This window comes from Epinephelus lanceolatus, chromosome 23 (genome assembly GCF_041903045.1).
Source record: "Epinephelus lanceolatus isolate andai-2023 chromosome 23, ASM4190304v1, whole genome shotgun sequence".
Classification (NCBI taxonomy): domain Eukaryota; kingdom Metazoa; phylum Chordata; class Actinopteri; order Perciformes; family Serranidae; genus Epinephelus; species Epinephelus lanceolatus.
This window is the reverse complement of record NC_135756.1, coordinates 26124411-26268089: the sequence shown is the minus strand read 5'-3', so window position 1 is coordinate 26268089 and position 143679 is coordinate 26124411. Positions and strand designations below refer to the sequence as shown.

General features: G+C 42.8%; 1 protein-coding gene across 10 annotated transcripts; it reads right to left on the bottom strand.

The window, feature by feature from the left end:
- Window positions 1-24279: 24279 nt before the first annotated feature.
- On the bottom strand, window positions 24280-142155 carry foxp2 (forkhead box P2). 10 transcript variants are annotated; one of them, XM_033614567.2, is made up of 19 exons: window positions 141781-142155; window positions 131944-132010; window positions 131176-131241; window positions 92102-92288; window positions 74188-74277; window positions 63567-63704; window positions 60278-60367; window positions 57443-57629; window positions 55979-56264; window positions 53518-53622; window positions 46403-46490; window positions 44536-44619; window positions 39755-39965; window positions 38670-38773; window positions 38401-38502; window positions 35806-35927; window positions 35482-35551; window positions 34164-34489; window positions 24280-29115 (listed from the first exon to the last, which is right to left on the bottom strand). In XM_033614567.2, the coding sequence occupies exons 4-19, from the start codon at window positions 92276-92278 to the stop codon at window positions 28971-28973; spliced, it is 2325 nt and encodes a 774-aa protein (XP_033470458.1). In that variant the 5' UTR covers window positions 92279-92288; window positions 131176-131241; window positions 131944-132010; window positions 141781-142155; the 3' UTR covers window positions 24280-28970. The 10 variants fall into 10 exon arrangements, with proteins under 10 accessions (XP_033470458.1, XP_033470463.1, XP_078021058.1 ...); XM_033614572.2 differs by having other exon boundaries at window positions 38670-38746; XM_078164932.1 differs by having other exon boundaries at window positions 57443-57623.
- Between the last annotated feature and the right edge of the window lie 1524 nt (window positions 142156-143679).

Sequence of the window (143679 nt, the reverse complement as noted above, 5' to 3'; positions counted from 1 at the left end):
GTTAAAATAAACCCCCCCAATGCCAATTTATGGAACAGCGGTCAAATATTTATCCAGTTGATGAGCTGGGCTGTGTGTTCCTCCCTGACAATAATTAAAGACAAACCCGAGCTAAAGGTGAGCAGCAGCCATGACATCACTTCACGACGGCGCTCAGATGGCCCTGCTTTGAATAGTGGACAATACAAAAGCGCTCTGATGTGTTATTTGTCCTTTCTTGAGTCATGCATGATAAGTAGGAGGGGAAGTAGATGCAGTTTTGGTTGTTTTTTCCTGTTAGCATGTGGTGATGCATGCTGGGTAAACAAGCTAAATGTCAGAGTAGCTGGCTGTTTATCCAAACTAATTTAACCTCCTCAACAGCTGCGTCAAAAATAAGCACGGTCAGTCTGGAAATAGATGAGCTTGCTTTGTTGATTTGAGCCTTTCACCTCCACCAAAGCACAACACCCTCGCTCCTGCTCGACATGACACAGTGGAATATCAGTCTAATTCTCTCATCTGGAAAAAGGAAGACTATTCCCTATCTTCTGCTCCGCACACAATACACTTCAGAGATGTGAGAATGAGCCTCGATGCGCTAATTCCCCATATGGTTGCCTGATACCTCGTCGGCGGAAGCTATTGAGAGGCATGAATGGGTATGAATGGGGCGCTGGGTTGTGTGCTGTGGGAAAGGGCCTGTTGCGAGAGCTGGGGTTTCACAGCCTGAGGTGCTGCGTGTGTCCAATGAACAGCACTCAGCACCCTGGGATAACAATGAGAGCAGAGCAGTTCTGAAAATCAATAAACTGCTGGAGCTCTCCATGGTCTCCTTCATAGAGAAATAACAGCATGCCAGAGTCTATTTGTGTCTCTTTCTTTTTCCCTCTCTTTTCCCACTCTTTCTCCTCAGCTTTTGTTTTAATATAAACACGTAAAAAAATAAGACACATAAAGTGAAGAAAGGTCAAAAAAGTGTGTGCCAGTGATACCGCGCACTATATACAGTAAATACCAACTCGTCTGCATTTAATCTTTACGGGCTGGGGATATTTTCTATACATCTTTCTGTTAAATATGCCCTTATAAATGTCACATCTAATCCATGGACTCACAGCATTAACGTGAAGATAGCGAGACGTGCGTGGAAACAAGTCAGTACGGGAGAAAAGGGGGATTTTGTAAATCTCCCATCAAAGTTGTCTAATTATGTTAATCAAGAATTCTCCAAATGTCAGCGTTGCTGGAGAGGATGAGATTTGGAGAGAGAGTAAATGATGAACCAACCAAATCAGCCGGACCACAATGATAGTAATGACATTAATTAATTAAAGTTGGACATACAAAAGAGGCAGGCTTAAATCATGGGCACACTTGAAGAGTGAACACATGAATTAATATCAAGAATCAATTTGTTGCAAGATAAATGTTTTCTTACGCTGAATCAGCATAGATTTCGCTCAGCGTTTATGGAAATTAAGAGTTTTGTTCCCAAATGAGAAATCTGCCATCTGCAGAGAGTGACATCTACTAAAACTCACTGATGGAACTAAATTAATAGAAGAGTGTGTGTGAAACATGGATTTTCCCACACCTCTTAAATAATACAATTAAACAAAATTCTTCAAATATTAAGTCTGAATATGCATTCAGCAAAAGGGATTTTGAACAGAACTTTCCTAATCTGAGACCAATCTGACCTCAACACAAAGAAGTTTAAACCCTTAATGCATTAACCTTCAAGGAAAAGTCAACATTTTGCGAATTACAATGGCTTCCAGGCTCATAGTAAGCAATGTGATCTCATCTTGACTCATCCTTTTTTGACGTTTGGGCAGAGGCCCCCACCATTGTGCAGCCTTTTGCGTTGTATCTTGACACAGAAAGGGTCAGCAGTAAATCAGCAGTAAGAGGGGTTGGTGGCAGTGGATAGATCTTCTTATAGGAGACATAAACGGCTGCCTAGGATGCCATCAAGAAAGGGGCGAGTTGACTCTCGTGACTAAGAAGAGGTTGATGCTTAGGTTTAGGCAGCAAAACGACTTCATGGGGGTCAGGAAAAGATTGTGGTTGATGACATGTGAAATGAGTCGTCTCATGTGATAAAATAAACCTAACTCACCACTGATTTTGGGTTTCACATGGGCACTGGTGTAGTGGTAGTTGATGAGGTGTGTGTACTACCAGGTAGATCAGTAGGTTACTGAGACAAAAATGAGTACCCTTTCCTATATATTCCAATGACTTTTTGGCTGATAGGTGGGTCTACTGTAAATGGCCAGATAAAGAGGGGGGTATACCCTGTATACCTGTGTATACCCTCCATTACGCCACTGCACACAGGACATGAGCACCAGTGTTCGGGCTCAAAGTCCTGTGCTTGTTGGACCCATTCACCTCCTCTCTAGCCAATCCTAAGCTGACTTTCATGCTCTTTATACCAGGTCCGGTGCTCTGACCGGCTTTACATTGGAGCTGATTCAAAGCCTGGTGTATATCATTAAGACGCTAAAGAGGGAAAAGGGGGACACTGACCAAGCAGCATATTTTGACACCTTGCGTTCCGAACGAGGGTGCAGTTAGATGAGAAAACTGATAGTCTACTATTCTCATATGTTAAATACATAGCTTAGCTGTAAACATAAGGAAACAGCAAGCCTTGCTCTATCTGAAGATAGAACAAATCCAACTAGCAACAACAACATCACAATTTACAAGTTACATCTCATTTGTTTAATCCACACAAAAATCTAAGTGTAAAAACAACACTTGTTTTACGGGGACTATCTGTGCCGGTGCTAGTAAGTGGATTTTACTGGTTCCAGTCTAAGTGCAAAGCTTAGCATGAAGACTATGCTAGCTTAACTTAGTTGCTGGTTGTAGCTTTATATTTAGTGTAGGGGAGACTGAGGTTTGCTGGCACTCTTTTCATTCTCTACCGCATTTCTCTGGCATAATTTCTGTTACAATAAACTAACGAGCAACAAATTAAAGATTAAGGTCTCAACTATAAATAAGAATGTTTTAATGTTCAGAAATGCTTTCTCAAATGAGGTGATCTATGATTAAAGTCATCTTGTGCATTGGTGCCAACCAGTACCACCATGGGGTTGATTGGCACAAATTATGAGGTTTGTTGCTGCAATTTTGCCACAGTTACAAAACGTGTAAGCAACTAATAGAGACAATAGGAATATTCAGTTCAAACAAAAACCAAAAAACTAAAAAGAAAATTTGTAGAAAAAGTGGCCATTATTGAAGGTAAACATTTTCAAGCAATTCATCAGCTGGAATGTCTAATTATGTTTGCCATTGACCATTTAGAATAATAATAAATCAATGACATCAATGTTGTTTTTAAACTTTCAAAGAAAGTTTTAATTTCTCAAAATACAGTTACAGTTACAATTGTAACCATGACTACTGGTTGGTACATGTGCCGACAAACCCCAAAATCAGTGTGCTAAACAACCCTGCTCAAACTTTGTGATACTTCGGTTAGCCATGTTACCATCACTTATCACAGACTTTCAAATCTTATATCAAAATATAGCTGATTCCCATGTTGTTACTAAAACATTTCCAATATGTCTGTCTAACACAGTTTTATAATATGTTTAGTCCACAGACCCCCTTCTTTTACTTTTGATACTACAAAACTAAAACGTTATCCTCACTAAAAATAGTTAGTGACTTTCAGATGTTTTAACATAGTAGGCTAGAGGAGTTCATGTCAACAAAGCAAACATTTTGATGTTGCAATTTTGTTTCTGTGATGTTCAAAAGACCAGAACGGGTGCCAACCAACCCCTGTTACCAACAACCCCAGTCTATATATAAGAGTGGTGTCAATCTTTTCAATTAACTCTTGGCGAGACAGCTAGTATCTCCTTTTTTTAAATGAATAAATAATTCTATGGAAATACATGCTGAAATGTCTAGTTGTCTAAGGGGGAAACACTGAGTAATCTTATACTTTAAAGTAACAGAATAGGTGGTAGGTCAAGAAGTTTCTGAAATATAAAAAATATAACACAAGAAAATTATCAACCTATGCCCAATGAAACGTGCTTTCATTCAGTCTCTGATAAAGCGCCATGGTAATGTAGTGGAGAGGGTATAGTAGGAGACATTAAAAACAATCAAGCTGTTTATTGTATTTGCAATAATTAGATCTTTAACAGCGGGAGGCTTTTTTCCTCTGATTCTCTAATTTGATACAGTATCGTCTCATCACTGTGCCGCAGGTTAGCCACATAGGGAGGAAACATTAATCTAATCTAACACTTCATTCAAAACTCCAGGGGATCTCCGCTAAGTGTTGCAATCTCTGACTATTAAATTAATGTTGTTGTTTGTTTCATGACGGAACAAATAGGATATGCTTGATGAATTAGTTCTATCGCTGAGCAGAAAATTGGACCATGCCGTAGCAATTGTAGCGTCATTAACATACCTGTGTGCAATATTGGATAACTAACAGAGTGGAATTTGAATATAGTGCTATCACTTAATATTAGTGTTTATATCAATGTGATGGAGTGAATCATATTGAGCCTGGGAGCTTTTCTGTGATATATGATCAATCCAAAGACACATTAATAATTTGTTAGATGTGTTGCCAGGACACCGTTGTAATTCTTGATTACTGACTGTGTGTAGTGCCGATGATTAAAGCTCTTGTTACATGCATTTTAGATGTAACTGGATGACAGCATCAGATTAAATGTGAATGAAAATGTCAGTGTTTGGATTTCAAATGGTGAGACTTAAACTTCTGAGTGATTCCTAGCAGTCGGTGATGTGTCAGCCATTCTTTAGGACACATATACAGACCGTGGTTTAATTCCCATTACGCCACAGAACTCTCTGGAATGGACTTGAGACAGAACAAAACATTACACCCCATTTGCATGTCATTAGGAAAATGGAAAGCCACCTCCCCCTGTGGGTTTAACCCCTTATAAATATATTTAAATATATAAATATCATGAATACATTAATTGAAATTGCCCTCACAACACAACCACTAAAAGCACGCTACAGTCCCACTGTGGAGCTGCTTTGTCCCTCTTGGGAGAGGTCATGCGTGCAGATGGCTCCATACACACCTGGAAACATGCGCACACATGCACACACACAAAAAAAACATGACAACTTCTCCACATATTTCACCCAACTTTTCCCTAACCTTCTCATAAACACACGCAGAGAGCCTCACATTCCACCCTCTATAAAATAGTCACACATACATCCTTCCCTGCCACCCACACCTCTCTGTCACATAATCCCAGCCCTCGTCCTGACTTTACAACGCAGACTGTCTCTCTCAGTCTTTTGCTACTTTCCCCCCTTTTCTCCCATGCCTTTCCCTCTGTTTTCATGGATCAGCGGAGAGAGCAATTACATCAGCGTCGGTCTGGCGGCCTGGAGATGAAGAGCTGTGTGGCTGTGGGCAAACACCTGGCCACGGTTAGAGGAGCAGAGCAGGAGGAGTAGGAAGAAGAGGAGGAGATGCAGTGCAGACAGATGTGCTGCAGGTTCTTTGGGCTGTGGGGAGGCCTGGAAGCACCGTGTGTGTGTGTGTGTGTGTGTGTGTGTGTGTGTTGGGGAGTTGGAGAGCACTGAAGCACAAACGTGAGAACCCACAAGATGTGTGTGTGTGCCTATTTGTAAATGATGTGTGAGTGTGGTTGAGTCGAATCAGTGAAGCCCTAAAACAACCCCCCATCACAAGCAGTTAACATTACAATCCTTCACAGCAGTCAAAACTCCGCACCACCAAAGTTCCAGGCTATCCATTCAGCATGTGTCTGCCTTTCTACTTATTGACACAGTCACAGCCATTTGCATTACAAAAGGAAACTGTTTGAAAATATGCACAAAACATGTCATCTCTGATAGAGCTTCAAAAATGCTTCAAACATGCCCAAAAACACAGGAAAAACTGCACCCAAACTCAAATGTAAAGAGGACAATGGAATGTAAAACGCTTGCTGCGCTGCCATTTCCGCTTATCTGTTGCTGAGGGATATTTAACTTTTATGTGAGGAGAGAAAGAAAGAGGAAAGTGTGTGCAAATGACATAAAACAAAGACAAAATGGGACTGTAAGAAGCAGAGCGATAGAGGGAGGGAGAGAGCGAGCAAGCGGGGTTGCGTGAGGATCACAGAGCTGCTCTTTGACCTCAGTCTAACCTCCAGGAGACCTCAGACAGACATGTGGCTGCCATCTGGCCTGGCTTACTATTCTATTATACCAGCTGATTTATTCTTAAATGTTACTTGGATCATGCTGCTATGGCTGATTTAGCTTTAGTTTTGGTCTTGGCTCAAGATAATTTGACTCTCTTAAAGCAATAAAGTGTCATACATTTAAAGAATTACATTTTTACATACTGTATATAATTTGAATTTTAGTGACTATATAAATCAAAGCAGTTAACTACAGTCTTGTTTATCTCAAACATGTTATCTGTTGGATTTGGTTCCAGACAAATACACTATTTGCATACAAGACAGACAATAGATAGCCTTTATTTGCTCCAGTTCTTAAACTTACTGTAAGCTTTGAGACTTCCATCCGAGTTGTGGAAATTTTATCAAGCAACACAAATATACAGAGATAGTATGTTTTATAACTTGCCGTTAAACTGCACTTGTACAAGCCAGACATGCAACAATGCAAGGCGGATGCTAAGGTTGCTTTGGCTGAGCAGAGGCGGCCCTAGCTGGGTGGAAAAAGTTGGAGCTGCACGCCCACAGCACTGCTAGCAGGGGTGAAAAACACTGATGGAAGCCAAGTCAAGTCAAGTCTTTGAGCTTCAGTACAGACCGATGGGAAACTTTCATCAAAGATGTACACATGCAACCACAACAAGAGGAATGAGAAACTGTTTACTACTGGAAACTGTGTGAACTGAATGCCAAAGACATATTTTGACTACTTGAGCTAAATTCATTTTTCCTTCATCAGTCTACACTTAGTACCCCATAATGACAAAGCAAAAGCAAGATTTTTGAATATTTTTGCAAATTTATTGAAGACAAAAACTGAAAAGTCACACTGACATAAGCATTCAGACCATTAACTCAAATTAGTTGTAGTATTCATGGCAGTGATTAAAAAGTAGTGATGGGTGATAACAGGGAAGAGACCCAAGGGTGTAAGGGCTGGAGTCAAGCTCAGTACGTTGCAGCAATGGGGCATTTTTCGTAACAGATCCTCTCAAGCTCTGTCAGGTTGGACGGGACTGTCAGTGGACAGTTATCTTCAGGTCTCTCCAGTGATGTCTGGCTGGGTCTGGTTGGGCCACTCCTCCACTCCTACACTGGCCAGTGTTAATTTTGATGATATCAGATGTGAAGTCCGGTGGCAGGTCGCTGCTTGCTCACCTGCCATTTAGTAGCTAACACACAGAGTTGCTTACATCCACCACTGCAACTAACTAACGCCACAAATCCATTCAACAGCTCCAGCGTACACAGTCAGACACACACAGCTGATTATTTATTGCTAAATCACAGCTCACAAGTCGTACCCACAGCTGATGCTGCTCCACAGTTTACCAACCTGTCGCTCATGCTGAATTTGAAGATAATTACAAGCATGGCCGTTCTTGGCTTTCAATGTGCAGTAGTCAACCACAAATATTTTGTCTTGTCTCGTTTCATCTCACGAAACATGAAAGAAGCATAGATTTCGTCTTAGTTTTTATTATCAAACTCTATTTTTAGCTCGTCATTGTCTTGTTTTCGTCTTGGAAAAAAAGGTCATTGACAAAAAATGTTCGTCAATGTTCAGGTCAGTGAAATTGACTCTGGTCTAGGCTGCATGCTTAGGGTCATTGTCCAGTTGGAAGGCGAACCCTCGGCCCAGTCTGAGGTCCTTAGCACTCTGGATGCGTTTGTCATGAGGATCTCTGTACATTGCACCCTTCAGCTTTCCCCTCAACCCCGACCAGTCCCCTAGTCCCTGCGGTGGAAAAACACCCCACAACATGATGCTGCCACCACCATGTTTCACTGTTGGCATGGTATTGCGCAGGTGATGATATGATGCTCATAACCGAGGCCAAACAGTTGAATCATAGACCAGACCAAAGAATCTTTTTGCTCACAGTTTGGGAGTCCTTCAGGTGCTTTTAAAAAACACTCCAAACAGGCTTTCACGTGTCTTTCACTGAATAGACACTCCCATCTGGCCACTCTTGAATGAAGATTCATGGATGCCACTAAGCTCTTAGGAACCTTCAATGCATCAGAATTTTTTTTGGAGCCTTCCCTTGGATCTGCGCCTTGACAAATTCCTATCTCTGAGTTCTGCAGGCCGTTCCTTCGACCTCATGGCTTGATTATGACTCTGCTGTGAGACCTCATGTAGAGAGATGTATGCCTTTCTAAATTATGTCCAATCAATTGAATTAACTGCAGGTGGACTCCAATCAAGGAGTAGATGATCAAGGAAAATGGAAGCTAAATTTAAAGTCATAGGAAAGCGTGATATTTCTTTTTTTTTTCCTTTGTAAATGTACAAAAACATATAAATCCTGATTTCCCTTTGTCATTATGGACATTTACTTCGATTAATGAGCAGGGGGGAGGGCTGAATTCAAATGATTTTAGGGTGAAAGGGTCTGAATGCTTTCCGAATGCATTGAATTGATTAATTAATTATTTGTCTTAACTTTCTAACCATTCTAATGAAAAAATAAATGTGCATTAAAAATGAATATTGTCTCAACTGTTGATGATCACGCAGCTGGAAGGTCAATGTCTGTATATAAAAGCTTTGCGGCAGCTGTAGATTGTAGATCTCAAATGCAACTCTATGCAAGGATGTTGATCTTTGTTCTCCGCAGCTCCAACCCAACTCAGAGGCACTTGTTGCAGACGAGTGTAAACCCACAGCATGCCTCCTAGCCAATTAACAGTAAAATCAACCCAAACAGATTTCCAATTGATAAATCTTTAATGATACCAGGGATTTTACACAAATGCACACTTGACAGTGCTAATTTAAAGCAAATAGGAAGCTTGATTAAAAATTCCCCAGGCATGTTGGGGGGAAGATAAATGTTTGAATAATTTATCAGATTTAATTGACACGACTGCGATGTTGTAAACAGAAATGTTTTGATGTTCGTAATGCATTTTGACACCATGAGATTTTGGGACGGTTCCAAGGAAGAGAGCGGTGGAATCTGAGAAAGTGGGGAGAGACTCGTGGAGGGGGGCGCAGGAGACACCAGGAAGTGAAAGAGACAGATGAGGAAGAGGAAGCAGAGAAAGGGGGGACGAAGGGTACTCTCTATTTACATATTATTCCAGATCAAGCTGCCTGTACAAGCACTACTGGGTATTTTATCACAACGAATAAAAAAAATAAAATAAAAAAAAAAATAAGGCAGGAAAAGTGCTGGGCTATGATAGGCAGTGAAAGTGATCAGCAAACACAGTGATACACAAGCCTGGGAGCCAGCCCGAGGCTACAGCGCTGTGGTTTGACCCCAAGAATGTGACACTAAACAAAAATGTAAATACTGCGAGACAGGAAAGAGGAAGAGATAGAGAGAACGAAGGGGGAGGAAGAGGAGGAAAGGGGGAATTCTTAGGCCAAGCACATATGGTGTTTGTCGCAGCTCTGCACACAAAAATACAAGCACGCAAAGCAAGATAGACAGACAGAGGGAGGTGGTAGGAGAGCATCAGAAAGATGACGGGAAAACAGGGCGACCTTGACATATTCCACAGGCTGCTGTTCCACTGGGGACCTAGCAGGGGTTACACGGCCGGCAGGTGCAGGGCCACCACTTGTCCGATAAGAAACCGATCTGCATGTGTCTGTCTGCTCTCCTGTCCCTGGTAAACATCCAGGTTATCTGCAAACAAACAGAGTTTACTAGTGGCTATGAATGAATACATCAAATTTTGATGGAACTGCCATGTTGAGGCTCCGAATGCATCTCCACCATGATACAATGTACACCTGAATACATGAATAGCCAACAAGGAGGCCCTCGCTGTTTGTAGGGGTAATGTTGACTGAATTTTTAAAGATGTTATTTTGATTTGACACGACTGCTGGCTCAGTGGAGTTCGGAGGTGTGTGTGTGTGTGTGTGTGTGTGTGTGTGTGGGGAGTGAGGGGGGATACAAGACAGCCAGAGGAAGAAGACAGAAAATCATGCGAGACGGCCTGTGTCTGGGGAAGGGGCAGGGTAAACAGCAGTGGGAGAAGCTAGAAAGGCCGGAGACAAAGACAATCAGCTGGTAAGGGATGGAATCACCATATTGACTATCATGGGGACAGACAGTATAGAAAAAAGAAGGGGAGGGGGGAGACAAAGATATAGAAGCCGGCAGGTAAACAGATCCAAAGATGACAGGCTCACAGTGACAATCCTACACATAAAAACATAAAAGCACTAACACACAAAGACACCCAGATGCAAAGATACATTGTAGAATCAGATGTCAGCATTACAGACAGCAAAATAAAGTCACCCAGACTGCCTGCAGGTAATGGAAGTAATTGGCACCATTTGTTTTTTTTCTTACACCTTCAGTTCATTCCCAACAATGACAATAAGAGTCAAAGTGAAAACCACTGTACTGCACACACAATGCAAAAAAAGAAAAGGTGGCTAGGAGCAAAGCTGACATTACAACACATGCGTTTATGTTGCCTGACAATGTATCGCTTCCACATCAAAGGAAGCCTCACCTTTTGCAAAGCAAGCGAGGGCGAAATAAGCGGAGGCCCCCTTCGCTTTATTAACTCCCAATCAATAAACATGCAGTCGGTGGCAAGGTAATCAGGAAACACTGGCAAATGGCCTGACAATGTATCAAAGCCGACGCTCCGAGGCAACGGCACAAACTCTAACAAGCATTTTATTACCGGTAGCTGTTACTGACATTAGTCAAAAACCAAGAGAGATAAAATAGAATAAGGAATGCAGCGTGGCTGGCTGAGAGGGCCCCTCGGCTGAGAGTGGAGAGCGTGCACCTCGCGTGTTTGAAAGCCGCACGCCTCCTCTTTGATATGATAACAAATATAAATTGTTTAAAAACATCAAATGGGCGGCGAGCAAGACTTGCTGTGACGGATGTCTGGGGTAGGGGGTGATGAAGATGTTTGTCCACAGATGTAGGACAAGGATGTGTTTGTGGCATGATGATGATACGGCATTTGATTTGAACTGCTTTCCAAAAACAGCTTTTCTGTTTCACTGCTTTTTTGGCTTTGCAAATCTACAGTCTATTTATTGTGGCTATGGTGTCCAGTATCCCACAGAGGAAGTTGCATTCACTTCCTTTACTTACTTATACTTTATCAGGGGAGCACAGGCAACAACAATGGAAGGACTCAAAAGCACAAGTCATGGACACAATGCAGAGTGAGAGTTGTGGAGAGTAAGAGTTCGGTACCCAAAAAATGAAGGCAAAGGCAAAATACTAGGCAAGAAACTAAGTCAAAAATACAGAGGACAGGTCAAATAACACTACGACGGCAAGGAAAACTGCTTACTAGAAACAGATAAGACAAAGTGGCAGAGACAAAGAGGATGACACAAACTAAATACACAAGGGAGGCAGGGTAGTGAGGGACAGGTGAAACTAATCAGGGCGGAGACAGTAATCACACAGGTGGGAAACACACAAGAGCAGGAAGTGAGGTATTTGAAATGAAAGACACAGGCAAGTAGCCTGTCAAAATAGAAGGAACTGACAACTGAAAAAACCAACCCTGAAAACAAGAACACATAACCTTAACTGCTGGATGTAACGTACTTAAATAGGCTACAGAAGTGAAAATGTAGGCTACTTATAGTGCCAAAAGTGAAAGTACTCAATCTGATCTGCAGTTTTTGCTCTCTTGCTGAGACTAAAATGAAAAGATTAATACCACTGTTATGTTTGTATGCTAAATACAAGGCTACAGCCAGTAGCCGGGTAGCTTAGCTTAGCATGATAACCAGAAACAGAGGGAAAAGCTGGTGGTAACAAAAGACACCTAAAAGCCCCTCCACAGCTTAGTAATTTATACAATATATTTTGTTTGTTTCATGTGCTCAAAAACCAAAGAGTAAAAACAACACACTCTAGTGTTATGGGAGTTTTTGCTAAGCTAAACTAGCACAATTGTAGCTTACATCTAAACTCTCAGCAATACAGCGAATATGTGAATTCTCTAAAATGTTCAACTTGTCCTTTAGCTGTCCTCTTAAAGAGGACCCACAGTATTATGCTCATTTTCAGGTTCATAAACTACTTGTTCTGGTAGAAACCCAAAATACATGCTTACATGCTTTAAAGGTCCAATGTGTAGGATTTAGAGGCTCCTACTAACAGACATAGTAGGCATATATAGCCTAATATGTATAGCTATATTTTTTATAATCATCCGAAAATAAGAAGTGCTTTTGCTTTCTTAGAATGAACTATGTTACTCTTCAGTAGCCCAGAATGGCAAATCGAACACTGGCTCTAGATGGGCGATTTGCGTGTTCGCATTTTAGTGTCAGCTACTGTAGTTTTCCTGCATACTTGGCACAGGAGAGGTTTCAGTTCTTCAACCCCACCGCTAAATGTCACTCAACCCTACACACTATAGCTATGATGGTCAAAAACTGATAATCTATACTCAAGTCCAATTACTCTAAAAAAGTACCTGGTTGATATATTACTTAAAGTACGTGTTACTTTCTGTACAGCCTATACAACTGAGATATGAATAATCACTCTCTCTCCATCTCTTCCTCTCTACCCTCCTCTTCCTTATCATAAAATCAAAGATTAACATTGCACATGACAAATAAACATAGCTAACTTTTGGGGGGGCCTGGTGCAGACTGGAGGACAAGTGTCTTATTTTATGGGGGCCAGTGACACACTTATTGTAAAGAAGAAATAAAAGGCATATGTAGTGAAGTAAAAAGTAGATTATTGGCTAGAAGAGTAGAAGTGTAGTTTAAAGAAAAAGAACATTCAAGTATTTGTTTCCTAAAAAATATACTTTTTTATTAATGTGTATTACTTGTAGCGGGTTACTACCCAACCCTGTATTTACCCTCTGTCTAAAATGCTCCTTTTTAGCATCTGTCTCTTTAATCTACCATCTGAAAAAGCCCATTCTGCTGTGATTGGTCAGCATTTCCAGGACTCCCACAGCTCGCTGTATCTGCTGCACCGTCATTGCAGCTAGGGAATGACTGTAAAGGAGAACAGCACCACATACTAACCTGAAAAATACTAATAAAAGCTTCTAAACACAACCAAACATGCTCCAGTAGGAATCTCCTCCGAAATTGGGAAGAAATTAACAACATCTGCGCCAAGATTACATGTTTTCCTGACAGTAGCATGTAACTTTATGTAGCAGTGTAGGCCACGTAATGTGAACGCTTGCAGTAGCATCCCTGGTGCAGATGACCTTATAAAGAAATCCGTCATGATGTGATGTCAGCCTGCAGCAAAAGTAGAAAAACAGCTGGAAACAGAGTGTTCAGAATTGTCTGAATCCTCAGGTTTTTGCTCACGGAGATTACTTTAATATGGTAACCTGATTATTTGAAATTTTGGCCATGTTTAATACGAACATCTGACACGTAACATTATATGTCAGAAAATAGGAAAAGCATAATAGGTACCCTTTAAGCTGTCAAATATGAAGAAGGAAGAAAAATGCTAAAATATTTTAGTAAAGTATATATACAGTACAGGCCAAAAGTTTGGACACACCTTCTCATTCAATGCGTTTTCTTTATTTTCATGACTATTTACATTGTAGATTCTCACTGAAGGCATCAAAACTATGAATGAACACATGTGGAGTTATGTACTTAACAAAAAAAGGTGAAATAACTGAAAACATGTTTTATATTCTAGTTTCTTCAAAATAGCCACCCTTTGCTCTGATTACTGCTTTGCACACTCTTGGCATTCTCTCCATGAGCTTCAAGAGGTAGTCACCTGAAATGGTTTTCCAGCAGTCTTGAAGGAGTTCCCAGAGGTGTTTAGCACTTGTTGGCCCCTTTGCCTTCACTCTGCGGTCCAGCTCACCCCAAACCATCTCGATTGGGTTCAGGTCCGGTGACTGTGGAGGCCAGGTCATCTGCCGCAGCACTCCATCACTCTCCTTCTTGGTCAAATAGCCCTTACACAGCCTGGAGGTGTGTTTGGGGTCATTGTCCTGTTGAAAAATAAATGATCGTCCAACTAAACGCAAACTGGATGGGATGGCATGTCGCTGCAGGATGCTGTGGTAGCCATGCTGGTTCAGTGTGCCTTCAATTTTGAATAAATCCCCAACAGTGTCACCAGCAAAACACCCCCACACCATCACACCTCCTCCTCCATGCTTCACAGTGGGAACCAGGCATGTGGAATCCATCCATTCACCTTTTCTGCGTCTCACAAAGACACGGCGGTTGGAATCAAAGATCTCAAATTTGGACTCATCAGACCAAAGCACAGATTTCCACTGGTCTAATGTCCATTCCTTGTGTTTCTTGGCCCAAACAAATCTCTTCTGCTTGTTGCCTCTCCTTAGCAGTGGTTTCCTAGCAGCTATTTGACCATGAAGGCCTGATTCGCACAGTCTCCTCTTAACAGTTGTTCTAGAGATGGGTCTGCTGCTAGAACTCTGTGTGGCATTCATCTGGTCTCTGATCTGAGCTGCTGTTAACTTGCAATTTCTGAGGCTGGTGACTCGAATGAACTTATCCTCAGAAGCAGAGGTGACTCTTGGTCTTCCTTTCCTGGGTCGGTCCTCATGTGTGCCAGTTTCGTTGTAGCACTTGATGGTTTTTGCGACTCCACTTGGGGACACATTTAAAGTTTTTGCAATTTTGCGGACTGACTGACCTTCATTTCTTAAAGTAATGATGGCCACTCGTTTTTCTTTAGTTAGCTGATTGGTTCTTGCCATAATATGAATTTTAACAGTTGTCCAATAGGGCTGTCGGCTGTGTATTAACCTGACTTCTGCACAACACAAGTGATGGTCCCAACCCCATTGATAAAGCAAGAAATTCCACTAATTAACCCTGATAAGGCACACCTGTGAAGTGGAAAGCATTTCAGGTGACTACCTCTTGAAGCTCATGGAGAGAATGCCAAGAGTGTGCAAAGCAGTAATCAGAGCAAAGGGTGGCTATTTTGAAGAAACTAGAATATAAAACATGTTTTCAGTTATTTCACCTTTTTTGTTAAGTACATAACTCCACATGTGTTCATTCATAGTTTTGATGCCTTCAGTGAGAATCTACAATGTAAATAGTCATGAAAATAAAGAAAACGCATTGAATGAGAAGGTGTGTCCAAACTTTTGGCCTGTACTGTATATAAATATATATTATGTTCTTACCTATATCTAGCATGAAAAATAAATAAAAAGTACACTAAAAGTACCCTAAAATGTTACCTCAAGTTATGTACTTAGCTCCTTCCCACCACTGCCCAGGTCTACATCATCTGTAGCCATGCTCTAACAGTATGGGAGGCTTGTTCGGGGGCCGGCCTCTCACCCCAAGGATCACATACAGGTGAGAAACTTAGATTGAAACTCGCTCCTCTCGTCAGCTAATTTGTTTGTTTCATTCTGGGGCATAGCTGATATTAAAAGGAGATCCTGAGCGTCGCGGCAGTGGGGGAAGGAGGGGTGGAGGGAGCTGGGGAAAGAGGGAGTCAGGGAGGAAGGGGAGGGGGAGGGAGGGAGGTATGAGTTTACAAGCCCCAGGTACGGTGAATGGGTGAGTGAGAAGATGCAGAAAAGAAGGCAGTGAGGGAGAGAGAAAAAAAAAAAAAATCTCATCCAAATAACTTTCACCCCGTGGGCGCTAAAATGCAAATCACAGATCAAAGAGGTTTGGAATGGAAACTAGCGAGATTGGGAGAGAATATCATCAAGCTGGGGTTATATATGTATGTTCAGGATGTGAGAGAGACATGCTGGACCCAGGTAATAGAGCTGACCTGTACTTGAACACTGCCCCCCACTGCCACTATTATTTCCCCGCCTGCCTTCTCCCAGGATTATAACATGTACAGTACACTGGAAAGTAATTTACTTTCTCCTTACAGTATTTTTCTTCCCCTTTCTGTTTCTCTCTGTTTAGAAAGCCTTTTTATCAGACATAAACCTCCTCTCAAAGCTGTGGCGAATTCCGCTCCTACATGTTGACACTGAAATGATGTTTTGCGAGTACGGTGGCCTGTTTGCGTGTCGCACCTGTACAGCAAGACGCTTTCCTCCCTTGCCTTAGCACACAGCGAACTCTAGAAAACAGATTAATGTCAGGAGGGAAGGTGGAGCGTTAACAGAACAGAACAACAGGCAGTGCTGGAATGTGCGACAAACTTTGCCTGCTTTACGTGTGTCACATATTCAGGTGGTGTTTGGTTTAGTTTTACAAGAACCATCCCAAAATGCACCTTGCTAAAACATAATTAAAAGTGTTAAATCTCAACCTACAAGTCTCTGTAGCAACGTAGTTCACTTCTCCTTCTATATACACGGATGACAGAGAACATGCAGTGGGTGGAGGGGTGTGGGCCGAGCTATAGATAGGCACGGAAGGATGTGACTGGGAGACACTCTGTACGAGGAGTCTCCACGTTAATGCCTAATTAATGTCTGTCTCCCCATTAATGTCTAATTAATAATTCATGTCTGTCTCCTCCACCTGAAGCTGTCATAACTTTTCTTGTATCCTGACATTAAATGTGACAATGTTGTCTTCCGGCACGTACTTTTGTTGTCGGCTTCTGACTTTAACTGGCAAAAGGAAGCATTTTATATAATGTAAACACATTATTGTAGTACAGATTTGGATTGTGCTCATGATGATTTTGTCTTTTTCATCTCACAGCTACATAATGTGACATAATGTGCCCGGCCTGTCAACACGTGTTAACCTTGTATGGAGTCACCTTTTATAGCTGTACAGTGATAGGAAGTACATCTCGTCCAGTATCGTCCAAGAATCTGAGCTGTACTAAAGGAGCGTTTTAAAGCATTTGTACTTTACTTGAGTGTTTTTATTAGTTAACGTTATTTTATGCTTTTACTATACTACTTTTTATTCCACATTTATTTTTTGTTTCCCCCTGTTTTTTTGCCCTGTTAGTTAGTGCCACGCCTGGAAATTTGACGCCCTAGGGCAAGCTTCCCTTGACACAAACAAAAACATTTATTTTCTTGTATATTTATTGTATTTATTATCACAAATGAGAACAAGAGCTGATAAGAAATCAACACAAATACACAACGCTGCTAACAAACAATAAATCTTGCAAAGTTTGTCTTCTTCTTTTTTCTTTTTTACTCTTCTGCTGTCCAATTGTACTCTGCTTTACCATACCCATAGGTATTCTAGCATGTTATGACTATGATGATTAATCACTGAATGTGATTACATGGACATGAATAACACGTTTATGAGGCTTTTCCCAGTTATGATTATATTTGGGATAAGGTCTTTACATAAGGCTAGAGAAATGGGGCAATTCATATTTCCTGTGCACATCCTGGTTTCTTTCGGAGTACCCCAGCTAGCTTATTTGGGTTTCTTATGAACGAAAGATGGTGTTTACATGCCCAAACACATAAACCAGACTCCCCAAAAATCCAACCATAAAAGGGTTATTCATGTCCATGTAAACGCACTCACTGAACATGGACTGTAAGTGGTACCTCTTCTAGATTCTGACCATTAGCGTGAGATCTTTGGATAGTTTTCACATCATTTTGTATATTTTTTGTGATTTTTTTAAATTAAATTAAATTATTTTCTGGGGGCCATTTTGACATACCCCCCCTTGTGGGAGGCGGCCACCTGTATCGCCTGTAGGAAGTTCCGCCCCTGCCAGTCATCTCACAGCCCTTCTGATATTTCTTGTGACTCTTCGAAGGAGGACCAGTGGACTATTTTACCTACTGTATAAAAAATATACATTCTTGTATTGATCTAGATTCTTCTTCCACCACTTATTTCTTCACATAACTGTACTGAACCTTGTCCACTCTCGCTTTTTAAGGTGAGGGGGAAAAAACAAGTCTCTTCTTTGCTCTGACAATCAAAACAATCCATAGCCTAGACATCAAAAGAAATCCTCCTTTATTCTCCCACAAATTGAAGGTTAATTTCCCAAAGCTTCAGTATCTCTTTTCAGAGACGGAGCAAGTATTCAGTTGCACTTCTCCTTGTGCCATCTGCATCAGCACCAAAGCCCTCCGCTGATGTGGATTAGCGGTTCGCAGCACTTTGACTCTCGCTGCCACAGGATTTCAAAACACAGCTGCTTTTTAGAGTTGGTCAGCACAACCTGTGCGGGGCCACGCTCAGTCCTCTCAGTCTTCAGCAGCCCCCCTCCTCAAAGACACTGTTTCTTCTGCACTGTCGTCTTTTTCTCTTGTGCTATTTGCTTTTGAATGTAAATCCTTAATCCTCCCACCTTTTCTTTGTATTTGTTCATCCATCTTTTCTCCATCCCCTCATTTTTGCCAGCCATCCAAATTTTTTTTGCACCGGGTGTCACCTGCTTTGTAATCTGATTACTTCATGGCAGAATTAGTATGTATATTTAATGCAGTTTTTTTTTCTTTTCTCCTCTCTGTCTTTTATTCTTTTTAAATCTTGATGAGTGATGCAGGGAGGAACGGAGATGGGGTGGGGTTGCTCTTCTTGCATGTCTGGCGGATATGCCAGGGCCATGCTAATAAATGACAGCTGATTTATGCGTCTGTATTCTTTTATTTATAAAAAATAGCAAGCGGGCTGATTTCTGATATTAATAATACAAGTGGATCCACTTTGATTAGGCTTCTGTGGAGAGCTGTGCATATTCAGCATTACAATTAAAGCCTCTGATGTGAAATAGGAATGACACGCTAATGAAGCGAGCTAGCGAGCCTGAACCGCGACTGTCCAACAGCATTACGGCCCATCTCGGATGAAGAGTAATTATACGAGGAACACTGAAATGTCATTAAAAATCTTCAGTAAGTGATTTAACCCACCATTCCTCACTAATGCTAGATATTCCATTTTTTTTCTTTACTACTCCCCAACCCCCACATGATCAACTCCCAAGGTTTTCCTTTTCTTTATATAAAAAAAAATCTTTCTTTTTCACACAACCAAACTTCTCCAGAAGTTCCATAAACAAAAAAAGGAGCACCACACTCCTTAAACACAAACATATTGAGATTTGAGACAAAGACATACAATTGCATTGTCCTAATTTAATTGCAGAACTCTGTGGTGCCGGTGGTGGTAGGTAATTGAAATCATTCTATTAGAAATTCCATTATGAATTGGTGATTAAGGCCAGAGGTGATTACCATGGATTAAAGATGATAGTTGGGATTTTTTTTCTTTCTTTCCAGCATAACCTCTCCAGCCACCTGCACGCTATCCACCTCAAACAGCTTGATTTATCACAGCCAACATGTAAGGGGAAGAAAGTACCAAGGAGAGATATGTTGTGTGAGAAACACAGGCGATAAAGGCAAAGAGTGTGTTTGAGGGGAGTGTTGTTTCTAAGAGGATTTAGCTAATCTGATTCTAACCCTTCGTTCTTGTTTGATGTGCTCGTTTTCACGGGCAAAAGCAGCCTGGAAGGGTTGTTGTTGTTGTTGTTGTTAAAGCATAAAGAAAACAAATAATGAGCTATATCATGTCACCATATCATATTCATTAGTCTTATTGTCAAGTCTTCCTGTGCTTGTGTGTGTGAGTGTGTGTGTGTGAGGCAGGGGGAGAGAGAACCTGATAGGATATGTGTGTGTGTGTGTGTGTGTGTGTGTGTGTGTGTGTGTATGTGGTAGATAATGCCACAGGCAAGAATTCATGAATATCAGCAGTTTCTCACCATTTTGTTGGGTTAATCCCTTGTTTCAGTTGGAGAAATAGGCATTTCTCTTGCATACATTATGCCTGCACATCACATTCACACAAAGTGAAAAGTACCTTTACGTCAGGTCCCTCTGATGTAATGATGAGTGAAGTTTTATGTATCGGGGTCACACAGTTTTTTTTTTTGTCTATCTCAGCAGCTCCTTCAACAGAGTGGAAAATCAGACGTGTGGCGACAGGGCAGGTGGATTCAGGTAAAACACAGTGACCAGTGGAAAACACAACACTGGTACAGGCTTTAAAGAAGTCTGATCTCATGGGGAATTTTGTTCTGTTTTTGAAAGTCTTCTTATTTGAGTGAAAATGTGCTGACTGTGAGGTCTCAACATGGAAGGATTTTTACATAAATGTGTGGAAAAACATGACCTACCTAAACCAGAAAATGTACCAAAAGCTCCATCACTGCTCAAGCAACAAACACGTGACTCCTCTGAAGGCATCTGACACGGAGCACAACGCCTAGTGGCACCCAACTCGGCACCGGCTGGGCGGTTGCTGGAGACGGGTGAGGGCGGGGAGCGGGTGCAGGAGTCCCCTCGCCCACCACCGAACCGAGCATCATGCCTCCAAGCTATGCAATTATTTTTGCACTGCGTCCAATATCAACTTGAGAGCAATGCAAATTATTTAAGACGCGCTTTTCAGGGCTCGCAATTATAATAATGATGATCTCAATTAGCGTTGCCATTGCCTCGGACTATTTAGCAGGCAATTTTGCAGCCTGGGGGCGAGGGTCTTCTAGGGAGCCGACACGCATCGTCAGGTCAGAAGGGGTGGAGAGAGGAAGACAGAGACAGAGAGAGAGAGAGTCGGCACTCTTAATCAATAAACTGCAAGACTAGAGATATTTACCACCCAATCCCACAAGGGGACGGATCATAAATTGACCTAATTGGTCAGTGTTGGAGATGAAATGAATGATGCCAGGATCTAATTCAGAAGGGCAAGATGTAAGCCATTTGGCCCCTTCCCATTGTACTGAGATATACAGAGATCTATTGCATGTCACGAAGTTCAAGGAAGAGTTTGCCTGAAACATGCTGATGCACTTTATCCCAAGAGTTAAGGCTGATTTACACATCGTATCCTATGCAAGTGGCCTATGTAGTTGTGAGCACTGCATAGTAGTGTGTCGTAGTGGTGTGTGACTTTGCAATTACACCTTACTTAGTTGTTGGTGGCATTTCTACACTGCAATGTTGAGGTTTTGGGAAGTGCAGTAAAGTTTGATTGATTTACTGACACACCTAAAATTCACATAAAACATGGCGTTAATAGAATATTAAACAAAAGTACAAACGTTTATTCCATAGTAACTCACAAGGCTCACAGACAAAACAAGATAGTCTTTTTCTTTTTCAAGATACATTTTTGCACAAATCCAACATACTAACATTATTAGCATAAACCTATGGCATTTGACATTTCAGAAATTAGCCTAGTGGCTAGCAGAATTTTCCTCTGCTAATTCAAGCAAAGCAACGATACAAATTTCGTCTCCAATATTGCTCACAAGGTTCACAGATGCATCGATTGTCTTATACTACAGACATTTTCCCCACATTTACAACATGCTAACGTTATTAGCATAAACCATGACAGTTTACATTGCATTAAATAGCCTAGAGGTTAGCTGAAATTTCCTCTTTTCATATGAAGCAGGAAACAGCAGCAGCATTTGCCAAAGGTAATGCTACAAATGTCTGCTCCATAACTGACAAGGTTCACAGGTAAAAACTGTCTTTTGCTATACACGTTTTCCCCACAAATACAACATGCTAACATCATTAGCAAAGGCCAATGACATTTTACATTGCAGAAATTAGCCTAGTGGCTAGCTGAATTTTCCTCCACTCATATGAAGCTGGAAACAACAGCAACATTTAACCTAGGTAACAATACAATAACGATCTGTTGTTAGACATGTTTTCCCCGCATATATGACATGCTAACGTTATTAGCATAAGCCCACAACATTTTATATTGCATGAATTAGCCTAGCAGCTAGAGGACTTTCTCTCTACTCATATGAAGGCAGGATAATGCTGCATTCACATGGAATCAGACAGACGGTAGACGGTAAACCGGATATTATTTTAGTAGATGAGAGCAGGACAGTAAAATTATGTGAGGCTAGCAGAGAATACTGGTGATGGTAACCGTACCAATTGCAGTGCTGTCTAAAGTGAAAATATTCCAACTTTTTTCTATCCTCTGTGACACAATTTACAAATGCATGTTACGCAGGTCCTCCACATAAGAATAAAACATTGGCATTTTGGACATTGTTAAAATAATTACATAAAATAACAGATACAAAGTTATTTTATTTAATAGGCCTATGTTTTATTTCATTCTTTGTAAACATTGTGATGTCACCAGCGCAACATATTATCTTGCATGTTTCGTTCTGCTGTCCTGCCATTTTGTCTTTTTTTTTTTCAGACTTTTTTTTCTGTCCCGTCCAGAAGGTGTTGTCCATTTGCATAAATCACAAAAAAAACTTCAAAGGCTATATTGTGGCGGATTTGATGTCGTCACAATTTATCATTTTTCATCTGTGAAACAAAAGTAAATAAAAGCTTGGCTCCCACCAAGGAAAATTGTTTTCAGTTTACAAGAATAAACAGGTCTGTGTCGCGGGGACGTGTAGTTAGGCTACATTTCTGGGAAGGTTATAGCGTGGGATACAGCGTCGGGTATAGAGTTGGATACGAATCAACACAGAAGTATAAATCCCGCATTAGACAAGAAGATTGACACCACAGTCATATTTATGAATGGTACGAATCTTCTCATCTAACTCTCAACAAGAACGTGAATAACCTTATTTCCCAGAATGTTGCATTAAAGCTCTCAAAAACATTCACTTTTTGAAAAAAATTAACTCAAATTTCAGTGCGTTCTCTGTTTCCCAGCCTCTCATGTAGCATACTGCTCTGCCACTGTATATTAAAGGGTCTTCTCTTCCCCCCACCATTCATGTGGAAAAGGCTTGCACCACCAGCTACCCTTTCTTTTATTCATCGTACTGTAAATAACTCCACTTTATGAAAAGCAGCCAGTGTGACTCACGGATACCTCTCTAACCACAACCCATTATTATTTCATGGCCTTTGAAAGAAGGGTCTATAGCAGGCGCTCTCACACTTTAATGTCGGAGCTCCCTCTGATGTTGTGTAGTACACAGCGGCCCTTGTTGCACTCTGTATGCGATCCCTCACTTGAATTCACAAACACTTCCAAGTGCATAAATAGCACGGAAGACGGGTGCCTTGCGAGCTAGCTAATGCTCTGGAACGCCATTGCTGAGGAGATAACAGGAGCCTGCCATGGCTGATGCCTGGGAGTGTCATTGGGGGGGGAGTGGAAGAGAAAGAAATGTGTCTGTGTGCCTTTATGAAAAATGCTGTTGTTTTGACCTCTCATGGGACATCATAGTGTAAGGAAAAAGAACATGCATCAGCGTTACGATTAAATGACCAGCGGACATGATTCAAAGGGTCCCACGATGTCCCAGAGCACCCTTTGGAACGTGTAGAAGGCTCTCAGCATACAGACGAGCTAATGGGCAACCTATTGGTCATGGTAGATTCAGTTTGAATCTCAATGAGGGTGTCAGTGTGTGGTTGCTCCATGACCGACAAGGTGTGGTAGGCCTGCTGGAGTTGATTTAGCCACATGGCCTGTCATAGCGTTTTATCAGTCAACATCCATCAGTGGAAAGGCTAAAAGGCGTGTTGTTTTTTTTTTTTCTTTTGAAGTGTCAAGAGGAAACTGCTGTCTTGAAGATGGATGGAAAATGGAGGACGTCTGATGAAATTTCACATCTTTGTTTTCTCTACCTCATGCAGAACCTTGATGGTAATATGGCCGGTAATTTTTTTTTTTTTTACATGAGCATGACAACAGACTTAACAACGTGGTTTGTGTCAAGACCAATTTTGCAGCATGTAGCTCAGAAATGACGCCTATAGCTGGGTAAGTCACTTCTTACAAAAGCCTTTCAGATGGTACACAGCAGTACTGCCGTGTATACTGGGACATGCTTGTGTTACATGAAAGCAGTGGGCTTGAATCATACAAAGGCTAAACCCATTACAGGTCCAGAGGGGTGGGCAATACAGTGCCTTGTCCCACTCTTCTAAACAAGACTCTAGGTGCTGGAAGCTGGAACAAAGCCTTGTAACATATACATTAAACTTTAATTGTTTTTTTCCAACCCCTTCTTTCACATCTCTGAAGGAGCAGCTCCTTAAAAGTGTGCTAGATTTTCATGGCTGTGCCTTTGTAGAATAAAAGATATATGTGTAACAGTGGAGCAGGGAAAAAAATGTACTCTCTGATGCTGGAGGTAGACAGTTGCTTTTCAAATTCCAAGTTTTGGTCCTTTATTTTATTCAGCAGTGAAATGCCATGAATACAGAAAATAATAACGTCTGTTACAATTCTCAACCATGACCTTCTAATGTCAGAGAACCTTTAACGTATGGACACAGTACACAGTAATGAAAAGTATCAAAAGAAGTTGTTGAATCTCGATCAAAAAGGAAATGAAACAAACGGAAAAATAAAAGTTTTCACCAATTACATAAACATATGTTTGCTACAGTCCCAATTTACTGTATACATAGGGGGATCATATTCCCAATTATTAGAGAAGGATAGCAGTAGAAAGGATACATGACTCAACTGCCAGACATAATGCTTCATAAAGTATGCACAGAGGTACAAGCAATAAATACACACATTAGGTTAAGCCTTACAGCTACGCAAAGCAGATGCAGAAAAAGCAGGTTTGCTATTCTTAGCGAGCAATGAGAGAGAAACAGTAAAAATTCAGGTAAGTCAGAAAAGAAACACTGAGATTTTTTTTTCCTCTTAGAAAAAAGTCTGGTAAATTTATGGGTCCACCAACATTTTTTTTTTTACATAAGTATGCACAGTTATCAAAATACAGACAAAATCAACCCAGAAAATCCAGACAATCCTAAAATCTAGTGGAGGAGCAGATCGCAGTTCTGGAGGTCTTTCTGGTATTATGTGCAAGCAACTATTTTAGACATTTTTTTTTTACTTAATTTATACAAAACCCATGCAAATCTACAGGTAATATGCATTCTGTGGCTGACAGGTTTTATCCCTCCCAAAACAGTATATCTGAGGTAACGCACTCCTATGCATTGTACGTAACATTTAGGCCATCGTCCCGAGGATTTTTATTATATTCTTTTTATTGGTTCTTGTTTCCAGTCCACCAAATGATTTTTAGACATGCATTTTTAAAACACAATATTCCCTTACAGGTAATCTATACATTATCATTCTACAAATGTTTGAGGACAACCTATTACAATGCAAATCTTCCATATCTTGACGCAGGGAATGTAAACGTTGGTTCGAGCCACGTCCTATGAGACAAGCGTAGTAAAGTGTAACAGCTCTTGTGGCGTTCTAATAACTCGTGCAATCTGTCATAATTGTTCTGAATTTGTTGTGCAGAGGTAGAAGCTTTTAGAAAGCCTTTTTGGGTAAGTGGGAGAACCCTTTTTTTCTTTCTTTTTTTTCTTTTTTTTTTTTTTTTTGAAAGACGCAGCGTCCTTTTTATTTGGTGTGATAAGATTATTAAGGACGTCGTCTTCAAGTCATTTTGCTGACTCCAGCTAAGTATTGAAGGGATAAGCTTTGTTCCTGGGCCCAGTACCCTCTTGACGTGGAACTGGCATGTGTGTGTGTGTGTGTTTGTGTGCTTTACATGCTGCGTGTTTGTACAGTACTGCACGTGGCTGCGTGTTAAGCTCTTACAGCCAATTCCTCGGCTTGGCACAACACTTGAAAACAACATATGCACAGTGTTTTCATTTTGGTCGTTACAGCACGATACAAAGCCACTCGTCGGTTCTTTGACAGCGTGCGTTTTCTGCAGCTGGAGAGTTTAACCGAAACAAGAAGGTTGGCAGACCGAAAGCTCGGGGGTCTGCGTGTGTCTGCGTGCATGTATGCTAGTCTCTGACAAGGTGTGTGTGTGTGTATGTGGTTGTTTTAGCAGTTCTTTATCCCATACAAGAGGAGGCAGAATTTTGTGTAACTTTGGTTTACTGAAAACAGAAATGGCCATTAAAGCAACAACACTTTTCTAGATGACATTAGCTGTGAGGGAAATGATGGGACGTAGTCTCCACAATAACTACTTCTCTTTAGTCTCCATAAGTATCAAGTGTGTTATAAAAAGCTGGTTACCTATACAGAATACACCTGCGGTAGCACCAGATGTATCTATATAGTTTAGAAGCTATGAACCACACAATGAGTATTTGATGATGTTAAAGTAGGGCTGGGCAATATGTTGATATAAGACTAGATATCGTCTTGGATTTCGGATATCGTAATATCGTAAGTGTTGTCATTTTCTGGTTTTAAAGGTCAAGTGTGTAGGATTTACTGTATAATCACAGCAAATAAGAATTATTGTGTTTTCATTACCATAGAATGAGCGGGTCCTCAGCTATGGAGTACACCATATTGCACCACCATGTTTCTACAGTAGCCAAGGACAGACAAATCAAATAATGGCTCTAGATAGGGCTATATGTGTTTTTATGTTGGCCACCAAAGTTAGCAGCCCCTCTGTGACAAGCAATGCTGGAAAAACACTGATTTTTTTTAACGTGAAACAGCTTCATTCAGTGTTTTTACCGGTTTAATTTACCAGGTATGTTTGTTCTAAAGAGGAAGAAACCACTACGGATAATTTGGCTCCTGGTAAAAATCTTCCGGACGTCTGCATCTTGTGTTATCAGAGCAAAAAGGTGAGCACACATTAGCAGATGCTGGGCTAGCGGCCTGTCTACGATGAGCCAAGCAGCTTTGGAGAAACACATTGGCTTAAATCACAGAGTCAGTCTGTTTTGGAAAGGAAGAGACCTCTCTGCAGATGATTTAGCTCCCGGTAACAACCTCCTGAACAATGAAAACTAAAGGAATTATAACCGGGAGCTCACACTTGGCACACTGGAGAAGTTTCAGCTTGTTGCAATGTGCAGTCCTCACCACTAGATGCCACTAAATCCTACACACTGTTCCTTTAAAGGCAGCATTACAGTAAAGTGGTGTATTTTTCTGAACTTACTGGACTGCTTTAGCTTTTCTGTTGTTTGCCTTTACCCACTTAGTCATTATATTCACATCACTGATGATTTTTTTTGTTTTTATGAAAAGTCTATGCGTAAATATTTTGTGAAAGCACCAATACTCAACCCTACAATATTGTCGCAATATCAATATCGAGGTATTTGGTCAAAAAATATGGTTAATATTCGATTTTCTCGATATGGCCCAGCCCTACGTTAAAGCAAATATCACCTAGAAAAGGTCAACGTTCACCTTAGATATCCTCTTCTGTAATGGCTATTATTATTTGCTTTCACATGGTAACCGAGCCATTTCATATCAACTTGAAATTATGACTTATTTGGCTTCACTAGATATTTTTCATGTTTGGTTAGCGGTGTTTTCAGTTTCGGTTTCGACACGGCTCGGAACAAAGCCGCCACGGAAATAACACGTGACATTACTTTTGACAGTCCCACTTAGAACATTACATATTCACCAGGTTAGAAAAACAAATCCTAAAAATTAAAAAATGCATCGGATGTGTAATGTGTAACAAAAAGTTTAAAAGAAAGTTAATGAAAATAAAAGTCACAACAACACGATGTTTCTGCACTTCCGTTGAATACACAAATGTTTTGTTTTGGTCATGATCCACTTTTACAGTTAGCTGCTATCTACCAGTCAAATCACCAGCACAGAATGCCTGCAGTTCAAATATCACATCACCTTTTTTACCTACAGTACGTCTGGCAGAAAATCTCCAAAGTGGACTTTTCTATGAGTTATCAAATTACACATCAAAATCAGCATTTATTTCCCCTCTCTCTTTCTCGTGATCATCTTTGTATAGGGCTAAATGAAACAATCCCAGAGGTTATTCGAAGGTAGTTTGCGGAACAAAAGCTTCTCTTTGTACTAGTTTAAAGTCGCAGAAGACGGACCAAGAGGAGTTTGGCGGCTTCTGTCTATAAGCTATTGGCCATTGCTAGTGTTGGCTTTGGTTTCTAGCTGTTGCCTGTGACTGTTTGCAGGTAGACAAAGCTTTAGAACGAGGAGGTAAGGAGAACAGCGAGAAGAAAAATTATGCGGAAATGGGTTTGTTTTGTAAATGGTGCTTTATACAAACTATTAATTTTCCCCCAACTTAATTTCCAGTTTTTTTTAACTTTTAATCACAAAGAGATAATCGACTGGAAGCCAACTTTTTTTTTTTTTTTTTTTTTTTAAACTTTTTTTTCTGGACAGCTGCAACAACAGTCTTGGTACCGCAGTTCCGTTACTGGTGTGATTCAGGGAATGGCATTTACAGTTGGTGGTGTCTAAAATCAGATTTTGAAATTAACGATGTTAGAAAAAAAAAAGAAAGAAAGAAAAAAAGCTAAAAATAATATACTGGTTTTTTATAATAGTAGCAACATACAGGCAGTGACACAAATTTCTGAGACTACTCCTGTGCAAATGATAACAGAGCAACAACTTGAATTGAACCAGCAATTGTCTCTAGACATTAACAACTACTGGGGGTTGGATTATTCACAAACATAAAACGTCTTCCTTTTTGGCAGTATATGAGGCCGCTAGCTTTCAACGGAACATGATTTGCTCATTTGTTTCAGGTTTTTTCCCACCATCCGTGAGTCCATCATCCTTGTACTGTATGTGGCCACGCCATCTCTAATGAAATAGGTCTCAAAGAGTTAATTCTTTTTAATCAGACATCTCATGCCTGTCATGTTTGGGGGATCCCAAAGGGCTGCAACAAAGAGTTCCTTTGGACCGGTCTCCAATCCGGATGCATGCTCAATAAATAGTCCCAGTGGTGAGAGAGACAGAGAGAGAGTCAGCTGTGGTTTGCTTGGACTGTGGAGTGGTTTCTAGTCTTGCAGGAGGTCTGTGTGAGAGAAACAGTGCGGCTGGGTGAGGGGATACGTCGGCCAAAAACTGTATCCTAGTCACTCCAGGTCCTCTGATAAGTTCCCTTCCTCCAGCTCCCGGTCGTCGTCCAGCTCTGGACTGTGATTGGCTGTCGTCACCAGTGACATCGGACAGTCCTCGTCATCCATGTTAAGTGGCTCCTCCTTCACGTGAATGGGTGGCCTGTGGCACAATCACACAGCCGATACATGTTAGATTTACATGTTTTATGACGAATTCCTGCAGCCAAGAGCACTTGTTTGACCTTGTGTAATTTTTATGTGCACAAACAGTTAGAAAATTGTTAATATTACATCTATAAAATCATACTATGTAAAAGAGACAAAGGATTTCTGTAAATGAAATACACAATGTGGTGCTCAGCTAGCAGACAGATATTTTGTTGTATCAAAAAACAGGCGTGTAACAGCCATTACATGCATTATCTAGTGAAAGTAACAACCATGTTGTTTGCGAGACGCTAATTCGACATGATGCCTCACGTCTACTGTAAGTAAGCGCATGAAAATTGCATGAAAAACATGGCCCCTGTAAGGCCGATAAGCTGTGATGTTCCAGACATGTTTGGCATTTAAAAGTTTACTGATGACACCAGGTTGAAATACATGAAAAAGGAAAAAAAAGGGGGGGAAAAAAACAGGCCACATGATAAATAATGGAGAATTTCTCATCCCTGAGCCCCCTGGAGCAAAGGCAGAGGAGAGGCTTTTTTATCTAGTTAATAGAAAGCGCAGCCACTCGTTAATATGCAGGGGCTGTGCATGTCGCTCCTCAAGAGGAAAAACCGGCAGCTAGGTTCTGCCATTAATCAACTTCAGCCCCGGCAGTTCGCTCGGACACCATGATACATGTTTTTAACTCTAAATGGATGAATATCTTTAGCCACTGTCAATAAGCACTGGGCAGGAAGCAGCAAGCGGCGCAGCGAGCAGGATGCCTCTCCCTTCAGAACAACAGAGGAGTGGGCGAAAAAAAAAAAAAGTGTTGGGCGACTAAAAAGAATAATAATGCTGTCACACACAAACAAGGCATAACATGATCTGGGGCCCTAGTCGGGGAGAGGGGTTTGTGCCACGATGATAAATCTGACAAAACCTAATTATTTCTGACACATCGGATGCATCAGAAAATCCCCCTAGACTTTGAAAGAGGAGAGTGGGGAGAGGAGAGAGGGAGACTTATCAAGTGGTAGTATGTTAGGACGCGTCTCATAGCCTCTCTCCTGGGTTGCCTTCATCAGTGGAAGGTGGTGGTGGTGGTGGTGGAGGGGGGGTGGGCCTTTGAATTTGAAAAGAATTTTAAAAGGTACAGATGACTTTAATATTCAGAGCCAAATACTGTAAATTAATATTCTGATGTGGTGGGATGAAGAGAGGAGGCTGATCTGAGCTGGATGCAAGCGGAGCAATGAATATTTCTGTTTCTGCCCCTCAGATTCACAGAGGCAGTGAGAGGCGGGAGAAAAACACCTCGGCCAAGAGGTTACACAAACAGAAACACTAGCTCTGCTCCCTTTGGACAATACTCAGTCTACTAAATAAATTATTATTATTTTTTTATTACCAAGTAAAGTCAATTCTGTTGTTTGTTTGTTTTGTGAAACACAGTATAATCACATGTTGTTTTTTATTTCTTTATATTCACACCATACTCATATTTATTTCCTTAATGTCAGTTAATGAAACCCTTATAGGTAGGGCTACAATGATTAATTGATTAGCTGTCATCTACGTATTAATCTCCAACTAATTTGATAATTGATTAATCGGTCTGAGTATTTTTTTTTTTTTTAAGGAAAACAAAAGTTGAAATCTCTGATTCCAGCTACTTAAATGTGAATATTTTCTTTTTTCTTTTTATTCCTCTGCGATGGTCAACTGAACATCTTCGGGTTGTTGACAAAACAACATTTGATGATGTCATCTTGGGCTTTGGGAAACACTGATCGACATTTTTCACAGTTTTCTGACATTTTATAGATCAAACAGCATATCGATTAATTGAGGAAATAATCGACAGATCAACCGACAATGTAAATGTTTGTTAGTTGCAGCCTGACTTATAGGTGCAAAGAGGTCCAATCTCCTTGTGCTGAAACAATTATAAATGCAGAAAATGCATCAACAACAGCCTTGATATTATATCATTTATGGAGCGAAAATGCCAATCATGTATTTACAGCTTTTAAAATGTGGGTGTTGGCTTCATATTTTTAAAAAATATTTGTGTTTTGGACTGTTGAACGTTGGTTTTATATGGCATTTTATAAACTGATAAAATATTTGCGCTAAAAAAAATTAGTATTTTGCTATTTTCACTACTTTGTTTTACCTAAAAATTCAAACCGCCTTCACATTTACATTCTAAAACTTTACATACATAGATTCATGTGTTTACACATAATGAATTTATTTGAAAAGGATTCATGGGTAACAGTCTGTCATCAATGTTGTGTACTGTACTGTTTATTAATGGGTTAGTTTTTCTAAACTTTTTTTTCAGAATAGGCCTATTTATCTTTGCTAATATTATGCTGGATTCATGTTAATGTGTATATATTTTAATTCTTGGGAAAAAAAACATCGAACAATTATCAAACACAAATTTGGTGCCCCCCCCGCGGTAACTTTAAAGACCCCCTAAGGGTCATGGACCCCCTGTTGAGGACCCCTGCTTTAAGTCCCTTTTTTTGTCCTTTATAAGCAAGAATACAAACATCTAATTGATGGTTATAAAACATTATAATATAGTCGTACCAGTATTTTTAAGCAATTATTCATGTACCGTATTTGCCAACAATTTCATATCATGATAACTGTGTTTTATTATATTGTCATTTATATCAACCTTTTCTTAAACGTATATACTGCTCCTCTGTTATTCTGATGTGCAGCTTGTGAAGTGTTTGTGTGGCTTTGAGGACAGAAAAATATGCAGGACCATATTCACAGGCCTGAGCTTTCTGACACTTTATTAAAATATGTGGATGAGCCATTTAGTACTTAATGGCTAGCTGCCATTATTGAGTCACTCAGGAGTAAACGCTGGACTTTGCGGTGTAATAAATACGAGGTGCTCTGTGTGTGTGTGTGTGTGTGTGCGCTGGAGATGCCTGCTCTCACATCAATTGGAGATTAGCACCAGCAATCATGCAGAGGTATGTCAGGGATGCAAATAAGGTCATTAGTCCACGGGCCTAATGGTAGGTTGGGGGACAGGAGAGGTGGTGTGGCGGAGGAGGGGGGACTGGAAAGATGGGTGAAGGCAGGGGTGAAGACTGGGGGGGGGGTGGGGGGGGGGGCAATCAAAGACATTCATAACATCTCACTGTGATTCATTAACAAAGAGGGGTGGTCACCAAACAATTAGATGTGACAGCACAAGACACAGCTGATAAAATAGAGTGATATTACATAGATTTTATTGGCTTTTATTTGAGTGCAGCGCTACATCGGTTTCTAGGAATAAATATTCTGCTCTGGTCATTTTGTGTGAAGTTGCTAATTTACGTTGGAAACCCTGATTCTACAGTTGCAGAGTCTTTCCTGGTTTATAGTGCTACTTCTTTTAAGCATACCCCTTAGGGTGTACACCAGCACGTGCATACACACAAGTGCAAACGCACGCACGCGCACACACCAGGCATGGCCTGGGGCGATCTGGTTCGCGGTTAAGCAGATAGCATTAACCTTCAGACGTTGCGGGGAAAGAGGGGTTTGTCTAATTGTTGGATTGACTTGGTTGTGCTGAGGAGTCCTCTCCTGAGAAAGGCCTTCAAGGTGATGTACTATTTAGTTTAGTGCTACAAGCCACTCCATTATTTAAACAACATCCTGGAAAAAGCCGGTCGTGAAAAACACATTTCTTCCATTTTGAGGTTGTCGTGGCTGTGTAAAGGCAGGCGGTGATGGAGGGAGAGAGGGATGGATGAATGCATCTGATCCTCCCGTAGCCACTCATGTCAGTGTCAAGGCGGCGTGGCCAGAGAGAAGAGAAAGCAAGCGAGGAAGAAAGAGAAAGTCAATGCTGTCCGGTTACTAAAAGTTAAATGACCTGGGGGAGTGGTAACACTGGGATTCTGTCTGGAGCTGGGCAGATTTGCTCCACTTAACACCCCATTTCAGAGAGGGGTAAACACGTCCGAATAGATTAATGTATAGACGTCTGGTAGGGCTAACCAAACGCTGCTCTCTTCTCACAGATACACTCCGAGAGAGGCATGGAGCCTGAGTGCACCCTTTCTCCATTACAGGAGTGGTTAGCTGATGTTGGCTGACTTTGCAACATGAGCTTTGATGGACAGTGGAATCATTAATGTGTAATTTATGTGTGTTTGTGTCAGAATGTGACTTGTGAGTGTTTCCCTGCATGCCACTTTCACCACAGCGAGGGCTCACGCAGACCTGTGTGACATCACTGGCTTCAGACATTCCTGAAACTCACAAGATTAATTTTTAAAAAAAAAAAAACACACTCTCTTTCTCTCTCTCAGCTCCATTAAAACGAAGATGGGAAAGAAGGGGGGGGGGGGCATTTTAAAGTAATTAATGCTACACTTGCTCAATATTAATAGGAACAGTCTTGCATAAAATATAGCAGCTAAACCCCTATAATGCAGACAGTGGTGTAATTAAAGAGGAATGTGTAATAGAGCCTATTTATAGAATTAGAACTAACTGTTATCCAAAACGTCAGGCTCACCTCAGGTATTAGCACAGTGCCACTGAAATTATTAACACACGAGACAGAGGAGAGAAGTGTGCTTATGATACAATACATGGTGGAAATTGAACCTTGCCCTCGGGTCATGGCATACTGAGAACATACTGGTGTCGTGGGTTAAATATCAGGCAATTAAACTAACAAAGGGCAAAAGGACAGCGAGTGAATTTGGTGTAGGAGTGGAGGTGGGGGGAGTTGAACATGTGCCTGCATTCTCAGATAGGTACTCATAAAAATGTGAGATGTGTGACGCAATTATCTCTTAAACACCACAGTGAGTGAGTATGAACGGATTCTGGGTTAAAGGACAGTGCGTGGTTTCTTATTTTTACTTGACCTCTATTTTCACTTGACTAGTTTTTTAAAATAATTATCAAATAAAGCCAAATGATTTTGCTTTTTTTAGTGCTAATTATCAGTAACATTTATGCTTGTGTGTTGCTGCATACAGTGCACACATAGATGCAGTATCAGCATCAGGAACTCACATGTGTCCTGGTGGGGAGTATCCGGGGCTGCTGTGTCCGTTGGTGTCCAGGTGGTCGAGTGAGCCGTTGAGACCCTCGTGAGCTGACTGCAACAGGGTGGGGGGACTGCCGCTCAGCGTGCCTGGGGGGCTGCCGCCCAGCAGCCCCGGTGGACTCCCTCCCAACAGCCCGGGTGGACTTCCGCCCAGCAGCCCGGGTGGACTTCCGCCCGCCAGGATGGACGGGTCTCCGCCGAGGAGGCCGTGGCAGCCCATTGGGCCCGTGGAGCTGCTGTTCATGAGGCCGGGGGTCCCCAGCAGAGGCAGGGAGGTCTCCGCCAGGGCAGCCTGCGGGAGAGACGGGAGAGGAGGAGAAATATTGAGGATTACAGTTTGAAGGACGGTTGGTGAGAGGTAAGCTGCAGGTGGGCGGTGTGGAAAATGGGACAATGAGAGAATGCTGGAGCTTTACATGAGGGCTGAGGGAAGATGGAGGACGGATATGAGGGCATAATCATGTCAAAAAAGGTTCAAGAGTGTATAACAGGCAGGTGAGGTGTATGGAGAGAGTGATGCAAGAGGAAAACATGGCAGGTGAGAGAATGAGAAGATTTAACACAGTAATTATTTAAACACAGTTGTCTCACGCTAAACTTTTTTTATTCTGTTGCAGGCTATTTTTCCCCCTGTGACACCCCGCTGATGACTGCCTCCCCCAGCTGCCATTCATATGCCCTTGTGTGGTGTGGCTATTAAAAAAAAAAAAGTCCCCCAAAAACTTTACCTCCAAATAATAAAAACTCCTGACACTTTCGCCTGCTGCGCATTAAAGTTATATACAGTGATTAAATTTTTAAAGTTTTTGCCATGAGCACCTCGCCGGCGTACACTATGAAGCCAAATCATTTATGACAGCTTAGATAAATATTAATGCACATGCCCTTGCATTTGCACATGCCACTATCAATCTAGGGTCTGCTGCCACAGCTGAAAGAAGGGGGAGAAAGAACGGAAAGAAAGAGGGAGAGTTGCTTCCTGATTCGACCACAGGGTGGCCTTCTGAGTCTGACGGTGTACAGGAAAGAGAGGGAGGGAGAAAGAGAGAGAGAGAGAGAGGAGATACAGAAACACATGAGCAGAGAAAAGAGGCAGAAATCTGAGTTATAGAGAGAAAAAAAAACTTGCTTGCTCTTATAAGTGCGAGTGCTAATGTGGAGCCCTATTGTTCACAGCAACCACACTCATTCAGTCACTCAATTGGTCAATCAGCCAGGCAGTAGTCCTGCCTGTCAATCAAACAAACAGGCAGCTGGGGAGTCTCTGAGGCGTTTGGTTCATACCTGTAAGCTGGCGTTTAGTGCAGTTCCATAGCCAAGACTGGAGGGCAGGTTCTTGACAAGTGATGGGCTTCTGGATATGATGTAAAGAAAGAAACAAACAAAATAGAAATTAGTTCACACTGTGACTTGATTTGGACATAATAATGTTATTAATTTAAACAGAAAATATAGCAGGCAGACTTTATTATACATAAAGAAAGAAATTGGGAGAAAAAGAGTGTGTTTAAAAAAGAGGGCTGAATTTGGGCCCTGTCATCCCCTGTGATCCTCTGGGTGTCATTGACCTTCAGATCTAGATCTAAGGAGGGGTGACAGAATTCGTACCCTGTGATCTTCTGCGACCTGCGTTTCTGGTACTCCATCTCATCTACCGTCCACACCGCCCCCTTCACATTCTCCACGCGCACAAAGCACTTGTGCAGACTGAGGTTGTGGCGAACAGCGTTCTGCAGAGAGACAAGATGACACCCAGGTCAGAGGGATGAGGTAAAAATGAATCATATTCATTTATTAACCTTCAAGAAAAAAAGAAAAAAAAAAAGACAGACGAAGGCTTGGAAATTGATTTTTTTTCTTGCATTTTGAAGAAATTCTTAACATTCACGCACCATTGATTTAATTAGTAAAAATTGAGTGAGAGCGAATGCTCTTACAAGTCCTGCACACAGTACATATCAATCAGAGTAAGTAGGCTAAAAGGAGGTAATCAGCATAGCGAATGGCTTATGGTGGTGACAGAAGTGGTAATGCCGGCCTTGATAATGGTGATGTCAGTAACCCTTTCTGCTCCAGAAAAGCATTTCTCTTAATGGACACATCGCTTTAAAGATGACAGTATTGCAAGAAAAAAGACAGTCATCAGGAGGCCCTCGTGTCAGTGTGTGTGTGTGTGCCTGCAAGAATAAGGAGGATTAAGGTGAACTGTATCTGACATCTATATGTCCAAATATCCTCCATGTGGTGTCACATCTGGTGTTGAATACACGCTTACATGACACAATTATCTCTCCTCTGTCTAATCAAAGCTGTATTTAAATTAAAACAGGATATATCTTTCACACAGTACACCAGTAAGGTGTTTTCATTAATTACAAAATAAGGCAACCTATAGAGAAAAAAGCTCTCTTATATTACTATGACCATAATTAAAACATGCATCAGACTCTACAAATAATAACCTTGGCTTTAATATCCCTGCCTCTCATATTTATCATCTCCCTAAGCTTGGTGTGTACTGCTCTTTCTCCAAGAAAAAGGGATTCAAAAAAAAAAGAAAAAAACTCATAAGCAGATCTCGCATCTGACCTGAAAATCCCAGGATTTGATTGATCTTAATGCCCATGGCTCTGAATATGATAATTTTAATATTAATGAGCAAATGAGCAGTTTTATTATGCATGCTATATAGTTAGAACTAATAAGCTTCTGGGTGAGAGAAAAAGAGAGAGAAAGGAAAGTGGGGTGAGGTGTGGGGGGGCAGATCCCTCTTTTGAGCTGATGAGACCAAGCTGAGATATTAAACTACCTTTCATTTCTTTCTTTCTTTAGTTTCTTTTTTTTTTTTTTAAACAAATTCTCTCCGTTAATCAAATGACAAGCCCGTCGCTGATCATCCCACTAATGCTTACAAAGGGAATTGTGGCGCTGTGGGTGTAAATAGATCACCTTGGTTATTGTGCGGGCCGGGAGACAAGATATTTCTAATGTCATTGTGATATCATTGCTTTTCACAAGCAGCAAGAGCTTTTTTAAAAAAACATTTAAAATGCCACATATGCATGTGGTTGTGTTGTTCTGTGCTGCAAACAGCCTCTGAGAAACACATCTTGTCATAACATTATTACGCAGCAAAACACGGCACGTTACTGTACCTAACAAACTGGAAAAGGGCACCGATCTTTTTGCATGCCCTCCTGAATTGGTGATCACACGCCCATGTGCTCATTTGCATCCCAAATCCAAATTAATTCACTTTGCTAAATCTAGTGCTGCGCCACGTCTTGCATACTGATGAGCGGCTGGTCGAGTTTTCCCTCCAGTCCTCTGTGCAGCCACAAAGGCTAAAGGCGGCTAACGAATGACGCGCAGGGGCCACGGGATGAAACACTGGAGACAGTGACGCTCGGCGAGGCTTTCTTTATCAGCGTGCAGACACACTTCTGGTGAAAATGTGCTGCTGGGAAAGACATTTTTTCCCATCTTTGTGGAGGCAGACAGGACAATAAAGTTGTAGGGACAGATATACAAATGGGCCCTTTTGTGTGGGTAAATAAAGAGCGCTCCCTCCATGACAGGCCAATTCTCACTGTCCTCCCTGCTTTAGTTCCACGTGAACACACCCTTAACCCCTCTCTTAGACACAGTTTATGTGTTTGTACATGGGAGCGCCTGCGAGCGTGCATCTCTGGCCTGCCCCCCCTTCAAACAGCTGAGAGCTGGTTAACAGGCAAACAGCCATCTTTCGTCCTAATTAACCAATGATATGCGAGAGAAGGTGGTTTCAGGAGTAGGAGGTGGGGTGTCTCTCTTAACAAAAGGTGCTGATGATGGAGTGGCTGCTGTATAATTAGTGCATCACAGCCCTCTCCTCTCCGCGCCAAGCCTCCGCTATTAATTGCACCAAATTAGAAAACGATATCTGAGGCAGAATAATTCCTTCGGCTGTCATTTCCAAACAGAAAAGGCGGAATGGCGGAAAAAATAAATAAAAGGGAAGAATGGGCTCTATTCAAGAGGAAGGTTAGAAAGAAGGGGAGAGGAGTGTGAATCACTCACTGCTGGGTAAATATATGCTTTCTAAAGGTTTCTGACTCCAGCTAGAGGAAGGAGTAGTCTTTACTGTAAGAGGAGTGAAAGGGCGCAGCGAGGTGCAAGTGGAGGTGGAGGGTTGCGCGGGGGCCGAAGGTTCATCAAGGTTACCTTCCAAGTTGCAGCATTGCGTCTGAAGTAGGCGAACGTGCGTGTGAACCAGCTGTAGATTTCATTAAGCGTTAACTGCATGTCGGCAGAGTCCATGATAGCCTGAAATGAGATGACATCAAATAATGGTTTACTAACGAGACCACATAACTGACACACACACACACACACACATACACACACACACCAACGGATTGTGAGAGCTGCCATGATTCATGCAGCAATTAATTTTAATCTAATCAGGCAAAGTTAATTTATTTCCCACTCACCTGTCTTATGAGGGTTGCATAAGTAAATGGCGGTCTGACATCTGCGTTCTTATAAAACTCGTAGTTTGGGGCAATCTCTGGAAAAATAAATACTGTGTCACCACCTGAAATAATTGGTAAATTTTTATTCCTTTAGGTATTGAATTTACTCAAGGTTTCATCAAATTAAAAGGGGGGAGAGAAAGAGGGGAGGGGGGGGGGGACAAAGAGGATAGGGGTGGGGGGTTAGAGGGGGCACATCAAATCAGCATTTTCTATGTCTAACAAAATGCATTTTTAATTAATCTCTCTCGTGAGAGATCTTAAACACTAATACATCCATAAAATGAGATCCGTGTAGTTAGTTAGGGTGAAGTTGAATAATTTATGTGTCTTCACACTAAACACAGAGAGAGTAAATATAAACATCAAAGACGGACCGTTTAAAATGCAAAGCTTAACACATGGAATGTCTTAATGTAATAAATATTGTATTTTTTCACCATTATTTGAACTTAATTAACATTCATGTAATATTTATGCACAGAGGAAGTTCTTGTCTATTTACATATAGAGTGATTAAACACAGGCTTGCTTTTATAAACCCACCAGACGTCTCACATTGGTAAGACCAACAAGCCTCTGTGGTTGTGTGCGTGTGTTTCTGTCAGTGTTCACGTGTGTGTGTGTGTGTCTGTGTGTGTTAAAAAAAGTACCAGAATACCATTATGAGTTGAGTACTATTAATAGTGCAGTGTTCAGGGCTGAGGCATCACATGTAATTTGAAATTACAACAATATAGTGTCATTAAATATGAATGGAAATTCAGTTTTAAAGGGAGAAATCTGTGTTAAGTCAACAAATTTTGAGTTGAATTTTAATCCAAGGCATGATTCAAAAACAGACCAGACTGTAAGCTACATTAAAATCTAATAGCTTAATGTCTTTATTTATCAGTGTATGTGTGCAGCACTCAATTTAGGAGGTGAATTTCCTCACAATAAACACTGTCATGTTGTGAAGAGATCTGCTTGAAGATGAGCTGTGCTGCTGACCCAACATGTGTGTGTCTGTGTCATGTGCAGTGCTGAGTAGTTGGTCCTACCTGACGACAGAGGCATTGAGTATTTGTCCGAGTGGCGTCTGCGCATGGCTCCCATGCTGGGCACGTTCGCTCCTCCCAGTACTGACGGCACCTGGGGCATGGCGGCCATGGGTGTGATAGGTGCTGTGGGCGTGGTGGGGGTCTGAGGTAAGTTGGGGGGTGATGCCGAGGGCAAGTTCTTCGACATGGTGACGCTGGACACCAAGTTGAGCTGGGGCGGAGGAAGACAGATTGTGGGTGGAGAGCGGGGAAAGAGACAGATACGAGTAGCAGGGAGGGAGGGAGGGAGGGAGGGAGAGAGGAAGGCATTATTTTGTGGTTTCTCTGACAGAGCCGAGTGTCTGCTCTCCTCCTCTCTAACACAGCTGTGTTTCCACTAACAAGGCTCGTGGAGAGGAGCCAGCCCATCTCCACTAATTACAACCACCAAATTGTATCATAAGAATTCTAATTAGAGCACGCTGTTCAAGATTATCCAACGATCAGCCTCCGTGTTATCCCGGCCCCATCTCTCTTTATCTCTCTATTTATCACTCCCTCCCTCCCTTCCTGCCTCCCTCCTTCTCTATCTCCCCCACTACAACAACCCATAATCCTTTCACACTGAGGCAATGAGCTGGTAAAACCTTGTTTGCTGTCGGTCTGAACTGGGATACAGAGGTTATCTGACCCTGGTCCAGAACCCCAACCCAACTCATGACATTATCTTCCACTTTGAAAGGGTGGACTGAACTTTGTATTGTGGGCTTATAAAAGATACTGGCAGCAACTCCAAGTAAGAGTGGGCGAAATGGCCCAAATCTTCCATTATTATTATTTGTATTGGTAGTTTTACATCACAGTAACGGTAAATATATCACAATACAGTTATTGTTCTGTGAATTCACTGAAGAAATGGTTTAAAATAACCATGCTCTACTTCATCGCATTTGATTATTTTCTTCTTTTGTTTGCAACTTCCATACAAACAAAAAACTGCCCTATGTGAGACAACAATTCAGCCTGAAAACAGTGAAACTAAAATTATTTCAAAATGGGAGCTTTAAAGGAATGCTACACCCGCAACATGACCATCTGTATATTAATTACTCGTCCTGTGTTACCTTGAATTTGTGAAGAAAACTTTGTTTCTCTTGCGTGCCTCCACAGTGACGGGGAATCCAAAAAGGCGTACAATCTTCATGAACTGAAGTAAATGGGGGCAGCTTTTAATGACAGCCAAACTATATCAAATCATCCATTTACAAACACTTACACAACTCCTGCAGTACACATCACTACAAACAGTCTCCTGCACAGCCGAATAGTGTCCCTGGGCACATGTATGCATTTAAAGTCTGCTCAAGCGGAGCTCATACGCACATAAACGTCCATAACGTTTTGGCAAAACGCATGTGTTCAGAAGAACTGAGCATGCAGCTGTACAAATGAGACTTGTATTATACTGCACAAGTTGTGTAAAGGTTTGTAAATGGATGTTTTGATGTAGTTTTGCTGTCGTTAAATGCAGTCCCCAATGACGTCAATTCATGAAGAATATTAACCTTTTTTGGATTCTTCGTTCACCATGGAGGCATGCGTGAAAAACAATGTTTTCTTCACAAATTTAAGGTAACATGGTGAGTAACTGATGAACAAATGATTATTTTGCAGGTGGAGTATTCCTTTAAGGTTCCTGAGAACATGTCTGCCCAGATAAGTTACCTTGTGAGGCAGCAGCATTTGCAAAATCAGGCAAGAATGCAACCCTGGTTTGCTACGTAGTCCACCCCTAATAAAGCGCCTGTGGTGGAAACACTTTTGCCCAATCTCTACCGGTGGACACATTTCAGTCATCACACAGTATATACCATCATATCGCCAAACCCTAACTCCACTTCAGCCATGAGTCCTTCTACTTTAAGTGGAACCAGTAAATGTGCAGCGGAGAGTGATAAACAGTTAACTGCTTATTCATAGTAGAGTAATACTGATCAAACTGATAAAACATCATCAACAAAACAACTGGAAGTCACTATTACAGCTGCAGATGATTCCTCCTTGTATAACAAGTGGTAAAAGTTCTGTTCTTTCCCTAAGGCTGAGAAGACAAGTAGAAAAAACCCTGCGTGTACAGTTATGCTGACTCCAGACACACTCGCATTCACTCTGTCTTTGTCTCCTCCACTCCTTCAACATTAGGGACCAGAGAGTGCTCGTCATCTCTGGCACGAATGCCAACTGTGCTCGCTAATCGTCCGGCTTCTCCACCACTTTTGCGTTTGCTTCCCAAATCTCATGTGAGAGGCTCTAACCGACTGGAAAATTCCTAACTGACCTTTTAGTCTCTGCGCTAATTTAGTTGGAATGGTAATGACATCGTTACATATTCAAACCAAATTGCCTTAATTGTGAGTCTACAAGTGGAATGCATTCGGTGCGAGAGTTTGAATTAAAACCGACTTGAAAGAAGGGAGGGAATGTGGGGCCGAAGGCGCTGAGAGATGGAGGGGCGAGGGCTGAGGAGAAGGTATCGGCAGTCATTTGTGGTGTGTGTTGATAAATACGATAAAATGTCAAGTTTGAGAGACTCCGGTGGATGTAGGGGTTTTCAGATGATAATTATATGCCCACTTAGCTGTAATGAGCTGCTACAGTGATGGGCTGGGACAAGGGCTGGCTGCATGTACTGTACAGGCCTCTGCTGAGTGCAGAGATTGAGGATGAGAGTTGGGGGGGGGTTGTAGAAAGTATATACATGTCGATATCAGTGGGACTGATTGATACCACACAGTCAATTCATACATCATCTACCTAAAGCCTTATGAAGGACAACCCATAACACATACACACACTTGACCACTATTATTAATTCATTTCATGGAAGTATGTCATGTACAAATTAACTCAAAGTGGTTTTCTTCTTAACTGTGTTTGTGTAATGTGTTAATTCCCTGCATCCTGCTACATCCTGCACCCAAACCAGACACTGAGCTGTGAAATACCACCAGCCTTTCCCTCAACACACTCACACTGTACGGCAGGAAACACCAAAAAATATGCAAACTAAATTCAAAATAAATGCCTTTCATGTGTGTGTATGGGCATGTATATTTATAATGTTAAAACATAATTTCCTGTCCTTTTTTGCCGCCTCTTCACCTACAAGACACAGCAACAAGCGTGACATGTTTGCAGGCGTGCAATCCCGTTTTTTTTTTTCAAAATAGAATTGATTACAGTCAAACGGATGGAGGAGTGAGCACTTTGTCACCCCTCGCTCATCTGAATACACACCCAAGGTTGAGAGCAAGAGGGAGAAAGAGAGAAAGAGAGAGAGAGAGATCTTATTATTCAGAACTTGCAGCCTTGCTAACTTTGATTCTCATCCATCCATGACATGGCCAAAAGGTAGCATTTAATGAAGTGCAATTCAGAGAATAAATGGGGTCATATTGGAGACAGTGCACCGGTGTCTTGTATTCGTCTGGCACTGGTTCTTTCGTGGGCTTCGCTAATGAAAAAATAGGACTTACTTCCAGCCCTGATAGGCTAACATGGACTATTCATATTTATCAAATGTCTTGGCTGCTTCTATCCTGCTCCTGTGATTCTACTGAGTGTAAATCCAGGCTGCCATTTGAAATCCATCCATCAATCTACACACACATGCATGTTTGTTGCCTGCACAGAATCTTTATCTTATCTCCCCTTACAAAAAAAAAAAACAACAAAAAACGGGGGAGCCTGAAAACTGAGGACTTAACTGTTCGTTTAAGAATTCCGTCTGAATTGCCCCCACCATCAAATGCAATTAGCTGCTCTTTCATGTGTGCTTTATGTAATGCAATACTTCATTAGCATCATTCATTCATATTCAGGCATGGATTATAGGCTGCAAATTCTTTATTGGACAAGATGGAACCAAGCTGCTGGAGTTTTGAAGATTAAAAAAAAAAAAGCTACAGAGAGAGAGAAGGAAAGAGAGAGAGAGAGATTGAATAATAAAAAGGGAGTTTGATTCCTGATGGAATTATGGGATAATTATGCTATCTTGTGATTATCTACATTCTATGATGAGAGGTGATGAGGAAAATTATTCTATTGAAAGTAGGCACTTACTAAGCAGCAGGAACACACTAACAATATTTTGCTCTCAAATATTTCAAAACGTCCAAAACTGGGAAGAAATAATGTTTGCAAAAATGTATCATCGTAATATGAAATTGAAATGCTGGGTTGGGAGAAATGCATTTATAATCAATCAAAAAGTAAAAGGCGACAGAAAGAAAAACGCAGAATGACATCATTTTCCGTCTTCTATGACCCCTTTCACAATTTTGGGTTTTATATATTTTTTTTCTGTGACCAATTTCAGCAGCCCTGCGGGTATTTATGTCAACATCACACCATCTTCACCACTCAGCTGTAATTTTCAGGTGTTTGTTGTTAAAATGACATATCTTCTCCCCTCTCATTCCATGTTGGAGTGCTGCTGCGGCCACTGAGCCAAACAGTCATCAGCAGCCAACAGGTTGTTTTGGCTATTATATCTATCACAAAGAAATGACCCTGCATTTTAGCCAAGGACTCTGCCGCTCTGCCGTCTAATACACTTCCAAACTCTATTGTCCTCTCACGCCGCACAATACCTGATAAGGAGCAGATATAACTCGGTATTACAAATCCCATTCCCCCCTTTCATCTTCTGTCACTCACTCGGCACAACTGCCGGCTGGTTAAACTGTTTCATTTTCTGTGTGGGGGGCCTGTTTACGGTAGCAGGAGCAATATGCACTCACTGGTTTGGGAGATGACTTGGGTTCCGAGGGCCGCATGTGCAAGTGGGCCATCATCGCCTGAAGACGCTCACGTTCTTTAGAAAGCTGTTAAGAGAGGAGAAGAAGAGAGTACATTAGAGTAGATTAGAGGAGAGGAGTGCAAAAAAAGGAGACAAAGGGATGAGAATAAGGAATATGAGACATGAGATTGGAGTGGCAGAGTGAGAAGACAGACAGATAAAAAAAAGGTTTCATGTGAAGCGGGTGAGGAAAAGCTCTGCTAGTGATGTAAGGAGAATCAGAGCGGCTGGGGGGAAGGAGAGGGTGCAGACAGGTCAGGCAAAACAAATAGCATTTCATCTTTTTGTCAATAGCAAAATTTAGGTCAGCAAGACTCTGACAGTAACAAGCTAGTTGGGCCATAAATTAGGTGGTCCTGAGTGTCTGCTCAAAGTCCTGTGGACACTGTTAGGGGGATGGAGCGCAGCCAGCAGCTGCTGAGAGGTGAAGGGGTCTTCCAAACAGGGTGCCAGGCGGCCCCGCCTCCCTGGTCCAGTTAGTGGCCCCAGCCATCGCCTATCATCAATCTAATTCACAGGGAGTGACAGGGACTGGACCATGTGAAAGCCTCAACAACCCCCCCAACACACACACACCCTTAATATACACACATGAAGCAAACACACAGGGAAACAGACAAGCAAGTAGGCGTGCACACACACAGAGGTGCACTCATACACAGAGCTGGGCCTCATTACTAGTGACGGCTCCCGTGGAAAAAAAAAAAGAGAAAGAGAGGGATGGTGGGAGTGAAAGAGAAAGGGAGAAAAGAGAAGAGACAGGACAGACAACACAAGTGCACCACTGTAATTGGTCACACTGTAAAGAGCAAGCTTCAATAGCTTTGTGTTTCAATGAAAAACAAAACACAGAAAATGAAATAAATAACATAAATCCTGTTTTTAAAACATGCCAACAGAATTTATTTACTTTTAAGACCAGATGCCTAACAATTAGATACAAACTGTTTATCAGACCAGAAAATAACTAGGCGGGAGGAAATGCTTGGCTTCAAGCAGGCCTTAAGATTCTGGTAGAGAGCAAGGGCGAAGGGAGAGAACACTATGATGTACACTTTTGCTATCATATTCCTAATATTGTCACAGCATTGATCTCATTTTATTAACAATGACTTTACACCTGACCCAAAAGATGCCACTGTGCAGAGCACGCTGACCTGGTTTCAACTGGCAGACTGAAGATTTCCAGCTGGCACTTTGTTCGAGCCTACTTTAAAACATACGTATCTATTTGTTTCTAAAGGAAGATGGGCGCTTGTCGGCAGTGCTGAGTAATAATGTCGCTCAATCAGCGCTCTCATTATCTAGCCAGCATGACTTCTTAATAAGGTCACGCTCCACCTACTGAAAATAGTTCCCTCCTTTTGAGCTTTCTTCAGGTGCAAAGTGCAGTTAATTAACACAGCAGACCGGGAGAGATGCGCTCGCAATTAATTGGAAAGAAAAAGAGGAAGAAGAAAAAAAAAGAAAGAAAAAGAAAGCAGAGAAAATAAAGCACACGCTTAATTCAATTAAAACAGCCATAATGGCTTTCGTTGTAAGGCCTGAGGATTCCTTTGTTTAGTGGCTTTGTTGAATTCAGCAGGTCCTGCTTGTCTGGGAGTATTAAGCGGACCACAGTATGGCCTTTCTCTCACTCACGTAACTTTCAAAAAATTTTTGTTTTGACTGGATGTTAAGTAACTTGAATGAGAAATGAGTTACGGTAGAAGTTGACAATGGTGAAAATGTAACAATATATGAGGCTTTTTGTTCCAACTCTACACCGAGGAGAGTTTTCGCTCTTTCTTACTTGACAGGAAACTTACTTGTATTTCCAGCTGCTGTACGACTTGCATTTGGACTCTACACTGGGCTGTGCTCCGATCATCGAGGGCATGTTCGCTGTTTAAGTGCCTGGAGGTGGGAGGACACAGACAGACAGAGAGAGATGTTACTCACCATCTTTTACTACTATGAGACATGTCAAAGACAGCAGAAATCCTCATTTTCGCCATGATCAAAATTGTGGAGGATGATAATTACGGTATCAACTTCACCACTGTTTTGTTTTCATGATAATATTTCTATACTGGGACAATCATCTATAGGATACTGTTAGGCACCATTGTTCCGCTCTGAAATGAGGTAATTAGAAGTAACATGACGGTGTGTGGTGCCATGTTTAACATGACAATAGGCCCGCGCCAGTTTAGATGGCTAACTTCAGTGCCACCCTGAGCGCTGCTTTCTGCAGAGAATAAAAGATGCTAGCCCAGCAGAACGGCTTTGTCTCCTTCGTTTACCGAAAACAATACACACAATTTAACACCGGCAACATTTGACACACAAAAGCAGCTCTTCAACTGAAGGTGCATTATCCCGCTGCAGACATATTAAATGTATCTGGTGTGTTCGCCTCATTAGAAGAAAAAGGCAGCCAGACAGCCATAACAGTCAATGAGGGTTTTTGTCTTGATTGGATTTCGTCTGTAGGACACAAAAGAGTCTCGCCATTAAGATAGACCTTTATTCCTGGTAAAGCACACATATGCAGATACACACACACACACACACGCACGCACACAAATATGGGGCGAAAAGGGGTTTCTAAAGTGTTGTGATGCTGGGTAATGAGCCTCTATCTAAATGATCATTGGTGACAAACTCACAAAGCAAGCTTTGAGGAGGCATGCTTATGAAATGCCAGAGCTGCCACTTTATCTCCAGTAATTATAGGTTAGCTTGCAGACCCTTCAATGATCATTTACAGCGCTGCCTCCAGTGCATTAGAGGGAGTACAAAATATCTCTCTCTCTCTCTGTCTCTGGCTTTATCTAAGAACACACACACTCGCTTACATTATCATGAACTTGCACAAACACTGATTGGCACACACACACACACACACACACACACACACACGCACACACACACACACAGAAATGCACACTCCCCAACACATATTCCTCTATTCTCTTCCAAACCCCTCACTTCTTGTTTATCTGCAATGTGCAAAACAAGAACTCATTGAGCCGGCTTCTCTTGGCCTGCCAATCAAAAGCTGAATAGAACATTTGTAATCACAATAGCTCTGTACCTTTCAATTACACTGCGAGCATTTAAAAAACCATTCCATCTCATCCCTGCTTATACTTTTGTAACCATTTCAGGTCTAATGCTCGGGATATTTTTTTTTTCATTATAAATCAAGAATGAGGTAGCATTAGAGGAAGGAGGGGTGGGGAGTGGGATGGATGAGGGACAGCGGCGGCGAGGGGAGGGACGAACTGGTAGATTTCTCCAGCCCTGTGCCTAATTGCTGTTTCAGAATGCGCATGCAAAAAGGGGGCATTACATTAATCATTTAATCACGTCCCTCGCAGGATGAGGGAACTAATGTTGCAAATACCCTTTTCATTTCACTGCCCATAATGCTATCTTATGCACTTGATGTATGGCGTGTGTCATGAATTACAGCTGCTTCAAAAGCACAGAGCGGGCTGCTCGCTGTCCCTGAAGATACCTCATTACAAAAAAAAAACGAGAGAGAGGGGGGGAAAAATCTTTATTAAGTTTGCCTCTCATCGACAAGCAGCTTGTTTTTCTTGTATTTTGTCAATGTGTGTTTGTGCGTGTTTGTGCCAAGGCCTGTCAACAGGACTTGCTCTTCCTCTACACACACACACACGCCTTCTACCACTGGCCAGTTAGCAAGGTGATTACAGCTAGATTACTACATGCATTTATGAAATATTCAAATGGCAGCATGTCCTACTGTGCATTAATAATGCCACACAAAGACAAAAAGGAGGAGGAGGATGGGGGACACAGACGGGCAGACTGAAAACAATAATGAAAGAACACCTTATTTACTGAGATGTGGGCAAAAAAGTACTTTGTGGCTCTCTCTCTCCTCTTCTTTAATTACAAAAAACCCCTCTTACTAGCATCTCCTATTTTATCTCCCTCCAACCCTTCTTTCTTAAATTATTTCTATCTTTTATACTCATAAGAAAATTGTCATTACGCTGTAGCTCTGATCCTTGCTGCCTTTTGGTTGTTGTGATTCTAAACAAATCTAAATGACCTGTAGGTGAAAATGAACAACAATAGTAAAAGAAAAACAGAGTCAGAGTGACTCATCTTAACTGAAATCATTTAAACGTTGACGTGAAGGATACATGTCTCACTGTCAGGCCTGGCTCCTGTTTATGTTTACTGTTCATGCCTCATTTCAGAGGAGCATTGATTTCTGCCTTGAAGAGGGAATTACTCTTGTGATGAAGGCCATACGAGATCAGGGGAAGAAAGCATGGAAATGGAGATTGAGAGATGTGGCAAACGTGAAGAAATCAGAGCAAATAAAGAGACAAAGGGAGGGATAAGGAGAGGGTGAGGGGGGAGGGAGAGGTGAGACACAGACGTTGATAAAGATTTCTTTTTTTGTTTATTGGATGCTGCCGTTTCTCTCCTCTCCCTAACAAAACATCTCAAAGGTTTTGCCCCACAGCTGTGTATATGAATATGTATAGGCCATCAACGTCCACTAAGGGCCCAATAATAAATCTACTCAAGCCAGCATATATGGATGATACACTTCTGCTAATTGTGTGTGTGTATTATCAGGGGCTACATAGGCCCAGCAGAGAGCGGCAAGTTAGGCCCACTAATGTGCACGTGACACACAAACACACACCAATATTAAATTAAGTCAGACTAATGTACACACACATATACAAAGAAAGCACCTAGTGGAATGCATAAACAAGTGCATATACACAAGCATGCAAACACACACACGCACACACACACTCTCCCCATGGTGGTGGTGCATAAGTAATGCCCTCCGTTTTAAAGGTCTTGTCACACTGCAGCAGACATGTGGAGGGGTAGAGGGGAGCTCAGCTATCCAGGGGCCAGGGGCCTGCCTGCCTCCACAGTGTGTGTATGTGTGTGTGTACATTATATAGAGACGAAGACACTTGGCTGCTGCCTTGTGGGTTTAATTAGCAGTGGGTTACAGACACCAGCGTTCACGTTGGCGGCTGAGCTTGCCATTTTAACATGGAGCCTGCCTTCCTGCCAGTAATAAGGAGAGCAGATGGGTGACAGAGAGTGGAAGAGTTAAGTGTGTGTGTGTGTGTGTGTGTGAGCAAGTATCTGTTTATGTGTAGATAAGACTGTATCTTATCGAGGTGGGAGGATATTGATATTTGAGGTGAAAGGGCAAAGTTGGGGGGACGAGACATGAGAAGAAACATCACACTGGATATAATATAATCATGTTTGTTTGTTCTTCTTTAAAGCTTGAAATCAGGAATGATTTAAAGGGATAGTTCAGATTTTTTGAAGTGGGGCTGTATGAGGTACTTATCCATAGAAAGTAAATTACATACAGTAGATGTCACTTGGCACGCCCCCAGTTTAGAGAAGCAGGCTGGAGTCCGATATGGAAGCTAAGCAATCTAATTCTGCGGACGAGTCAGCAACAAAATATTTTTTAGCCACCTAAAAAGGCCCACCTAAAAAAAATCAATATCAGTTTGAGTGTACGCTGTATTGAGAGCGTTTTCACTGCTTTACCTTAATGTCAAACAATAATTTCCGTCTGGAAATCAAAGCTGTTATATCGCTCTCTTGAAAGCCAAACTCCATTGAGAAAAACAGCAATTTAACATTGCTGAACACAGGAGCTGCTGGTCTACCACTGCCTCATTCAGTGACTTTGTATGTATTGCTCTGTGACTCAAGCATTTTCAAGGGTCAGTTCGGGTTCACCAAAGTCACACTATAACACAAACTAACTAACTGATCAAAGCAGCGGTGGACCAGCAGCTCCTGTGTTCAGTGAGCTAAAATAACATTTTTTCTCAATGGAGTCTGGCAGCTTTGATGAGAGCATAAATGGGGAACTGAAGCTGCTAATGGCTTCCCCGTCGAAACAGGCTGTCTGATGGAAAGGTGAAGTGGTAAAAATACTCTTAATATAGCGTACATTTAAAGTGATATTGATGTTTTTCGGTGGACTTTTTTTAGGTGGCTAAAATATATTTTGTTGCTGACCCCTACCCCCAGAAGTACATTGCTTAGCTTATGTGGTGGTACTCCTGCCTGCTTCTCCAAACTGGGGGCTGTGCTAGCTGACATTTACTACGGATAACAAACTGATTATGGATAAGCACTTCATACAATCCCACTTCAAAAAATCCATAATATCCCTTTAAATCAATAACTGAAGTGGTCTATACAAGAACTGCACAAAGTAAGTAGGAGGTTTTGTACAGGCATGGCTTTGAACAAGTATGCAAATGATTCATATGAAGTGGTGAAATGTTAAAGCATTAATTGCACTGTCTATTTTTCATGTCTACCATAAAGGCTCCCCACAAAAATAGCTGCAGCATATGCACTAATAGCATTTATGTTTCACTGTCTCTCTTTTTCATGTAACTAACACAAATACACACACACACAAGCCCCAACACCCACCACTCAAGAAACATTCCCAAGCAATATTATTTCATTTTGAACTTCAGAGAGCTAATTCAGGGTGCCAGCCACCTCGCGGCTACCTTTTCCAGGTGAGAACACTTAAAAGCGCACTGAAGAGCTATTAAATGCTGATCTTGACAAGTTTCTTCATGCAACAAAACAATAGATGACTAAACGTGTCACCGCCGCTGAGCTGAGCTCCTACAGCGAGCTACGAGACGCCAGCTTGACTTGGGTACCCCCCCCACCCCCAAACCCCCCTCCTACCCCACCTCCCCGCACACGTAACCCACTCCCAACTACCAACATCTAAACTGTCATCTAAATCTGACACCCGCTTTATGTAACCCCGTTTAAACTGTGCCTGCGTGTGTGTGTGTACGTGCGCGCAGTGTGTGTGTGTGTGTGTGTGTGTGTGTGTAGCCGACTGGCATCTCCGGAAACATTAAAGAACTCCCTCTGACACCGACAATCACTGCTCCAAGGCACGCCACCGAGCAGCCATCTTTGTTCTGATGACGAGTCTGCCTTCTTTGTTGGTGCCTGTTTTTATGTGCTGGCTGGGTTACAGTATAGAGCCAGCCTCTGACTTGCAGGGATGTGTGTGTCGGTGTGTGTGTGTGTGTGTGTGTGTGTGTGTGTGTGTGTGTGTTGGGGGGTTAGGACGAGGGGGGGAGCTGAACCAAGACACTGTTCTGTTTTGTAGCAGCCAATGTTCTGGCAAGTGTTCTTACAAATACCGTCTGCCAACCTGTGCTCTCGCTTTAAAGTTTGAAATCTACCTGTTTTCTCTCCGCCTGTCTTTCTCGCTCTCTCAGTTTGTCTTTACAACCATGCATCCTTTTGCATTGGCTTACCAGCTTACCGGATTCACAGGCACATCGCTTTATGCGGTGCATCTCTGCCCCTCGCCTAAATAACTCAGCTAAGCTACCTAGACACAGTATCCTTAGAGCACACAGACTTAGGTTTTGTTTGCGTGTGAAGCGAGCGTGTAGTGCAGAGGGATAGACTGATGTCTTCTTTAAGTAAGTGTACTGAGGTGACAGGACAAGATATCAGGAAACCTGCTAATCTGACACACGCTTGCCTTCTCACACACACATTTGTTCCCAAGCTGCAAGGCAAACTCTTCCACCTGGACTTGTGCACATGTAGTCCAGCTTGGACAAGGCGTCGCACACAGCAAACTGGCTTTCCATAAGCGTGGCTTTCAGAATTATACTACATGATGCCTTTGGATGTGCTGTGTCCTCTGTAGAAAACTGATATTGACATTGACATGTATGTGGCACATTTTCCACAGGGGATAAGCAAACACACTTGTCAGGCAATAGTTGGAACACATATTCACCTCTGATTCATTTAAATCCATCGCCGTCAATTATGGCTCCTTTGAGTGTATTGTATGCGTTGATAGAGTGTGAAAATGCAGCTTAATGTCATGTCTGGCTGCGTCTTTCAAAGACTGGTAAACACTATTTTTATTAGAGTCATTTCATTCCACAGATACACCTTTTAGCTTTAATTCACAAGCTGCTGTAGAATTAGCAAAGAAAAGCCTGACCTAAATCCTACAGCGGCTCCCCCATGGGTGGACTCGTTTCTTGTATCAGTACATTTTTTAGCTTTCTGCAACTTATTACAGTCTCTACTGTAGAGAAATGCATAATTTGGAAAATACGCTGGAACAATGTCCTGATTTCAATAGTTTATGCGAATTCACATGGACATTTACAGCCCGTGAAAAACACTCGCCAGATCGTTATTTCACAGTTAATTACAAATCTAATTAGAATATTCAAATTAAAGCTTTCCCTTTCTTTTCTTCTCTGTGTGAGAGCAGGGAGCCAGGGAAAGAGTGATAGTGAGAGTGAGAGAGGGAGAGAGAGAGGCTCTCAGTGAGTGGCAATGTGATAACCTGTAATCGGCAGTGCTGCAAACACCTTCTTCCTTTGATGTCCCCCCACTAACATCCTGGCAACAAAGCCGGCCAATTACAAATGAGCTAATTAACTAAATTGTTGATGGAGCATGAAGAGTTAATTCGCTCTGGCGCCTGCACCATGACAACAGTGAATGGGGGCCTTTGTTGTGGAGGTAAGTGTGCGGCCGTGCGAGTTGCCATTAGCTTTTTGACGCTTTTTCACAAACCTATCAGGCCCTTCCACGCCAGGAAGGAGATTTGTTATGGATCAGAGTTGGTTTGAATCCTGGGCTGCCAGAGCTGAACCCTGTCAACTGGCTGTCTGGGAGGTCAAAATGCGCTCTTTGAAAGGCAGTGATGTTTTCTTTGTTAGGCCCCTCTGTACCCGCAGAAAGGGAGAGGACTTTTTGTGTGCTTCACAATAAAATAGATATTAGCTTCTTGTACAGACACACAAAATCCCACATGGTGTTAACAGGGAGAGGTGAGTGAGACATCTATGTCACGGCAGTGTGCTCTTACTTCAAAAACTGTCCAAAGTCCTCGCAGATGTTCTCGCAGCCGGGCCACTTACACACGCCGTGACCGTACAGGGGGTGGGTCCCTCCGCTTTCTTCATGTAGTGAACTGAAGGAGAAAAAAAAGAGAAAATAAGCAAACAAGACAGCAAAAATGAGGGAGGAGGGAGTAAGAAGGGAAGGGTAGCCTCGAGTTCATATCAGAATCTGCAGAGGCTTGAGGTTTGTGTATGTCAGGTTATAATCAGTAAGAAAGGGGTCAAAACAGGTCAGTTCAGTTGAACTGTCCAAATACCAACTATAGGGAGGAGAGGCAGAGTGAAAGAAATCCAGAAATCATGACCTGGTTACTCAAGATAATCCACAGACCTTGTTGAGCGCAGTGTCATGTAGGAACTAGTTTTTCTCTGCTGAACTGCATCTGCCAACCGAATCACTGTGCAGAAGGAAGTGTGCATCTACTCATGGATGAGAGACTCATGCTCTTGACAGTGCGAGATGTAAACACAAGTGATGTCCTCCTCAGTTTCACTGTAAAGTTAGCTAGCTTAGTGGTGCAAGGTGAGCTAGCAGCAGATGCACACTTCCTTCTGTGCAGTGATACAGTTGGTGGGTGTAGTTTGGTAGAGAGAAAGTAGTTCCTTCATGAAACTGCTCACAACAAGGTCTGTGAATTATCTTGAGTAACCAGGTTATGATTTCTGGAAAGAGACATTGCTGTTGAGTTTTTCAAATGTACTTTTTTGGTGCTTTGAGCACCACAAGCCAAGTTCCATCTAGTTCCATTATATTAAAGAGAAGGCAGACATCTCTACAACTGATAGCTCCAATACTTGGCAACTCACACCAAAACAATCTAGACTGATAAAAAGCACTACAGTTAAGAGAAAAAAATATGTTTTTGATTTTGGGCTGAACTATCCCTTTAAGTAAGAGTCAGCGTAGACTAATGTGTGAGCAAACATCCCCAGTGGAAATCTAGAGTGAGCTGTAGCTTTGCCTCCACCACAGCCACCATCCCATCTTGTAAAGCCATTATGGGGAGGAGGGGTGGACGCTTTCAAGTAAACATTAAAAATCCAGACAGCCATATAATTTTCATCAGGAGATTAATACTCTGTGTAACTTATGTTCTTTGAGGACAATGGGGGCAGGGGTGCTCTGGCGTTTTTCAAATGGCACCCAAATAAGTTACGACCCTGCCTAGACAGCACATCCTATTAAAGATGACAGTTTAACCTTTAGGCTTGGCACTGGTGTGTGCATCTGTCTGTGTGCAAAAATGCGAACAGGAGTGCGTTGCGTACAGAGTATGTGTGTGTTTGTCTGCTTATAGGTTATGCCTGAGCATGTATGTGTGTGGTCGATGGCTATGTGCATGCATGCCTGTGTGTGGCCCGTGAATATTGTGCATGTATGTGTGTGTGTTAGTGCTGGCAGAGCTCACACTGTGTTTTACAGAGGGGCTTTCCCCACATCGATCCATGGCATGTTAGTAAGCAGTGCTCCTGACAATACTCCTTGTTCGATCATTATGAGACACCACACACCCCTCGGGACACAGGCAGATAAAACGTCTTTTTTTCTCCCCCCCTTCTTCCTTCTCTTCTCATTCCCTCCCTACCTCTCTCTTTCTCTCTGTCTTCCTTCTAAAGGTATCTTTTTCAAGCCTCCTTTTAGTGGTACTGGAGAGATAGCATCTACTTTAAACCAATTACACAGCACTTCCACCTCCAGTGTGAGTCTCTACCAAGCATCCACACACACATACACACACCGCTATCCTAAGTCCTTATTATAATATCGCCCAAGAAAAGCCTTTGAATAATGCATGGGCCAGATAGGCAGATATGTGAACAGTCAGTGTTTTGGTGCTGGGTGCATTTATAAAAGACGCCATCACAAGGATAAACATCCTGGAAACGCCACTCAAGGCATCACGTATTCTGTTTACATGACAAGCAAGCAAAGAAGGTAATTTTCAAAAGAGGAAAAAAAAGAGAGAAAGCACTAAATACTTAATGTACAAGGAGGTTACCTTGTCTTGCCTGCCAGAGAGGCTTGTTGTAAGTGCGTCTGCCTGCATGGCTTCCTCTCCCTGCTTTTGATATCTGTGTGCAAGCTAAGTGCGTTCAATGGCACACGCGGTCCCCTGGGAGAACAGGCTCTTTTTTTCCCCTTTTTTTTGTTGTTGAATATTACCAAGACGCTAATAAACTATTGAACAAATAAACAAAACATCATGTTTTCCCTCTTGTAACGATGCTGGTATTTTAAACGAGGACAAACACTGTGGATTGGAGTGCACAGTTCTGATGTGTTCCTGCGTTGAATCGTGGCACAAAAACAACAAGCTTGTGTGACGGGTAGCAAACTGTAAACTTTTCATCTTCTTCTCTGCCTTTTTTTTCCCTTGGCGCTGCATCAGAAAAAGCTGGGTGGATCTGACAGTTCAGTTGTTTTACCTCTCTCGCTCCCTTTCCCGTTCCCGTTCCCTCTCTCTTCTGTGGTTGAGGGCGGGGGACTGTCCGTTGGCGATGGAATGGTGAGGGATGGGCGGCGACGCTTTGGCGGGATTGGAGGAGGAGGTAGTTGAGGAAGAGTTGTTGGTGGAGAGGTCGAGACCGCCGCCACCCCCGCCGGTTCCAGTGCCGCTGTTGCTGTGTTTGATGCCGTTGTCCTCCATGCCATGACTGCCGCCTCCGGTCACGTCCTTCCACAACTGCTGGAGCTCGGCGGGGCTCAGGCCAGCTAGAGAAATCAAGACAGAGAAATGTAAACTCTAGTATCAGCTGTGAGACAAAAGCTGAAGCCTTAACTCTGCAAACTTTTTGCAACAGCCATAAAAGTTGTATAAAGCTGCATGACTCAAGGCCTTGCCCTCAGTGAGACTATCATCCTGCACTGCTTCACTGCAGACCTCAATCTGAACTCACGCTGTACTGCTCAATACAATGAAGTGTACTCTTCCTCTTTTGTTCCCAGTTAGGTTTAACCTGTTATCAGTTCACTCATCTAGTCCTCAGTCTCAAACATTTGTATGTTTTCAATGAGGACAAACTATAAAACTCTGATTACAGTGAATGTGTGCGTGTTCCCTCTGAGATAAACAAGCTTTGTCCACTGCTTGTTTTCATCTTGCCAACCAATTAGGCAATATTCACTACTTTGATTTCGCTATAAACATCTCCCTGCCTGTTGTTTTCTGTCTGCGCCATTTTGGTGATAAACAACAAACATAGGTGTTTACTTGGCTCGGGAGAAGAAAATGGAGCCTGCTCTCCTCTACCTCTTTCTCTCTCTGTCCTTTTATTCTTCTGTTTCTCTGCTCCCTGGCTCTCAGTGAAGGCAGTAAACAACAACAACAACAACAACGACCGAGGAAAGAAGGAGGGGGCCGGGGGGAGCGGGGGAATAGAAACAGAGATAGAAAAAACAACAAACATAGGCAGAGCAGAGCTGAGAGAGAAACAGAGGTAGACAAAGAGAGCCACAATAAGACAAGGAGAGAGAGAGAGAGAAAGGAAGAATGGAAGACTAAACAAAACGATCATGTGGAGAGTTAGGGACAAAGTGGATGGCGGAAGAGCATACCAATGAGGGGAAGGCAGACAGACAGACATACTTAAGAGATAACGCAGGGGGTTCACAGGTGCATACCAATGAGAGAAACAAACAAAAAAAAAAAAAACAGGCAGGATGGAAAGACAGAAGAGGAGTGGGACAGACAGCCTTGGAGATGGAAGGCACAATGACAGTGACAAAAGCAGACACTTAACACCTGCAAACAAAACACACAGGAAGCATGTGACCCACCACTGTTGCAAGTCACGTGCTTTAAGATTAACACGACTACATTCCCCTTCCTCCCTCTTCCTCCCCACTCCCTCTCCTCGCTTCCCCTCCTCTGGCCCTCCTCTTCCTCTTACCTGGCGGGGGCAGGGTTTGTCCGGGCAGGGCGGCTTGGCCGGGAGCGGGCCCGGGCAGCGAGAGCAGGCCCTGCCGCTGCATGTTGAGCAGGTGCTGCTGCTGCTGGAGCTGCTGCATCTGCAGGAGCTGCTGCTGGAAGACAAGCTGCTGGGCGGCCAGCTGCTGCTGCTGCTGCTGCTGCTGTTGCTATAGAGAGGAGGAGGAGGAAGAGAGGAGCAAGAGAGGAGTGGAGAGGAGAGGAGGGGAGGGAAAATTACAGACGAATTAACAACTGAGAGAGTGGGAGAGGAGAGAGGAGACGGAGCCGTGTTTTTGCTGTGTGTGGAGAGTCTGCACTCACTCGCCTCTGCCGTGACCTTAGCTATACCTCTCTGCCTGTTCTTCTGTGTCTCTGCACGCTCTCGCTCTCTGCCTGTGCTCACTTAGTCTTCCCTCCTGTTTTTTTTTGGGCTGTACCACAGTGTTGTTGCCTTCTCTTCTTTGTGTGTGTTCACATCTGTGAGCACACACACACACACACACACACACACACACACACACACACACACAAACAAGACACAAAGCTGTGTTGATATACCAGCTCTCAAGCCCGTCAGTGTATGTGCCTTTTGATTGTGTATGATACTAAGCCTCGGGTATAATCCCCCCCCATCCCACACACCCCCCCTTCGACCAGCCCTGATAGTTAATTGTCTCGCCTTCACTGATGGTCTGTTACAGCTTATGTGGCCAGAGGGAGCTGGCAGAATGAGAGATTTACAGCATCACACGCGTGTGGATGCATAGACACAAGTGCAAACACACACATATGCACGCACATGCACACGCCCCCCTCCTTCCACCCCCACTCTCTGCTCTCCTCGCTGCCTCACAGAGTTGTTTATCGCTGGGCCAGACAGGCAATTGCGTAAGCCCTGTGCAAAACAACAACAAAAACAACAACAAAATGGAAAACATCAAACTCAGTCGCCATAGCAAAACAAGTCAGAGAGGGAGCCAGTTTTCCGGAGAGACAAAAGCTTTGAATCTGAAAACTCAGGTAATAATTGGCTAGAAGTGCACACTGTTAGATTTGATGGAATATATTCAGTCTTTCTAGTCTAGTCTAGTCACGTGTTTTTGTGTGTTTATATCATGGTGGACCTGGAAAAGCATGGAGGTGGAGGTGGAGGTACGGGGGAGGAGGGGAGCAAAACTTGTGATGCGCTCACTGGAAAACAGGCTGCATAATGGAGTGATGGAGAAAAGGAGTTTGCCCCCCCCCCCCCGCCTCGAGAGAAATAAGGGAGCAATTTCTATTCCATATTTGATGGCAGGGTCCCCTGAAAAACTCTATTCACAAATCCAAACAGAAACAAAGCCGCGGGGAGGTCAGCCCTACTTCCTGTAGGGGCAGCATAATGGGCTGCTTGAGGAGACACTGAGAGGTGCAACACGCAGAGAGAGACACACACAGAAAGACATTGTGTTTATGTGACACCTTTTTTCTGATCAATTTAGCTGCTTCAACACGTACAGTACTGCCTGGATGTGGCCCTGGACTGCCTCTCAGGGTTCGGCGCCGTGTGACGCTCCCAACAACACAAATGTGGCCGAGGCTGTCACGCTCATCTCCTCCTCACTGATAGCCAGAAAGAACGATGTCTGTCGACCGGCTGCCTGTCACCATGATTTATGAGCGTCGTACGCTGTAACTTTAGAGGCGGTGCATGTGTTTGTGCGTGTTTGTACGCCTGCGGAAACAGTTCATTAACGAGTTGGACGCAGGACCCCTTTGTCTCCGGTCTCCTTTCTATAAATCAGTGAGTGTGTGAGTATGTGTGAGTGCATAGTGTGTGCGAACATCACTTGAAACAGTTCATTAGTGGTGTGTGTGTTTGTGAGTTTGTCTACTCGGTAATAACAAATTAACAAGTTGATTTTGTTCAATTACAAAACAAGGAATGTGTCATCTGAAGTGAACACCAAAGGAAGTGTTTGCTCATGGCTGACAAAATGAGAATGGATTCACAGACTTCGAGTCAAACATTACAATCAAATATTCCCATGTTTCTAACTATATAAGACGGTGGTTCTCAACCTTTTTGCGTCAAGGACCCCTACACTGATACATATTGGGTCACGGACCCCCATTTGATAAGATTTGGCTGCAGGGACCTCCATTTGACAAAATTTTGGTTGTTAGATATGACAGATGACCAGAAGTTCATAGTTTAGTATAGAGATAACTGTCGAGGAAGTGAAACCTATGATCAGAATAGTTACTCGTATGAAACCTAGAGCCCTGATGCACCAAGCTGATGGTCAGCCGCCAGTCAATGTTGGGCTGTTGGTGAGCGTCTGTAGCCATAGTTTTTGCGGTGTGTCCTGCACCATTGGCACTAGTCGGCCCTTGTTGGCCTTTTTTTTCATCTGATTCAGCATGTTTAGCAAAATCAGGTTGTGCTGTTGCCGCGCTAACTGGCTAACCAGCGTCTTAAACCGGTCTTCTGGTGTCCCTTTTGGAATGATGAATACAAACTACCGCCACTTGCTGCCATGGAGAGTTATTTCCTCTTGCACAGGTGCAGAATGTACATGCTAGTCGGCCATTAGCTGTAGTCCATATTCAGGTGCAACTTTTTGACTGAGACACAGGCAATGCAACAGTTTGCCTTTGTCGCCACTTGATCTTTGATGTCAGTTTGGTGAGTTTGGGCCTTTACTCACATTGGGCTCACTTCTACAGTGAATCCCTGGTTGAAAACCTCTAATCCAAGAGTTTTAGTGTCCTTTTTTAATCACAAAAATCATCAGTGTCAATAAGTGAGCATGTGTGTATGTGGTGAACCTACCTCTTTAGCCTGCTTGCCAGGGTGCTGCTGCTGGAGAAGCTGCAGATGAAGCTGCTCCTGTTGTTTCTTATAAAACTCCTGCAGGTGTTGCTGTGTGCACACACAACACACACAACACACACACACACACACACACACACACACACACACACACACAGAATGAGAATGAGTAAATCCATATTTGCCTAAGTACAAATCTCTAAACTGTATCATATACAGTCATAGAAACAATAACATTAAATGAATCATAGACGATGTCATATTTATATGTATACAGTATGACCCTAAATAATGCTGTGGTATTTATAAGGAACGAAACAGCACTGCTCCCAAATTTATAATGATTTATTGTAAATGTTTTCCATCATAAAACTCAGACTGTATGCCATTGTGGGGATATATAACTATATGATTTGATTTACTTGCAAAAACCCTCAAAGTCAATCCCTTGCAATTAACTAGTCATTTAGTCTTTGGCCTGCACTTCTTCAGCTCCAGCTGGACTTCACATGTTGGTTATGCACAAACTGTTGCACATTATAAATACATTTTCAACTGCTTTTGGCATTTGTATCCTAGCTGTCTTTCGCAGTCCTCTCCATGTGGACTTTTAATAGTCCCACAGTTCTGTAGGGGGCTACAATTCATCATATTAACGACACATTTGGCTGCCAGAGTGCACTGGCTTCCTTTGGAGTGGCTGAAATAAACAGAGTAAAGCCTCTCAGGAACAGGTTCGCTACATTGAACTGATTCCTTTAACACACATGCTTTGACAGCTATTTAGACAATGATTTCACTTTTATTTCTTATAACCTTCAGATGGCTTTTGGCCCTGACAGAGAAGTCCATGAAGTCGGCCAGTGGAATGCATGGTCCACTTCTTTGCTAACTGCCATTGAAATATCCACATGATTTTACAGACACTAATATTGAGCCCTTGGAGAATGTTTCATAACTCCTGCTGTAGTCACTTAATCAACATAAATCCACAATATAACTTGACTCTGTGCTGACTGACGACAGGTTCTGACACTGCGATTGCTGTTGAGTCAGGATTATGGGTGCTAAATGTCCTGTATGACAGATTCCATTCAAAATGATAAACTTTCCTATTAAAGATATACATCACCCACAAAATGATCATTTGTCTTTCAATAACTCACCCCCTGTTGTGTTGTATTCAACAAGAAAACGCTGTTTTTCTTGCAAGCCTCAATGGTGAATGAAGAATCCAAAAAATGGTGAACATTCCTTATCAATTTAAGTCATTGGGGAAACATTTAACAACAGCAAAACTATAGCAGAACATAAGTTCACAAACTCTCACAAAAGTCGTGTAGTATAATCCAAGTCTCATTTATCCAGTCTCTAAAACGTTACAATATAAAACACTTTCTCCTATGGGTAGTGCTCCCTGAGTGTGTCTGAGCATGACCGTGCGTATGAGCTCTGTTCGAGTAGACTTCAAACGCATATGTGTGCTCATGCACGCCACTTGGCCGTGCATTAAAGTGTTTGTACTGACGTGTTTTAAATTGGAACGTTTTGGCGAAAATGCATGTGTTTGGGAAGTACTGAGCATACAACTAGATAAATGAGGATTATACAGCACAAGTTCATGTGAGGGTTTGTACATAAATGTTTTGATTTAGTCTTGCTGTTGTTACATGCTGACACCGTTTACTTCAGCTCATGAAGAATGTTCGCCTTCTTGGATTCCCTGTTAACTGTAAAAGGCATGTGAGAGAAACTAAGTTTTACAGTACTTTAAGGATTACAAGGTCAGTCTTCATGCACTACATCACCCCCCACATGACAATTTGTATACCTATTACTCACCCATGTTACATTGAATACGTAAGGAAAACTTTGTTTTTCCTGCATGCCTCCACTGTGAACGAAGAATCCAAAAACAGAGACAATTCTTGAACTGAAGTCACAGGGCTCCAATTTAACAGCAGTAAAACTGGATTAAAACATCTGTTTACAAAGTCTCACACAACTTGTGCAGTATAAGCCAAGTCTCATTTATCTAGTCATATGCTCAGTACTTCACAAACATGCATTTTCGACATAACAGCGAAGGCACACTACTCGTTGGTGACTGTTTATGCAGAAGAGTTTTTAATAATAATGTTTTAGAGACACCGTATGATTGGGGAGTACTGAGCATATGACTGGATAAATGAGATTTGGATTAAACTGCACCAGCTGTGTGAGAGCTTTTAAACTGATGTTTGCTACAGGTTTGCTGTTGTTGGACGTGGACCCTTTTGTCTTAACTTTATCAAGAATGTTCTATATTTTTGGATTCTTCGCTTACTGAGGAGGCATGCAATAAAAAAAAAAAAAGTTATCTTCATGCCATTAATGTAACTCAGTGTAAGTAACTGATATACAAATAGCCATTTGGGAGGGGAAGTATTCCTTTAAGATTGACCATGTAATCCTTATAGTACTGTACAAAAAATATGCAAGCTGAAAATTTTAAGTGTAAAATTGTAAGTGCCTTTAGTTGCTGTGAAAAAGCCAGTGCAAAGGCATGCCATTGTACTGAAACCAAATCCAGAGTCTGAGAGCTCTTAATGAAGAGGAATAATCAGAATGACTGACGTTCTTAATTAAACAATTCTCCTTCCCTTAATCAAATCTATGAATGAGAAATGCATTTCAACTCTGACACGAGACTGTGCCGAGTGTGTGCTTTCTCGAGCTGATTCCAAATATTACATCATCCATCGCCTATCATTCAGCTCCTGGTGCTCAACCCGACTGTTCCCTACTCTCTCAGTCCCTGATGGATGCTTGTCAGGGAATTGAACCAGCGACACACTAGAGACGGTTAATTAGAGGTGACGTGAACGAGTGCGTCAATTTCAAATTCCTCTTGGTAAGTGTGTCAAGGACACAGGGCTGTGGTGAGCTGGCATGGGCGACCGGTGGCTGTGATAAACCGGAGCAGAGGAGTGACTCAGGGTTGTGTGGGGATATAAGTGTATGCTTGCACACACACCAGACACCAATGCCAAATGAGGCTGTTTTAAGATTAAAATAAAGATTTAACTAAGTAAAAGTTTGATTGTAGTTTGTGGTTAGCACTGTATATGGGCTTTAAAGTATAAATATTGGTAATCATGTATACTCCTGGGTGTCTGTGTGCATCTACACCTACTGGTGATAGAGCACGTCCTGCATTCAGTTGTGCGTGTGTCCGCATGAGCCAGAGTGTTTGCCCCTAAATGTTTGTCTAAGGGTGCATGCATGTTTAGCGTGAATGTGTGTGTACCTGCTGCAGCATTACAGCCTGCTGCTGCTGGAGCAGGGCCTGGAGCTGCTGGGGGGAGAGCACCTGCTGCTGAAGGATCTGCTGCATCTGTTGCGGCGTGATCACCTGGGGACTCATCATGGCCACTGACACTGGAACCTGGATGGGTAGGAAAGTGAGAAAAAGTGGGATGAGGAACAGGTGCAAAGAACAGGTATAAGATATAAAGTGGGTGAGAAAATTAGGAGAGGAGGGTAAACAATAAAAGCGCAGGTGTGAAGTGGACGGAGGGAGGAATAAAAAAGGAGAGAGTTGGAAGGAATTAGAGCACTAGAGACGTGCGTCAGGCCTACTGGCATGGATCTACTGGGAGTGTGGTAATTGGTGACTGAGAGGTAGGGAGAGCAGGCCTCCCATGGCCGTGACGCTTGGCAGCCTAGAGGAGATGCTGAAGGACAGATGGGTGCTGTGCCTTTGTGTTGCTCATCTTATTTTGCTCTGCCTCCACCCCACTGGGAGAAGTACGAGATTTAAATAGACGTAGACCTTAATTAGCAGGACCCTTGAACTCGCCCACTTTAGCGTGCCTATCAGTGCTCCTATTGTGAAACAGCGTGAAAATGCGCAGCTCTAAAGTTGATTAAAACTATAGTGATGAAGTGGACATATCTGCGTGATGAGGGGGGTCGTGGCTTGGGGGGTTGGGGTTCAACGCCAGCGATAATTTATGTTGGAGGGGAGGGAAATATGGAATAAAAGGACAAACTTGCTTTGTCTGGGGGCCTCTTTCACAAAATGACAGGAGACAAGTTGCCAGGTAAACAAACGATAATATTATTTTTTGGTATCAATGATGAATTAATTGCCTAGAGGCAAATCCAGTTGCACCAGCATAACGCAGCCAGTTACAGCAGCCCTGCACAGGTCAGGTGTGAACAGGGGTGTTTTCATGCCTCTTTTATACACTCTGGTACCTTATTTGAATTTATTTCAAATCTATTTTCATTGTGAATTACAATAAAGTTGGTGCGCTACTTGGCATCCTATTGCAGGTCAGAGTTGACCCAGGGTCAGTATGTATCAGTGTAGTGTTGTCTCGCGCGTGTGTGTAGTGTTTCTTTACTAGATTCCTGCTGCAGTGAACAAGTTTAATATTGCCATAAAAGCAGCCAAAGGCACATTTGTTCCCTGCTCTCTGCCGGCATGCCATTTTGAAAAATGTATGTCATTTTGTGGAGATAATCATTAAAATACGAGCTGTCAAACTGCAGTGGAAGAACTTCACCAAAACAAAACAAAGATACATATCCTGTATTTCCACCAAATTCTTCTAAGGCGGCAGCGCGAGCGACTTCTGAGGTGGCAGATCAATAGACAAAGGATACGTTTCTCTCCGGTCTTTGATTGTGTGCACACATCCTAACGGGAGTGTGGGCCAACAGTCATATTATTGAGTTTCAGCTCCTCATGGCTGCTTAAAAATTGAACAACTTTTCTAGTGAAAAGAATGTTAAATTTTGTTGACTTTGCGGCAGTATTATGGAAAATGGAATCAACATGGGTGAATGATTTAGTATGCAACACACTGCAACAACACAGCGGCTCACCAGTTGATTCTCCTTGAGTGAATACACACACACACACACACACACACGAGATTGATTGAAGGGACTGAAATCACCTCTTCCTTCTCTATATGACCTTTAAAATGTAATTCAATCAGCTTCTAGCACAACAATGTACTAATGTAACCTTTTTTAGGTCTGGATGCTGCGTCTTGTCAATGGTGATTCTTGGAAAACAAGCTTTAAAACACAATTAAAATATCAACATGTAGCTGCACCTTCACTGACTCTAATTGCGACAGTGTTTGGCGGAGAGCTGCTATGACAGTAGCTAGCCTATATGGTGTGTCAAGGGGCCAATAAGACATCCCTGTCCTCATCGCCAGCTAATCAAGCTGCCTTGATTACTTTCCATGCATGTCTCTCCTCCCTCCCTCCCTCCCTCTCTCTCTGTCAGGCCTTGACACGTCCTTGTTTAGCTCTCCTCTCCTCGACGCCTACCCCCCACCCCAGGTTTTCCCCCCTCTTTGATTAGCCAAGACATTTGCATGGTCACTACACATTTTTCATTTTAGAAGTCATTATGCATTAGTGGCTCCTGATCGCCCGCCTTGACTAATCCTGATGAACTGAAAATCACAGCTGAAGGTCAACTTCCAGCCGGCCCCGCTGCACATTCATATTCATATTCAAACAAATCCTGCCTCCATTGTTCATTAGGGTCTTAGAGAGAAGGGACTCCATCTAAGGTGGAAGAGGTGGAGGAAGAGGAGGAGGTGGAGGAGGAGGAGGATGTTGTGGTACATCTCTTTTCTTCTCTGGACTCCTCTATGCAAGAGTGCCAAAAGAAAATGCATTCACAATAAGCGAGGTGCCGAACAAAAGCCGTCAAAAGTTGCAAATTAAACAGTCCGTGTGTAATTATGCAAATGCTGTGCTTACACCTTCAATGTTATTAACCCTTAAAGGTACATTTGCTAGGTAAGTAATTACCCCCGCAGTCACTCCTGGTTTTGTGTTGGATGCCGCGACAATGGGACGAGTGCGGCTGAGAAACAACATGAGTGATGCACTCATTAAGACTATTAATTGGATGCTAGCACAAAGATGTTTTGGTTCACAAAAGAGATGCAGGCTTAGACATGTAGGATTTAGAGCAAATATATGCGCATGCATACGTAAAGTGGAATTAAATCTAAATTCTGCATTGTGCTTCAAACTGTTTCTTCATTGTGAAAGTGGTTAAATAAAAGCATTCATAGATAGATACCTGTAAATGAATAATGCAGGATTTCAGCAACAATGAGTTAAACTAAACAAGACTTCAACAAAGAAGATCAGAAAAACAACCAGGTTAGGAAATTGGGAAGTACCTTTTACACTTTCATTAGCTTTTTTTTTTTTTTTTTTTTGAGATGTAATGGGTGATAATCATCTTCATTTCACCGGTGCTCCAAACAAAAAGAGGGAAGGAAACAGGAGAAAAGGCACGAGGAAGAAAGAGAGGGGAGAAAAGGCACTGGCCCACGTCCATTGTGAAGTGCAGCACAATGCTAATTCCAGCATTTAACTGCATGCTTTTCTGCTTGACGTATCAGAGGCTCCGAGATGAAAGCAGATAAGTAATTGCTCTCCTGGTTCTTATTCTTCACTGACAACCCATAAATTTAATTTTACACACACGTTCATTTACATTTTCGAGTATATGACATGATAATTGCAGGAATATAACACCTCCATTTTGCAGGATACTGCACGAGGGCTTGATTGACGTGAGCGGTGAATTGAAAGGAACAGGAGGCTGAATTGCCTCTCCTAGAAATGATTTTGCCACGAAGGGATAAAATTAATGAGCATTTACTAGACGATGGCGGTGGCGTAAACATCCACGCAGACTCTCTCTCGTAGAAGAGGAGCCATGATATCCAATTGGGGCTGTGCCTTTGCTGCTTTGTAATCCAAAAGGATGTATTTCCAACACTAGTGCACAAAAAAATATTAATGGGATTTATTAAATCGTTTGAAATTAGCTGTAGCTGATGTGGCCACTGGGGGCCTTAATAACAGAAAAGGTGTTTCTCCTGTTTTTAATAAGGCACATTTGGATGGAAAAGAGTAGTTTGCAAATGACTTTTGAACAAGTCATTTAAATATAACCCCTGCTTTGCTAACATTCGCAGAAAATGTGCTTGTTTTTAACTGCACTCATCATTTGAACCCTTATTTGTTTATGTGCCTTAAAGAGAACGCTGTTGACATGAACTTTGAAGCCATATGGTTTGCCCTCAGAAGTTGGAGAGCAAAACAAAGGACCTTTAAATTGGCTCCTGATGTGAAAACACTGGTGGGGCCCTCACCAGAACAAGCACATCATTACACCACTCTTGTCACAGCCGCAGCCTGTAACCAGCCTGTCCAATGCCTCGCGAAAGGTCAAGTTCTTCCAGGGAGAGCTCAGGTATCTCTTCCAGGCAAAGCCAGCACCCCAAGTCTCTCATTATGTTTGATTTAACTGGGCATTCTGGCATTAAATACAAAACACCACACCTCCACTGTGTGCCGCTCACTGGCTGGCTCTGCCTCCAACTATCTGGACCAATGCGCTTCCAGCAATTACACCCACTCCACTTTGTGGTGCTTTATCTTTGCAGCAGTGAGTTTTTATGAGTGAACTCAAATTACCTAAAGCAGGAGATAAGTGCTGTATCGGAGTTCAAACTTAAACAATTAAAGTCCAGCGGAGAGGAATTCCTCTTATTCGATTTCCTTCCATACAATTCACTTAGCAGTAATAAGCAGGGGGGAGCTGGTGATTAGATGTCGGCCATAAACATCGCGGGGCGATGAACGCGGGGCGGTTATCAACGACAGAGGTTGTTCCTGTAGAACTGGACAGGGGACTGAGCTGCGCTAGAGACTCTGCTTAAGATAACTGCGATGAGAAATGGAAGGGTCCTGGTCGGTAATTACTGTGGATCCTTGGCGGGGAGAGTCACTGCTAATTAAGCCACTAGCTTCATTTTACACACAGGAAGAGAGAGAAAGACATCGAGGAAAAGAGATGGGAGAAACCCCTCCACTCACCCTCGCCACTATTTCATCTCAATCTCCTGAGCATCCCAGGGGGGCCCAAACTCAGACCCCCCTCTTAGCTTGTGGACTTCTGACCTCTCAACTCCCTTTCAGCCGACACTGCTCATTTACTAGCCAATTACTGCCAAATATGGCCACAGGATTATTGATAGCTGGGACTCTCCACTCGAGGACCACCAAGGCTCACAGGGCAGCTGGCCTGGTGAATGCCTCGCTGCGAAGTTCAAGTGTGTGGTCTGCAAGATGTGTGTTTACTATGTAAAACCGCATAGGAGCCACGCGCACTCAAAACGCATGTCGTGTTTTCAGCTTAGGGAGATCAATACTGTAGATTGTCAGGACTGAAGCTAAGTAGATTACTGAATGTTTTCCTAAATCAATTTCCATAGCAGTTTGGCAGTGGTGCATTGGAAGTGCAATTTATCATAACATAAAGACCCATCATGCAAAAGCCTCTCATAAAAAAGCCCGAGGAGATTGGGACGGGCTTAGCACAATTTCCATATTGATTTATCTCTACATGCAGATAGTCATTGATTAAGCCTCTCGAATGTAGTGCACGACGCCGAGGCTGTGTGACATTGCTTGTGCACATTGTTTGTGTCATTATCAGTACAAATTGTTACACCTTTATCATTAAACTGGCACAATTCACTCCCGGCTGATTCCTCCCTGCAGGTGCACATATTTCAAGAGTAAATGGGAGCGACAGATAGAGGGGGAGAGAATTAAAAAAGAAAGTGCAAAGAGAGGAGAGTGCTGAAATAGAAAGAATGCGAGAGAGAGCACAAGTGAGTGCGAGAGAGAGGGGGGGGGGGACACACACTTCCCTCTGATGTTGCAGGTAATATGGCCTCCACTGGATCAGCCTCTTCATCAGTGACACACAGTAAATTACAAGTGCTTCAAGCAGCTCAGTGAATTATAGTTCATCACTTGGAAAGGCTTTCCCCCCTCACCACCGGGGCCCAGGCGTATCAGATCTGCCGGTTAGGATCCAATTAACACCCTGGCCAGAATCATCTGATTGCATGTGTAAGGGCTGGTATAACTCGTTTATTGCACCCATGTATCTTCTGTCACAAGGTAAATTTGTTGCTGCTACATCAAAGGTCTGAGCTACTTTTTTTTTTTTTTTATCCTTCCCTCCCTCTCACTTTCTCTTGATCCCCCAAACTCAGCTACCTCGCCTTGGGGTTGCATTTCAACTTCTTTTGCATCACAATGATGAACCTGCTCTGTCCTCGCAATTTAGCAATCTTGTCCTGTAGGTGTTGTAAATGCAGGGGGAGAAAAAGGTGGGGTGGGAGATGGGGAGGGGGAAAAAAATCTTGTTTTCTGGTTACAAAAGCAGTAACCAAGGGTGTTTGACTTAAAATGTGCTGACGTTTTTTTTTTTTTTTCTCTTGCTCTCTCAGAGTCAACAGAAGTTTTCCTCATGAATAACATAATATTTTCCCCCTCTCTTTTTTTCCCCTTCACAGTGATAATTTCTCTCTATTTTCAGATCCAACCAGAGGGGATGCTGTGGAAAGATATATTCATAAATGTAAATGTGAACTACCATCCTTTAGCCACGCACGCTGGAATCAGCTAACCTATACTCAAAGTCTAGCATCGCAGCCCTTTTCCCTGCATCTGTTCGAGTGTCTGTGTTCCGGATGAAAGCCAATAAGCAGATGAGCTCTGCTATCGAGGTGATATTGGCTCAGTGGGAAGAACGCCTGGACCTGACCTTTAAAAAGTGTGACACATTCTGGGATGGCCCAGTGCCCACAACCAATCTGAAACCTGGGCAGGAAGCTAGAGAATTCACAGAAAACAGCTAAACCAACATCACTCCCCAATCCATAAAACCTTAAATATTTTCATTCATAGTTAGAGCAGAGCATTGCACAGATGGGACTCGGGTTATTAGTCCTGTAAAAATGTATTCACAGCTTGACAGTGTGAAAGGGGCAGAGCAGCAGTTGCAACACTCGCCCGTGGTAAGAATTGGATGTTAGCTATCGGGAGGAGGGGGTACCTTCACACTGTCAAGCCCCCATCTAACACACTCACGACATAGAGTTAGGGGGTTATTCTAACTTACATATAGAGATGGTGGCTGTGTCACCGTGGGGTGACATGTTAGGCTGAGACATGGTAAGATAGGAGGTTGTGTTTGGCACCGTCACAGCTCATTGTGTGAGATTTCTACTCCAAACATGGAGCACAAAATCTGCTCACCCACCAGGTGTTCCTCATCAATAACGATCAATAGACTCACTAACAAACAAGACTTGCACAAAGTCACTCTTGGCAATGTAAAAACTTTAAGTAACTGTCACTGTGCCTGTGTTTGTGTATGAGAGCAGGCTGTGTGCGAGATGCATTATGTACGTGCATGTGCGAATGAAACAACTGTCAGATTCATAGGCCACTGTAATCCTCTCCGCCTCTCCTTGTCCGCGTTTCTTTATTTGTATTCCAAATGTCAGTGTATAAATGCCTTTCAAAGGGGGGATATTGCGACAGAGAGGAGGAGAACGAGGGGAAAGAGAGGAGCAGAGGAGACGAGAGGGTGTTGTGTGCCTTGGGAGAGCCGTGTAAGCAGCATGGCGGAGGCAGGGGGGATTTACAGGGAGAAATAGGTGTTTATTGAGTGCTCCCGTGGGCTTACTGTGTAATAATAGACCTGTCACATTACGCAAATGTGGAGAAGCAGCTTGTGTGTGTGTTTGTATGTGTGTTTGTGGGACTGTTTTTTCTCTTTTTTTTGTACATGTTGTGTGTGTGCGTGCGTGCCAATGCCAGTGCTGCCTGCCTCTGCATCATCAACTCCTGAGAAGCAGCGATGAACGAGCGGATAGAATTAGTCAGGCGAGAGCCTTTAGCCGCTAATACGCGTAATTAAAACTGCAAGCTGAGGCACTTAGATGCTTGTGTACTAAATAATTTACATGCCATGATCTATGGATCATTTCCCGCTCTTAAATACCAAAGATGGGAGAACAAGAGGGAAAAAGACTGGCAGAGGATTTATCAGTATCTCTACCATAAGCAGGATGTCATGCTAATATTAATCCCTTTCCCACTTTCTGCTGTGCTAATCATACAAGGGGATCAATCCGCCTGATTCCTCCGGTGGAAAACATGCAGCTTGATTGCCATTGACTCTTATCAAGGCGTGAAGCTAATAAAATATTGCACTATAGCACCCAGTGTGGCCTCATAATCCAGGTAAATAATGCAGCTTTATTGTGTAAACTCCCTCAAGACAAGAATATAAAAAAATATCTGGTACTGAAAAGAGGGAGGAAATAGAACAATAGCAAAACAAGGCTTTTTAATCAAGTCAGAGTTTCTATTGCTTCATACTGATATTTGCACAATGGAGTATTACAGCTAAAATGTCATTTGAAATGAGTGGATTCAAGGGCACACAGCGGCATATTCCCACTGTAGAAATGATCTTGAAAGCAGAATGCACTGAGCCCTGTTTGTGTATCAGTCGGCAGTGCCTCTGCTATGACGCTCTGCATGGAGACTTTTTTGGAACAAAGAGGTGAGGACGTTAATAAAGGCTGGATCAACAGATGGATTAGTTGGGAGCTGAGGACAGGCCGATCGGCAGGCCCCTCTGATTCATATTGATTCATATCGCCAACGCCGAGGCAAGGATGGAGTAAGCAAATGTAAATATTCAATATTTACCATCTGCTGGTGTTATTAGAGGCAGGGGCTTGGACATGGGCTGACGGTTATCAAGCACCCGCACTGCTCTCGTTCAATATTGTTCCTCCTGCCATGTATGTATTGTACTTGGTGACTATGCAGGCATTTGTAGATCAGGATCCCATTTGTTTGAATCGATTCACTTTGGCATACAGAACCTCAAACAGAAGACACGCAATGGACCCTAACAATAAGCTAGAGAGCTTTTATTTAATTCTTTTTTTCCCCGCAGCTAAATAAGACACAAAATATACATTAAAAATACATATATGTTTGTAATTCTGATGCCTTTATGTGTGAATATGCTGATAATATTAACACTCTTGATGAGGTTGAGTTCAATTATTTAAATGCAAAAGCATGACTGACTCTTTGCCAACCTTATCTCTTCGCCAGTACGTAATTAGGTACACAGGGGTGTGACTCCAATTGAAGGTGTTGCCATTGTTAGACTCTGTGAAAATATCAACGGGTGAGGTTAACGCCAATTTCCCTGACATTAATGAAATGCACAGAGCCCCTAATGAGGTAAACCATTGCTCCTTGATAGTACTTATTAGCCGAGTGGAGGGCACAAACTCCCACACTTCAATTTCAAACGGCTAAAAATAAATTAAATAAAAAAATACTAATAATAAAAACATGGAGCAGATGTCAAGGGGCCTTACATAATTTGAGGAAGGAAAAACCAACTAACTGTCTTGTTGACTTAAACGAGCTGAATGAGAAAAACTTGCTAGTGTGAGAGAAATCTTAACGCTGGAAAGAAAGAATTGCAGGCAATGTGTTAATGTGTGTGTGCGTGTGTGTGTGTGTGTGTGTGTGTGTGTGTGTGTATATGTGTACAATTGTGACCTTTTTCAAATCACTGACAACAGAAATAGACAGCTCTACGAATCAATAAGGCAAATTAGTTGTGAAGCGTGGAAATGACAGGCAGTTAAAATTAGCTGCCTTTGTAACCCACTAGTCAAGCTGACATGTCTTTCACATAACTAACCAACCTCTGGGTGTTCCGTGTCAACAGGATTAACGTTATAGATCAAGTGTAGAAAAGCATCCAGATCAAAGAATGTGTCATGCAACCTTTGGATATACTTATGTTAAGGATGCACTGATTTATCCCCCGAACATCGGTATCTCCCGATATTCTCCTTGTTGACTGCCATCGGCAAATAACCAATGGCAGTATAGCCAAGTATTTCCACTGTGTCCCATCAATTTTGCGCAGGCTAAAAAGCAGAGTTCGGAACCAACAGTGCCTTGTCGTCCCAAGACGACAGAAAACGTGTTTGGGATGAACCCCAGGATACCTTTCGAGAAGAAAACATACAGGAAACTCACTATTGTCATGTAGTAGGACGCACCGTATGGTTTCCCCGATAAGGTTACATCGTAAACGACAAATTTGTGTTAAAATCAGCAGGAGGAGAGCTAGTTAACGTTAGCCGTTAGCAGCCGGTGGCCATATCTACAAGCTAACGGTGGTTGCACTGAGTTACATTATGAGGCGTTCAAGCTCTATTCAGTAAGATATAGTGTTGGGTGAAGTTATAATGTTGTGTTGATGTGTACGAATATATTCTTGTTAAATGTCATTCTTGGTGAGAAACTTGAACGAATAGAGAGAAATAGAGAAATCGATATCAGAGAGGGGATTATGACATACTTTATATCATAAAAAGGCTTCCGAAACAGATATTTTTGTTTAAAGAAAAGATGTTTTTCATGTGAAAGACGGTAATTTTGATGGTTGTCACAAATTTGTATGATTGACTTTGCGCTCATTAAACGATTAAACGAAAGTGTAGTGAAAGGCTTACTTTTAACAGTTCAGTTATTTTTTTAATGAAGGTTTCTTTGTTTCCATGGCATAAAAGGAGGTATAAATAACCAAAGAAACAATAAGCAACAACAACAAACATGTTGGTACCAGCTATCAGTCAAAGTGTTTAAACATCAGTATCAGCTCTATCATTCAGTGTATCCCTGCTTAACGTATTAATTATTGTCCAGTTTGCTCGACAATACACAAATGGTGTACAGATGTAACGTTGCTCTCTGAGATCTGTCTCTGTTGTGTTTTGCTTGTGTCTATGTGACGCTTAGCTTCCTGGGGACCGGCTTGTCCGGCTTTAGGATTCCAATGGCAGGTCCGAGGATTGCGTCGGCAAATCAAACACACTTGTGGAACAGAGGAAATCTTCTTTTCGGTAGGAGCATGTATTATGGATGGACTTAAGAGATTAGACGGAGAGCTGCTTTACCTGCAGTGGACGCTGCTTGTCCTGGCTCTTTGGAGATTTCAGGCCACTGCCTGGCTGCTGCAAGAGTAATTGCCTCGCTGCTTGAAGGGCCTGGGAAGAAAAGGAACACAAGACAAAAGAAAGTGTGAAAAAAAGAGAGAGAGAAAGAAAGAAAGATGGGGAGGAGGGAGGGGAAGAGGGACTGAAAATAAACTATTAGACTTCCTGAAGCTGGCAGCGGAGATAATTCACATTTCCAGGGACAAAACCTTGTCAAATATCACCTGGTGTTTTCCGCAACAAATTCTGATGTGGTTAACACTATGTTGGAGATGCGTTTTAGTAACGATTCACAGAGCTGTGATCAAGGATAAATACAGTTTGTCTAGAGCACCCCTGAAGAAGAGTGTGGAGGGGGTGGCGGGCTGGGGAAAAAAAAGACAGAGCGTCAGTAGAATTGACCTGTCTAGTGTGTGCTCAACTGAAATACCCACTTCTCTCGGCAAATTACCACCACATTTGCATATTCATAATATCAATTTGAAGTAGAGGCAGCACCATGTGAAGTGTCCCTGGGAGCTGTAATTAAAGTTGACAAAATCAACATCAGATTACATTTAGAGTGAATTAACTAGCAGCACAGGTTTCACACTATGCATTAAGGGTGCTTATGAGCAGTGGATGGGTAATACGTGGATGGAACGATGGACAGGTAGATGGAGAAAGAGAGACCTTTCCCTGCCTGATGAAATTAGCTTGCCGCTGTTTACACATGGCAAGAAAAAAAAATGGGAAAAAAAAACTTGTAATTTGTAAATTGTAAAATTTGTCAACAACGCTGTTTGATATGTTTGCCAGACATGGAGATGATAAGAATCAGAGAGGCTGGGATGTGGCGTAATTTATTTCTCTGGGGTTTGATGGGATTACAGATCCCCTCCCGCCCGGCTGTGTGTACTGAATGTGTGTGTGACGAGCGAGCTCCGGCTTCACAGGTACAGTGGCAGCTGGGCTAGCAGCTTCACTCCAATTCTTCAAGAGCAGATGGATGAAAGAGTCTGGCAGAAAAGAACATTGTGCACAGCTGCTACTACTGCTGCTGCTGCTCCATACAGCCTTGTATTCTTCAGGCCCACGAGCATCAAGTGGGAGAGGAGGAGGAAGAGGAAAAAAAAAAACACGTATGCACACACACACACACACACACACACACACACACACACACACACACACACACACACACAACACAACAACTTCACAGGTGTTTCTGTTTTTTTGATGAAAAAAGAAGAGGACGAGTAGGAGGAGAAGCAAGAAATGAGAAAAAAATAAATAAAACTCAGATGGAGAGTGACACTTCCTCAGGAATCAGGGGTGCTCATTTTATTTTCTGGTGCTTGCCAGTATCCATGACAACAGCTGCCTTGACAGGGCGTGCATATGGCGCAGCTCTGCCAGCTGGTGGGAACAATGTTTGAACTAGTACATTGAGATCCTGAGCAAACAAGAGGAGAAGACGGGAGAGAGAGAGAGGCAGTAAAAAAATGAGAAGGAAGAGAAAAAAAAGTTGCCATGTCTTAACCCCTCGGGGAACGCAGCCACCTCCTGATCAATTATGAAAAGACAGAGGTGGGGGGGATGCTTGAAGAGGTGGTGGTGCTGGGGGGGGTCTGTCTGTCTGGGTGCTCATGAGGAGCCAGGCTTTCTGAACTAAAGTAAACAAACACATTACACTGGCACTGAGTCCTAACTGCATTGATCTGTCTCCTTGGTAAGAGGATCCTAGTCGCCACCGGTTTATGTGTGTGTGAGTGAGTGTGTGTGTGTGTGTGTGTGTGTGTGTGTGTGTGTGTGTGTGTGTGTGTGTGTGATGTGACATCTGTAAGCTGAGCTGTGGCCTTCCTTCAGAAGACACACACACACACACACACACACATATAAAAAGTTGCCTGTAGTAAAATACACATCAACACCTGCACACACACAGCCACATGACGCTTTGTTTCTTGTGTGCTTTTTCAAAACGGACGGGAAACCAAACACTGCTTGACTCCTGCTTCCTTTTACTGAAAGCAAAAGACAAAACAAATTCCTTGAATGCAGCCAATCACTGCGCTAATTAAAACACGGGGCCTAATTAATCTCACCATGATTGGTGAATCAAAGTAATTATAAGGTTTAGTGAGTCCTGCACACAGTAGTTAGAGGGAAGGCTGCGTGATGAGTGCAACCCGAGGTAGCTGTCAGCGGGAAATGTTTATCCGCCAGTGAATCAATAATGACTCGCTGTGTTATATCCAAAGTCAAGGGAGCCACTCGATATATAACACGCGGTCAAGAGTACAAAGAAAGAGATGTTTTTAACTGCACTTCCAATATCCATGCCAGGTAAATATCGAGGGAGGTGCGGGTATGAGAGGTGACGCGCAGGGGTGAAGCAGAGAGATCAACTGCACCCAGCTTATTAGAAAAGAAGTCTGCTCAGACTGCATAAAGAGGACTCCTCCAAACATAACACAGACCTTATCAACAGCGGCCAAACTTTTCCAGAGTGGTTTGTCGTGCCTCAAAACTGCCTGTCACCTCTTCCGTGGAAGTGGGGTTAGCCATTTTTCTGAGAGTCTGGCGGTGTGCAAGGTAAGAGAGAGAATAATAATAATAAAAAGTCCTGTCCGCTCACTTACACTGGCTCTGAGTATTCAGCCATTACAGTAAAAAGCACCAATTTGTGCCACCCACTTCCCACTCTACAGAGATGGCAAGCTGGAGCTCATCTCGAAGCACAAAAAGCACAAAATGCCAAGAAAAGTCATCAAAAGTTTGCTGAAGAGCTGCCGGAGCGGACAAAAACACAGACGAGTGCGGGCGCACCGCCTATTTAACCTGGGTTGCTATGCAAGGAAAAATGACATCCCCAGTCTGATTAATGCACACATTGTATAAACAGCACAATGTGACACATTCTTCAGAATGAGAGAGCGAGCCAGACAGAGAGAACGCGCGAGAGAGAGGGAGGAAGAGAAAAAAAAAGAGCCTGGGCCCTGCTATATAAATAACAAGGCACTCAGAGGCATATTTGATGTTGATATCCATCACTGAGGTTGGAAAGGAGGAAAAAAATAAGAGGAGGGAAAATAACACACAGAGCGACCGAGACCGCGACACGGGGATCCTTATGAAAATAAGATTCAGCCCAAATGGATCTGGTGTAATTGGTTTCAGATAGTGAGGTCAGGAGAAAGGCGATACAGGCAACTATTATGCGAAACGGACTGAGAAACAAGAATGTTTACACAGGCATTCCTCCGCTACATTAATAGGCATGCAGAGATCACTGGAGAGGAAGAAAAGGAGAGAGTGAGAGGAGACTGACAGAGAGGGGAAGAGGAAAAAAAACATATCAGCCGTCCATTCATCCCTCCCTCCCACTATCCTCCACTCTCACAGCTCCCAGTGTTTAGACTCACACAGAACAGGGTAATAAGGAACACCTATCACAATGCACCTTTGTAAGGAGCATGCAAAGATCTTAAACAAGCATGAAATACATTAGCAGGCCCTGCAATACTGGGCCAAACCATTACAAATCTCCAGATTGCTTATTTTGTGTGGCGGGGTGTGTGGGGGGGGGGGGGGGGCGGACGCCTGAAAGAAATAAGCCATCCACCAAGAATGTCACTCTTTCAAATCCACCTGGACACTGCACGATATGCAGCCATGACATTGGAATTGGATATATCTGAGGGGGCCGCGACATTGTGTTTGGACAGTGCAGATCACGTTGGGAGTTGTTGTTATTAGGGGATATAGCAGATATTGGAATGATGACACAGGTGTGAAATAAGCTGCCCTCGACAGGTACGTCTTCACGGCGTCGTGGCCTCAACAGGATGCTGCCATGTTCCAGAAAGTAGCTGTAAACATGGCCTATCAATCACTGATCAGTGAGAAATGGGTTGCATCATGATAACACAGTCTTACTGTGGTGTGCAGAACAGATGTTTTGTGTGTGTGTGTGTATGTGTGTTTGTTGTAGGGAGTAAAGGGCTGCTGTTCAACACTAGGCTGTAGGCCAGAACAACTCCAGTCATGCTGACAGCTTTGACAACTCCCACACACACTTTTGCTATTGGTGCGCACAAACATGCACACGCAGCATCACACCACCAGGCTTATCTATCTTCGCTTCCAGGAAACAGACGCAGAAGAAGGGGGAGGGAGTGGGGATGCAAAAAAAGAAAAAGTGTGACACTTTATTCAAGCTGGAGGGAGTCGCATGCCACAGAAAACAAGGCACAAACAGTTTAAGCTGAACAAACAAACATGGCTGATTGGACTGAGGCTGGCGGCCCGCTGGCGGCAGAGATATACGCTGACACTCCACACCAAAATATTTACACCCTATCTTCTTATATAAGTGGATTCAGGGCAGATGGATGGATGGATACGGATTTGGAGGGGCTGGCTGGAGAGGATAGACAAATGAGAAGAGAAGGGGAGAAGGATAAGATGTCCCATACAATGTCTGAATACAAAAGTGGGGCCCTGAGTTTGTGCAAACAAGCAATGTGCGACTGGGGAACGGTGTCGGAACGGCGGAGGCCCTAAACAGGCTTCACGGAAGAATAGGGGAACGGATGCAGTTGGGTGGCATTGAGATTACAAACACTGTCCTGACCTAGAAGTTCAATCACACAACTGACAATACAGTGCAGAGCTAAAGCCTCAGATTGGTGCTGCTCCATGTCTTTGCTTGTTTTGTATACACTGTGTCAGAGATGCTGGTGGGGCAAAGAGCAACCAGCAGCCTCAAGCATGCAGTTGATGCAGTTACACTTTTTTATTAATCGAGTCCATGCTTGATATGCGTGGGCGTCTATGGCCGCTATTGATCTCCTTCACCTTAAGAAACTCGGCCACAGGAGAAAAGTGACTCCTATCCTTTCATAAAGGTCAGAACTGGCGATGGCATGCAGCTGCCTCAACAATGGCTCCACACTCAGCTCCCTTATCACCTCTACAAACCCACACAGAGCACACAACACACCTGGATTCAGTCCCCTCTGCTTGGTTGAGTACTTGTAAAGGAAATAAGCTGGAGCTGCTGGGGGAGTTGCAGGAATGTCAAATAAACACATGCAAATATCAAAAAGGCTTCTGCAATGTGACGTGACAACTCAGGCTCCCTTCCTGTTGCCCAAATATGGCTCACGTGCTAGGACGGTGGCGAGTGGGGCCACCAAAATGCAGTCATACAAATTCCCAACAGAAACCTACAGGTAATTTCTCAGATGGTGCTTCCATGAGAAAGAAAGGAGAAAAGGGGACTTTGGAAAGTATGTAGGAGTAATGAGCATTTTAATGTATGACTCAATAAATCAACAGTCTGCAGTGAACAAGGGAGGGACGGAGAGAGAAGGAGGAGGGGGGAGAGGTCCATGGAGAATCTGCTCGGGCCTCAGGACGGAGGTAAAGCTATCCAGCAGAACAATGGGCTCCTGTGTCCCCGCTCTGCTATCTCTATCTCGGTATTTTCAGCTACTTCAGCTTCCACTGGCTCCTCATACAAAGTGCTTCATCCAAGAATAAAAATCTGTCTCATGCTCGTTTATTGTTGTGGACCTTTTTTTCTCCTAAAGTGGATAATAGGTATTTGGAAGAAAACCTTCCATATTGATCGTTTGCTCTCTTCAACTCCTTTCCACCTCTTCACTGCACTTTGAATTCAACTTCTTTCTCCCTCCACCTCCCTCCTCCCCCTCTCCCCTCCTCATATCACATTATTCATTTCTTCCTCTCATCCTTCTGTCTTCCTCCCCCCACCCCTCTCTCCCACGTCTCTCACCCCTTGTTTATTGATTCTCTAGATTAAGAATTCCTAGGGTGGAGGATTGTAACACACAAGCATCAAATTATTTTGGGGTGTGCTTATTTGCCTTTCCCTTGCATCTATTTGGCCTGTGTCTGTAGACAATTATGCCTACCCAGCCCCAGACTCAGGTGCTAATAATGAAGGACAAATAGAATCATATGTGTAAACTTCCCCCACTGATGAAAATTTATATTAACTTTCTGCCACAGTAAACAGAGCTGCATAGCTACACCCTCCCGGGAGGATTGACGAGATGAATTTGCTCGCTCCTACCCCAGGAAGAAAGCTCGTATAGTAGAGGTAGGTGGCGGTGGTGGTGGTGGTGGTGGAGGGGTTTGGGAAGGTGTCTAGCACCATTGTGTAACCTCACACTTATTTTTCCACTAACGAAGACAAAACACGGGTCTGTTTTGCCCATCACAGATAAACTGTGTGTTTATGTCTGAGTGGGAGTTGAAGAGTGCATATGCACCAATATGTATGTGTCTGCTGAGACGTCGGGGAGGCCGTGCCAGCAATAACAAAGAGCGCAGCCTGCTGTCATTCACTGCGACCGCTAACATCCACTGACATCCCGCCTCCCGCTGTTATCACCATGGATATTCTGTGCAAATACAGTGATATATCTGTTCTATCGAGCGAGAGTAATTATTTTCAGCTACCTCCGAGCTGAACTTTAACACAGAGACTGAGGTGGAATTTGAAACAAGACTGCTTTGTCATGCTGTAAAAAATGCATTTTGACATTTTTCATCAGGTTAGAAAGACCTGATCGTACTTATTTCCAAAATAATCTTAGATGTGCCAAGACCTCACATACAAGTCATACAGATGTCAAAAGTGGTTTTGTTCTTTAGTCATACCTTCAATATTTCACCACTTCAATTAAATTTACAAACAACAGCCTTCTTTCTCTTTGCTCTAAAGTCTTTACTTTGACCTGTGCTGTATCACAATGTTTAGATAAGGTGACAGCAGGCGTATTCAGCAACACTCTTTATCTACTGCTGCTCTTAGGGAAGTCCTTTAGAGCTCAACAACTGAGAGCAACCACAATATATGATCACAACGAGACAGAGGGGAAGGAAAATAGAGACAGACAGAGACAGAGAAGACCTTGGGAAGGTGTTTGTGTGGATGGAAGATTGGGCAGTGTGTGTGTGTGTGTGTGTGTGTGTTAGGTCAAGTGTTCTCTTTGCAAAAGCAAAGCTGGCATGAGGTATGAGTGTTCATCTGTGCAGCCTCCCCCCACAAACCCTGCAGCCACACAAAACCCCAAATACACACATTCTCTCTCTATTACACACTCTTTCTCTCTCCTGAAGCGCTTGATTTCCCCTTCAGGTGATTATGATCCCTCGCCTTTTCACAGTTCCAGGCGAGTGGAGGTCACACAGCTGGATGAATACCTGATATGAAATGTTGCGTTCAGGCCAGCCGTAGTTCATTTGGAAAGGAGGCTGAGCCCAGTGGAAAAACTGGAACTGTGGGACGGGAAGGAGACCTCAATTGCTTCATCTTAGTTGCTTATAAACAGTACGCCGATGATCTGAACACTTACAAATTAAATAAATGTGATACCATAAAGTATCACAGTATCGGACTGCATGACACAATATAAAAAACTGGGAACTATACGCCTACTGTAGCTATTCATGGAGCTTGAACACAGCCGTATTTCTGCGCAAACTAGACTTTTCACATCATTCTTGTCAGCGGATCAGACGCTGACAATGAAGTTGCTTTTCATGGAGCTTGTGTCTGTCTTTGTTGACAAGGCCTTATTAAGAGGCTCCCACTCCAAAAACATGGCCAGAGGCGACTAGCAATCTGACTGTGGCACCGGAGAACAAGCAGCCGCCGCGGAGGAGCTTGTTTTGTGCAGAATGCCAATACCAATAGATGCTGGAGAAAAGATGAATGTGCTGACACTAATGTGTGCATATGAGACACACGCATAAACATAAAGACCGGGGCTATAGCGTTAAATAAAAGGCTGCTGCATCCCGGGGTTGGTAAACTGCATTTAAGTGTGTTTACCCTCCATTAAATCACTGATAAAGACACACAGCACATACAGTCAAACATAGGAACACAAAACAATGATTAGGAAAAACAGCTACTGAGTGTCACTCTCGTCCATCTTCATGCCAACCAAATTTGGCAAAAAAGGAGCTGATGTCATTTAAAATCCACACTGCCTTTGCCTTGAACACTGACACAAGCAAACCAAGCTTGCAACGTGTGTAGTGCATGTGTATCTGAGTGAGCCAGTGGCACCGCCAGAAAGTTTTCATATTATTTAGCCCCCTTCCCAACAAGCTAAGTTGACATGGTTGGTGCCAATAAATGTCTTAGGTTATCTAGTTTCACAAGATGCTACTACCTTGGTGCTAGCTTAAAAAATGAGCGTGCCACAGCCTTTTAAATACAGTGATATCAGCCTCTAATTATTTTCGCCAGTGCCCCTCTGATACAATTGCGGGTGCATTTGTGTACATCAGATCCTGTCTTGGGGGTTCTGCTGTTGCGGGTCAATAGTATGAGTGTCTGACTGTCTCGTCCTGAGGAGCTCAGGTTAAGTGCTGAGTCTAATTGTAACCCTGTTCTGGGGTCGATGAGAGAGCGCCCTGACCTTAGCTGTAAATGACCTCATCTCACCAGCTGCATGCCTAACCCTGAGTTTGACCTGCAGCTGTAGGGACATGAACAAAACAGATGTTTACATTCTATAATTATTATGTTGTTCTGAGCCTACATATGCTTTACATAATGGCCATTACAAAGTTTAAAACAAGTTTATGTCACTACTTTGCCTTGCGATTAGCCCCCGCTCACCTCATTCAGGATTGCTCTCCATTGAGGGCGCTGTATCTTTCAATGAACGCCACACTTCCCCGAAAGATCAACTCAATAAATAGCCACTACATCTGCCTGTGGAAGGGCCATGGATCACAATCACTCCCCCTCTCCTCTCTCCATCTCTATGCTTATGTAACACCTATCTTCTCCTGTGCTCCTCCTCCTCCTCTCTTTCTTCCCTCCGCCCTGCATTGTACCTCGGTGGTTGTCTTGTGAATATTCCAATTACAGCGGTGTGTGTTTGACCTTTAAGTGAGCTGTAGAAGATATAGTTATCTGCCTTCCACTCTGACACCCAGCGTCTATCAATCAGTGTTCCACCCCACCACTACCACCACCGCCACCACCACCAGAACAGGCAGCCACACTGAGCTGGGTCTGGTGAAGTGTGTTTGTGTGTGTGTGTGCATGTGTATGTGTGTGTGTGAAGAGAGGGAGAGAGTGTGTGGAAAGAGGGAGCTATCACAAGCACAGACTGTGACTGGTAAAGCAGGCAGAGAGGCTTGGAGAGTCCCAGTGATAAAACTGCAAAAATAAAAAATAAATAAGGTTTGTGTCTGAATACATAAACGTATACCGCATATACACACACAAACACACACACGCAGGAATAGAGAGGGGGGGAGAGAGGAAGAGAAAGAGATGTTAAACACTTTTTTCTTTAATCTGCCACCAGCCTGACTGAGCCTTACTTCCATAAACAAAGCCTTTTTCCAACAGCATCCTATATCACGCTTCTGAGAACAAGCAAGCGTGAGCAGAGTCATACTTCCTTAGTTTCATTCGTGCTCCCCGCCCTTTTCCAAAGGGCTAATCTACATCTTTCATTGAATCAAGAATGGAAATTCACAAGAAATGCTTCTTTTTCAATTTCATGCTGAAGTAGCTCAAGTTAGTGGATGTAATTTCTCCTAACAAGAAAATTTATCACTCTGTCGCACACTTAGTCCGGCTATATGTGAGAAAAGGGCCTCCTTTCTGCATTTTTTTTTTTCCTTGGGCTTTGATAAATGTGCCAAAAGCATGATCACTCCCTTCATAGCGCTCCGTACAAGGACAGAACAATTACAGTGGTTATTAAGAAAATAAAACCTCTGGTTGAAATTTGTATGAAAGATAAATGACATATCACTTAGGGCTGCGGTGAAGGCATTACAAAATGAAGTCAAGACTGAGCCAAGAGGGGGATGGGGGGTTGTTTTACACATATTGTAGGGACCTCAGCTTCTGAGTCTGAGAATTATGTCATGCTACAGACAAGAATATGGAAAGAGTGAAAAGAAAAAAACACTCAGTTTTCAGTGATTTTGAGAGGGATTCTCTCCTCACACATTTCAAACGTGTGCCAACAAAGAAGTATTTCCTCTCTGTGACAAAAATCCCAGCAAAGACTAACGATGCACAGAACTCCTATAAATCCATTTGAAGTTTTGTGCAAATTATGATTATCAGGTTCACACTGAATTGGATGATGAAGTCCAAACAGGTGGAAAGGAATGCATGGAAAATGGTATCGTTGAAACAATACCACGCATGGCCAAGCCACCAGGCTAATGTATATTTATCATGTAAACTTCTGATAAATGCATACCAAGAAACAATCAAATCTCCGGGTTTCAATTGGAAGATTTTTGCACCATGGACTCAAGCGTGAAACCAATATCAGCTTAGTGTCTAGTCAAGCTTGAAGTGCTGCGCCTAGCCCACAAAGCATGTTCTGCATATGCTCATGGGCGTCGCTTTTATCAGGGTGGAACAAGCAGCTTTCCACTGCTATCACTGATCAATGTGTGCGAGTTAAGTCCCACCAGTGTGGGTAAATAAGCAGTGGTTAGGTCTTGATGAGGAATGGCAGGCTCCTTGAGTGGGACCGGAGGCTGGAGAGAAGCGGGCCTGTCTGCTGAGTGTGACTTCCACCATTAACCTCAGGCTAGAGTATTCTCCGAATCAAGCCTAAACAAATTGTATCCTCCCAAAGGGTTTAATTAGAAGTGTTTATTTTCCATATATCCCATCTACAGACTTAATATATGCCTTACTGTTTGCTATATTTCCCTAGATTTAAAAAAATATATATAGAAAAAACAGCATTACAAATAATACATATGACAACAAAGTGAGGGCCTGACCTTGGCTGATACACTATAAAACCCAGCAGCTTCAGCTCTAAAGCCTGCAGTGAAGAGAGCCAAAGCCAGCGCTAAGTGACATGTCAGTCAGTTCGTCTGTTTGGAGCCTTCAATTCCCCACGGCCTGAGCTTATTTACTGCATTTGTATGAAAAGCTGTGAAGAGGAGAGGGGCTGAGAGCCCGGCTGGCTTCTCTTACATATGTATACGGTGTTTGGAGGCAATGCGTAAAGAGCATCTCCCCTTGCAGCCTGGTGGCGTTACAACTACAAACAACTTGGGAGAAGGATGGAGCCATTTATATATTCAGAAATGGGTCAGGGATGAAGGTAATCGGAGCAACAGTGTTAACAAGTGTGCTAAAAAAAAAAGACTGTGATGATACCTGGAATCTGTTAACCGAGATTCGGGGCGCATTAGAGACAGAGAGCACCAGTGACATTTAAGATGCTACTACTTTTGCTAGTCATCTTCTTAACCAGATTTGAAGTCATTTTAATATTAGTTAGAGAAGGGGAGGGGGGGGGGTGCACACAACAAACCATCGGGCATGCGTTTCAGAGTCTGATTTGTTACTATTCATGGCTAAAGCGGAGAGGAACTGTAATACTAGACATGCTTGTTAAATTCACAACACTCCAAAGCTGCCTTCTAGCAAATCCTGTCTTTTGGTTGTCAGCTTAAGACACCCCGGCATATGCATATGTAGGATTTTTAAGCTCTGTTAAATGGATAGCGGTGTCGTGGCCTATCAAATGACTATAAGCCACTTGCCTTTTTTGGGGGGGGGGGGGAGCCATTTACAGAAAAAGCAGACAGCAATGTGTTACCTTGTATGCATTTGGAAAGCAACCCCCCCCCCTTTCCTCCGCACGTGTTTTCCTCTATCCTCCTGTTAACTCCACATTAGAGGCAAACAGAGCCATTTACATGTGTATTTTCAGGCTGCGGGTGACAGTAACACTCCACCCCGCCATATTAACGACTGGTATTCTGTTTAAGCCAACGACAGGGGAGTGGCAACAAACAATGACAGAATGCCTGTTTTCGATTGTGAGGCCACGAAAGATGATACGCCAGTCACCGCCAAGGCAGTTTGCAAATAAATTATTGTGGAGGGTATTGAGCTGGAGCAATTGCTCCAGTCCACTCAGAGTATGTGTGACTGAGTGTTTGTATGAGTGTGTATGCATTGCCTGTATATGTGTTTGTGTGAGTGGACTTATAGATCCAGTGCCATTTATTTCCCTGAGCCGGAGCAGGGCAGTTAGGGAGGCGTAAAAGGAAATGAGTTGTGAAGTGGCCATTGATCCTGGCCTGCTCTAGGTTGGCTGGAGACTGCAGGACTATTGGCCGCAGTATGTGCGACTGAATGGCTGCCTCTTATTTACACTGAGGTGGTTAACCCTGACCCAGTTCATTTATCACTGGGTTAATGTGCTACAAAGGAAAAAGGGAAAAGAAAAAGAAAGAAAATATGCCGGTCAAACACAACGCCTGATCTAGACTGACTGATGTCAACTGGCTCCACTGAAACATATAAAAATGTACTCTAAATTTAACTTCATAAAGGCAAAAAGAGCTTCTCAAAGCAAATGACCTCTGCAGCACTGATCTGATATCCTGTAAACACACACATGCACAGACACAGTGTGACCTGTCTTTTTCTACCTTCGACCTGCAGACCACACCGCCTGCTCCACAGCTCCCACCTGCTTGGGCATAAAATAGCCGTGAGTGTTTATTTCCAGCAGATTTCACCCCGTCTATCTCTCTCATCCTCTCCTCGCAATTCCTACATTGCTCGCTCTCTCTGTCCCTTTCTCCTCGTCTTTTTCAAGCCTTGCAGCTTGACATTTCGCCATGCTCTCGGGGGACTCCTGTGCGAAATGGAGTTACTGGGAGAGCGCCACTGTAAATTCCAGGAGGCCACATGTAATGTGTCTTAAACATAGATGGACAGGCCAGGTTTCAAGGAGCTGAAGAATGAGACGGTGGGGGGGGGGGGAGGGAGGAGAAGAAGTGGTGTCTCGATAGATAATAGAATAATACTGTGTTTTGTCTGGGGAAGGGTGAGCAAACAGTAGCCATGCTGTCATTCACACCCTATATCTTTAGTGTCATCGCAAAGGGGGAAACTACAGGCCTATATATCACAGGCCTGTATGTACTATTCTGTAGGGACTGTCTGCCGATAGCCAGGCTTGAAATAAAAAGAAAGATGGCTTTCATTGTAAATAAGTCAGACGCGAGGATTGCCAGGGAAGAGCTGTCTTTTCACTGAAAAGGGGGAAATAATTTTACAAAGACATACAGTACACGCTGCTTCCCTAATGCTTCTCTAGCCTTTACAGAAAACCCCTTATCTTCGCACAGATGATGATGGGTAACAAAAGGCTCCTTTATGAAATCGTTCATATTTCAGCGAAGGTCTGTCTCCTGTCCTGAGAGGTGATTGATGCATCAGGCCAGGGCCAGTGTCTTATTTACACAGTTGAGTGGGGCAATCTCAGGCCTGAAAGATAAACCTAATGAGCTTCTTTGTGCAAGGGTGCAAATGAGAGACACCATCCTCCCTCCCTCCTTCCCTTTTCCATCCAAAGGGACAGTCTGGGTGATTAGGCCTTTAAATTATGCTCAAGGGCAAAGCCCAGATTTGCATCTTAGGTGTGTGTGTGTGTGTGTGTGTGTGTGTGTGTGTGTGTGTGTGTGTGTGTGTGTCTCAAATGTGGTACGGAGAGAAATGGAGAGGCAGGTGAAGGGCACAGAGAGAAAGATGCTTGAGGCTTGTTTGTGAGAGGTGATGGTAGGTGAACTATATATGTCAGTATTTTGAGTATTTAACTGCTAAACAACAAACTTGAGTTGTTATAAGAGAGGTGAGCTCATGTGTCTGTCAAATGAGTGTGCACGCACGCACACACACACACACACACACACACACACACACACACACACACACGAACACTGTCATTTTGTCCTTTGTCTGTGGGGTAACTTTCTCCCTAATGACTTTCATTTTGGGGAGAATTTCATTTGCCCCTAAACCCTAAATATTACCCATCACTTGCTGTCAGATTTCTCATCCCTTCTATTTCCTCCAGCTAAACAGCTAGGAAGGCAGGTTAATTGCTGTCACTCTCAAGTTGGACCACTGCCTAGCTCTCGTGTAGCGACAGGGGTAGCCTGGAAGTAAGATGGCACCTTGGCGCACTTATTGTAATTTATGTCAAAACGCTGCAGTCATTTAAATGGGGTTGGATAGTTTGCATTTTGCTGCATCATGTGCCTCAGGAAAACACTGGAATGCATACCTAAACAGTTTACCAACATGTACGGTAGATCTTGACAACAGTCTGCTGCATTTTTGGTGCAAAAGTAAATAAATTCCACTCCTCACAAACACACATTTAACATAAAAAAGAAATCACACAACTAGTCTCATGTGATGTATAAACAATAGCGAGGGAAATTAAATGCATCACTTATGACAAAAGATTTGAATCTGCAAAGCAACCCTTTTCTCATTACGCCTGAGTTTAATGATCTGGATGAGTAGTGGGCTGCAGTGACAGAAGGTTGTCCCCACAGCTATCCAGAGGTCTAAAACGACTGACCGGGCCACAGTAGATAAGCTACAGCCTCCATCTTGCTCTGAATATCAATACACTCCATACAGTAGTGAGCCCATTTAGAAGGGGGGGGCAGTATAGTCCTGAGTATTGGCTCATCAATCCCACTGATAACCCTGGCAGGATTAAGTCTACAGACCACTGTAATCAACTAACAGCCTCATTATGGGACATTATGGTATAGATCCAAAGATCAATGCATTGCTCCCATGTACATACATAGCTGCGTATAATATTAAAACATAGCACTGACTGCAGCCAATGATAAATTGATTGGTAATGTGAGCTCAGCACATTTCTTTGCCCTATTTTTTTTTACATGGGAGCTTTTATAGTGATCATTTTAGCATAGTAATTAGGGCTGAGCAACATTCATCACTTGCTCTGATACATATCTGCAGCTGGCAAATTGCAATCAGATACAGTGGGTATCTAATCTGTGATCTCAAATCAAATTAGGTCTATTTAGACAACCTTGGGAATGGGGTGATGAAACCCTGACAGAAATTAGGGGCTGGAAATTCAATTGTGACACGACGGTTATCGTTCAGATGCATGGATAAGCAAGTGTGTGGCTTTCATGTTGAGCACGACGACCACATAAAACAAGGGCATTATTTGTTTTGATGGGAAAAAAAGTCATCTATCAATATTTGAATATATATATAAAAAAATGGCTGCTGTGTAACTTGATCTGTGTCCTAAAAGCCTTTGGCCGAATCCGAGGCGACGAGACCTTAAGATGCTGCTTTTCTAATTATAGCTGCAGGTGGTATTTTGGAGCTGCTAGGTAATGGCAGAACCCACAGGGACAGTGGAGAATTCATCAGTGCTTATTATTAATCATCCCCCCAGCAGCGTGATGAGAGACTGGAGCTTCTATACCCACTGGACCACTCAATGTCATTCCAAATATGGGTGGAAAATTACACCCAACAGCCTTCCTTCAAAATGGACTCAGAGTGGACGTGGACTGAAATTTTTTAAGCTGCACACAGGTGCAAAGAAAGAAAAAAAAAGTACAAGCATGGGTGGACACATACATATACTGCATGCCTCACACACACACACACACACACACACACACATGCTCACTGTCATTCACTTAAACACACCTGCCAACATCACATCACCCTCTTCAAATGAGCACATGCTAACAACTGCAAAATAGCACAACTCTGTGCTAACAAATGCATTTAAAAAAACCTCCATCTTTCGTCCGACCGCGCTGTCTCTCCAAAGCGATGCAGTGTGAGCGCGCCACAGGAAGTGTGTGTGAAGTTAACAGCACAGGGCCCCCTGTTTTAAAAAGCCTCCAGAGACCTGTTAGCTGGACTGCTCATTTCAATGTGTCTGTCTCCGGGTTGGGAGAAGGCTTGGGCTGGCCTCTTTACAAGGCGCACACTGTCATACCCCCCCCCCCGCCCCCCCCAACACCACCTACCCACCAACCCACCACTACGAGCTCTTAGCCGTGCGTCCATCTCAGACTTAACTAGACACTTTATGCTTACGTCGCTTCTCTCTCTCGGTGCTGTGGCCTTCATTTTTACAGCACAGCCTCTTAGTTAACATTTACACACACACACACACACACATACACACACTTTTATCTGCTTATGTCAATTAGATTAGTAATGTTGTCTCATATTAGATCTCTCTAAATAAGTCTCAAAACATTTCAGATCATTTACAACTATTCCTTATTTGCATCACACTTCTACAGCATTTAGATTTACTAAAATAAAATATAAAACCTAAAATAAAAAGGCTGAAAAAAAAATCCTTTCAGTGTCAAGTAAGACACTAAATTGGGATCCCATGTTACAACAGTCGAACAGTATCTTCTTATCCTGCTTTCTATCTCTTTCTATTTTATCCTCTATCTGCAAAGAGCATCAACACAGATAGAAAGCAGACCTTGAACCAACACCTTCACATGTAGTGAGGGAGAGGACTGACCCCAATCAGGTGCGTGTTTGTGTTCAGAGTGGCAGAGTGGTGATAAATGGGGGGTAAGGCCACAGTGCTGTGATGCTGCTGCAGCCACCAGCAGCACCACTGGGGTTGAGCTGGGGTTGGAGGATGGGTGCTGAGTTGGAATGGGGGATGGAAGAGAGATGGCGTGGGGGGGGGGGGCCTGCGGGACATGCTTCATTTTGCTATACCAAATACAGATATAGATGCAGACGCACAGAAACACATCATCATCTGTTGTATCGCCCCGGATGAACTGACCACAGGCTTTCAGCTGCCTCCAAAAAGTACACGCGCACACAAATGCACGCTTGCACGAAAATTCCCATCAAACGGGGAAAGGACAGCACGCATCATTACAAACCCGCGGCGTTGTCCCCCATCCACCCCGAAGCACGGCCCTCTGACCTCATCTCCCACTGCTCTTTTGGCAAACTGTCAAAGCCATCATTCACCGTGAAGAGACACGAGAGACACTTGACTCCTTTACTCTGCTGGTGACTGACTTTCACAACTCCTGCCTCCCCCCCACTGAACCACCAACCTCCTACACCCCCCTGCAGTTCATTCACCATCAGCTTGCTCTGATGGAGAAGAATAGAGCCAGTACAATACAACATGGGTATGAAGAAGGGAAAGTTAAAGAGATTGAAAGCGGAGCATCATGCCTCCAACTGAAACAATTCAGTAAAAGTAACACAAGAAGGGAATAACACAAAGTTAGTAAGAGAGGGAATGATCTCACAGTGCAGTTTAAAAAAATCTAAACGACTTTCTAGTTGCAGGAGAGAGAGACAGAAAGGCTGCATGCAAATCAGTCTTTCAAAACTGTCCCGGTCAAAGGTTTCTCTGCCGCTGGTGGGTCTGTGGTTACAGCGTCTGGATGTGTGTGTGAGCCTACAACTAGTGCCGAGTTAGGAGGCCCTCTGGTGGATACAGCGCTGCCATGACATACACACACACGCACACACACACACAGCCCAAACTGGTCCGTACGATGCTCCAACGCACACATTCTTTCCCTTTCTCTGTCTGCCTCTCTCTTTCTCTCACTGACACACACACTTTCTCACATGGCCTCACATTGCTGCATGAGCTCTCTATAAATACAACTTGAAATGCAAAAAAATATATATAAAAACAGTCACTGCAAAACATTTTCATCATTCCACAGGCAACAGCTTCAGGCAAAACATGCTGACAGCACAACAAACTACCCAGAAAATTTACCAACAACACAAACAGCCGATTATACAAACATGTTTTTCCCCGTGTCGTAGAAAAAACACAAACAATACAACAAAATATATATTTCATTGTGCCTCCTGTCTATGTAGAAGAGCTCAGCGCTGCCTGAGCAGAGAGCAGAGCAGAGCAGAGCGGGAGAGCGAGGGGAAAACAGAGTGAGAGGGAGGGAGAGAGAGAGCGGCAGAGAGACGAGACGGGGGAGAAACACAACTTACCTGCTGTTGTTGCAGATGCAGCAGCTCGACTGTGCTTACTTCGCTGCTCGTGTCACCAGCGCTTGATCTCCCATCTCTACTGCCAGCCTCTAATTGGCTGCTGCTTAGGGTGCTCATTCCATTTTGACTCATTGAACTGTTGCTTATTGTCTCTGTGGCCGACTCCTGCATCATCATGATTTAAAACCTAGAAGTGATTAAGAGGCACCGGTTAGGGCTCTTCTTGTTACAATTCCCCCCTTTTTCCCTCCTATTTTTTTTTTTTTTTACGCTTCCATTATCAAGCCCTCAGTTCCCCCCTCTGCAAATTAAAGCATTTAAAGAAGAGGGAGGGGGGAAAGGAGAAGAAGGGGGGGATGCAGGAGGAGCAATTATGCATTCATTGTGTAAATGAAGCAATACAAAGAGATGCACGTCCTGGTGCTATTTAAAATGGGAGGGGTACGTACATGTGTTTTTATCCTTAAAATTTGGGCATAAGTCTAAGCATTCCCCTTTAAGGAAAAATATTTTTGTCATCACTATTAAAAAAATACATTTGTGGGAAATTAGGATAAAAATATGCTTGAACTAATATCCACAAATGAGCATAATATTTCCCTCACACTTTAGCACAGCCAGGCTGCACAGACAAGAAAACACAAGCACGGGCACTCCTAAAATATTTGACGTCTTGAAGCTGTCAGTTTTTTTAGTGTGTGTCGCATCTGAATGAAGCTGCCTAATGACGCAAAGCTAATCATGCAAAATTAAAATTTGGTGGCGGGGAGGAGGAGGAGGAGGAGGAGGAGGCACCAAATCACATGGTGCAGGGCTGGTGATGAACACTATAATGGGTTTGTCATCTGTGCTGTGGCTAAATAAAATCTGCCACACTGGCTTCCATAGAGGCACCACGCTCGTATGTCACTTATTGGCTCCTTTCTCCCCCCTCTTCTTTAATCAAACATTATATATTTATTTAATCTGTGATATTAAAAAAAATCCCTTCCCGGGACACAATTAAAACCAAGTTGCAAACTTTGTGGGAGATGTACAAAGCAAGACAACCAATTCCAACAGTAAATAAATATATGATATTACATTAATTCTCTGGGCATCTATCAGATACGGAAAACCGGTGAAAGAGAGAGGGAAAAGGAGGGGAAGAAAAGGAAAAAAATCTATCACGAATATCACTAATGATTGTGCTAAAAACAGCATAAATTATGCATATTACCTCCTCTCTCTCCAGTAATAAATGTTTTATCATTTTCCCCTGCATTTAATGCTCTGTACCTTGACTGGGGCAGAGAGGAGCCCCACCAACATCAGTCGACAGTCTCACAATAAATAAAAGACACTCAGCACCAACAAAAGGCAACTCAAAGTACACCCCAGAATTATGGAATTTACTCATTTGGAAAACAATTATTTGTAATATTTTAGATTAAAATTTGAGATAATTCATACTTTAAATTCTATTTTAGCTACCACTTTTATATTTAAAAACATATATTTAAAAAAAAGTGCAACCTAACACCAGATAATCCACATCCACACAACAAAAGCGAGACAAATGGTGATCACGATTATGTGTGAGCATTTGTGCCCAGCCCACATGGGTACCGTGTGTATTCTTTGGGCCAGTAAATACCGTTTTAATAGAAGTGTGTACATGTTCTTCCCTGTGTGTGTGTGTGCTTGTGTGTGTGTTTGACAAGGGGCAGATACAGGACAGGCCTTAAAGGATGTCCACAGCCAGGATAAACAGGATCCAGGCAGGGAGAACAAACAGGACTGAGCTGTTACACAGAGCAGGGCGACAGCTGCCCGGGACACAAGTAAATAGGGAAGAGGCCAGGACGAGGCGTGCTTGTGAACAAACAGGCCCCTGTTAAACACCGCGCCGCTCACTACTGATGGAGGGAGACACACAGGGAAGAAGACAGAGGGAGGACGAGAGGGAGAGAAGCAGTGAGGGAAGGTGGTGGTTTTGGGGGGGGGGGGGGGGTGACTGAGAGAGACAGATGAAAAGAATGAGAGTGAAAGAGAGAAAAGGAAAATGAGTGGGAGGGAGGGAGGGAGGAAGGTGGTGATGGTGGTGGTGATGGTGGTGGGGGAAGACTGGCACAATGTGACATCCAATCCGGTGATGAATCTCAGCATAAGAAACTCAAGGCTGCAGCCGAGATCAGCCGGCTAATAAGTATTCAAATTAGGCATAAATTTTACATGCCCAATGTTTAAAATATTCAGAGAAAGACTGTCTGATTGCCTTTACTACAATTTTATGAACATTCTAATGGAGCCTGGATCTCTCGGTTTTTTTCCTGCTTTCTTTCTCGGACCGGCGATGGATGTTCGGAAAACTTGAAGATATATGAGTCGAGGAAATAAGGATTTTTAATAACATGTGAATGTAATGCAAACTACTCCGGAAGTCCGAGGAAAATTGCTGCTTTGATATTAAACCAATGAAATTTGCTGCTCTTAATGTGCTTACACATGTATAAAACATTCATATTATAAAAAGAAAAAAGGACAAAAATAAGTAATCAGACATTATAGCTTGAGTTAAAAAAAAAAAAAAAATCAGTCAGCATAATTTGAATCTCGCACACAAACAATAACAGCCCAGCACCCGTCTTAATCTCAGCGCCATAATCTTCTCACCCTCCTCCAAAATAAAACCGGTGCAATATGTCTAACTGCAACATAATGATAATGCAGATATATGCAAAGTATATTCGCAGAGATCAGATGGTGCTTTAACCTTAATGACAGCGGTGAGATAAATTAATTAGCCATCTAAAGGCGGCATTCAAATCTGCCAATTAGAATGTCAATTAGAAACACAGCCAGGCTGCAATGATGAGCGGGGCTACCGAGCTGCGGATCTGACTGTGGGGGTGATGGAACTGTCACAGATACACACACACACACACACACACACACACACACACACACACACACACACACAATACTCAAGAGAGACAGATAGTGACAATACTCGGCACCTGAGGGTGTGACTATATGCATGCATGTATCTACATTGTGTGTGAGCCCACCACAGGTCCACCATGCCCCTGTACCCTCTCCCTGAGGGATACCAGCCCTGACCCCGGCTCAGTCTGTCCTAAACCAACTGGGTCGGAAGGAGCTGCGCCACCCCCAGCTACTATTTCTACTGGGGGCCCTCGCTCTGATCTGCGGCGGTGCAGCCAGCTTTAATGCCGCTTGAGTGAGGCTGCCTGCTTGCCCGCACGTGTGTTTGACATCCCATAAATTGCCGGTGTCCTGAGTTTCAACACACCCGCTATTTGATGCTATTTCCTCAAGCCATAATCTTCCAATGAGGGAGAACCTAGACCGCTTATTATCGCGATCGGAAACAGAGAGGAAGGCTGTTATTGCTCAGGTAATACGCTGGTAATTCTGTAGATGTATAGCTTTGGGAAGGAAGATGATAGTGATACTAAGTGTTTAGGTTGTGGGGTGGTGGAAAGATAGTGAGAGACTGAGATAACTCTGCGCTCTCTAAATTTACAGTCGTCGACGACTCGTTGATGGCTCCAACATTTCTATTAAGGTGGAGGCTCGGTAGGAAGACAGGCATTTCCTGATGAAGCAGAGGTAGACAGACACTTTATTTGCAAAGCTTCAGACCAACTCCAGCTTTTGTCTCATTCCTTGTGCAACCATAGCCTTGCTTGCTATTCCTCTTCAGCTTGGGCAAATATTTACTCTCGAATCTCGTGCTACGCAAATCTGTCTCTTCCATCAGGTGCGGGGATCTGAGAAAGGGTCCTGACGACGCATTTGGCCCAGAGATTGGGAGAATTTCTCCTCTTTCTTCCCAGAAGTGACACAACAAAGGTGTACGGAGAATTGAGCCTTTCATTGCCTCACACACACTCTCTCTCTCTTTTGCACGTGCACACCAAGCACACACACACCTATCATTAAAGGGGAAAGAAGCAGCCCTCCATCTTTGTTTGCGAGCTCTAAAAGCCCTTAATGTAGCCTCATTACCTGGCCTGTCTCCCGCTCTATCATGTGCAGTAAACACACACTATGACACTGGCCATCCATCTAGTGGGAATACACAGCTGTCTGCTGTGCTCCAACACTGTCTGGGGAACACTGGGGAATTTAACACACACACACACACACACACACACACACACACACTCACACTCACATGCATGTTACGTTGTTAACACACAGCGGGCTTGACACCAGTTTTCGTTCAGACTCTCTGGCCTATCCATTTTCAGTGTGAGGATGTTCACTGTGTCTCTATCTAGAACAATGATCCTCATCTTATATGCATGAGTTGCTAAAAAATATTTTCATTAGGATGAAGGAAAAAGAAGTGACCTGTAAATCTGTGATCCCAGACGTCCGTTCATTATCAGCTCACATTTCAGGTGGCTGGCTGGAATTCTTTTGGTTTGTGAAATCAAAATAAAAAAAATAATAATAGAAATTACATTTCACAGTCTGCTGACTCCTCACAGCTCTCTGATCAAGTCGAGATATGGTTACCATTTAAAATAATCACAGATTCTGTGCTTGAGTGAAATTAATTCATCATTGCCATAAGTTACTATGCATACAAAATAAAGAAGTAACTGGGCAAGGGCAAGGGCTCACATATTCAATACTTGAGATTGCTTAATAAATCAAAATGCCACATATGTGCTGACAAAAAAAAAAAAAAAAACGGTGCTTAAAACCACTGCTTTTCAAAAATGATAAATGTAATCGGAGGCCAAATAATGGAGAGCAAAGAAGTTTAAAATAACTTCATCAGATTGAATAAATGCCTGTGACACACACCATAAATTTCAGCCTTCAAAGAATCTTTGATTATGATCATATGTTTGTTTGTACTTGGGTGTGTACTGTAATTTTTTCTGGTTGCGAGTTGTCACAGCACGGTGAGACCACAAGCAGTTTATTACAGCCTTCAGCTTCAAGCAGTGAGTTTGGAGTCGGAGATGGAAAAACGACCACTTGGAGAGCTGCGTTCGACAAAACCCAGTCCCTCGGATTAAGTAAGGCAAGCCAGGCTGCCGTGCCTTAGAATTAAAAGCTTCCTTTTTGGCACTAAAGGGCCGCCATAAAAGAGCATTAATGACTACTTCTTATAAACCTGTGTATGGTAATGGTTTCTGCTCTCAGATAGAGGAATTTCAAAAGTGTTTCACCGGTGAATGAAGATTGCTTTGGAGGAGAAAAAAAGGGGGCTGAAGAAATCATATTTACAAAATCAGGAGTGGGGCCAAATGAAAAGAGATGAATATGAATAATGGACTTTGCTCTTTTTTTTCCCGGGATTAACATTATTCAAAGCAACAGAATCAAATGTGGTTATCTCCTGTCCAATGAGCCCTACATTGAGCAAAACCTCAGTCATATTTCAATTCTTCATTTGAGCTGACAATAAATCGTAGTTCTGTGATAGGAGACATCCAGTCAAGAATGTTCAGAACTTAATTCTCTTCTATTTACAATAAGGAGATGAGACAGAATAAGATAAAAGACAGACTATTTGCCACAGTGTGTAAGTGTCCCTGAATGGAGTGTGAGTGTGTGTTAAAGTCAGTGTTTGTGGAGTACAGAAAGAGGGGGGAAGAAAAAAAAAAACGACAAAGAAAACCAGAGGAAAGGGTGTAAAGTGCATGTTCAATTGTACAGTCTGCACAATGTCTTCTTAGAATCAAATGCAAGAGGCACTCATGAATAGTGTGCATGATACTACGTTAATACAAATTCATTTTACAGCAGTGCAACCAGCTCTGAAATATGACAATAGCTAAACAGTTATTGTACATGGGCTATCCAATTACTTATAAAAAAGGGTGGGAAACATGAAAATGTTGAATTAAAATCAAGGGGAAAATATTTTAAGATGAAATATAATTTATCCATTTCTGTTTGCTTAACAAGAAAAAAAAAAACCTCCACTGCAGCAATAAATGCATGCTTCTTAAATGTAGCGCAGCACGCCCCTCACAGAAGGAGGAAAAGAGGAGGAGAGAAACTAGTTTTCTTCTCCTGCATTTAGGCTCGTCCCATATCATTTACACGTTACCCATCAGGCACCTCATTCTGCTGAAGCAGGAGACAGCCCCGCCGCTGTGGGTGAGCGAGACAGTGACGAAAGCTGATCAGTCGGCTCTCATTTGCATATTTGCCAATTCCATTAATTAACTCGGCCCACCTAATCAGGGCTAATTGACCTATAAAGAGGGGAGGCCTCATTGTCTCGTCCAATCATCTTTACCAAGAGTAGAGGAGGTGCGCCGTTGAATGCAGGGTACTTCCGACCTAACTGTATTTATAGACCTCATGTGTGCAAGTGCAGAAAAGACATTTTATTCTCCACCTAAGCGATCAGGACTGAGCTGCTTTGACACGGAGCGAGAGTTGGAAAACAAAAGGGAGAAAATGGACAAATTCTTTACACTGTCGAGGAGAGAAGAGAGAGAGAAAAAAAAATATCAGAGGAACTAATGACAGTTGGAGGGCCTGACTCTCCGGTCCTCTCCACAGCGCGGCAGATCCAGCGGACAGGCGCGGGGAGCGAGCCGCGGCCGGCGCAGCCACAGAGACATAGCTCATTGTGACGTTTCCAGTTATTTCTGGTTGATTAGGGCCATTATGTCTCCAGCTCTGATTTATGTTGTCATTCCCCCTCAGCAGTCCTGCATCGATAGATCTTAATGAATTGGTAAATAAGGGTGAAGATTGCAGTTGACAACACCGCAACATTCCTCATTCATACCAGACAAGATTTATGTAACCAATTAGGAGCATAACAGGGGGGGACTGGTCAGGGGAAAAAATAATCTTTCCACAGGAAAATTACCAAAGTCTAACCCACGACAAAACAGATAATGGGCAGTCTTTAACACCGGCTTAGTCACACTTTCTCCATGCCCGGTTGGGGACTTTAAAACTGCTTGGAAGAAAGGATCACTCTTGCTCCTCTTACTGTAGGATTAAGAAATTGATTTTTACAAAAATATGCAAGAGGCTGGTTGACAGTGTGTACTGCCTGACAGCCTGACTGCACCTCTCCATTTTGAAAAAACACACCCGACTGCTCAATCCACATCTGAATAATGTCCAAACCAAAGATGATGATGGAATCAACAGATTAAAAATTAAGCCCTTGCCAACAAAGCACCACTTTGATATGGAAATATTAAATTCAAGAAGCCACTCTCCCCCCGCCAACCATCCAAATCAGGACCAATGAAAATGTGAAGTAAGGGGCGTGCATCTGTGTGTAGGTGTGTGTGGTGGGGGCACTCGAATCAATTGTTCGCTTGCTGTTTGATACATCGACTAAGAAATAATCATTTGCATTTTTTAATAGCCTCGTATTTCCATTATTTAATTTCTCCACACTGCAGTTCTAGGAACGTGTTAGCAGACAAATAAAGGCCTCTTTGTCGTTAAAAAAAAAAAAAAAATTCAGATAAAAGTGCTGATCATCAATAGCCAGCGACAGGCCAGGAAGACCCATAGGGCAGGAGTGAACAGAGCTGGAAAATTAAAGCAGAGTGATACGGGAGCCGGCTCCTTTCAGCCCTCTCTCCCTTCAAGCACATGCAAATGAGGCCGTGCTGCTTAACTGCATCATTTATGTGGATAATAGCGGCATCATCATTACGGGAACTCAAATTAAATTACATCACAATTAGCATAACAAAGTGATTGGTTAAACTTTCAAAACAAATAACGCGGCTCGGCTAATGAACGGTGTTAATTGGCCAGTGTGCATTCTAAATAAAACATGTAGGTAAACATGTGTTTTAGTTAAACTATTTTAAAATTCATTTCCCTCTTCTTTTTTTAAACAAAATGAGACAGACGTGGAAAAAAAGGAGGAAAAAAAATAACTGTAAAAGAAGACTCCAAACTGAATATTGCCAGGGGGATTTGTAAGCTGAAATATAAAATGTGTAGCATTTAATTTTATTGCGCTAAAGAACCTATTATATGCCAGACTCTGGAGAACAATGTAAATTATCTGCCTTCAAAATGGAGTTTGGCCAATTCTCCATGTGAACTAATCACATAGCTCATTATGCATTAGGGTATTAAATTATGAAGAGGAGTCCCTTTCGCATTCCTGCACAAAGCCCTATGAAATGTTAATAATATGCCCACAATAGCCCAATACCATGCCTTGCTCACCCTCATCAATATTTAAGTAAACAAATTATCCCACTCGCCTTTGATAAAGATAATTAGTGCTTCACCGATTATCAGTCTCGTGACCTCTCTCCTCTTCAAACTAAACATCTGCTCCAAAGATTTTTTCTTTCCTCACACCAACAGACGGGAGTAAAACAAATAAGTCAAACTTCAAGTCAAAGCTTTGCCCTCTCAAAACACACATCTGCAACTGATTAATATTTGATTGTTTGGTAGCTTATGAAAGGTTATACAGTGGCTGTGCCCTTTTTATTCTCTTTCACCATACTCTCTGTCCTCTTGTTTTTAATGATCAATGATTAGCAAGGAAGTAGCAACATCTGAGGAAAACACAATGCAAGAGCAGAAATACCACAGTAAGTCACATGCACACACACACACTTTCACACTCACACACATACACATTTGGGCACACACACTCACTTGTACGCATGCACACACACACACACATTTGGGCACACACACAGAGCCATTCATCAGCACTAATTAAGCAGCAGATTAACAGAGCCCGCAGACCAAGGCTGCACGGTTACACAGTGGGACGACCAGCGGGGAAGAGAGGAGACACAGCCCGGCAATAAAACACAACCATTAAACACAGCCAAGAGCCTGGAGTCGACTACGGATGACACACGATTGATGGGTGGATGGATGCATGATGGATGGATGGGTGGATAGATGGAGGGATGGACAAGAGTCTGCCTGACTTTTTTTTTTTTTTTTTACCTGAAGGTGAGGAGTGCCAGAGAGCTTGACCAGAGAACAGAGTGCTTGCCTCTGCCACCGCCGAGGGTGTCTAGGAGCGACGGCCGCAAGTCGACTGGTGTCACCCCGTGGAGAGGCAACACTATCTGTGTCATCACTTCAGCCGTGTTTATGGGGGATGGCATCATAAACAAGCCAGCTCTCCCCCCCGCCAGCCGCCACCCAGCCCCCGCCCCAGTTCCCCCCGCTCCCTCTCTCTCTTCTCCTCTCCCTCTCTTGCCACCTCACCACCACCGCCACCACCACCACCACCGTGCCATTCATGCATACTTAAATCACCCTCACCCCATTAAAAAAAAGAAAGCCCAGACGCCTCTCCTGACAATTATTCTATCATTTCCAGTTGTCACCGGGGCAATTACCGACCGGGGCCCCCTGTGCGGGTCGGACATGCAGGCCCGATAGCAGAGGCTTGAGTTGGGGGAGAGGAGGAAGAGAGTGGGAGAGGGGACAGAAGAGGGAGAGTGTGTGTGTGTGTGTGTGTGTGAGTGCATATGTGTGTGTGAATGGAAAGGGGGGGTGGGGGGTAGTGTACAAAATGGAAATTTATGACAGAGACACGGTGGCTTCTTTCTCTCTCTACACTGGAAATAATTAGACCATCATTTCTTATGCCTGCCGCTGATGAAATATATCACAATTACTGGAAAACACTACTTATCATTTCATTCCCCGTTTTACTGGAAATGAGAGACATGGCAATTATAACTTAGATCTCTTCTTTGCTGTCTTTGAATTTACAGAATGGCCTTCAAACCTGATTATACTTATTTATTTTAGTTACTTTTTGCAGGTAAGTACAAAGAAAAATTAGTTTTTCTGTGCATTTGAGTGCAACTGTGGAAGAGCAAGTGTGTGTGTGTAGGTAGCCTGTGTGTGTGGGTGGGTCCTGTGTGTGAATGAGAGAGTGTGTGAGTGTGTGAGGGGATCTTCACACGGGGAGTGCTGTGACTCCTTGCAGGATGCTCGCCGGCTCTCTCCCCTCGCGCCTCGGCTGCATGCTCACCAGGCAGCTCGCGCTGCTCTCGCTCTAATCGCACATCTGCTCCTCTGAACGCTCTCTCTTTCCCTCTCTCTCTCTTGAGCAAGTGCACACACACACACATACACACATATACACACATGCACCCCTCCACACAACCTGCCGGACTGGCTCTCTACTCTGCTCTGTGTACCCGGCATCGCTGAGACGAGAGGGAAACGGAGACAGAAAAAGGGGCTGGAGGACGCCGCTACGAGAGGTGTGTTCGCCGCAAAAAAAAGGTATGTGTGTCTGGCTTTATTCTTGCACAGTTCGGTGCTTTCCCTTTCAGCTCTGATTGTGTGCATGTCAAAGTGTGTGTGTGCGTAGATGTAAAGAGTCTGAATGGGATTAGTGAAGGGCTGAGCGGCGGTCGGTAGCCTCCACACGGTGCTCTGGCAGAGAGTGTATAGGGCTCTTAAAAACAATTAGCCATGTCACATCCATGCATTACCAAGTAACACGCTATCACAAAGCACCGCTACGATACCACGAGCACACATCCAAACAAAGTCATAAATAGACTGCAAAGGAGAGAGGGAGAGAGTGACAGATAAAATGACCTACCTTTAAAACAATGAGTGAGAAATCCACTCTCCCCGGTAAGAAGCATTTGAAGAAGTATTCTCAGAAGTCTGGAAGCATTAGTGTGTATCAAAAATGAAGAGAGAAGGAGAAAATGCCACTAGAAATCAGAGCATCAAAAGTGGGGAAAAAAGGGGGGAGAAAAAAAGTAAAGAGAACCTAGCGGACGCTTACTGTCAAAGACATCACCAGAGAAGTATTTACAGCGGTATTTACAGTAGTGCGAGGGGAGAGCACCTCTGCCTGGTCACGTCTGAGAGACAGTTGCCGTTTCAGTGCTGCCTAATTAAAACAAGTCAGGCAGCCCCACTGGATTGTTTTGACGCCTGAGGACCAATAGTACACAAAAACCAGTGGCTTGATCGGTGGGGTAGGGGGGCTGGTCGCGGGGAGCGGAGAGGAGGGGGCGGAGGGTGGCGAGAGTTGGCAAAGGAATGGTGAGGAGGGGGGGTGTGTAAGTGTGTGTGTGTGTGTGTGTGTGTGTGTGTGTGTGTGTAAGAGGGGTTCAGAAGAGGCGTTTTGTAGAGGAATCTGAGAGGGGAGGGAGACCACAAAGGTTCAGAACTGGGGAGACCTCCACATGCTGAATGCTCCCTCACTTTTTCTTAGACAAAACACCAAGATGATGCTTTTCGAGAGTCTTTTGCCAACACGCTACTGCCGCTGTCTCCACTTTAAATACATTTCTCAGCATGGAACACTACCTCTGGCCAAAGTACAAATTCTCAACACAGCTGAGAGTCTATGGCTTTTTAATATCTCATTAAATTATACAAAAAAAAAAGTGAAACACACAAGCTGACAAACATTTCACAGCTTTCCCCCTCCGCCGCAGTTTTTAAAAGCTTGGTTTACCACTTGATAAAAGGCAAACGTGTCTGTGCACATGTCTTACATGAGGATTCAGTTATTTGAACAAGTCTCTCCTAATGAATTAGTTCAGTATCTCTAACTGGGACCGCAAAAACCACCGGTCCCCACTGCCTGCTAAAGAAGCCGACGAAAGCTGGAGCGAGCTGAATTAAGCCGGGGCTGGGCTCAGATGTGATGTATCAACATGTTTCCCCTACTGTAAACAATGCACAACAGGCAATGAGCTGGAACATTTAGGGCTAATGGTGTTTGCCAATCCTTTTGTCAATTTTTTTTATTCCCTCCTCTCTCTCTCTCTCTCTCTCTCTCTCTCTCTCTCTCTTTTTCTCTCTGTCTTTCTTTCTCCTTTCCTCTCTCTCTCTCTCTCTCTCTCTCTCTCTCTCTCCCTTGCATGCCACAGATGTTTTTCTTAGTCGCTCCAACAGACAGGAATCTACTGGCAAGAAGAAAGGCTCGGTCTTCCCCAGGAGAGAGGAGTACAAAGCCCCCAGTCTGCACACAGCAGATGCAGAAAGCCAGTCCATCTGCCACCAGCTCGCTCTGCCACATGGGCCTGGGAGATTTAATACAAGACGGGACTTTTTTTTTCTCACACATCTGCCTACATAAGTTTATGCCATATACATAGAATCAAATACACATCTAAATCTGGCAGAGGTGCAACTCCAAAATTAAATTCATAGTTACACACCAATAGATACACACATGCAGGCAGCCACAGTGTGGAGGTTACAGAGAGTGCAAGAACTTTTATGTTTTAAAGAGAGGCACCCAGGGCAACTATGACAGATTTATTTAGGAGAAGACGTAGCCCCTAACGTGGGGTAAAGCCCACTTGAACTTGCAGCTCTGAGCAGTGCACTGGCATGATTTAACAGGCTCTGAATAGCACATTATCTCCCAGGCTCCGCTGGAGCATATTTCAGCCGTATGATATCATTATTCAGAGACCAACACAGAGCAAAAGATGTAGCATTTTCATTAGTGTCAACTCTCTGAGCTCTGAGGCGGGGAGGGTAAACACTAAACAATCATGGCAGAGTGAGGGAGACAGTGGGAGTTGGAGCAAGCGAGAGAGAAAGAGAGAGAGGGAGAGGGGCGAGATGACAAGAGTGCAAAAGCAAGCAACCGAGAGAAAAACACAGCGACAGAGAGAGGCAAAGGGGGCTAACATTAAACAACTGCTGTTAATTGCTCTAAGCATCCACATTATGTCAGTAATTTCTCCCATTTCTCTTTCAGCGTTAAGAGCTTCGGGCTAGAAAGCTCCTTCAGCCCCTTTAATAAACTACTCAGAGTGCCTCACTGGAAAAGACAAACAAGAGGCCCCTGGCCTTTGAAACACTCGCTTCACTAGGGGGAATGCTATGCCTATTTCTACACATCTGTGACAACTGTGTGCCTCCTCCCTTCAGGTATTTATTCCCTACGTCTCTTCTTCCAGTGCTTTACGCTGCCAAGGTCAACGGAGACGAACAGGCCCACCAGCGTCCTGATGTGGTGGCAGCAGAACAGTGAAAGGAGACAGAGAGAGAAACAAGGGGGGAGACAGAGATAGACATGTGTAGTGGGTACAGTGGGGAGGGGGTGACGGTGGCAGCAGCTGGTTACCAACCCTGGCAGCAGTGGGGGAGCAGTGGATCTGTGATGCAGTGTAAATGCAGCGACGACAACGACGACGGATGTTGCTTATACCGTCTCCTGGCCCTTGCTATCATTTTCACAGTTTACACACACACACACACACACACACGCTAACTATTAATTTTCAATTAAAGCCACAGTGAAGTGCATTGCCTCTGGGGCATTAGACAAAGTCAAGCGCCCATCACGGCGGTTTCCCTCGTCATTTCTGCCACCATCTCTCCAGTACTACCAAGCCACCACAAAGTGCATGCGCTGCCATGAGGTTTGTCAGTCAGAAGCAGCCCAGCCCTTAGCCATGTGAATCACTCCTTATTAACCCTTTAACATCTATCATCCTAAAATGTGCACACAAATGACAGAAATTAGTGAAATTTAGAGAAAAAAGCTTGGTGCACGTTTAAATATAAGCATTTATGGCCTTTTAAATACACACAAGTGGAATGAGGACAAAAGACAAAAAGAACGGTGCAGGGAGACAAAGACTTTGTGGCTTTTCTCTGACTGCGAGTGTTGCATTTATTGAAGTGCCAAGAGCATCAATGATGTTCACTTTGCGTTGGGAGGTTATCCATTTGACTTCCCTCCTCCCTCATCCATTCTCACATTTAAGAGCCAGTCAGACAAAATGAAGTGATTTCATCGTCTGTTAAAATATGCTCAGCTGCCCCTGACAACTCCCACACGGTGATAGCCACTGTTTCCAAAGAGCAAAACGCCACACACGTGAAAAAACAGAGCGCACACATCAGTGCCATTCATTAGTCGCCACACAAATGTTCCACAAGCACAATTCCTGAGCCTTTTAGTCCTGCCTACAAATAAATATATAAAACGCCAAATAAGGTATAATGAGGGGGTAGGGCTCTTTTTAGTCCTGGGCAACGCTGATCACACGATATGTTGCTTATGGCCAGAGAGCAGAGACCATTACGGACCGGTGATTATATAAGTGGTTGGAAGGCAGCACCATTTTAATATACTGTACTTAAGCACCAGGGTATCCATGGCAACTTCCCTTGCTCCGTGCATTCAGAAAATCCCTAATGAAATGCCTATTAAGTGGCTGATAATGACAGTGTCCAAACATATTTGCATATGTGTTTCACTGCAAAAAAAAAGTGAGAGCAGTGAATGAAGGTAGAGAGGGGGCAGGATCGCTGCAATCACAATAATAAATATGGTGGTTCTGTTTGCTTTGTTGTTTGAAAAATTGCACTCATTTTAGGAAATAAACCATTTTTTTAAATCATCTTATTTACAGATCATATAAATCAGTGATTAAGACAAATGCAAAGCTCAGTGCTTTGGTCTACAAAACCACATTTTTTTATAGATAAGTATTGCTTTTAATAAAACTTAAACAAGGAAAAGAAAAGTAGTGGCAATGGGTGTGAATTGAGGCCTCTTTGCCTTCCTCTGGGAGTCTCCACATGTGACTTCCATTTGCGACTTTGGCTGAGTGCCCAACAGGACATCCCTGAGAGAGTGTTTGCTTGACTCAATATCAACAGCCCGAGTAAGCAGCCGGGGGGTGGGAGGGTGGGGGTGGGGGGGCTTCTCACTGGCCAAGCCCGGCCTCGGGTTCCTATTGAAAATAAACCAGGCTGTACATTCATTGGGCCCAGAAACATCAACACGCACTGCAAGGAGCCACGTATAGCACTCAGCAGCGTTCCGCTGGTGCCTCTCCAAGGCTTAATGATACCTGCACCTCCCCTCCAGCTGCTTCTGCCGACGCCGCTGCTGCACACAGACAGCAGGCGGGCGGGGAATTAAAGTATACATTACAACAGAAAAATAAAAAGAGATCGAAATGACAGAAGTCAGACAGTTCAAGCTGACCGGGCCTCTTGAAACAGAGGAGCTGGTAGACTATAGCAACAGACACTCCAGGTTAAATTGGCCCTCCTGTGCCTCCTCTTATTTTCCCACCACCACCACCACCACAGCTGCCTCCAATGCCCAACACCCCCTTCTTATAAAAAAAAAAAAAAAAGCTTTTCTTCAAAAGCGTATTTGAATTAAACGAGTTGCTGAAATCAAAGGCTCGGCTGGGCCGGGTAAATTTAAACAAGCAAGTGCGGCTCACAGCAGTTTACCTGTTATACAGCAGATTGGAATTAGATGAAAAAGCAAAGTGTGGAAGACAACTTCCCTTTTTTCACAGTAGCAGATATTATCATACAGTAAAGACATTGCAGTTTAAATTAAATTCCTTCTCAGCGGAAGCTACATGCTATTGAGTTGTTGTTTCTTTAATGTTCCTGGCCACTGAGATGTCATCGACATGAAGGAACAGCCAACAAAAAAAAAAAAGCGAGATATAATAGTGGTTTCACACTCAGATTTCCTGTTAGGGATGAATCTGAAACTCATTTATGACAGTGATCTGTATTGTCTGAGGATCCCACAGCTCCAGCTCTGCCAAAGAGATTATCATTCCCAGAACCATGGATACAGTTGAATGGCAGTAAGACAAGCTCCACTGGCAGTCAAAAGAGCACAACACCTGTATATGCTATGCAACAACCGCTATCTAAGGTCCAAGGAATCCTCTCGTTGCATTTGCAAGTAGCAATGAAAAATACTTCCATGCGGGATGACAGAAAAATTAAACACTGACCATGAATCGGATAATGGAGAAAGTTTGAGAATCATGGCGCGGAGCGGACTGTTCCTGTGCTGGTGAGTGGACTGCAGAGTCCTCCCATTACCTCGGCCTTCTGACTTACTGCTGACACAGTGGCTATCCATTCATGACTAAAGCACCATTCAACTAGACACCAATAACACCTAAAACCCCCCCTGATCAAATTAATTCGGGAAAGCGGCATTCCAGCAAAGAATAATAAACTCATTATATGGAAATTTCAAACTCTTCTATTCTCCACACCACGGCTAATTCAAACCTAATTTTTACTAGCCACTAATTTGAGGGCGAAGGGCGGGGGATAGGAATTACATCTGGAGGTAATTCATTGTGTGGAACTGAGCCCAGTGGAGGCTACGATATCACCCCCCACCCGCCACCCCCACCACCCCCCCACCGCCCCCAAAAGGCAAAAAAAAAAAAAAAAAAAGAAAACAGAGAGACAGACAAGACATAGAGAAGGAACTATTTAGGTGAGTGGGACTTCCGGAGCACTGAAACGACACTTTTCACAAAAATGTTTTCATTGTGCTGTCACCAGACACGGGCTGGAGAGGATATAGGTGCTGCAGGCACAGACAGAGAGACAGACAGAGACGCTGATAAATAGGAGGGAGAGAGAGAAAAGGTTTTCAGGAAATGTGGGACTCCTTTTTGCAGCTTGGGCTCCTCCAGACAGCTGCACTGGTTCAGCATTTGGTAAATAGCCAAAGATGTGGCGTGGGTGGATGGGTGGTGGTAATTTTGACTCTGCAGTTGGGTGTTGTGCCCGCTCTTAAGTCTCGGAGTTTATGAGGACGTCTTGCTCTCAAGTGACCAGCTACATCTGGGCTGCCTAAGTGGGCTGCCTAATAAATGGCACACTTTTCCAATGATCTGCACTTTCAAAGCACTGAGTAAAGGGTATGCAGCTGTATCGGTTTCACTGTATGGATGCAAACTTAATATTTATTTGCAAGAAAAGTATTTGCGAGGACTCAAAGTGGACGTGTTTGAAAGATTTTTCTTGATTGCGCCGAGGGAAGTCACGCTGATCAAATTGGGAGAATGAAATATAAAGTTTGGCTCCCAACAATTAGGCACAGTGGAAAAAATCCCTGCAGGAGGACATTAACATGTGATAGAGAAACTTGCCTCAGTCCCTTCCACATCCAAACCCCCTGCTCTCCACTTCCATCCACTGCCACCCCTCCAACACTAAATGTGTTTTCCAAATGAAAATAAACGGAGTCCGACTGGTTTGAGGCAGTCATACTCTGGAATATGAGATCAAATAAAGGCTTCTGTGGAGGCTGAAAAGAGAAATGAAATGGCTTCTGAGGGGGAGATGTACCGAGTAATAAAATTACTCCTTTATATCTTCCTAAACAGCACATGTTCCCCTGGAGTGGGTGAGGGCTTCACTTTGGTCAAAGACAAGTATGCAAGTGGCAATTTTTCCTTCAGGGAAGATTCCCTGATACACTTCTTGAGACTCAGCGCGCCGCAATTTTCTTGAAAACGAGAAACTATTTCAGCAACAAGTTAAGCGGAACTTTGGAAGTTTCACTTTGATGATGTGCTAGTACACGCTGTCATTGAAAGGTATGTTCCATTAAATTGGAACAGCAAGATGATTCATAAGCCTACTGCTTTTCAATGAGTTCAAACTAGGCAGAAATGTTCGCATGAACGCTCGTATTTTATCCTAAAACATACAGTTGACTCGGAGCTGACCATGATGTCACTACTTGAAATTGGTTAGCTATTCCGGTTATACAAGCACCACTCCATTTGGCATCGGGGCGAATTTACAACAAAAGTATGAATCTAACTACTTAAAATCATGCAATTGATTTGTATTCTTAAAAAGCTGGTCACAATAATATTCAGATGGACTTTTTTGCTACGACAGGAGGGCTGTATTAGAGGAAATTTGCAATTGGAGAGAATACATTATAATTCATTATACAGTAGCTATTAAACCTTCAGTAAAAATGCTTTAGCACAAGGATTGAGCCACTTATCATACCTACTCACTACCTTTAAAAGCTGTCCATGTTCAGTACTCTGAGTGGCAAAAAAGCAATCGCTGATGACTTTGAAAATAGGACTAGATGTACAATTTATCAAAACAGAAAAGGCTGGCAGGGATTTCAGAGAATCAAGAGTTGTAACTGTTTGTTGAAAATCACAGGAGGAAGGAAGACTGCAATTTACGGAATTTAAAAAAATAAATTTAGGGACGCCATTTTTTAAAAGTTACCAACAGAGTGCTACGGGTTATACTGTCCAAAAACAGCTTTAAGACATTTAAAAAAGAAATGTGTCCTGTTCATAAAATTTATTCATCTGGTGAAATATTAACAGTATGTTTTTATAAAGAAATCTGTGTACCTTTCCAACACTGTGTTTTAGTGTCTTCTCTTACTGAGGTTAATCTAAGAAAAATTATGCAACAAATTAAATAAATTACTCGCAGATGCACACTAGTATCCCTGTTTTCAGTTTGTTTCATGCAGTCTTGGCATGCAATTAAGCGATTTACACCAGGTTGATGATGTTTGTGCTGTGACTATGAATTAATTTCTGGCGTGAGCAAAATATAGAACTTTTTCCCTCAGTGACAACCTGCAAGACTGCTGTTTACAAACATACACAGGAAGAGAGCAGACTCATTAGAGAGCTCATAACACCAGGCCCCAAAAATAGTGCGTGGAGCGTGCATCAGTGGCTTAAAACACTTGTCAAGCTATCATCATGGCTGACTTTTAATTTACACAAAGCCACCTAATTATACTTAGAGGCAATGTTTTCAACACTTTGCCAACTTGAACTTGGGAAACATCATTAACTTTCTCTGCGTATTGCCTTTTGCCCCTGTCGAAGCCTGTTGCCATCTATTCAGGAAGACGAATGGCAAAGGGGATGTTTCTGACAGCTTAAAAGTACCCATCAGCTGCCTGCGAGACATCTGCCCGCACATCCAGCCCCAAAACCTCCCCAAACAAACAGCAGGCTCCACTTCAAATACATAGCAGGACTATTAGGTAATCTTCTCCTTTGTTCGCTCTCCCTGAGCCTCGGTGACTAACCTCAATCTCTCCCCTGTTCCACCTCCTGCCTTCAAGCTGACAACACAACACTTAATGCTGCCAGGGCTATGGGAGTGCACCGTGATGAATGGCTGGGAATTATCTGGATATATACACGTGCTATCTTATGTATTCAAAGAAGTTTGTTGTGTTATGATGACAGCGGCGGTCTGAGTTTAAAGTGAGGGGGGAAAGAGAAGAGGAGGGCGGCAGCACAAGGGCTCTTTGTTTTGGGACGGGACAAATCTGAGGTTTCCTTTTGGATATTCAATATCCTGCAAGGTACAAAACGGAGTTACAGTAGTCTAGTGTCTGGGCTTTTTTTTTTTTTTTTTTTGGGGGGGGGAGGGGAGGGGTGCAGAGGCTCGCTACGTGTGTCTGTGAATTGTTGCATGCTTCTTAGTCAATTGCTGTGTAGCTCGCGTGAGTCGCTTCCAACAAAGCCTGGGAAATCAATCAATCTGCGAAAAGAAATAATTCTCATGCCAGATGTGGCACTTGAAAAAAAAAAGACTTAAAAAGACTTGCTTGTATTAGGGACTCTAAGGGTCCAAACAGTATAAAACCATGTTGAAATGAAATATTTATTACAAATGAATCAAGCTGTCAAAATGCTACCTACTCCACTTTGAATTTGTGCTTGTTGTTTTAGGTGGCTTCTCTTAGGTGTAACATGTCAAATCTGCAAGTGTGTAAACATCTCACTCTGAAATATACCTCCATTTTTCACAAGGAGAATGAAAGACAAATGTTTCATTAGCAGGTGACTTTTTTTGTGCTTCTTTAACAAGTCTTCAGTAGTTCCGCTCCTTGACACACATACGCGCACTCTTGCATACGCTGACTATAATTATAAATGCGATGCTTGCTATAGGGAGCTGAACTTTTCACACCTTTCAAAGCCACAAAATTGGATGGTTTTGTGGTTGTGCAGCTGCCGCTCCGCGCTAATGCAAGGCGGTGTCATATGAAAAATATTCCTCTCCCCAAACCACAGGGCTGGTCATTAATGAAACACAGGCCGCGCAGTGAGGTCATACAGAGTCTAGATTTCAGCAGCCACACTTAAAAAACGCTCAGAGAGAATAGAGAAACATGAACACAAATCAGATTCCAGCTCCAAGGACGGGGAAAATAAATAAATAGAGAAAGGCACTGGCCCCTCTCACATTTTCCCCCAGTGCTCTGCAAACAACCGTCAACTGCAGCTCAGAAACGGCTCACAATGAGAGCAGACTAAACAATCTGGTCCCGGCCAAGGAAAATGCTAAGCAACTCTGCACACAGGATGTCTCACCCTAATTGCCAACTATCAAATCTCACAATGGAATCTATCCATTTGGCAAAATCTTCACAGCAAACTTGGCAATATACTTTTGCTTTTAAAAGTGTCAACTTTTGTGATGAGAAGACAGGGCGAGAAGAGATGGGGAAACACAGTTGTCGAGAATTTCATTTCTATCTCGGATTTGCTGGGGTTTATTGAGCTTACAGGAAAACTAGCAATAATGTGTGCTGAGAGAGGAGAGAAAAAAAATTTGATTGGCTAAAGGTGCTAGGGGTCTTGTAAACGAGTGATTAAAATCCTCAGCATTAAGATAAACACACTAAATAGGTCCCCAAAGACGCGCACACTCAGGAAGGAGAGAGAGCAAGGGCAAGCCCAAGTCAGCTCGAGAGACTGACAGACTGTGTACTGGAGGTGGGCATGGGAGCGTAACTGGAGCCTTGGGACTGGTATAAGAAACAGGGTTACCAGAAGGGACCGGGCTATAAACAGGAAACTAATGGACAGTCTCCACCATCCACCATGTGGCATTGTATTTTCCAGCCAGTCAAAGCCATGCTCGCAGAGACCCCATGACTTCAAACAGCCAAAATAGCAGCACATTCATGAAACAGAACAGAACTACTGGGAATTAAAGAAGGCAGAGGGGAAAAAAGGAAAATGCACACACACAAAAAAAGGTAGCAGACCTCGACAGCAGATGGTAAAATTAACATTTCAACAGTTCCTTCCTTTCATGTAGGTCTCGGCAGAACTTTTTCTTTTTTGGAAAAAAGGGAAAAAAGTAAGAGGGGCTTGGGTTTTGGTAAGATACAGTGGTGTAGAAGGCATCTGGAAAAGGGGAAGAGGAATATTGGCTTATTGCTCCTGATGGTCCACCTCAATGAAAAATTAAATAGGTCTGTTTTGCAGGTTTCCCCTCTCTAGAGTGCCCTAAGCTGTGTTATGGAAACATCATCTTGGTAATTTATACGCCAAAGAACACCTGGTGATGAAAGAAAATAAACCATACCTCCCTTTCTTTCTCCATTTAAAACCCAACACTTTGGCTTTGTGGTCTCTCCCTTTGATGTTTCTTTTTCCACTGTTTTAATGTCCATCCATTTGGTTTATTTTGCAAGAAGTTGGCATCTATTGTAGTGTTAAGTCGTTCGCAAAATACTTGTCAGATTCCATTTTGAAGTCTTGATATGCACTTCAAAAGGTGCTGTAGAGATGTTATCATGGAGAAGACTGGAAGACTGAGGCATCTCTAATAAAGACCCAAACAATGGACAGCCTCTCTCATTTCCAACCCTGTCCAATGGAGCGTCTCAGTAGTACCCATTAATTTGGACACAGTTCTGGCTAAATTACATGTGTTCCACCTCTGTGACATTTTAAATGCAATTAAAAGCTGGTTATGGAAGTGTGCGCGGACTTCCCTGTGATGAAGGGAAATCACTGACGTGATTAACATGCAAACGAGCTCATGCTGGCAGACTAGATTGGGGTTTGAAAACCTCAATTACTTTTGTGTGATTATCTATTTACCAGTACACAGATTTCCATTTCTCATCTCCAGCCGAGTTCCCCATGCACGAGCCTCAATTATACGTGGCGCACCTTTATTTATGATGCGCGCGACGCTGAAATACAAGCTGTGGTTATTTTTCACTGTGATATATTGCGTCTTTAAAGGCTGCTCATGAGGCAGGGCCACCAGACCAACACTTCCTAATGCTGAGCCATTTGCTTTGTGAGCACTTAATATGATCTTGACCCCCACCACCCTACACACCCCCAATCCATCCATCCAACCTCTATTTAAACTCTGTTTAATCCCACCCCCCCTCCCCATTAGACAGCAGGGAGAGTAATGGACAAAGGGCAACCATTTTTCCCTTTCAACTGAATTTTATGCTTTAATACTTTGTATTTATTTCTAAACTATAACACTACCAAAAATTAAAGCCCTGTAAAATGCATGAATGACTTTGTGTGTGAGTGTGTGTGAGTGTGTGTGTGTGTGTGTGTGTGTGTGTGGAGGGGGGTCTATTATCTGGAGACTAATTGCAGGTGAAGATGCAACTATATCAAGCGGTAGTTGAGAGGAAGGTGTGGGATTGAAATGAACTGCAGAAACACTCCAGGCGTTATAGTTTGTATCATCTTGTTGATGTAATTATTAAAGCGCCGCCTCGCCGCACAGAAGGAATGCAATTCAATTAATTTAAACTGCTGAATGGTGAGTTTTTTGTTGTCTTTTTTTGGGTTAAAATTTACATTAAAATATACTTTCCAAGCAGGCAAAAATTAAGACATAGAATAAAATCCTCCAACTTTTTTTTTTTTGGAAAAGAAGCATCAACCAAGAGAATGAAAATATTCCAAAAACACACAAAAAATTAATGAACTACAGTGCAGTAACTGTGCCAATGTGTACTTGCTTTTCAACCATTTTATCTGAAGCGTAATGATTTTTTAAAAATAGTATCGTGCGCGATCTTGTTGTTTGTCGGTGTTCCTGCGTGTTTCTTGGTGCCCAGGGACGGGGGGGAGAAAGGAAAGCACACATATCTGTGGCACAGCCGGGCTTTTTCACATTGTGCCCAGCATACATAAAACATGCCCTGTTGCTTCAGCTGGAGCAAAAAGGAAAACAGTGCCATCAAGTGAAATTTCTGAGGATTCCTCAAACACCTCAGCAGATGCATCTATCACCTTATCAAAGTAAAGGGGCAGCAGAATAAATGTGTTGCTCTGTAAATTTCAATGAACAGAATTTATTTATCCAGAATAAGAGTTTTTTCTTGTCAAACACACACCTTGTCACTGTTATCCAACTCCAACTAAACATACCTTTTAAAAGGTGTAATTCTTACGTCTGCAAATGTAAAAAAATACATATATTCTTTAAATCTTTCCTGTGGGTGGGACTATCAGACATAAGAGCACCGCCCACTCAAGTAGAGAGATAATAAGACAAGGAATGAACATGATGCTTTGCTGACTTCATGTTCAGAATCCTGTTTGAGGTACCTCAGGAACAAAGGGAATCATTATTACTATTTGAACTCAGTTGCCAGGACTTGGCTACAACACTGTTATGAGGTTGCTAGAGTTAAAAAAAAAAAAAAAGTAGTGGATACAGCATATTGAGGGAGTGAAACTGGTGGTGACGGCTGGAATCATGAGTGAGAGAGAATAAAAGAGACAGAGAGGGGTAGAGCTTAGATAATAGCAGATAATGGACAATTAACTCAGGCTAGTAGTGCCGGCTCCAGTGAATAGCAGCTTGTGGTGCGGCAAGTCCCCGATCACCACTCAGCCATATTCACATTGGGAATACAGGCGATATCAAGCTGCAGGCTACTGGGCCTCTGAGGTGTACACGCTGCATTAGCAATCTCCACAATGCCTTCAAACAATGCTTGATACCAACAAAGTGTCCCGAAGTGCAAACGCAAGCACTCCGCCGATGGGAAGTCTGGGGTGCCATAACCTTGTCCATTGTTTCATGTCCTTTCACCGTCAAAATAAACCCAGGAGCCGTAAATCCAATAAAAAAAAACTGCCATACTGCCATTACTGGGTGCAGACAGAGGAATTAGCATAATTAAACCTATATAAAAGCTAATTGCATAAATAAATGAATGAACGTCACCGCAGTGCATCACACAAACAATGCATGTGTTCCTACCAGGGGCCTCAGAAGTGTTTTAACCACCCCCCCCACCAGTCCCCCCCACCCCCTTCAAGCTCCATCTAAATCTATTGATCTGTGAAACACAGAGACCCAAGGGAGGCAATTCACTTAATATCATACATCTAATGATGAGATGAATAACGATTATACCATTTGGTAATTAAACGTCTTACAAACCATTTAACTGTCTGTGCGTCAGGAGGGGTCGCTGGAGGTCGCAACGATTGTTTTTCATTTCTTGCTCGGCACGAAAGCAGGAGACACACGCAGGAGGTAAGGCTGGGGGTGGTGGTAGAAAACAGTGCATGGCACAATGGTGAAAACAACACACTAATGACTGTTAGCAGCTATGGCACTAATCCCTAATGCTGTCAAGACTTTGGAGGGAAAACAATCTGGAGGGAGCAAAGGAGGCCAGACAAATATCTTTGCTTCCTGGATTTTATTTATATATATTTAGAAACCTCATTAACTCACTTGTGCGTCCTTTCACAATAAGAGATAAGTGAGTGGGAAAAATTAGCCGGTATTTATTGGTGAACTGTAAATACATGACAAGGGCGATCTGACAGAGGATGGGTGGAGGTTACGTACAGACACCTTCACTCTTCTGCAAGAATGTGTCTGATCCACACAAAGGTGTGTTAGACACACGCTCTTAGAGCCAATTTACTGTCAACATCCACAACCCTAATCCCTACTTACAGGCAATAATTACCCAACATTGCCATGTCAGTGTCATGTTGTATGGACAGGCAAACTCCAAAGGCCTGTTCAGGGCTTATTATTTAACTGTAATGTATACACAGTAAGGGACTGTTCGTTATTTTTGGGGGGCGGGGGGGTGGGGGTGCAAAATGGGGGATGCAAGCCAAATAATTTTGAAGATCCGGAGAGGGATTTGTGTTTTTCATTTTGGTTTAGGGGGAGACGTGCAACTTCAAATAGTTGTGTTTCTTATATCAAATAAGCTCTAACCCCAAAATTCTGCTGGGAGGTTTGAAAGGCATGTTTTCTTTAGAAATCACCAAAGTTGCAATATTTATCATTGCCAGAAACTTTAAAACAGAAAATTGAAACAAAAACTATGGTCAGATTGTCACATTTCCAACACTCCTTGAACACATCATGCAAAACAAGGCTCACATAGTCAAAATCCATTTATTCTACGTCTTATCTAAAATTCCAAAATTAAAAAAAAAAAACAGCTGTTTGCACTAACCAGATCATGTGACAATGCTAAATTCTGCACTTTTCCCAACTCCAGGATTTTGTTTTTAACTTTTAACTTTCAAATATCAGAGCCTAAGTTTTTAAAATCTAAAAAGTCTGTCGTGCTAAGTTACTCATATTGCCACTGCTGTGTACAGTTTATTTGGAAAAGCGTTCATTATATGCACATGTTGCTAATGCCAGCTGTGTGTTGTAACGAGTGTGTGTGTGTGTGTGTGTGTGTGTGTGTGTGTGTGCGCGTGCAGACATGTGTAATGTGTAAGCTTATAAAATTTTGTTGCTTTTGTGCAGTTGGACCAATGACAGGTGGCTGTCATGCACTCTGCTGAAGTGCACACATAGTTTGTGTAATGATGCAATTTGCAAGGAGGATTTGTTTTTGGTCAAACCTTGATTCTATGTGGATGTAAAAATCAAGAAAAGGTCATTTATGGCAGAGGGAGGGTCATGCATTTCCCCCAAGTCACTTTGGGAGGCTCAAGGAAAATATCTGTAGCTTCAGGGAGGGTCAAGATATTAAAAAAGGAAAAAAAAAAAAAAAAAAAAATCAAGTCACACCCAGCTACCCCCTCTTCTGATAAACAAGTTCAGTTTCTAACTAAAGGTGAGACAACAAAGGTTTTAGGGGTTATGAAACATGCACACAAACATCCAATCGCCTCTTCGAACTAGCCTAACCCTTCCATCCTATCCTCAGGGCCTAACAATACCTTCCTTTTGTATCTGCTTCCTCGCACATTCACATAGCATTTACTGACAGAGGGATGTGTGTCATGCTCCTGGCTCCTTATTGAATGATAGCTAGTAAACATTGTCATTCCAAAGAGAGACAGGATTAAAGCCCGCTTTGCCCATTGAGGGGAACAGTGCGTGGAAAGAGAACCTGAACAATAGCCAAATGGAGGACGGTATCACAAGGGTCCAATGTCTGCCGTGATGAATATGTGGGAGATTATAACCCATTCCATCATTTCCATAATGTAAAACTCTCTTTCTTCTCCACCCGCCGACTATTCACTAAATAAATGAGAAAACTATCACCCGCGCAGAAATATTTGACAAAAGGCAGAAGGGAGGGAGACTGAGTTTTGAATGACCCCCGTGCCTTTGACAATGCAGCCGCTGTCCGGACACATTCGGAGGCAGCCGAGTGAGTAAGACCTGGTAGAGTATTTATCACTGGGCACAATGCAAATGTATTACCATGTCACCTATACCACTTTACGGCACAGAATGGAAGCACGGCAAATACAAGGGAGGTTTATATAATACCAGGCGGAAATATGAATGCGGTGCTCTCTCGATGTGTGGCTTTACTGCCTCGCTGGCACTCTAACCTGAGGGATCATTCAGTGGACCCTGGTTTAAAACCCCGTAGCCACAAAGAGTCGGCCCTTGCATTTAACCAATATGCTAACTAGCCTAGCTAATGAGTCTCTCCAACAAAAATGATTTGAATTGGACTGACTGACACAGTTTCAAAGAACTTTTGAAAAGAAAAAGCAGAATTACAGGTTCAGAGTAAAGAGAACGTGAATAAAAGAAGTCTAAAATGATTGAGACTACCTCCGGCTAAGTTAATAACTTTTCTTTAAAGAGTTTTTGAACATCTGTGAAAGCCATCTGGTTAAGTATGGCTTCCGGGAAATTCGCTGAGCAAAAAAAATAAATGACCTTTGCATTATACTATGCACTGGCTGTATGCTATGAACAGACAGTATAAGCGGTTGCTTGACTGCAGGCCCTCGAATCCGACTGTTACCTTTCTAGAGAGCTCCTCAAAAAACATTAAACTTGTGAAATTCCTGAGCCATAGAAAATATCGCCCCTCCCCGTGGTCCGCTCACACCTCAACATCACTGACACCTTTCAGCCATTCACTTGATGTTTATGTGTGTGTATGTGAAAGAGAGAAAGTGTGTGTGTGTCATCTGCCCGATCACTGCAGTCTATTCCAGAGATTTCTCCCATGGTAACCTAGTTTATTTACTTTATCTACAATATAATGCTTCAGTGAACATTAGCAACTTTGAGACACAAGTTTCAATCAGTCGTCTAGCGGCTGCGTGTGCATGCTCGTGCGTGTGCTCAGCCAGGTGCAGAGAAGAGATGAACACCACCGCCAAAGACACGGCGCGGCTTTAAAGTGAAGGACTGACAAAGAGGTCCCGAAATAATAAAAAATAAAAACGGACGGAGGGGGATAGCAAAAAAGGAGAAGCAGGGAAGAAAGCCAGAAAAAATAAACTGCAGGACAGCGGGAAGAAGAACTGGGAGGAAAGGTAGTGGTGGATTTGAGAAATAAAAGAGAGAAGCTAAATAAAAAGCGATATTGTGCTGAGAGACTGGGAAGAAGTGCGAGGAAGATGGACAAAGGGAATGATAGAAATGGACAAAAACAAAGTGAAAGTGAAAGCAGAGAGAGGAGAGGAAAAAAAGAAACGGACGGGAGACAAGGTGCTCTCCCTGGGTAGTGTGGAGCAGGTCTTGTCCAATAAACACAGGTGAGCAGCTCGACAGGCCAGGACCACCAAGCTGACTGACAGCTGAGAGCTCTCACTGACCGCCAGCTTTATGTTACATGACATGAGGAGTGCAACTCAACTGACAAAGAGAAACTGCCTGCACCTCTCAGAGTGTGGGAGGGAGAGGGGCTGGCAGAAGCACACGCGTTCACCCCTTACGCGCTTGTGCACACTGTTTAAAGCGGCATCCACGCATTGTGGCCACAAAGTTGCAAACACAAAAAACATCCACTCTCGCACACACACCTAGAAAGGAGGACAGCCATGCTATTTCCCTTCACAGGTGAGCAGAAGGAGGAAACACCCCGATGCTTCAGTTACTTAGTGGGAGAGAGTGAGGAGTTGTAGGGTGGGGGGTAGAATGTATGCTGTGCGCCGACTGAATCTTTTCCACATGACGGGCCTCGGGCTGTTTTTGTCAACTGCACTCTTGAGCAGCAAGGAGTCAGGTAGTGTGACCACATGATTGCCCATGAGGCACTGTGGTGAGAGAGGGAGAAATGGGGAGAGAGAGCGAGCGAAAAGGGAAGAGAGAGGCAGGGAGAAGGATTGGGGGCCAGGGACAGGACCGATGCAGCACGCATGATGAGGTGTAATCACAAACCCCATTCAGAGTGCAGTGGAGTTTGTCAACATACACACATTCACATTCCACTGTCTGTCAGCTCTATGACCCAGATCGAGCATGCTGTGTGAGTGTGTGTGTTATTCCTCACACACACACGAGGATGCTTTCTGCCCATTTCATCTCCAACCAGGTAGTAACAGTTGCACTGTCTGGGCTTGTGGTTTGCGGTGAGGAAGTCAGATTCCAAGCTCTTGTAGGATTTCGCCGCCGCCTGTATCCCTTTTCAGCCCGTGATCAAGTGATCATTATGAACAAAGGACTTGGCTCGTTGCCTCTGGAGTAAAAGCTTTTTCAGTGGCTGTGACCGTGTGGTTTGATTTGAAACTTTTACTTAAAAAAACAACAAAAAAACTATCTATGTCATACTATATCTCATAAAGGAATCTTAAGAATGTTCAGACAATAAAAAATGTCATAATAAAACATTTAATCAAAAAGTGTAGTTATGAATTAAAACTTAATGTGCAAAAAAGTATATTCTGAGTCAAGCAACTTGAATGCTGTTGTCACTTCATTTAAATATACATTAAAATTAAATCTTATTACTGTATATACATAGAATGGAACTGAACAAATAAGCTCATTTCCAATTATACAAACCGTCTTCGTATTTGATTATTTATTCCACTACAGGAAGCCAAAATCTCATTACCGCAATTTCTTCTGAGGTTGATATGGTACAAATACAGAGATGTGTTTCCTAGATAGGGCTGGACGATAAGATGATAACAACAATTACCACAAAATAACTTTCACTAAAAGAGGGGGGCGCAAATGAGCCTTAAACACTACTTGCTACCCATTAAAAAGGAAGAAAAAGACAAGACCAGCCACCAAGGTTTACCGTCACCAAGCTAATGTGTACAGTAATGTTATAACTAGGGTCGCCCCCTGAAAGTTGGCCATTCGATTCATCAGTCAATGACCTCTCAGTTGCCTGAGGTTCTTCAAGTAGAGCAGTCCTTTTTTGTCAGTCAATGTGCAGTTTACTTCTGGGGATGTTTTGGTCCCCAGATTTTGTTGCAGATTGACCACACCTCACTTTCACACTGCTCTTCACTACAGGCTACTGCGGACACGGAGGCAGCTGTCCAAAGGAGGAGAGGCTTTGCCCCGCAAGGCTCAGAAATAAAATTATCTTCTGCCTGGCGAATTTACAGCTCACAACTTAAAGGGCCAGTGTGTAAAATGGGTTGAAAACAGTGACATCAGTGGTCAAATTCTAGATTGCAGGGCTCACTCGCTCACACCTCCCATCGGGTAAATGACAGCGGCCTCATAGGGACAAAAAGCCTTGCGCACAAGTTTTTCAGGAGTAGGTCTATCTAGCGACGAGGTGAATATTTATTTAGAAATCTAAACCATGTTACGATATTGTAATGAATCCCTCACGAGCAGGAGACCAGAGGAGCGTTTGTGAAAAAGGCCAGTTTATTTGAGCACTCCAAAGACTCTGGTAATACTCCAGGGGGTAAAAGACTCTGTCCCAAACTCTGACTCTTCTAACGTAACACACACACTTCATACACACATACTCGTTTACCATACCGAGTGGGCACCCCCTCCCTCTCTGCTCCACCAATCTCCAGCCCGCACACTGACTGACAGCGTAGCCGGTAAACAGACTTCAGAATTCATCCTGATGCTCTTCTCAGCAGTCACATCATCAATAAATACAAGAGAACCAGTTCCACTGGCAGCCATACATGGCCATGACATAACAGTACCTCCACCATGCTTCACTGATGAGGTGGTGTGCTTTGGATCATGAGCAGTTCCTTCCCTTCTTCCTTCTCTTGTCTTCCCATCATTCTGGTAGTTGATCTTTGTTTTATCTGTCCATAGTATGCTGTTCCACAACTGTACAGGCTTTTTAGATGGTTTTTGACAAACTCTAATCTGGCCTTCCATTTTTAAGGCTAACCAATGGTTTGCATCTTGTGATAAACCCTCTGTATTTATTTAAGTGTTTGGGGCTACATTATCTGCTCAGATTCAACCAAATGCTTCAAAACTCATTGGACGATGCTTCACAGTGCAGTTGGACATTGACCTGAAGCATACTGCAAAAGCAACCAAAGACATTTTTAAGGCAAAGAAGTGGAATGTTCTGCAATGGCCAAGTCATATCATCTGACCTGAATCCAACTGAGCATGCGTTTCTCTTGCTGAAGCCAAAACAGAGGGCAAAACACCCAAAACACAAGCAGGAAGTGCAGACGGCTACAGTAAAGGGCTGGCAGAGCATCACCAGGGAAGAAACCCAGCATCTGATGATGCCTATGTGTCCAACACTTCAGGCAGTCATTGACTGTAAAGGATTTGCAACCAAGTATTAAAACTGACTGTTTAATTGATGATTATGTTAGTTTGTCCAAATACTTATGAGCTCTTAAAGTCGGGGGACTGTGTGAAGAAATGGTTGTAATTCCAACACGGTTCATACTACATTTTTGAAAAAAGCCTTAAATGAAAGCTGAGAGTCTGCACTTTAAGCAGGTATTCATTGTTTCATTTAAAACCCATTGTGGTGGTGTACAGAGCCAAAATGACAACAACTGTATCATTGTCCAAATAATTATGGACCTGACTGTACACGGTGGCGCAAGATGGCGACCTCTCTAAAGCAAGGCCCTTGCTATACATATATATACATATATATATATATATATATATATATATATATATATATATATATACAGTACAGGCCAAAAGTTTGGACACACCTTCTCATTCAATGCGTTTTCTTTATTTTCATGACTATTTACATTGTAGATTCTCACTGAAGGCATCAAAACTATGAATGAACACATGTGGAGTTATGTACTTAACAAAAAAAGGTGAAATAACTGAAAACATGTTTTATATTCTAGTTTCTTCAAAATAGCCACCCTTTGCTCTGATTACTGCTTTGCACACTCTTGGCATTCTCTCCATGAGCTTCAAGAGGTAGTCACCTGAAATGGTTTCCACTTCACAGGTGTGCCTTATCAGGGTTAATTAGTGAAATTTCTTGCTTTATCAATGGGGTTGGGACCATCAGTTGTGTTGTGCAGAAGTCAGGTTAATACACAGCCGACAGCCCTATTGGACAACTGTTAAAATTCATATTATGGCAAGAACCAATCAGCTAACTAAAGAAAAACGAGTGGCCATCATTACTTTAAGAAATGAAGGTCAGTCAGTCCGGAAAATTGCAAAAACTTTAAATGTGTCCCCAAGTGGAGTCGCAAAAACCATCAAGCGCTACAACGAAACTGGCACACATGAGGACCGACCCAGGAAAGGAAGACCAAGAGTCACCTCTGCTTCTGAGGATAAGTTCATCCGAGTCACCAGCCTCAGAAATCGCAAGTTAACAGCAGCTCAGATCAGAGACCAGATGAATGCCACACAGAGTTCTAGCAGCAGACCCATCTCTAGAACAACTGTTAAGAGGAGACTGCGTGAATCAGGCCTTCATGGTCAAATAGCTGCTAGGAAACCACTGCTAAGGAGAGGCAACAAGCAGAAGAGATTTGTTTGGGCCAAGAAACACAAGGAATGGACATTAGACCAGTGGAAATCTGTGCTTTGGTCTGATGAGTCTAAATTTGAGATCTTTGGTTCCAACCGCCGTGTCTTTGTGAGACGCAGAAAAGGTGAACGGATGGATTCCACATGCCTGGTTCCCACTGTGAAGCATGGAGGAGGAGGTGTGATGGTGTGGGGGTGTTTTGCTGGTGACATTGTTGAGGATTTATTCAAAATTGAAGGCACACTGAACCAGCATGGCTACCACAGCATCCTGCAGCGACATGCCATCCCATCCGGTTTGCGTTTAGTTGGACGATCATTTATTTTTCAACAGGACAATGACCCCAAACACACCTCCAGGCTGTGTAAGGGCTATTTGACCAAGAAGGAGAGTGATGGAGTGCTGCGGCAGATGACCTGGCCTCCACAGTCACCGGACCTGAACCCAATCCAGATGGTTTGGGGTGAGCTGGACCGCAGAGTGAAGGCAAAGGGGCCAACAAGTGCTAAACACCTCTGGGAACTCCTTCAAGACTGTTGGAAAACCATTTCAGGTGACTACCTCTTGAAGCTCATCAAGAGAATGCCAAGAGTGTGCAAAGCAGTAATCAGAGCAAAGGGTGGCTATTTTGAAGAAACTAGAATATAAAACATGTTTTCAGTTATTTCACCTTTTTTTGTTAAGTACATAACTCCACATGTGTTCATTCATAGTTTTGATGCCTTCAGTGAGAATCTACAATGTAAATAGTCATGAAAATAAAGAAAACGCATTGAATGAGAAGGTGTGTCCAAACTTTTGGCCTGTACTGTATATACATAAAAGCATAATTATAAGGCTATGAAAACCAAAAAAAATTTTATTTTATAGCGATTACACACTTATATAAACATATTAATGGGTAGAATTTTCAGATTCAGATTGACAATAAACCATGCCAAATATTACACACTGGCCCTTTAATACGATACAGTCTCTGGCTTTTGTTTGATTTCTAGTGAAGGGGGGAAAATGTGTTTGCACATTTCCAATCTGTCATTACCTCAGTAAACTTGTTTACTATATAACGTGAGACTCACGGTCACACTCCCAAACTTAACGTGGAAAAAAGGAACTAACAGTTGAATATTCATATTGAACAGCCAAATCTGATTTGACTGTCAGAATTCTGAGTCAGGTACAGCCCTAGTTATAACATTACAAGAGCAACAGCATTCAACAAATTCATAAAGTTGTTATCAGTAGGATAGTTTTAGTCATCGTTAACAATGCTGGGCTATCCCACAATTGAATTCACCATATCATGTTAGCTAGTGGTAATTGTAAGTTCACAAGTTAACGTTATTTTAGTTGTGGATATTGTATTAGAATGAAATGACGTTAATAACATGAATAAACGTGACTAAATGGGACAAACCTTACGAAATGTAAGGTGAACAAAATACATTAACTCGTCCGTGAACATAATATTTACCGGAGTAATGTCAGATAGATTTTCATCGGCAATTAATGATTTCATGCTACTTCACAACATCATCGACGGCCATCTTTAGTTATTGTTTTGATAAGGAAACGGCAGAATTACATACTTTACGTTTACAACTATACTGACCACAGTTAAGATTTCTTTAGTCTGTGTACATTGTCAGCTAAAACACCTACAAAATGGTTTAAACCGTCTGCACAAAGGGTTTGACATGCTGCTGATCAGGATTATGATGTCTTTGTCCAATTATTGGTTTATTAATTGACTTTGTTTTTTTTGTTTTAAGTCTACCTCAGGCTTGGTTTGGCAAATGTTTGTCATCGTCCAATCTGGAAATCCAATGACTGAACAAACGTTACTATTTCTGTGTGCACGTTTTGTAAATAATAACAATAATAACATCGTAGATTAGCTGGGCTAACCGTTAGCTGTTAACGTTAGCGGTGTTTGTAATAACCATAGACTGTATAAAAATAAGGCAATAACTCAATAAACGGTCCGTGAATAAAATATTTTTTCCAGCGGATATCTTAGTTACATCATGATTGAGCTAGCAAAGCAGTTTTGTGTTGCTATGTGTGGTATTTATTCAGTTATGGGAAATGACGATGTCTAGAAAGCAGCAGTGGCTGCAGCTGACAGGGACAGTTAGCAAAGCTAACATCAGGACGTCATCTGTTAAAAGCCTCCCGTTGTCGGATACGACATGAAACTACTCCAGTTAGCTCAACCATGTTGTAACTAAGACATTCCCTGGAAATTTTTTTTTTTTTTTTTCACGTTGACGAGACGGCGTTTTGGGGGGAGCGGTCGCTATGAACGCAGAGCTTGCTGTTTCTGTAGGTACACATTTCCTGGGGACACCTACACGTCTCGGCCACCCCCCTCCCTTGTGATTGGCTAAAGCGCAGCATCGTTCAAACTCAAACCCCGCCCTCCCCCCCTCTCTAGTCGTCTTTCACACAGGGCTGCCGACAGATTCTACAATGTAAATTGCAGAATCTGTCTTGAGAGATTAGTCATCGTCTGACAATAAATAGTTTTCAACCACAATTAACTGTGATTTCTTTGACTTTCCCTCAAAAACAGCCTTTAAACTTAAAGGAATGACAATTTGATACTTATCATGATAGTTATTGATAACGACTGATATGAAAATATTTTTTGTGACAACATTTCTGGCCACGCTGCCTGGCTCTATTCCTAGAAACAAATTTATGTGGATAGCACACAGTAGGTGACAATGGTAACAGAGTGTTTACATTTTGACAATGTCCTAAATAGTCAGAGTTCAGTTTTATACACTCTATCATTGCATGCGGTGGGGTTAAAATAGTGTAGATTTAGTTTATTTCATAATGACTATGTCCCTATAAAACACTGGACTGTGGAGGACTAACATAAACAGAGAGCTATGTGTGCAGGCTGAAAAATGAGGCTGAGTGACAGTTTGGTGATAACACACGAGTTCAATCTGTCAAGACAATCAGCATTTAGACCTTGGAAGAAGAATGTGCGACTGTGTGCGACCGATTCATTGGACACGATCACCTGCGAGTGAAGCCACTCGTAATTCTTCCCACCTGAAATGAGGAGTTCAAACTAATGTCAGGCTGCTCTGATGTCATGCCTGCCTCGGGTTGGGTTTCACAATAATCTTAGGCTCTTGGAGAGATGCCATCGGGTCCGGCTTCCGCACCCAAGCTTTCTCCAATTAAATCGCAGGGAAAAAATAACACGTGAAACACTAGATCCCTGCTCGTTTGTAGAAATTAAGGTGGTGCATGCAGTGTTTGCAATCAGTCATTTCTAAAGTATCAGTCATCACTAATATGAGGCGCACATATAGAGAACTACTGGAGGGGGCTGAGGCTGACTATGCTGAGGGCAAATGTATCTTTTCCCCTGTTATAAACTCCTAAATCATGTATTGTTCTGCAAAATAGCACAAAGATTTGGCATTTAAAAACAACTGGATAAAAAATAGAGTGGAGAAACAGCATAGGCAGCCACGAAGATCAATAGACTCATTGAGCTTCTTTATCTTCTCCTTAAGAAGCGACAGCAACTCTCATTTGAGCCTCCTCACCTCCCTGCTTTCGAACTCCATTCTCATGGCAACTGTGCACTCTGGACAAACACTCTCCATGCAATCTCTTTTCTTCACTCCTCGCCGTCAGCCCCACACCTCCACATCCGCTCTTGTTTTTCTATTCTGTCCCTCAGTCATTTCTCTTTGACATCAGACCTGTGCTAGATAAATACCTGCCAAGAAAGGCCACAGTATAGAGAAAGAGAGAAAAATCTGAAGTGTCCATATGGAGTAGGAGATCTGGACTGAATTCAGCCTTGTTATGGTTATATTTTCAATGTGTGATGGGTTTCATATGGGACGGTCTGACCAGCAAAGGGCCAAAGGAAAAAAAGCTGGGAATATACATCACAGGTGTGAAAAATATTTCCTCTGCGGAAATAATGTAAGAATGATTCCGGAGTCTATTTAAAAACAGGACAGCTCCTAATCCTAGAGATCAGCAAAAGGCCAGGACATCATTGCTCGATCCACTTTTGCTCCAATTTGCTCACAGCGCGGCGCTATCAGACCCCAAACCAAACCTCATTAAAATCGAAATATGGAAACTTGGGGAACTTCCAGAAACTTCTAACTTCTCTCCCTCCCCTTTGCCTAAGTGTGAAGACAAAACAGTGGACCATAGAGAGAAGGGTGCATGAAGAACGGCAACAGATCCTTGGGACTGAGAGCAGAAGGAAGGAAGGGAATGAGGAGAAAGTAAACCTTTGATGAGTAAGACTTTTTTTGTTAAGCGAGGGGGCTTAACTTTAAAATATTCTGGGTGGCAGTGAATGGGGGATTGACCAATGGCCCTGATCTCAGCCACACACTGGGGCACTGGGGTTAATGGTGGATAAAGATTAGAAAAAAAAGGGGGGGTTGCTTTGCCTGATCTCCATCCACCCCCACAGTCCACCCTGCAGTTTTCACCTTCTCCACCAATCCCAAATCAGCTAGACAATGGAGGCTGCCAATGGGGAATGATCCAAGTCCCTTTGATTTCTGCCTCTACCCTCTCGACTGCTCTGAGTGCCCAGGGTAAAGATCCGTGGAGGTTCCCCCTGTTTGCCCACTCACAGGGACGACAGTTAGCAGGCTCAGAGAAACCATTTGAGGATTGGAAGTGGAATGACAAGAGGTCTCTGATCTATGACAAGAAATCAATTTCAAACTGGAAATGTGAGCAGAGGGCTGTTCAGTCTGAACTGCAGCTTCTTTAAAGCAGCCAAAGATATATTTAATTGCTGTAGATTTTTATATATGTCTACACTGGAAGTACGGCTTGCAGTGTTGGGGCAATTACACTTTTTTGCAATGATTAGAAGGACTTTTTTAGGCCAGCAGATATGCAGTAAGAGTTCATCTTTGAAGATTTAACTGAATACTAGACAAACTAAGAACTAATGTTTAAATCTCTTTTAGGTGGAAAGGGAAATCTGGACTCTGCTTCACTCTGGGAAGATAGGACTCTCGGGTATGTGGACCTGGTTCTTCAGCCAAGCCACCCAGAATCATTGCCTCTGCCTATATGCTTTAATCATATCTTTATCTCAAAGGTACTACTTCACGATGGCGTATGAAGATAAACAGATTTCCTCCCTTAGGTTGAGGGTAGAATATCTGAATAAACCTCAGGCCTGGATTCAAAGCCTATAGACAGACATTTTCACCTTCAACCAAAAGATATTTATTTCTATGGAGCCACTATACATTTCACTGTTCTTTTGTATGTTTAGGCTCAATCAAGCCCCACTAGAAGTGTATTTTTTAAACGTTCTTCTTTGTTGTGTTCAGGATGGTCCTGGTACCAGGTAGGAGCAGCATGCATCCAAGAGGTTACGAAAACCCTGGACACAAAAATACTATATAAATATGAATATGTATATAGAGAGGCAAAGCACCAAGTGGACAAAGCTTGCTCCAAAACTTGAGTAAATCTGGGGTTAACTTTCAGTTTTGTTGGCAAGTACTGAAGGAGATGATGAAGATGAAGAGTGACACAGAGTTGGCCTGTTTTCTGTTGGACAGGTAGGTGCTAGCGATTGGTAGAGTATCGGCTCTTCCATTACAACAAATCAAACGTTCATACAATAGTGGCTTCTGGTGCACATGTATGTAGGGAGGAGGGGCCAAGTTTGAATGCTGTTTACAATCAGTACCAAAAATTCCTGCATAGTATACCTCTAAATGATTTATAACATAATGATTACATATTTGCTACATACCTATAGCAAATCATTCCACTCAAACATTCACACACCACTCTTTTGACCTATAACCTGATTCTACACTGCCCTGTTTACTTCCAAACCAACAAAATTAAAAGTTTTATTGTGTTTCTTCATGCCATCACTACGTGAAAGTGTTAAGAAATGTGTGTGTGCACTCGTGCAACATGGATGCATTAATATATGCCAGAGATCTAATCAATAGAATGGCCATGATGGCCATCATTAGTCATGATGGAGATACAATTAGTCATTGCAGTTACGTGATCTGAGATTCCTCACACTCATCTGTGGGCTGACCTGGTGACAAACACTATCTTGTATCATTAGCTTGGAAAAAGGAGCTATTTCTGATCATGTCAAAGTTTTGCAGAACTACAAAGACGCAGGGTCAAAGAGGCAGACTTTAGTTATTAACTGATTCACAATAAAACTTGATATCACCTATATATTTCACTTTTAAGTGAGTATTATTTAAAGGGACAGTTCATCCCAAAATCACTGTTTTGGTGTGAGTTGCCAAATGTTGGAGATATCAGCCTTCTCTCCAATATAATGAAACTAGATGGTACTCAGCTTGCCGCGCTCAAAGTGCCAAAAGATACATTTGAAAAACTCAGCAGTGATTGCTCTTTCAAGAAATCATGACTAGGTAAGGATAGTAGAGTAAAGATATCCACAGACCTTGTTGTAAACAGTTTCATGTAGGAACTTTTTTGTTTTTAACCAAACTATTTTGATTTTTTTTTTTTTTAACCAAACTACACCCACCAACCGTATCACTGCACAGAAGGAAGTGTGCATCTACTCATGTTTGTGACAGCATGATATGTAAACTGTATTGCCGTCCCCCTGGGCTGACCTGTAACATTAGCTAGCTCGGTGGTGCTAGTCAAGCTGGCAGTAGATGCACTCGTCCTTCTGCGCTGTGATATGGTTGGTAGGTGTAGTTCAGTAAAGAGAAAATAGCTCCTACATGTAACTTCTCACAACAAGGTCTGTGGATTATCTTGACTAACTGCGTCATGCGCTGCGCTTTGAGCACCACAAACTGAGTGCCATCTAGTTCCATTACATTAGAGAGAAGGCAGACATCTCTATGGCTGATATCTCCAACACTCAGCAACTTACACCAAAACAATCTAGATTGTTAGATAGCACTGCAGGTAAGACATGTAGAAATGTACTAATTTTGGGGTGAGCTGTCCCTTTAATATTCAGCTGAGACAACACTGTGCTTGAGAAATACACACAAATATTTGTCTTGGTATCTGAAATCAGTTACCTCTGGAGATGTAAATTAATCTCCCACATCCAGACAACTTTTTGACAGATGACATTTTAATGTTATTGGTTCTAAATGATGCGAGAAGTTTGGTCCATGTACTAACAGGTATACTTTCCTCATACCTGGCTCGGCTGTTTTGTCATTTCAGTACCCAGGATTGTGTTACTCTGAAGCCAAAGCTCACAAACAGTTATGACTGATGTGACTCATTACAGTGGACACATCTATCTGGGAAAAACAAACACATCACCAGGCATGCAAGGACAATGAAAACTGCTTTCACTTACCACTCTAGACTTTACAGTGTGCGTCGTTTGCTTTTTTCTACGGGCGCAGAGTGTACATATTTCATCCTAAAAAGAAAATAAATGTTTGGACTGAAAATATGAGCAATACAATGAACAAAGTTACAGCTCTGTCTTTTACTCTCTGTAAAGCAAGTATGGAGTAATACATACCAGGTACACTCACGCCAGGTTTCGTGCTAATATAACCCTGTTCACTTTATTCTGTTCTGTTCAGCTACAAATCTCAATCAAGACATCAACAAAGTAAATAAAAAGAAACCCCCTGATGTGTAAGCTTGCCCACATTTGTCAGCCGTAACGCATATCATAACTTCTAAGCTAGAGTAGATTGAAAATCCCTGGGGTGTGAAAACCAAACAGGCACAACTGAAAGGTTGCCCAGTGGAGGGGGAATTCTATCAAGGTGGACAAGATGAAGATTTGTTACATTTGAGTGGGGAATGGGCCCCCCTTGACCTCCACTAGCCACTACAATCACCCCAACACAGCAGGGCTAACAATACTGTAACATCACGACCAAAGAGACACTAAAAAACTAAATTAGTTTATCATTTTATTCAATCAAAAAAAGACATCCCTTGAAAGAGTTTTAGTTGGAAAGAAGAATGATCTTGAGAATACATTGTAGGTTACTGTTAATTTTAGCACTGATCCTTGAAAAGACACTGTTAATGCTACTGTAATCTTCCTCAAGGTTAAGGCTTTCTTTGACAGATGGACATGAAGGGACCATGTTCAAAAACTCACCCTATGGGAGAGAACTTGCTGTTGTTGTCCGTCACAGGAGTGGAAGGAGTCCAGCGATGTCGGCTATCTGAATAAAACAAAACAGAAAGTGTACAGTTAGCCCAAATCTATTCATGAAATGCTGATTTTTTTTTTTTTTTTTTTTTTCTCACGTTTCCTAGGTACGTTCAGAGCCGGCGTGGACATGTGTGGGCTAGATTGTGTCTTGCATAACTATTGTCTGTGCAGCTTGTAGGTGAAAGCAATAAACTTTGGAACAACAAAGTGCACCTGGATTTTGCTGTGAAGCATGAGAGCGTGTGTGTGTGTGTGTGTGTGTGTGTGTGTGTGTGTGGGTGTGAGTGTGTGTGTGTGAGTGCATGCACAAACAGGCAACGTACAGTACAGTAAAAGCTACAGTCCCACACCCCCACCCCATTACCCACCCACACACACACTCCTCACCCTCTCTCTCAAGTTAAAAGGTGCAGTGCCTGGAAGGCTCAAGCTCTCAGCGCCAAGTAAATCACACTATTAAACTGACACGATTGATTTCTCATGTAGGTCCATTCAGCTGTCTGCGTCTAAGTACACATGCTATGGCACCGGTATAATTTAGAGGCCATTAGTATTGATGATTTTTTGTGTTAATCACACAAACTGCAGCAAGAGTGTACAATACCACAGCTGCAGCTACAGATTGCTTTGGACGTTTTTACTGCACATAGGCCACATTTAGAGCATTAGGCAAAAATAATAATAATTCCCCTCATTTAAGAGCATTGTGGGGGCACATTTCTGCAGCTGGGGGCACGAGGGGGCACAAAACGGCCTGGATATTCCTCTCCGAGACTTTTTTTTCTCCTTCCCCTTTATTCTCCCAGAATTCCAATGACCCCTACAGGCAACCAACGACTGCTGAATCCCAAGGAATGTGCTCTCTGAACTGTACAAAAAGCCCTCAGCTCAAAGAGCACAGCTGAAAACAAAACATGCCAACTGCTATAATTTTTCACTGTTTTGAGTTTGTGGAAAATGTTGCACAGATTGCTGTGCAACGTTTACTCAGAATGGGGTGAGAGAGTTTGAGGCGGGGGTGGGCACAAACTAATACACTGTTTGTTTGGGAAACAGACATGAAAAGGTTTGACGAGTTTAGAATCACATACAATCATATGATTAATTTTCATTTTGTACATCTACATAGGAAAGTAAGAAAATATCGTTACACTGTACCGATTCTCAATTGTTAATAAATAGTTTACACACAAAAATTCATGGCAGTATTTCTAACCCCTGACTGCCAGATAGCAGTGCTGTAATCTATCTTCAGCCATTTGACTCTTCTATTCTGACATAATACATTATCAATACACACAAATACAAATACAGATTCCACTGTTCTAATTTCATTAAAGAAGAAAAGTTTTCTTTACTCTGATTTTATACATGTGTGTTGTTTATATCACGAAAGTTTGGCTAAAATTAGATTTTAAAATCACATTCACCTTGCTTGCAGTATAAAATATATCGCATAAGGATAGAAGATACGGTGTTGTTATTCAGTTTTTCTTTCAAGCTAAATTTTGAATGATGCTCGTGCACTGATTAGATGGAGATGGACAGTATTTTGTGGCAGCCCCATCATTGCACCACACCAGCAAAGGGGCTAATATTAGCGCATCTATCGTCGTATTTCCATCACTGCCAATCATAGCCAATCGGAGCTAGAACTGCTAATTATTCGTGACTAGTTATTTGAGAGTTATTTGGCCCGTGAGTAAATGCAGATTGTAACTTTTCCTATTAATTTCAAAAGCCAGATGTTCGTGGGTGTTAGTGAGTTTTTCGTCCAGTGGGAAACAGGCTTAATAGAACAGGTAGAATAGTCTAATACTGTTAGTTCAGAAAATTACAACACGTTACTGTAATGCAGCCTTTAAAACCAGGAAACACGATATTACGATAGCCAAAATCTAAGACAATATCTGGTCTAGTCCATTACAAAGCCTTATTATTACACGCCAAACAACTGAGAAATACAGTTCTATGTATATAAAGTAATGGCATGAACAAACGTCTGAAAAATACTATGAGATTTTACAAAAAGCCAAGCTTTTGGGGATGACTAAAGCTGTGGGATGACTAAAGCTGTCAACCAAAGAAAACAGATAGTTATTATAATTTAGATATAAAACATCATTCTAAGTTAATGCCCCTTTACTTCAAATTATTTGCTGCTTAGCAGACTTCAATATCACAACACCTCTGGGCTGTGCAAATGTCATATTTTATTCACTGGAAAAGCATTAGGAATGCTATTAGTCTGTATGACCTCCAATTCGTGGGGATTTACAAATACCACACATATCTTTATGCCAAATACAAAACCACTGGTAAATTCTATCAACTTATAAATATGGCAAATGCATTCAAGTATTCATGAAGGCCTAATAATGCTATAGGCTGATATTTACATAAAGCGCTCGTGCACTAAGTCAAGATAAACTATTTAAGACCCCGACCACAAATACTTCCACACTGCAGAAAAAGGAGGGTCCTGCGATGAAAGAGGACATTATGCTAACAAGTCAGATTACTGTACACAATAACTTTATCTTAAAAGTAAATACCATCCTTGGTGTTGGAAAAGGAGGGGGGGGCATTATGGAAAGTCACTGGCAATATTTCTGTGGGGACCAAATGCTCCTTATCAGTGTTAGTCGAGCAATTCAGGCCCGCCCGAAGAAAGATGAGTCTTCAAACTCATTCTATTCATGGTCAGACGTGTAATTACCCTCAGCTCACAGTCTAGACGTAACCGCTTTCACAGTATTTAAGACCCCCTATGCAACGCGCGGACGCCGGCTCCTACCACCGAGCCCTGCACGTTAAATCTGTGGGCAGATAAATTAGTGAAGAATGCAATAAAATAGACACAATGAGAGGAACTTTATCCTCCCCGCTGCTAAATGAGATTTCTTTGAAATGCAGATCAGTGGCTCTAGATTAGTGAATTTTAGCTGCTGTCAACATCATAACAAAATACAAATGCGATTGTTCGCTGGTGCCTTATCTCCTTGCTTCCATCTGTTGGCTGGTTATTTACTCCCCCCTGATTTACTATGCAGATCTAAATAAGTCGCATCAAAAGGAGGGCTTACTGCACAATGCCTTCTTAAGCTTCTACATCAAGGTATTTGAAAAACCGGTAGTCACATGAAAAGGCTGCCCATCAAAGGCACATCTCTAATGAACTCTCCCATATCAGAGGGGGCTTGCGGGGCCTGGCTTTAATGCCGTCTGCGTGGTGAGAGAGGAGCAGAACTACAAATCAGACCCACCAATCCATGGTTGGGAAAGGGAGGAGGAAGATGGAGAGGGGGAGAGAAGAAAGGAGAGACAGGAGAGGGAGGCAGAGGAAGGCCTCAGTTATCAGATGAGATTAACTCAGCACCGGACTAGTCCTAGGTCTTTCCATCCATCCATCCAGCTCTTTGGTCTGGGCTGAGGAAGGCGCTGATGAAAAGACTACAATAGCACTAGATTAGAACGAGTAACCATGGATTAGACAGGACTCTACAGGTCAGTTATACTGGACCACGAGAACAGAAAATCAAACAGCAAAAAAAGTAGATACAGTGTCCTTAAGGATTTTGACACAACTGGACTGCAGGCAAATCAAAGAATATCAATAAATTCTGTTTTTTTTAAAAAAAAATGACAAACCAGTCCAGTTCCCAGAGGGGGATTCTTGGACCGACTGTCAAAAACAGGAAAGAAAAGCACACTCTGCTGTCCTCCCCTCCCTCCTCATTCTCCCCAGGTCTGCAAACAGCTTTGCTAATCTCAAACAGAGCTTTTGCATTACGCTCTTGCAATAACCTTTAATTTCATGGTGTATTTGTTGCATTCAGAGCACAGGCCGGATTACAACCGACAATCTTCAGACTTATACAGCGAAAATAAACTGCATGGAGAGATCATGATCTGTACCCCCCTCCACCCACCCCCCAGCACACACCCCGCCATCATCACCGCCGCCATCCTGCTTTGTAGCAGTGTGCCTGGATGAAGAGGAGACCCCCACCAACAAGCATGCAGTTTACCAGTGAACAATTAGCCCCGGAGCAAGAGCAGGCCCGGCGCTGGCACATGTGGTTAAGAGGCGAGCGCTGCAGGAGAGCACCAGATGATGAAGGGATGAGGATGGGAGGTGGATGAGGAGGAGGGGTAGAGAAGAGGACACCAAGGGGGGCGGGCAGGGGGAGAGGGTGGAAGGAGGTGTTTTGCGTGTGCCAGGCACGCGTGCGCCACTTCTTGGCTACTGGGCATGTCCTTCATCATTCACTTACAGCTCCTCTTTACAGAGAAGATAGAGACAGATAATGGGCCCCCTCTTTAATTCCAAGACAACTTTGACTCCAAACTTTGGGAACCCATCCAGACTGAGCTGTAGTGTGACGGCATCCAATGCCTGACTCACTTTACTACAGAAACCCAACTTCTCGTCCCTCCCCTCACAACGCCTCGAGCATCTTTCTGCTGTGCAGTATGCCAACTGGGCCCGGTGCCAGTCGCATTTGCAACCACAAGGGACCCTTGTCTTTTTGCCTTGCCTAATGAAATGACAAAACAACAGATTTGCATATGCAGAAACAGGTGTTGTAACAGGTTTGACTCCTCTTGACCCAAACCGTGTTAAAGAGAGAAAATGAATAGAAAAAAAAACATGCATGAAAAAACTAAAAAAAAAAAAAAGAAAAAAAGTTTATGACCAACAGCTGCCTGGAGGTATTTAGGCTCTAATGGGCACTCAAGTCTGCACCATCTGCCCTGCTGCTTGCCAGAAGTGACAATATAAATTAAAAACCACTCATCAAATATCATAAAAATAAACCATTGTTTTGCTGCCTCCATATGTTGTGGCCATTTTATTTCATTCTCGGAGAGTAGCGATGGAGGCTGAGCTCGGAGGCCTATCGCTGTGATCCGGGGAAAATCCGGAGAGCTGCACAGTAGCCTGTAATTACCCTCCCACCGATCTGCTGTCTTCAGACCAGAGCCCTGCGTCATCCTACACATTATCCAAGTCCATCCTCCCCACATTACAGAGTAAAAAACCCAACAGAGCCAATGTGGTGAAAACAAGGTCATTGTTTAGAGTAGGATTAGGGGTTGCCATCCAAGAGCGCAAGCTGGGTGTTCAGATGGTGAAAGGAGATAAAATCACAACACTATACTTGCTTGTAACCAGATAACTGCTATTATGTTTTATGCAAATTTAGATTTGCCATGCCAGAAACAGACATTGTGGTGGCGAGTGTGTTGCTGTGAAACAACCCCAAACTAACAGTGATGCATCTCTGAAAATGTCAAATGTCTCTCCTGCACATTTTGACCAAATTATGTCCTGGCCCAAAGGGCTCGACTGGAAACATTCCTTTTGTCCTTTACTGAAAGACACAGCTACTATATGACACCCCCTGCCCCGCCGAACCCACTCAACACTGCCGCCGCCGCCACCCAACCCCCCGCTTCCGTTTTTTCCCTCCTGTTTTTATTTAGATGAGTGAGACAGAAGGAACAAACCTGAGACAGTCGTGACCCTGCGCGAGTGTTGTAACTTGGTCTAGAGCTACGCCGGCAGAAGGCAGCACCATATGCCCTCAGCCCCGAGCTGGATGCTCTTTCTGCAGCCTAATGTGCCTGTCAAAAACTGTTACTGTCACGAATCCCCCCCATGTTTTTTTTCCCCCTCTCACAACATGTTCGAAATAAACATTGTTTTTCCTTCTCTCTCCTTGTGTGTCTCTCTGGGTAAAGAGGAAAGATCCTTGGAGGGAATCCTTGGTAACTGTTAGGTATTGATGTATCTGTATCCTGGTCAGAAACAGTCTATAGCTGAAGCTCTGTTATCGTTGTCACGCATACATTAAAAACAAATCAATTTTTTAGATCATTATAAATTGATCAAAACAAGTGTAACTTCCTTTTTTTTGTCACTTTACATAATTGCCAAATGTGCAGGATGCAGTATCCATCACACAACTAATAACCAGAGACAGTTGTCATCACTGAAAGACACTTTAATAAAGACAAAAATGGCGGATAGCTCCCACTGTTAGCCTACAGTGCTGTCTCACATGAGAGTCTGACTGTTTACGAGTGACAGGCTGATGGCTGAACGCGGTCTGAGCAACAGTGACCTTGCCTTTTACCATGAGTGACCCTCTATCTTTAATTCAGGGCAAGACCCCAAAACCAACACATTTTTTCACACCAGGACACTGTCCATCTGACCGTGACTTGAATAAAAGCTGCCATGCCTTCACACCACACTGACCAGCAAGTAAACATGCAATTGTTAACTCAACAACGAACAGGGGAAAAGAGAGAAATCGGAGCAAGCAATGTGTGTAGCTGCTGCTGGTGGACTGCGATTGAAATGATAGTTTATTGGATAAACAGACTGACAAGTCCGTTAGTGTTGCAGTCCAAGCTTTTGGCAGCTCTGAGTGTCAGCTCGACGGGAGACTATTAAACTACAAGGTCACCATCAAGACTGTGGTGCCAGGAGGTGAACTCTATGAAAAGGCATAAATTGTCTTACATAGCTTTAAAGAAATGTTGTGCAAGCAAACTGAAAGTTTGTTTTAGAATTTAACATGCATGTCCCTTTCCATTTTAGAATCTGACACACTGCGAGGTTTTACACGCCAGCCAAGAGCTACACTTTCTAACTTGTGAGAGCTGTGTCATTTTGTTTGTGGCTTTACGAGCCTTGGAAGGAGGTTTAATGACGCAAGATATAATATTTGCAAAACAATCTTTGCAAGATATTTTGACACTTGATTGTTTTGATCTAATGCAACCGCATAGTCTTTTTAAACTTTGGCCAAGAAAACAGGAAACCCATAAAAATACATTCAACAAATTCTGCACAGGGCTGTGAACTGAGATGAAACAAATGGCCGGTGTGAAAAAAAGTAAGTCCACTGGCTTTCCTCAGATAGCTCTTAACGTAGCCTTGTGTGGGCAGCCTGCAATCTCCCTTCTAATCCTCATCCCCTGACCCCACCCTGCACTGCTTTCTCCGGCCAAAGAGTCACAACGGTTCTCCCTCACAACAGAGTCGAGTCGGGCTTAAGAAGTGACCCAGAGCGTAACTAAAAAAGTCTGAGCTGTCTCAAGACTCTTAGTAACTGTGGCACACAAAACATCATTACTGTGATGTGGATAATTACAGTGCAAAAGGGTGGCCTCTTAAGCATGTAATGCACTCTTTTATCTTAAGAAGTCAATCTTTCCGAAGCTGACAGCTTGCAGTATATGATCCCCGTAAACAAATACTTTTGCGCGGCACAAAAGTGCCATTAAAGGCCAAAACTGTCAACACAAATTCCATTCTTCCAGAGGAAAGGAGGGGGCAAAGTGAGAGGGAGGAGGGGAGGAGAAAAAAAGGACTTGATCACTTCTGGTTGCTTTAACTTGCATGGAGGTTGTCATGGAAACATTTCTATGAAGTTAACTGGGATAAAACCTGAACATTTGCCATTTAATTGCCTTTAAGCTTAGTAACAGGGCCGAGTTAGCTGCATATGAAAACACAGTGTGCAGGTTACATGGATGAGCTCAGTGAGATGTTTAGAAAAGTGAAGCTGGTGCACCACTCCCTCGATTTTCTTACCCATTTTCCCCCCCAAATGCAGCAACACCTCAAGGGTTGAGCGAGCAGTCTGTTTCATTACGGAGGTGTTGGGGGATGGGTGATGGTGCAATTCAAAAGCTAATCCAAAAGTGAGCAAGTGTTTCATTGCCTAAGAAGTACTCTGACTCAAAACAGAATTGATGTGATATGTGCAGAAAAATCCACTCTCCGGAGTTCGGCTGTGATTCCCATTTTTGCACGTATTGTCGGCGCGAGCAGTTTTCTGCGTTCACAGCAAATGCACACAAAGTTTTCTCTTGGAAATTAAAAATAAATTGCAAAGCGTTCTCTACTTCAGCTCGGATGGAAGCAACAATTTCCATATCTGAGATACAATCGTGCATCAACCAGTGTTCATTGAGCTGAAAGCTGAATCTTAATATTGATAAATGATTGAAACGTATGACAGGGTATACACATTAATCCTGTGGAGGACATTCATTTTCCTATTACCATAATGTAGAGCACGACTGCCCGATGATAAATGCAGCAATCAAAAAACGGACGCAGAGTGGGAAGAGTCGAGGTAATAAGTGCACTGCTCCTAACAACGGTCAGTGTTGGAGGGAGACTAATGGCAAGTCTCTCTCCATCTCTCCCACTGCCTTGGGGGGGAACAAACGCATTGTGTTTTACAAAAATCATCTGACCTTACTTACCGCACACACTACCCCTGACAACAAGTAAACACCAGAGCACGCACTGCTTTAAAAAATGCTTTAAGAAATGATTACAGGGGCACCTCAACAAAGGGGCTGATTGTGCACTGTCGATGACATATTTCACAAGGGGCATTTATTGCCGCCTGGCCCTTTGAAGAGTGAGAGCTGCAGAGTGAGGGGGGAACTGGCCCACACCTGCATAACTGAGGAGGGAACACCTGTGCACCCTGCGGCTCCAACAAGGAGGGTCGATCCAGCTAATCCAGGGGTGAAAGCTGATCAGAGGACAGGCCCGAAGAGTTCAGCAGCTCCCCCACTACCTTGTTAGCCTTTCTTCACCAAAAAAAAAAAAAGTTACATCTATTGATTTTTTGGGGGCCGCAGTGATTGCAAGAGAACAGTGGCAAGACACAGAGGGAAATAGAAAGGAAGTCAGCAGATGCTTTTAGAAGCTTTTGCCTAATTTGTTAAAATCAGTCATGATGATTTCTGATATGCCACCAGCATCCCTGATGCTTTCTGGACAACGAAAAAAGATGGGATATAAAAATGGAGCGAGCAAGCACGGTAAGGTGACTGCTGATAATCGTAGATATTGATCATGCAGATGAAGCATTGATAATTATAAAAACAGCCTGTGCTTTAAATCTAATTGCATTTGTTTGGGTGTGAAGGTTCGAGCTTAAGACAGTGTGACAATGCTATTTTAAAAACATGATATTAAAAAAATGCTTTTAAAATATGCAACCCCTGTGTGTGAGAGATGAAAATGCCATGGCTACAACAGTAAAGGAATTTAAAATAAGAAATATATATAAATTTAGCATAATAAATATGTTGCAAGTTGTATTACACATAATTAATCCACTGTTTACTTGCATTTTAGTAATTAATACAATTATAAACAACCAATAAATACAGCAAAAATAGCTCTCATGACATTACTGTAGATATAATCTGACATAATATGTTGTTAAAGGCGCCTTTAGATCAGATTGAAATCCAACAGAGTAATAATATGACCGAATTCAGCACATTTCTGACAAAATTAAGCTGTAAAATTAGTTTTTAGATATGTCATGTGAAAGTTAGTGGTGAATAAAACTCGTTTATAGGCTATAATTTGTAAGCCGCATTAATAAGATGAATTAAAGGTTAAATAGGAAACAATAAGTCGGCTTTTCAAAAGTCAGCGTTGAGCGTTCAGGGCAGCCAAAGCCTGGACAGAGCTGCCCGAAGGTCCAACATGAAAACTCCAATGCTAGGTGAAATATGTTCACAGCTGCTCCCTAATTAAAAAAGCACAGGAAGTCCACGCGCGACGTGTAAATAACAACGTCGCGAGCCAAGTTGCAAAGCGCCAGATAACACCGGGGCAAACTTGTGGCCGGCGGTCCACTTCCCTAATTCTCACACACACACACACACAAAAAGTCAAAGAGTGCGGAGAGAAACAGGCTCTTGGGCAAGGGGGGAAAAACTTACCACAAAAAAAGCGGCAGGTAGCTATATTTTTCCTCGCGGTAAAGTCAAAGGGGACACGCCAGGTGAGAAGCCGTCGTCCTCTGTGTTTGCAGAGATCTTCACACGTGACTGTCCAAGTTCACCATAACGCAGAGAAAATGAACAACAAGCTGCAGAGTAAATAAAAAAGCTCAATATTCCTCCGCTGGGCACCGCTGTCGGAGACACACACACACTCTCTCCTGCTGTCTCCCGTCAACGCCGCTGTTATTACTAATGCAACAGAGGGGGAAAGCAGTACACTGAGTCCTGTTTGAATGACGCGCAAATGCGAGGAAGAACGCGGCTTGTTTTTTTCGTTACGATTCAAACACACACATCAAGCTGTATCCCAGCAAGCAAGTATATTTGGGACTAGAAACCCCCCCAGGGGAGGCACTTGCTTGTGCGCGGAGGTGTGTTGTTATTTTTGGGCGTACTGCGACCCCGTGTGACGTCAGGGGCCACCTGCTATGTAAACAAAAAAGTCATTTTGAAAAGTTTGTTTCCCCTTTTTCAAACGTTTCACGGGCTGCCATTGCTCTGTGAGTGTCGGAGGGTTGCGCGTGGTGTGTTAGGAAGCTTCCACGGTAGTCTGACGGTGTTGTTGGGGAGTGAGCCGGTAACCCTCCGGTAACGGGACGGTCCTTCCGACCAAAAGATAAGTGCGCGTGTATATGACTGACTTGTGAGGGGAGATATTGCAAAGACAAATTGAGACTTCATTTAAAAAAAGAAATCAATAAATATTCCTGTAATATTTCAACAAAGACTTCCACTTTTTTTTCCTGTGGTTTCCTTCTCAGTGACCGACATCAAACATGATTACTTTCCTTTTATCTTTAACATATTCATATAGGAAGTGCCATACACTACGACACACACATATTTTTCTGTTAAAACTCTTAGAATTCTGCATAAAAGAAATATCCTAATTAATATTGTGAACATGAATCAAGAGAAATTATCGATGCAAAATTAAGATAAAATATGTCTGATTGTGTAAACCAGGAAAGGAAACACTAAAGCAGCTTTAAAGTCAGGTTGTCAACTGCACGTTTAGCATCACTTTCTCACACATTTTAAATCAGATTTAATTTTTAAATACATTTTATACACCTTATTAAACACCTCGCAGAGAAAATGTCTATCTTAATATTTGTCTGGAGGAGTGTGCATACAGTAAAATGATGGGTAATCAATACCGGTCAGTATCTCACAAGTTATCATTTTTATTTCAATTAAACGCAATTATGTTTTTATAGTAAATATGTTAACTTAAGTTTAGACTAACTATAACTTATTATAAATCATGTTATGACAAAAATCAGATATAGATGCACTGTTTGACTGAAGGAATTTCTCTTACCCAGTGTGTCACACCTTCACAAGCTATTTAAGCTTATTTATTCATTTAATAGCAGATCCGGAGCCAGTCACACATGGAGCACAAGTTAAAAGGCTTTGCTTTATACTGTCTCGTCTTCTTTTTTTTTCAAACCGCTGACACGTTCACGATCAAGAAATGAATGACCAGATTATTATCAGCTGGGAAAAAAAAAGAAAGAAAGAAAGAAAGAAAGAAAGAAAGAAAGGGTGGTGGGCAAGTTTTTAAAAATCTAAGAAATGCTGTGCTTCGTGGTATTTATATTATGAATGAGCAATTGTGGGAACTGTTATTTGTGTATGAATAAGACACTTACATTTGCTTTCTTTTCTTAAAAATGATAGATGCACAGATTGAAGCCGGTGTTTCTTACACCGCATGGCAGTGTGGATTTAAAATACGTCAATAAAACATAGATTTTTTTATTGACTAAAAACATAAAATACTCGACATCTCCATATTAGTTATTAATGTTCATATTAATATTATGGGGT

What these genes read in the sequence shown, in the direction of transcription:
- foxp2 (XM_033614567.2), bottom strand. Translation starts at nt 92,278, where the DNA reads ATGATGATGCAGGAGTCGGCCACAGAGACAATAAGCAACAGTTCAATG. An exon ending in CTGGCAAGCAGGCTAAAGAG is followed by an intron (nt 57,630 to 60,277) that starts GTAGGTTCACCA and finishes TCCTCTCTATAG; the next exon opens with CAACAGCAGCAGCAGCAGCA. An exon ending in AGGTCGCAGAAGATCACAGG is followed by an intron (nt 35,552 to 35,805) that starts GTACGAATTCTG and finishes CATCATATCCAG; the next exon opens with AAGCCCATCACTTGTCAAGA.